The following is a 144,179-nucleotide window of genomic DNA, read 5'->3' on the forward strand; positions in this document are numbered from 1 at the left end:
TATAATGAGCTATGGCAATTGAAATGTGATTTTTATACTATATTATACTATGAGAGTGGTAATATTTAGTATTTCAGACAGGACCACTTTGGCAAGTTACTGAGTTTATTGAACACTATTATCTTTGGCGGTATGGTTCCTTACGGGGGTTCTTGCTCCAAAATTAATTGGACATACAAGAGCTTTAACATTAACCCCCCGGAACCATCAGCTTGGAAATACACAGACAATTAAGACACTAGTAATGTCTTTAAGAGCGAACGTGGTATCATGTAGATATGGCAGTAGGACGTCTATACTGTAGCTTGGTTATGAGGATGAGTGTCTCTCAGCAGTGAGGTCCATGCCGGCCGGGACTTGAAGCCTTATTGACTTTAAAGGTAGTGATCTGGAACAAAAGAAGACGACAACCAGAAGGTGCACTGTAATATGCTCATGCTTATAGTGGGGAGGGAGGGAGGGTTGCGAGCAGTTTGAGCATACTTACCGAGCAGCGATGCCACGTATATATGTCCCGTGTCTAATAGGAGAATAGTAATGATTGGAGCGATTTGACAGCTGACCGCGTCAGCTGGTCGCGGCACTATGCCTACGTGGCCTGACTGAACTAACACTGCGCTCGATTTCAGACAGGACCACTTTGGCAAGTTACTGAGTTTATTGAACACAATTATCTTTGGCGGTATGGTTCCTTACGGGGGTTCTTGCTCCAAAATTAATTGGACATACAAGAGCTTTAACATTAACCCCCCAACATGATGAGAAGGAATACTTGCCTGAAGTAGAACCCCCCCAAAACCATACTTGTTCCATTCCTGCAAAAGAGAAAAGACAAGTTATTGAGATATACTTAAAGGAGCCTACTGACTATCAGAGGGGTATTCTCCCCTCTAAAAGGAGGAGAGAATAGCAGGCCCCTCTTTAAATTTAAGTAGCGAGGGGTGTTCATCCCCATGCAGAGGAATGAACAGCAGGCCCCTGCAGTATAGCAGCAAAGGGTGTTCTCTCCAGCGGGTGAAAACAGCAGCCCCTTTTTTTTTTTTTTTTTTTTTTTTTTTTTTTTAAATATGTGAGGCGTGTTCTTCCCTCACTGAGGGATGAACAGCAGCCCCTGCAATTATAGCAGCAAAGGGTGTTCTCTCCAGCGGAAGAAAACAGCAGCCCTTTTTTTTTTTTTTTTTTTGCGAGGGGCTTACTGCTGGCCCCAATATACAGCAGTGGTGTTCTCTCCAGCGGGAGAACCACGAAGCAGCATGTCCCCTGGTATGGCATGAGGGGTAGAAGAGCAGCACGTCCTGCACGTGCGAATACTACTAGTAGAATTTATTTATTTATTTATTTATTTTATTTAGAGCTGCTCAATGATTTTTGTGCTAACAACACGTCCTGAGATGTAGGCCTAATGTATCGTTGATACGCTGATGATGACCAACGTCCCATTACTTTGAGCATGGAGTATGGAGACTGTTGAAGCTGCGGTGGTTGCCGCGCCTATGCGGAATGAATGGCTGGTATAAAGCGCGGGGTCCATGCCGCAATGAAGGCATGCGGTTCGGAGACGCGAGGCAAACCAATGCTTGGACATAGTTTCTCCCTTCTCTGTAACGAAAAGTGGATCTGTAGGGTTTGATTTACTGCGTGAGCTAATCAGCTCGTTCATGGCTGTGAGGGGACAATATCCGTCATTGGTTCTGGATATGTTAATGGTACTTCCGTTATTATCTCTGTCTGTTTTGGAATGTTTCAGATAGATGGAAAAGTAATCGGTGTGAAATGATATGTCTTTAACTGTGAGATCGTGAGAAGGGTCGAATTTTTTTGTGTTAATGGTGAATTCCCCTCCTCTGAGGAATCCATAATAGGCGGTGAGGAATGCTGCTTCTAGAAGCAAGTTTGTGTGCGGAGTGAAGAGACCTGATCTTAATTTATCCACCATCGTGTGCACCTGTGAGAGAAACAGCGGTAGTCGTTTATCTGGAACAGCGGGACTTTCCTTTTTTAACCCGTTGAGGAGAAGGCATATGGAGGGATTTTGCAACAGGCTTTGGGAGGAAGGATCTATACATCTAAGGTGGAATTGAATGCCTGAGATCATGATCTTGATGGTAGAAGGCTTAAGCTTCCTGGATTCGAAGCAATGCGTAATGAAAGCACATGTGATAGAAATATTAGCTGGGAGTATAGGCACCGAGAAAGCGTTGCAGAAATCTGAAAAAGACGACCACGCCGAGTCGTAAGTTTTAAGTGTCGTTTTTGCTAGCCCTGATCTCATGTAGTGTGTGGCTGATTTAAGGTAATTTTGCATTCAGTCTAGGACTGTTTGACTGAAGTCCGGGCAGCCCAGTCGTGATGAAACCGCTTCCGGACACAGGCGTCTGAATTCCTGGAAATTAAACCGAGAAAGAGAGTCAGCTATTTTATTATCCAGCCCAGGAATGTGAGTAGCTTTAATGGTAAAATTGTTCATCACTGAGATCCAGGTTAGGCGCCTAATGAAACGGTTAATGAAAGGCACGGAAGAGCGACCCTTGTTGATAATGTTCACGGTGGCTTCGTTGTCACAGAACACTAGGATGTTTTTCCTAGTCCATTGGTCTGCCCATAATAAGCAAGCAATCACAATAGGATATAATTCCATGAGCGCTGTCGATTGAATAGACGGAGCCAGTTCCTTAAGTTCTTTTGGCCATCTTTCTGCAAACCACTGTTTGTTAAATATACCACCGAACCTGACGGAAGGAGCTGCATCGGTGAAGAATTGTAGTTTGACTGAGGTTTCTATATCTTCTTCGTAGAAAAAGGAAATGCCGTTCCAGTTATCGCATAATTTAGACCAGAAAGTTACATCGGACCTGCAGCCTACGTCTAACGTGATAGTGTCATGCATTTCCTCTACGGTTTTAGACAAATCTAAAAGTCTGGAAATGAAGGAACGACCTTGGGGAATAATCCTCATAGCAAAATTGAGATGGCCCAGCAGAGAAAGAAGATCCCTTTTTATGAAGGTAGGTAATAGGGAATAAGTTCTGATGAACCCTCTAATCCTTTCTAGTTTGTCTAGCGGAAGAGATGCTTGCATTTTCACTGAATCTAGCGTGATCCCTAGGAAATCGAGGACACGAGACGGGCCTTTTGTTTTTTCTTCTGCAAGAGGAATGCCGAATGTTTTGAACCCTTTAACCAGGGAACTGATGCTGCGCGATGGGTTGGCATCTGGAAAGTCGATGAGGAGGAAGTCATCCAACAGGTGAAGAACGAATGATAGTTTAAAATTATTTAGTAATATCCAGCAGAGTGCTTCAGACAGTGTATCGAAAATCTTTGGGCTGCTTTTACACCCGAAAGTGAGTCTGACTGAAAAATAAAATTTTTCTCGCCAACTGACCCCGAAAAGATGCCACTGAGAGGGGTGTAAGGGCATGATTTTGAAGGCGTCGGTAATATCCGCTTTACTGAGCCACGCTCCTCTACCTGCTAATTTAATGAGTTTAATTGCGTTGTCCACTGTGTAATAAGCCAAGGAAAAAGGTTCTGAGGGAATTAAACTGTTAATGCTCGGAACCCCTACTATAGAGTGGGGAGCGGATAAATCGATGATTAGACGTTTTTTCCCTGAGTATTTCCTAACTGCGACTCCTAAAGGGTAAATGTGAAATAGATTGAAAGGAGGTTGATCGAAAGGTCCGATCATGTAGCCCTTCTCAATTTCTTTCCCCATCAGATCATCGACGGCCTGTGGATCTTTGATAGCCGACTGGAGGTTTTGACAGGTGAAAGAGAAGGTGGGCAGATAGGAAAGACCGGCTAGGAACCCATGCATGAGCCCTAGAATGAGGTAAGACACGAAACAGCGATTTGGATGCTTTTCCAGGGCTTTAGACAGCTCCTTGGTATTCACCGGAGTGTTTATTTCTTTTTTAGAAATTTTGTGCGGCGTGGACAAGAAAACTTCGGGTGACTGTTCCCGCAATAGCTGCAAGCATGTGTAACGGAGGCCAGCTAGTAGTTGCTGTGCGAGTAAACCTCACTCCTCTGATCTCAAGAGATGCTCTAGCGACTGACGCTAGAGGTTGCAGCCTTTAGCCTCCTTGTTAGAGCGTCCAACTCCCACGCCGGAGACCCAGGTTCGAGACCCGCGTAGGGCGGGGTGAGAAGGACCTGGATAGAGGGGTTACACATGAAAATTTACAGTTATTACGAGTACAAACATTCTCATTGAAATTATAGCAAAGAGGGGTTTGTCTTTCAGGTTTCACCTGTTCTTGCGCCGAAGCGCTAGTGTCCTGAGTTGAAGCGGTCTTAGGACAGAGAGATGCGGTGTGGGAAAACGAGCCGCAGAGTGAGCACGACAGTGCTCGGTGGCCTGTAAAGTGTCTGCTAATGAGAGCAAGATCAACCACAGACCAGTCCAGTCGCTGATTAAAACGTTGAATGTACATTGCTGTTTTAGATGAAAATGATTTGTGGTATTCGTAGAATAGGGTGCCTCCGTAAGACATGGCGAGATCCGAGATGATGGCTAGATAGGTGTCTAATTCCTTTCTCCTGTCTGGATACACTTCACAGATAATGTCTCTGAACACGCCGAAAGCCACGTTAAATTCTGCCATAGTTAAACTTTTGGTGAGTCTTGGATCGTTATCTTTAAGAATGACCGATATATCCCCACAATCCACAATCCTTCTTTCATTAGTTTCTGCGCATAGCAATATTTTAACCAAGTTAATGTCATTACCTGACAGGATTTGAGCGCGCAGTTGGGGAGAAATAGCAGCTGCTGGGGGGAAGAAGGGCACCCCGGTGGAAGCGGCAGGTAAGGCTGATCCGAGAGATCTTCTGGTAAGAGCCAAGTCGGGAAAAAGTGCGCAGCTTGATGTCGAGCTTGAAGTCTGCCCGTCGAACATCGCCCGAGGTGCAGAAGCCGAGCACGATTCCAGCGCCTGGATCCTGTTGTCCATGTCGGAGAGGGATCCTTGGATTGACAGCAGCGCTGTGAGAACCCTGTCGTCTCCCTGTTGTGCTGAAGCTTGAGGGGGATTAGATGTTTTAACCTTCTTTGAAGTTGGAGATGCTTGATCATTGGATGTATTTTTTCTTTTCTCCGTGGCTTTGCGGCCGGTAGATCGGGGAAGAGAAGATACGTTGGTAGATGGGGGCTGCGGATCTTGATTGACTTCTTGTAAGAAGGTCAGGAGCTGATCGTGATTCAGATTCGGAGGCACTTGTACGTTAAGAGAGTACAAAGTGGCCAAGATCCGTTCTTTGGGCCATTCGCTGATGGAAAAAGGATTCCTTGCTGCTATCCTAGAGCTGCGTCTCACTAGCTGGGTTGGATCGCTGTCTTCGGTATAATGATCCAAGATCTCGTCCTGAGACTCTTCAGATAGGATTTGTCCTAAGATGTCCGAAGTATCCATGACCAGGAAGCAGCAGGTAAGATGTGCAAGAAATAACGTGAACGTCATTTTCATGCTGTTGTCACTGTAACGCAAGCTTGCGAGCAGTTTGAGCATACTTACCGAGCAGCGATGCCACGTATATATGTCCCGTGTCTAATAGGAGAATAGTAATGATTGGAGCGATTTGACAGCTGACCGCGTCAGCTGGTCGCGGCACTATGCCTACGTGGCCTGACTGAACTAACGCTGCGCTCGATTTGGAAGAGTTTATGTTGTTATTGTTATGTTGTTATGTTTAGTGTATATGTGTTATGCTGTGTTATGTGTGTGTGTTAGTTATATGATTGAGATGATGTTGTGTGCACTTCTGTATTTGTCCTCATTGTTGTTCTGCATTGATGTTAATATTTTGGTAAAGACCCAGGAAGAATAGCTACTGCTTAATGGAGTAGCTAATGGGGATCTAAATAATAAACAAACAAATAAACCCTGACATCTGAGCACGTATGTGAGCCATTGCTTGTGGATGAGATCAGACAAGCACAGCGAAATGACTACATTGGACCTGTTTTACAGTTTAAGTTGTCCAACAAAAAGCCAACGGGACATCTGTTTAAGACCTTGAGTGCACAATGTAAATGTTTACTGTACAGTTGGGATAAACTTTTCTTCGGAGACGATGGCATCTTCCGTAGAAAGATGAATACCCGAACACAGCTGATCTTACCTGCGAAGTATAAGCAACATGTGCTGAGAGAATTACATGACAACATGGCTCATCAAGGCCTAGATCGGACAATGTCATTAATCAGAGAAAGGATGTTGATCATTATGTGACAAAAAGTTGTGCTTGCCTGAAACAAAAGAAACCATGTAAAGAGACCAGAGCACCTCTGCAAAATATTGTCACTATCACCCGTTCGAGCATGTTTCCACTGATTTTTTACATTTGGATAAATGTAAAAGAGGTTATGAATTAGGGGTGTCGCAATATACCGGTATTGACGATATCCATGATATTCAAAGCATGAAATATCGATATCGTGTTAATTTAGGGTGTGACAATATACCGGTATTGACGATAACCACAATATTTAAAATGAATAGGACGCTTATGATATCATGACATGTAAATACTCCAGCGCCAGTACCTGGTTGAGCTCTCAGGTGGCAGTATTGCACCTTAACGCTGACACCTGTCAAACAAGAAGAAGATGCAGTGCACAGCTATTCCTAGTGGGAGAGTGAGAGAAAAAAGTAAAATAAGCTCGACAGTATGGGAGTTTTTCGGCTCCTTAGACAGCCCAATCCTCAGGATTTGCCTAGCTACAGTCAGTGCGAAGGGCAACACCATCAACCTCTTACCCACCTCCGTGTCCAACACCCTGCAGATTACGCCATTTTACAGAGAGTAAGTTGTGATTATTTTACTAGTCATGGAATGGGAAATGTTATATTAACCTGTTAACAGCGATTTTCTGTATAAAGGGTGATTATTTTAATAAATAGCCTGCTGCGTTTTCTTTACTCGTCTTACTCAGCGTGATGTAGCTATGCATGCAATTATTTGCCCTCAAAAATCAAGATTCAGGCATTTTTTGCCCCGACGAGTTTTTGTCATTATATCATATTATAAGATGTAGTTGTATTACAATATCACACGAGCAAGAGTGCCGTTTTCCCCAAATCAGCACAAATGCAATGTACCTTCAACTTATTGTTAAATGAACAATGTGAGTAACATTTTAGACACAGTATTGTTAATATTGTTTTTTTCCAAAATGATTAACAGCAGAACAGAGCCCCCGTGCAACAGAAATGTTTTTGTTACACTGACTGAATCCGCGTTTAGAACGAATGAATCCAAGCTTCGTTCCTGAATGAATCAGTGATTTGAACACATCGGTTGACTCACTCACCCATTAAGACAGTGACTTGCTGCCACCTACTGGCAGTTTAGTTTCATATTTAAGGGACATTTTAATTAAAAAGTTAAAATTAGAAAAAAAATCCATATTTAAATATTGAATCAAATTTATGTAGACAAATTGTAAATGCTGTGTAAATATATTAATGCCACTTCTCATTCTGTGTCACCTCTGTATTGCAAAGATGGATTTTGTTGATAATTATTTAATTTGATTGGTAACAGCCATAATGTATAGGCTAGTATTAATTTTAATTTCTTCAGGTCTTAAAAAGCCTTAAATTTGTTTTTAAAAAATGTGCAGCAACCCTGAAAGAGAAAAACTAAATAAACAAAGTAAAAATAATTTAGACTGATAAATCCCCCCCCCCCCCCCAAGGATTCTATAAATATCACGATATATCGATATCGTGAATTTTTTTGGCCACAATAACCGTGGTGTGAAAAATCTAATATCGTGACAGCCCTAGTATGAATACATCTTAATCGTAGTTGACTACTTCACACAATTCGCATAGGCTTACGCAACTACCTCAAAATCAGTTAAAACTGTTGTTGACAAGTTGTTTAATGACTACGCTCTGAAGTTTGGGTTCCCGCAAAGAATTTATCATGACCAAGGAGCGGAGTTTGAAAACCAGCTGGTTGCTCAGTTGAAGAAGAGTTGTGGAGTTGCTGGATCAAGGACCACACCGTATCACCCCCAAGGAAATGGGCAGATTGAACGTTTCAACCGAACTATACTCCAGATGTTGAAAACGTTGACCGAAAAACAGAAAACCAACTGAAAAGACTCCCTAAATAAACGTACCTTTGCATACAACAGCACACGATGTGAAGTTACAGGATTTACATTTTACTCACTGTTCGGAAGGTCCTCAAGGTTACCTGTGGATCTGCTGTTTGGCTCGACCTCTGAAACAGGAACTACGGACTATAAAGAGTATGTAAAGAGATGGAGGCAAGAAATGCAAGAAGCTTTTGAAATTATCAGACAGACAGCGAAGAAGTCAGCAGAGAGGAATAAGAAGAATTATGATGAGAAGGTAAGGAGTTCCATACTGTGCCCTGGAGATTGTGTCCTAGTGCGAAACTTGACACCAAGAGGTGGGACTGGGAAGCCCCGCAACCACCGGGAAGATGTTGTACACACAGTAGTATGTCAAGTAGGAGAAGGGAGTCCGATTTATGAAGTGAAACCGGAAGAAGGAAAGGGAAGATCTCGTGTTCTTCACCATAATCTCTTACTGTCTTGCGATTACCTACCATTGGAGGTTAAACTCAGGAAGGAGTGTAAGACAAAGAAGACAGTGAACGAACAAAGGCTAGCCGACGAAAATGAGTCTAGTCCAGAAGAGGGGGAGGATGAAGACTATTACTGTTACTTACCTGCTGTGCAGCATCAGCAACCTGTGGAAGAAAACAGCGAATTAGATAACCCATACTTACCTGTTGTCCAGCCCAGCGAACCTGAAGAGGAAAAAAAGAGAAGTTAACCTAGAGATAACAAATGCTGATGAAACAACAGCCCAAACAGAGAATGAAGACTTACCTCAACAGGAAGGAGATGCGATGGATGAGGAACAACCTGAAGGACAACCTGATGATGTAGCAGATGTTCATGCAGCCCCAGATGAAAGTAACAGTGAAGGAGAACAGGGGTACAGATGGCCTAGGAGAGAGAGGAGACCACCGAAAACATTCACCTATGATTACCTGGGTACTCTTGCATGTTATAGTGCAGTGTTTCTCAACTCCAGTCTTCGGGACCCACTGCTCTGCACATTTTGTATGTCTCTCTTATATGACACACTCAATTCAGTTCATGCAGACTCTCCTAATGAGCTGATGATCTAAATCAGGTGTGTTAAATAAGGGATACATACAAAATGTGCAGAGCAGTGGGTCCCGAGGACTGGAGTTGAGAAACACTGTTATAGTGCACAGCATCCAAACACAATGTCATTTCACCCCACACCATTACACACTGTTGGAGAGATTTATAAAGAATGAAGTTGTGTTTATGAATTATACAGACTTCAAGTGTTTAAAAATGAAAATAGCGACGTCTCTCTTGTCTCCGTGAATACAGTAATAAACGATGGTAACTTTAACCACATTTAACAGTACATTAGCAACATGCTAACGAAACATTTAGAAAGACAGTTTACAAATATCATTAAAAATATCATGATATCATGGATCATGTCAGTTATTATTGCTCCAACTGCCATTTTTCCCTATTGTTCTTGCTTGCTTACCTAGTCTGATGATTCAGCTGTGCACAGATCCAGACGTTAATACTGGCTTGTCTTATACCTTGAACATGGGCTGGCATATGCAAATATTGGGGGCGTACATATTAATGATCCCAACTGTTACGTAACAGTTGGTGTTATGTTGAGATTCGCCTGTTCTTCGGAGGTCTTTTAAACAAATGAGATTTACACAAGAAGGAGGAAACAATGGAGTATGTCATTTCCATGTACTGATTTCCATGTACTGTTATTTAACTATGCCGAGGTAAATTAAATTTTTAATTCTAGGGCACCTTTAATAACTTACGTTTAACATAAGTGTAAAAGTTCGTTTCAGATTTCCTCTGTGAATCGCATGTGCTAGTCATGCATTTCATACTAATGATGGAGACCATCTGACAAATAGCATGATAGTAGAGTTAATTTATTAATATAATGTGTGTTTTTGATAAATGATGCAACAGTTTAGTTTGATAAAATGTGTTTGTACTGAAAATGTATATCAAAGGATAATTTCTGCTGATAGGAACATTTTCAGGGTTGTTTCAAATGTTTAATACAGCAGAATGTTATATATGTATACGTTATAAATGAATATATTATATTATATTATAGATTATATTATATGATATCTTTAATTGTGGACACATAAGTCTATGAGAAAAATGTATATAATTAACTCTTTTATAAGTGATGCTGTCACTCATTTGAATATAAAGAAAATACTTTAACTGTTTTAAATGGTTATGAAAAAAAAAAAGAAACAGACTATGATGGTGAAGCAGCAGCAGCTACGTGTCCTGTGTTTCATTAACAATTATTTCTCTCCTCATCCGGTGAGGGTACTACACTAACAGCTGGCTGAAGTGATGTGATGATTGTTGCTCCTCCCGAATTTTGTTAAAGTCCTTGTAAAGTCATTTTAAAGTATGTGTTTTGAGTTTGACACACCGCAGATAAATGTGTTATTAACCACCCAGCCAAATTTGCAAGTAAATTAAATAATCAAAATCTCGAAAAAATAGGCAGCGCTCTCTGCTCTCAAATGCTGGGGGCGTGTCCGCTGTTGGCGCTGAAACCACACCCACTCGCGAGAGCTGCAGCCTCAACTGACTTGTCTGAGTCAAACATACTGATGCACAAGGGTGGACTGGCCATCTGGCATACCGGGCACTTTCCCGGTGGGCCGACGTGCATTTTTGGGCCGACCACAAAAAAAAAAATTCTCTTGGCCCATGAACAGGCCCATAAAAGTGGTAGGCCTAGATCGGCTGCCCAATGTTTTTTCAATTGACACTGGGCTGCCCAAAACACTTTAGTCAAAATTATCACATAGGCTATTTTTTTTCTCCTTCTGACAGACGCGGCCCATGAATCATGTAGCTCAGCGGCCCATTGGTTGTTTTCTTGATTGACACTGGACTGGCTCAATCATATCTTTGAACAGCACCATCTATGGGATTTCTGCCTGCACGCAGTGTCAGTGTGATCATGGAGAAGAAATGCAAAGGAGGCGCAGAGAAGCTGCGTGAGAGAAAAAAATAGACGCTGCCAAATGTATCAAATTGACACAAATGTTTTTGGCAGTAGCAGGACCTTCACCAGCTCCCGTGGCTGATGAAAGTGGTGGTGGTGTCGGCGGCAGTGGCATTAACAGTGTTAGTGAGGAGGAGACTCAAGAGGAGAGGGACAGAGATGAGGGAGTGAGGGTAGAACCTGCGGTAAGCCTTGATAAAAATGAGCCAAAAACAAGTGGTGGACAAACTGTTGGTGATAACACTACAACAGTAAAAGTAAGTAGGCAAGCTATACACTGTATGATTGCCGTTTGGCTAAGTGTGCGGGTGTAGAAAGCCATAACGGCAGTGTTAAAAAAGGTCGGAGCAGCTAGTTAACAAGAATCAGCTGACCTTTAAGCTAGTTGTTTTACATCTTCCCGGCTAAATAAAATAATTGTTTTATATGTATTATTATGATGATCCGTTGTATTATTTCGAAAACGTGTTTTTGTCTCAGATAGAAAAGCTACAATTCTGATTAAGAAAGTTTGCATGATGTGCAATGTCAAATTGACAAATTATATATATATAGCATCAGAAACAAGAATAGGCTATAACACAAGTGGCTTATATAACATAAGTGGCTTAACATAAATAATAATAGTATTGAGTGCTTATAAATCCGTGAATGAGACCCAATGTCTTTAAATGTCTTAATTTTCCCAATGTCTTAACTTACTCGTCTGCACTGTTAATGCCCTGTGGTTGTTGTACAGTCTAGTTTATAAGGATTCATAGGTGGCAACTAACCATACACTACCATTAAAAAGTTTTTAATACTAGAAATTAATACATTTAATTCAGCAAAGATGCATTAAATTGATCAAAACTGAGAGTAACGACATTCACAAGAGAGCTTAAGACTAATGTACATAAATAATAATGACCTTTTTAGGGATTAATTAGAATCATCATTTGATTGCTTATACATTACATGGCATTAGTAGTTTTAAAGAGTAGGAGTTGGTATACATATTCAGTGCAGGGGAGCGCAAGGACGGGTGGTATTTGTGATCTTATGTGGTGGTGGGCCGGTCTGGGCCAAAATGCCAGGGCCGATTTTTGGTCCCAGTCCATCCCTGCTGATGCATATAAAGAAGAATCATGTTAGAGGGTTGCAAATTTTAGTAGAGTTACTGTGGACTACTTGTCTGGCTATCACCAGACCAAGCTCAATTTAAAATTTTACATTGGTCTGGAGAGTCTGCTATGTATTTTCTACTGCACAAGGGGTGTGATCAACGAGCATTATTCATGCAATTGGATAGTCCTTCAACCAATCAGATCAACGATCCGGGTGACGTACTTTGCAAAGTGACGCGAAAACTCCAGACAGGTTTAAGCTGCGTTCCATTCGACAGGGTCCCTACGCAGTGTTCACTGCTCCCTACTCCCTGAGCACGTTATATCCGTTGAAGTGGACTTCGCTGACAATAATCACTCATTTGGAACACACTACAAACGTCATCAAAGAACGTCAACGACGGTGTCCAGGGATGGACTGGGACCAAAAATCGGCCCTGGCATTTTGGCCCAGACCGGCCCACCACCACATAAGATCACAAATACCACCCGTCCTTCCGCTATATATAATTTCATGACTATATAGTTATATATTACTAATTATATAATTGCATGATATATATATATATATATATATATATATATATATATATATATATAAAACATTTATTTTATTATTATTATTTTTTTAAGTTGTTTACAACCAAGTCACCAAAATACGATGAATACACACTGAGCATAACCCAACAGTTTACATGTTCTTAACACAATGTTAATTGTTGTTGTTGTGGGTGACTTATAACCATCAAGCTATGGTAAACAAGCTAGATAACATTATAATCGCTAAAATAGCGGACTCACGGGAAAAAATCATCGGTTATCATCTTTTTTTGTTGTTGTTGTTATGGCTAATTAAAGAGAAAATAATCACTTCATCCGATGTTTTTGAATAAAATAGCCTTGACAGCCTACTTACTGGAACTCATCTGTCTGTAGAACTGTTCCCTCCCGCCGGCACCGCCGGACTTCTACAGAATCTACACACAAGTGAGTGTGACGTGCGCGGTGGACCAAACCACTGTGAGGCAAGGGAGGGGTGACTCAAAATGTTTCTAAACTTAAAACGCCCGTTTGCGTTTGTATTGCTTTACTACTTACATAATTATTTTAAGTTTATATAATTTATGCACAATACTTAGCGTGGTTATTAATTATATTTTTTTGGGGGGACAGCACTCAGATAGGGGGGGTCCTGACCCCCCGTCCCCCCCGCTATTTACGCCCCTGCTGCTACTGCCGAAAACATTTGTGTCAATTTGACAAATTTGGCAGCGTTTTTTTCTCTCACGCAGCTTCTCTGCACCTCCTTTGCGTTTCTTCTCCATGATCACCATCACGCTGAAACTGCATGCAGGCAGAAATCCTATAGATGGTACTGTTCAAAGATATGATTGGGCCAGTCCAGTGTCAATCAAGAAAACAACCAATGGGCCGCTGAGCTACATGTTTCATGAGCCGCGTCTGTCAGGAAAAAAAAAACTAGCCTATGTGATATTTTTGACTAAAGTGTTTTGGGCCAGCAGCCCAGTGTCAATTGAAAAAGTATTGGGCAGCCGATCTAGGCCTACTACTTTCACTTTCTTTTTTTTTTTTTTCTTTTTTTTTTGCGGTCGGCGACCGTCGGCCCCAAAAAGCACGTCGGCCCACTGGGAAAGTGCCCGGTATGCCAGATGGCCAGTCCGCCATGCATTTACTCTATATTTAAGCTGTATTTAAGTCTAAATTTAAAGTACGGTATTTTAGGGTTTTATTCAACTGCACTGCACCTCACTATTGTAGGCTATTTATGAAAAACTGACGTTTCAGTTCACTTACTTTTGTCGTGGGCACAAGATAATAATTCATGGGAACGTGATAAAGTCGTGGCCTCGAGATCATATGGTGAGGGATATATTTTTCTCGTGGTCACAACTTCATTATGTTGAGGGAATGACATCTATTTCTTATGGCCACTAGTTAAATGTGTAAACAACCTGCGCTACCATAGCAACCTGGAATTATCAGAAATTATAATAATATTTATATTTAATTAAGAAAAAGCGCATAATTAAGAAATAATTATATTAACATGTTGCATATTGTGTTGTGTGTGATGCCTACAGCAGCATTCGAATGAAGTTTATCAATAAATAATAGAATATGCCGTGTATATTTTTATCACATTCAACAGTCTTTGAAATCAATTCACTGATTGTTAATTTTTTTTTTATTTCATATTTTTATATTATTTATTAATATTATTAGCCTATTATTGGTTCATTTTGTCTTATTCATTGTTAGCCCTATTTGCTTTATTTTCTCCTTCATTTCCCGTATCATTTCTGTAGGTCTATATTATGTTAGCTATATTTTGTAATACTTTAAATGCCAGATCATGCCAATAAAAATGTGAATTTATGATTGTAGCCGTGAAGATAGGCTAAATGAGGGTCTGTTATCATTTGTAGCCCCTCATGCCCGTGACAGCAATTGAATGAAGTTCAAATAATTTATTATTACTTCAAGAATATTTAAGCTACAAAAAAAAAAAAAAAAAAAAAAAAAATCCATTCACTGATATAACCTAGACAAAAACTTAATTTTGTTCAACATTTTATTCATTTTATTTAGGTTTATAGGCATATTATTATTATTATTATTATTATTAAATAATAAAGACAAGATCAGTTTAAAAGGCTGTGAGATCGGAAGGATAAATGTTTTCTTCTAGGCCTTTATTTAATGTTCTTACATATTCTTTTATCATTCTTGATTAAAATCCATATCTAATAATTACAGGTTGCTACGTCGCGCAGGTTGTTTACACATTAAACTCGTGGCCACGAGAAAAATATATCGTTCACGGAAGTTTGTGCTTGCTGAAGGCTCGTCCACTCCTGACTGCAAAATGGAAATATTTCCTTGACTTTCTAACATTTATAGATGGAGAATATGTCTGTGAAATGTAAGTTATGCACTGAGGAAATTATTGGATGTCACTGTAAGGCCCACCCAGTCGGCCCAATGGCAGTTTCCCACAGGACTCTTACTACTCTTATAGTAGCTTTGGTTTGGTTATGCCATGGTTTCCCATGTACACTTAGCTAGAGTAACGTTACAATAAACAGAGGTAAGGCTCACCCTATTTAGGTTGGTCGATCAACATTCTGTTGTCCTAAACGGAAATTCCCTTTTAGCCTTTACAGTCTAAGTACACTTGAACTAATGCCAAGCGTTAGTTGGAGCTCTAAAATCACAGTTAGTGTGCCCTATGCTCCACTCAACTGGACTTTAGTCCGTTACTAACCTGACGCAGATTTGCGGTAACAATGGATACATCGTAATCTACTGAAGTCAATAATTTCAGAGTAAGTCAGAATAAATCAAATGTGACAATTTATTAGTCAGGTAAATGTATCATGCCAATTACATAATCGATTCAAAGATGATCAATACAAAACATCAAATGCTCAGAAATAGAGTAAGATGAATACCTGACATTAGGAAAATACACAATGCTGACTGTCCTGGACACTCAGTAATGTGGGCTTCATCTGAATACAGAGTAGGCCCCGAGCCTTTTGCAACATTTCTTTAAATACTCAGACCAAGACAAAACATCCCCCAATGTGGGGCATGAACTTACAATCAGAATTTGCATTGACTAGGGTCACAGACCTCTGTGGAAAGAGGCACACCCATGGTTGCAACCAAAATATCCCTAAACTCTTAAAACCTTTAATACCTTTGGTTTACTTCCATGTAGACGAGACCATTGTGCCAGTTGCACTGAGACATTTCAAACGATACCAAACATGACTGTTAATTCATTTGCATTGACAGACCATTATAATTTGTATATAATCTTTTTAAGTGAACTGAGTGATGGGAAGAATGTGTAAAGGGAAGGAAGTGGGGGAGAAGGAGCAAATGTGAAGGAAGGACAGGATGGAAAGAAGCTTTCCCGCAACTTCACGCTGTGGGGTGTGGAGACAAATGGCTGTATGCGTTTGTGCTGTCCATATCTCAGGAGATCAAAGTATCTGAGGATCTGTTGATCTTACATCACTTAAGCTTAAAAAGGTATTAATAGAGGAATGTTTGTTTCCACCAATCGCTGCACAAGTTAAGGTTACATATGATGACGGCACATTAGTGCTAGCCCTCCGGAACCCATAGAGATTGCATTGCAGTTCGAAAAAAAAGTTCTTTGAATGGAAGTCTATGGGAGCACTCGGGGCAATTCTCGGCCAGACTGAAATCGCCCAAAAAGAGGCGGTACTCCACTTGACGCTGATTGGACTATAGCGTATATCCAGAGGCAGAACAAACAGCCTAGCAGTGACAGCTAGCATAACTGTGGTTGAATGTGATTGAAAAAAATCTATCCCTTTCGCACTTTGGTGGTGCGTCGCCCTATTGCCCTAATGAAGAAACCGCCCCTGCTCTCAATGGGAGGAAGCGTGCTGATGGGCGGCTCTTGCTCTCTCCCTGGCTGATGTGTGCGCGCTCACGTCCGGGAGAAGAATTCCACCCTTTATGATGTCATTCAGAGCCATGCTCGAAAAAATTTCCCAAACTTATATGAACCATGAAGGAGTGTATTTAGCGTGAGAATCCAACTCTTTAACTGTGTTAATAAGTCAGAATACATGAAATAGCATTAGACATCCTCTTTAATGCTGCAATCTGTAACTTTTGGCGCTCTAGCGGTTAATAAACAGAACTGCATGTGTCTTGCGGAAGAACATTGTAGCCGGAGCTACTTCTCTCTGTTTCTATGACGAGTCACGCAGTTACTGTGAAACTCCGCAGCGGTTCCTACCAGACCGGTCTAAAATAGTCAGAATATAAACACTTATTGTAAGTGTACCATAATGATTCAGGGTAAGACAAAAACACGGTTTGGAAAATGGATTCATGTTGTACATTCTCATTATATAGTTTTTGTATATTTTGAACACAGAAAAAGTTACGGACAGAAACTTTAAATAAATAAATATATTGATAAACAGCGTTGTGTATTGCTCATGTTTATTGCCAGCGGGGGCTTTAACTGTTCATGAGAGAGATTGCCTGAGGAAAGAAACTGTTCCTGTGCCTGTGTTCTGGTGTTCAGAGCTCTGTATCGTGACCAGGAGTGCTATTCAATTCTTATCCTCGTTTCCTTTCCTCGCTTCCTTTCCTCGCGTCTTAGCTCCACCCCTTCAGGATGCAAGAGAAGGACGCAAGGATAAGATGCGAGGACGGAGGAGTTGAATCAAGTGAAATGATATCCTCGCTCCCTTTAGCGTCACTTCAAAGCGTCAACAGTTGCACTCGAGGGATCTACCCATATGTTGTTAAAGTTTGGTTATTTAAAAAAATTATAATAAATACTAATAAAGCAAGATGCCCCGTTGAAATATATGAGCTATAAAGTTCATTTAAACTGAAAAAGTAAAGCATACATTTAAATTATTGTGACAGATATGAAGGGGGAGGAGAATGTATACGTGCTTCAGGTTTGTAGACGAGAAAGACTTCCGCAAAGGATGCACCATATCCTCGCTCATGACTCCTCAGGAAGCTTCCTCACTCCTCGTTCCTCTCCTCCTTGCGGTGCAATTAGAGAACTGCGATGTCCTTCAACAAGATGACTGAGCTTGATGGGCTTCCGGGTCATAGGATGACGGAGGAGCGAGGAAACGAGGAGGGATATTGAGAAGCACCCCAGACGTGTGAGAGGTCCAGAGGGATTCTGACTTACTTATGATTTGAGTCATCGAATATTTACTGCTAATCAGGTATGATCATATATTTATTATGGTCATGTTTGATTTCGTAAACTGTTACTGTAACATCCTTTTTTTTTTGTTAATGTTGCATAATTAAATGATAGAAATGAATGGTTTTCCTTGTTTCAGTTCAGAAGTTGATATTGGATTTAATGTTACGGATCAAATGAATGAGTTCAGCTTTGAGAATGAAACCAGCCTGTTTGTTCCTCAGTATCTTCATGTTTCACTCTGAATGTTTCTTCATGTTGTGGTGTTTGTTAAATAAAACTGAACTGAAGTATGAACTGGCGTGTAGCTTCTTTATTTCTAAAGCTCTCTAATTTTACGTGCTTAGCTTCTCTAATACTCTTTTATTCTACCCCTGTAACGTTGGCTATCATCCACTTGTATATTTGGTAATACTGCCATCTAGAGGACAATAACAGGAACAACACCTAATGTCTTCAGTCTACAGTATCATAAACACCATCTTTATAATAGTGTGAGACTATTTACAACAGTGTCTCAGTTTTTCTGTGTGTTAGAATAATAAGATGAGAATAGTTAACAGAAAGAGAAATAAATCTAAACTAAATCTCTGGGTGCGTCTCAATCAGCTCCCTAGTTCAGTAGTCAGCGCACTGGTAAGGGAATCAGTCAGAGTGAGAGTTAATGGCTTTAAATTACCTGATAAGCAAAGCTCTTTTCTGTTTTGGCTGTGTTATGTTTGTTTTTCGGGGCATTCGCGCTGAAAACCAATGGCCTGTCACTCACTCTTTTTGCCACTCAGTGGGCGTAACCGCAGTCGTAACGGTTGTTATGACAACGTGAATGCCGCGAAAAACACACAAAACACTTCCAAAATGAAAAAGAGCTTTGCGACTGACTGTACAAATAGCTTTGACACAAAACCTGAGGTATATATTTACAGACTGCTGAAAGCTACAGAAAAAAGAAGCAAATGTATCGCTGCAATTCACAGAAACAGCTGGACCCCAGCAGAGAAACATGGATTTGCAGTTATCATTTTGTGTCAAATTGTTGGATTTTGAGGTAAAATCATACCTTAGGCCTATATATTGTGTTGTTATTGTGTTGACAACTGATCAATTAAATATTTACCATCTTATATTCTGCATAATTGGGTGTTTTAAAAGTTTTAGGGCTGGACGATATGACGATATATAACATTGATATAAGTGATTACTCGGATTTAAACCTACCTATATTGTAGTTATATAAAATATTCACAGACAGATTTGCTTTATGTATTTCCCCCGTGTCGAAATCAGGCACATAAATGTCAGAAAACTCCTGGTTGCATGTCAATATCCATGGATTAGGTTTATTTGACATGTTGTAAGAAACACTTTCGAATCCAATCTTTAGTGTAATCGTTATTTTTACTCGCGCTTTCGCAGTTTCCTCTATTAAATCCAGTCATGCAGCAGGTTCTTTTGCCACTCAGTCCAGCTGAGGGAGCGCGTTCCGGCGGGAAAGTGAAGTCGATGCTTACTCTCTATTTAGGACGAATTGACCGTTGTTATGAAATATTCGGTGTCTGAGATTTTCAGTGACAGTGGGCGGAGCTTACATGAATATTCACGAGTTTCCTGTTTTGAGTTAAAGCGCTACTGAAAATGTTAGTGGATTGTCCTTGGATCACAGAACTGTTTTCTGTAATGATTGTGTTTGATTGTGTCGAATGAATTTATGATTCTTTTTTATTAATAACTGTTTATGTGCTCAATTGTTTGTAGGTTACATTGTGTCGTGAGATATACTTTAGAAGTGATTACAGCCACTGGTGGTCTATCGTTAGGAAATTAGTCAACATCGAGTTTGTTTGTTTTAGTAGGTTACAACTGTTTTGATTTTATTTTAGTTCGTTTGAGAAGATAACTTGTATAAATGTATCTGTGGTTGCATAATAAAAGTTTCAGTTGTGATTGTGTCATTCCCTATTGCTTTCTCAGATAGCCTGCATAACTTTAACCAGACATTATTATTTTTAAAACACATTGAGAGTTAGATTTATGTTCCGTTTATGTTTTTGACATGCATTAATTATCGTAAACCTTCTTTATCCTTTTCTGCAAAACACACAATGTTCTATATGAATAGAAACATGATGAGACAGTGATATTAGCTTCCCTGCAGCACTTTCACAAGGTTTTATTTTAATGCGCTTTCCACAACAATTAAAATGTTAAAATTTAAGTGGTTAAATTGATCAGCTACAAAACTAAAAGTTACTAATGCAGGTTTTATTTAAAAATATTTAGGCTATATGGAGAAGACAATTGGCAAAAGTATGAGGAATATTATTGTTATGTGGATAATCAGACATATATACATAATGTGATTGTTCTGTCATTTCTTTAATTGCTTGCTCAGTTGATATATATTTTTAAGGAGACTTTATTAAATCCTAAAGTTGTGTTATTTTTTTAATATTATAAGGAAACATTCTCAGTCTTTTTTCCCACAAAATGATGCATTTCATTGACAAAAAAAAAAAAAAAAAAAAAAAACCTGAAGCATTGTGAATCAGGATTCAGTTTAACAGTGTTGATATGAAACTATATGGAACTAAATGATCAAACCTGCAGTATATTCACAATGAAATGTATTAGTTATATTCTACAAGCTTTCCATAACAATTAACATTTTATTTATGTTAAATTAGCTGCTAAAACAATAGACCATGTAGTAATTTGCATATCTGTAATATCAAAGATGAAAGTAAATAATGAGAGTAGTTTCATTTTGAATAAAAAAAGAGCAACTGATTCTGTGTTGAAATTTTATTCACAAATGAGAAGTCACGACATATGACATATTTAATTAGCAAAAACACTTGTATTTAAACACACTTTACACAGGGTCTTTGGTTTGGTCTGCTCTTGTGATCCCAGTGATACCAGCCTTTGCTACTGACACATTCAATCTGAAATATATAATAAAATGACATTACAACAAACATGTATTATTAAAATTTTTAATACACTGTCATGTTCAAAACAAAGTGAAAAATAAAAGTGTCTGCTTTGTCTGGTGTACAGGGATATTTATTGGCAAAAGTCATATTTGGGAATAAAAGAATATTGGCTATAGATATTATATTAGTTATCACATGCGTAATTCACTGTGGCCTATTTGGATAGTCATTAAACTAGGCTATATTTAAAGTACATTAACATGTTTTCTTGCATGTGTGCAATCTTTGAAACATATTACATATAGAAATTCAAGTCTACCCAGATAGAAGTGCTTCTGCAAACTAGTTCACTGCTGCCTTCACCACAGGAGTTTACAATTAATATTATTATGCTACCATACATTTCGGCAAACTTTCAAAACTATATGCTCAAAAGACTCAAGGTAATACAGAAACAACAAAAACAGGCTACTTAAAACGCTATTGGCTCGTTTAGCGAATCCTAAGGACACCTCTGGCGAATCATTGGCTTTGTTCATATCAAACATAGCTAACACATGACAGACATAACACAAAATAGCTTATATATAAAATCTTGTGCATCAGTAACAGTTAGAATATAAGCTTGACTCCGTTTAACGCTAAAACATAGGCTAATTACCTTTAATGTAAGCGAAGAGCGTGCACTAACACTTTCAGTGGCGCTTTAACTCAAAACAGGAAACTCGTGAATATTCATGTAAGCTCCGCCCAGTGTCACAGAGACTAGGCTTGTTTGAGATGAGCAAATTCTGCGCAGAACCGATCACCGGTGATCACCGCGAGATGCATGCCGGTTAGAAATGTGTCCGAGGGTGGGCCGCCTTGCTCTGATGTCATGCCGACGTGTGTCAAAAACCTCTCGCGAGTGCGAGGCGGACGTGTCGGATTCTGCAGTCGAGCGCAGTTGCTCTCCACCGACTGCGCTGACCAAAAGCACGATGGGAAACGACTTGCTGACGACACAGCTTAAAGCTTATTGGTTTAAACAACCGTGATGTATTGATCTGATTTAAAATGTTTGATTTTAAAACTCTAATATCATGTTTTTATGTGTAAAAATAATGTGTGAATATTCCCAAACTCTCTGACACAGTGATCTCTCTATGGGTTATGCGAACGTTGTCATTTATAAAAAAATATATAAAAACATGTCTATAATTAAAGTAAAAATGATTGATACACACATCTTTCGAATGGCAATAAATAACAAGTACTTTGGGTGTATTGTTCATTATGTTTATTTTCATATAAAAGCAACAGAACTTAAATTACATCCAGTTTATCAGCAACACAGCGCACGAGTGTGAATCCCGCGATATCCGCCTTTGATCTCGTAGGTTCTGATCCACTACGAGAACAGAGAACTGTTCAGGTGTGTTCGAGCTCATGCAGCGCCGCAAAGGCCGATCGGCGGCTGACTTGAAGCAGTGCATGCCGGTAAGAAATTTTGTCCGACTTGAGACAGCGCCGACACCATGTGACTGTGACGTATGGCTTCAAAGTACCACGAGAGCGATTCGAGATCAGCCGCCTGAGGCAGCCAGCGCAGTTTCTCAAGAGGAGCTGCACGAGCTGTGATGACGACACAGCTGTTTCACGATTGGCCGGATTCACCGCATGACAACGATCACGTGTGTTTCGTGTTTATTTTCACGCCTTCAGTTCCACGAATGCTTACAAATCTGTACTTTTATAACAGTTAAAGCTCTTTTCATGAAGTCACGATGTTATTGTGTCATGTTTATCAAAATAAAACTGATAAGAAACGTAGACCCCACAACATTGGTATTTAAATAATATATGCTTATATTGAACTTTATTCTTGTAAAAACAGATGCTGTAAGTGTAAGCCTCTTCAGTTCCACTCATGCTCATACACGCACTTTCAAAACAGTAGCCTACAATTCATATTTCATGTCGTTTTCATCTTTTTTTTTTTTTTACATTATTATTATTTGATTCATTTGTTTATAAAGGTTTTGTGTATAGGTTTATTTTGGACTTTCATACAAACTTTTACAGTATTAAGCATAAGTTTACAGCAAACGCCACACGATCAGCCATGACTGACGTAAATGCAGCAAACTACGTGAACCACAGCGTGTCCGACTTCACGTCTCCGTTTTCAGCTCCTCCCCGCCTGCACACGGCTACTCTCGCCGATCGGTTGCATCCAGCCGCAGCCGATGTCGAACACACCTTTCGTCTTGCCTGCCCTTTTTTCACTCCTCTCCTCACTGCAGCCGCCTACTCTCGGCTGAACTTCAGAGGCTAGGCGCATCTCAAACAAGCCTATTGCTATGTCCGACAAGCCATGCCGATGTCTCGCCACACATCATGTTCTCACGCAGTGAAAAATACTTCGCGGAGCAAAGAGGACACTGACAACGCGTCGACAGACAAGACAGAGCAGGTTAAAACAAAGTCTCAAATTTCAAATTTTGTCATTTTTAAAGAAATGTAAATAATAATAAAAAAATATTTTATTTTAGCGCTCCTCCTTTCCTTCTCTCGCTCATAGCAGACTAACGGATGGAGGGGCGTGGTTTAAGCGTTACAACCCAAGCCGTCACACTGACGTCATCAGAGAAGGAACGCCATTCCTTCTCAATAAAAGAGCATGAGACTACATCTTGGGTGCAGAAAGCATTTATATCCTAATATAAAATGCAAAAATAGTATTGTAACAACCACCCGAATAAGAGGGCATTAAAAGTATTAAAGTATAGTGTAGGAGTTCATAAAGAATGTTTTATACATAATAAAAAGTAGAAGTAAGTTGAGTATTTGGGGTCTGTTGGACCCGCATTTGAACTTTCCTTCATTAAAAACATGGTTCCTCTCATGAGATTTTGTCACACTTTAGAAATCTGAAAATCAGGAAATTTCCACACAGAAACTAAGGCCTGGTACTAGAGCACAAATGACATTTGGAACAAACATGCACACAAATAACTGCAACAGAGAGCATTTCTATAGAATCTGGAGTTATTATTGAAATAAATGTGTGACTACAATTGTTACAGAGACTCTGACAGGAGGATGTTAGTGAACCAAAACACAAGACGCAAGTGAATGTAGTGATCATGAAATGATATCAGAGTTATGGCAAGAATAAAGTCTGAACTTAATCTCACTGATTCTTGAGAGAAGAGACAAAACATGTTTGAGATGTTAGTTTTTATTATTTCATAACACATTATTATAAACTGATATATTTGTAGACAAAGGTCTCAGCTAATGAACAGGTTTTTCTGAAAATGTTTTCTTCTAAAAATGTACTTCAGAACTTAATTTGTGTCAACTCCGTCAGACACATTAAAAAGATGCTATTTTAATTTGATCCTCAACAACAGTGTAAAATACACATGACAAATATACAGCAGTAGTAGTAAAGTGAGATCTGTGTGTCTCTGAGAGAAATATAAACAATAAAGCCTTACAAATAAGAGTTTTACAAATCTGACACTGAAAGAGAAGCTCAAATAATCATCAGTATTTATTATGACAAAAACACACTTGAAGAACCTTTAAAGTTCAGCGTTCTGCTTTAGATTTAAGCACTTCCTGAAAAAGATGAACATGTAAAGCCATAAATGAATCAATCTCACCAATATTAATATATGCTGAATCAGTCATCATCAATCATGTACCTGATGTGTGAATATGTGCTTGATCTCCTTCAGCTCTTCTGGATCTGATGTCATAAAGCACAAGAATGACAGTAGCCACGCCCACCAGAGCAGAGAGGACCAATCGGATCACAGCTTCAGTAGGACCACAACAGTGGACTGAGGAATAAAAACATCAAAGTGAGATCAGCTCAGTCAATAAACGCTAATATCATCAGTGCTGCCGTACCTGAACATGTGTGACAGAGTTGAGTGATGTCCAGATGTTGAGTCTGGTGGCTGATGGGATTGTTCAGCACACAGCTGTAGGTGTTTTTATCCTGATATTCCACCTCCAGAGGTAGAGAGAGACTGATGCTGAGATCAGACGCACTGATGCTGGACAATGAACTGTTTCCTTTGTACCAGGAGAGAGTCACATGACTCACATTCACCACTGAACACACCAATGAACATGATGATGATGATGATGATGAACATTGTAAAGAGTTACTGCTGATGACAGGAACAGGCAGACGACGAGCTGAAAACATGAGAGAATAAAGAGAAATGAGGATGAATGAAGAGATTCAAGAAACATCCACAGGAACCAAGATGATCAAAAGTAGAGCATTTAAAACTATTGAATAGAAAGTTAAATATAAACCTGCTGTTCATGTGAAAGTAAGAGAATTAGTCATTTGAACTCATTAGTCATGATAAGATACTTCTTTAGATCTAGCTGTAATAAATAAAACACATGAAACTGATATTTAACTCACCGTAGACAATGAGACGAATAGAAGAAAAAAGCCTTGTGTGAATATGGGAAAAAAGAAAACGGCTGTGACTCTTAATACAATCATAACCTCCAGTGTGTTTCATTGTGGTGCTTGTGATGGTCAGAGATCCAGTTTGATTGTTCAGCTTCAGTCTGTCTCTGAATCTCCCACCAAGATCATCATCATTTACAGTGAATCTGTTGTTCAGTTTATTGATTTCAGCTATTACAGTGTTTCTAAACCTCCACCGAATCAGATGATCCTTCATTCCAGTAAGAACAGGGTTTAGAGTGACTGAATCTCCCTCCGTCACTGACACTGAAACAGGGTTTGTCACAGATAAACAAATTATAATGGTTTATTAAATTAAATAGTTTAACATTTAAATTTGAAATAAACAATATCATAAAACAGCAAAAAGAAATAAAATGATGTATAAATTCATTTTAATTTTGTCATTAAAAAAAAATTTAAACTCACCAATTACAACAAGGTAGAAATCAAACCACTTAGAGTTGATCTGTAGTCTATAACCTCCAGTGTGTTTCATTGTGATGTTTGTGATGGTCAGAGATCCAGTTTGATTGTCCAGCTTCAGTCTGTCTCTGAATCTCCCACCAAGATCATCATCATTTACAGTGAATCTGTCGGCCGTTACATTGATTTTAGCTATTAAAGTGTTTCTAAACCTCCACTGAATCACATCATCATCCTTCATTTCAGTAAGATCAGAGTTTATAGTGACTGAATCTCCCTCCTTCACTGACACTGAATCATCAAACACACACATGGAGAACAAACAGAAACTGGTTCAACACAGATTAAAACACTCATTTATGAAAGTAAATAGTTTGAAATTTCTAAAATGAATGTCATCATTAAACAACAGCAGCAAAATTGAGTTTGAATTAATAATTGAATCTTTGTGATGATTAAAATATAAAACGTGAAAATAATATTTAACTCACCAATGACAACGAGATAGAAATGATCACTCTTAGAGTTGGTCTGTAGTTTATATTCTCCAGCGTGTTTCATTGTGGTTTTTGTGATGGTCAGAGATCCAGTTTGTTTGTCCAGCTTCAGTCTGTCTCTGAATCTCCCATCAAGAACATTATCATATACAGTGAATCTGTCGGCCGTTACATTGATTTTAGCTATTACAGTGTTTCTAAACCTCCACCGAATCCGATCATCATCCTTCATTTCAGTAAGATGAGAGTTTAGAGTGACTGAATCTCCCTCCTTCACTCTCTTCACTTCAACACCAAACACTCCTGAAGAACAGAGTTTTTCACAGATTAAAGCTTTAAAATCACTTGATGTTGGTTTGATAATCTTCACTGAAATACGTTTAATCATGTAAATGTGACGTGAATAATATTCTGCAGCAGCACAAAGACAAAAGATGATGAATGAAAAGAGAAGTAGATTTATATATGGATCAATAACTAAAAAAGACACTTTAATGTTTAATGTCACACTAAAACTAATGATGTTGAGTATCTGAGCTTCATATTTCTATTATTTTATTTAATCCATAATAACTGAGTTTAGAGCTGAATTCAAACTTGATCTGACAGTAAAATAGGCTAATAGGGATATTATCAAAATAAACGAAGATTATCATAGAATGGTCAGCTGAAGTAAGCACCTTATGAACTGGGAATAAATACAAACTGCACAAAACTACACATGTACATATTTATTTGTATTATGATTTTTTTGCGGGTGGGACGTCCCCACCACTTTCTGCTTAACGCTGCTGCGGCCGGAGACTCTATTCGTTCCGGTGAAATCACAAAAGCGCAGACAATAATAAAGCCACATTTGAAATACAAGTGCCAAAACAAGCTCTTTTTCTCAGTTTATTAATGGTCAAATACACTCATAAACAATGTCACAATGCCCATCTCGGTGAGTATTAAAGTAAACACAGTTCAGGAAGAATGTGTCCGTGCGTTCGTCATGTCTTAAAGGGACAGTAGCCGAATAAACGTGCCGCTCTCTCTGTTGTTAATGTTAATCAAACAACAAAAGACAAAGAAAACATCACTTACTGCTCTTGACTGATTAACTTCTGTTACTTTAATTGATTAATCTGTATTTACTTTTTTCAGTGAAGATTATCCAATGTTATTTTACATTTTTATTACTTGTAAAAAATTGTCACATCAATATGCAGACAAAAAAACATTTCTAGGAATTACAACAAAAGCACTACAGTATATGCGTTCCTCCATCATTTTGACTTTGCATTGCGGCTCTATTTCAAAAATGTCAAAAAACGGATTTTCAACTCTTTTGAATTCGACTGATTCGACTCTGGCTCTGTAATTTCAGAATGAGCATAGCCTCGTTTCAGATGTGATGAGTCCGAAGATTATTCCAGTTTTGAATAATTATTCTGTCACAGACTTTTTTAATGGACGTGTTTTATTCCTGATAACTATTCCTTCTCTACATATTTTTCCATCAGTTTTTATGTGCATTTTAATTCATTGAATAAAGAGTATACACCCCAGTGAGTACGGGTTACATTTATTCACATCTAAAATGTGCAAACATAGTCATTTTTTGAGAAAATCAATATGACTCATTTAAAATTATGTACTACTTACATTACTGCATGCATAAGTTTCAGAAAACCACTTTAAATATGCCAGAAAAGTGAATACCCGTCAAATAGATCATCGCTAAGACATGGCATAGACCATTTGATGGTCCATTTATTCAGATTCTTATATACTTCACCCAAAAATGAAAATGTGATGTTTATCTGCTTACCCCCAGCGCATCCAAGATGTAGGTGTCTTTGTTTCTTCAGTAGAACACAAATGATGATTTTTAACTCCAACCGTTGCCGTCTGTCAGTGGTATAATGCAAGTCTAAGCGGGAACTTGGACTATAAGAGTAAATAAAACACGACAGACAAATCCAAATTAAACCCTGCAGCTCGTGACGACACATTGATGTCCTTAGACACGAAACGATCGGTTTGTGCGAGAAAAATCAAAAAATCATCATTTGTGTTCTACTGAAGAAACAAAGTCACCTACATCTTGGATGCGCTGGGGGTAAGCAGATAAACATCACATTTTCATTTTTGGGTGAACTATCCCTTTAAGGATTTTCAGTACATTTAGCATAGATGGGCTATAGCAAGTTATTGACAACATTATTTCTATTATACTTAATTTTTTGAACATGTACACAGGTTCTGTCTCGCGCACAGACGCGCGTGCGAGCCTCTGAAAGCATTTGGCTGCAGAAAGACGCGTTCGGCGTGTGCACTGCGCTCTAGTGGACTTTTGTTTTCAAGCACTCAGTTCACTCTCGCATAAGCTGTTTTCAGCACACACTGTTCGTGCCATCACAACAATTGGGCTGCATGTGGACGGGGAGTGTGGACGTCCGCAAACCCTCATAATGACGAAAATTTCGTGATGCGGACGGTGCGCAGATGCCCGAAGTGTAGTTTGGGGTTAAGTCCGTAATAGCGGCCCCCAATCCGCCCGGGCTCATATGTACGTGTATACCCAGACGCTACGCCACTGACTTTGTTTCTTTATTCAATTTCTTACCTGATTACTACTGTTAGACCTACCTGAAAAAATAAAGCAGGCTATTTAATTTCTATCTTTATTCTAATGTATTTATTTGTGCTATTGTTAGTAATTTAATTTGTTCTTATTTTAATATTGTTTACTTGTCTTTTTTTAAATTCAATTTACCATTTGAAATCAAGCTTCTTTGTGCTGTGTGTAACAAAATTACCCCATTGTAAAAACAAATACTCTGAGTTAGCAAATATTTGAGATAATTGTAATGGTAACTGATCAACATATATATATGAAAAAAGCTTAAAAGTTTTATCATATACACTGCGTTCCAAATTATTATGCAAGAGACAAATCAGTAAGATTTCTGTACAATAAACATTCAGATTTTAGTTTTTCTAAGAAAATTTTTGTTCGTTTATTTATTTATGTCTTTTTAGATAACTGGTATCAATCTCAGACAAAATAATTTGCCAGGTCTATGGAAACCCTACTTTGAGGTTGTTCCACATTATTAAGCAAGTCACAGTTCTCATGCAATATGGGGAGGAAGAAAGATCTTTCTGAAGATGAAAAGCATGAAATGGTGCAGTGTTGTGCAAAAGGCATGAAAACAACTAATATTGTGTGAAATTGTGGCTTATTGAGGAAAGTTCCTGTCAAAAAAATTAATTGTATTAAAAGGGCAGCTATAAAAAAAGCCAGTGTTGAGCAGCAAACAGGTATTTGAAGCTGCTGGAGTCTCAAGAAGCTCTCCATGCAGGCTGGCAGTTGTGCGTAAAGATGCATTTCAGCCACTCCAAACCAAACCTCACAAAGAGAAACATTTACAGTGGGTTTAGAAATACATGAAGGCTCATTTTTAAATAGTTTTATTCACTGACTAATGCCATACTGCAATGGATGGTCTAAATGGATGGATTTCTGGATGGTTGGTGAATGGCCACCATGTTCCAACAAGACTGTGACGTCAGCAAGGAGCTGGTGGGTGATGATTTGGGCTGGAATACTGGGAAGTGAGATGGAGGGTATTAAAATGACTTTTGCAAGATATGTGGAGCTCATAACTGGCCATTTTCAGCTATGGTATAAAAAGGAGGATAGTGCATAGTACAATGCACTATTGTACAATGCACTATGCACTATCCCATGCTGCAAATAAAACACCACAGCAATAAAACTGTTTGAAAATGTATTTCTACACCCACTGTAAATGTTTCTCTTTGTTAGGTTTAGTTAGTGGTGTCTAAAATGCATCTTTACGCACAACTGCCAGCCTGCATGGTGAGGCTCTCAAGACTCCAGAGACACCAGAAGCTTCAAATACCTGTTTGCTGCTCAACACTGGCTTTTTTTATAGCTGCCCTTTTAATACAATACATTTTTTTGACAGGAACTTTCATTAATAAGCCTTTATCTGACCGAGTTCTGCTGTGCTCTAAATCACTCATAAATCTTATGATAATTCGATAATCTCCATTCAGTTTCACACAATATTAGTTGTTTTCATGCCTTTTGCACAACATCGCACCATTTCATGCTTTTCATCTTCAGAAAGATCTTTCTTCCTCCCCATATTGCATGAGAACTGTGACTTGCTTAATAATGTGGAACAACCTCTAAGTAGGGTTTCCATAGACCTGGCAAATTATTTTGTCTGAGATTGATACCAGTTATCTAAAAAGACATGGATAAATAAACAAACAAACTGAATGTTTATTGTACAGAAATCTTACTGATATGTCAATTGCATAATAATTTGGAACGCAGTGTAAAGCATAAAATCTCATATAAATCTCTTCAGAAGAAATTTTTGATTGCCTAGACTTTCAATAGATGGACAAAAAATATATATATTAAAAATATCCATATGAGAGTATATACATTGTTTTTTTTCCCCCCATGGTATTGAAAATGGTATTGAATATCGGTTCTTTTCAAGACATCTTATTGAAGTTAGAAATTGCAGTACCATGACAACACCACAGCTTATATATTTACTCCACAAACTAACTCTACAAACATGGAAAAGAGGGATAGATGGACCTCTCAACCTTACGCTGAGGAGAAAATCCAGCGCAACTTTGAGCAGACCAAGCAAAACATGATTATTGCTTCAAACAATAGTATAAAGCTATTCAAAATATCATTCAATGTAAATTGTGATAATCTTAATTTATAATCGCAATTTCAAGGGAATAATCGACAGTTATTTGTCATAATCGTGCATCCCTAAACTGAAGCCATAAAAACACATTTAAAACTCACCATCCAGACGCCACAAACAGAGCAAAACTAACTTGAGAAACATTTTCTTCATCGGTTCACTGAAAAGCCCACGATAGTAACTCTTAAAATGTCTGAAAACCCTCAGACTGATCTGAAACACACTGAACTGTGATATTTATCTGGTTGTGTGTGAATCCTCCTCCATCCTCAGTTAGTTTCCGCTCACACATCCGCCTCCTTTAACATCACGAAAATCAACAAACTTCTGTTGATCTTACATTTTCAAATGAATTCTGGGCCTGAATGAAAACTAACAGCAGAAGAGTGAAATATTGGACTAGATATCTGAATCTACTGGTGTGTTATTTAGTGCTGTGATCTGTCAAACATATTTGACCTGTGACTCTTATTTGACTGTTGATGGATTCACTTTATTTCAGTGTAAAGATGTTTTGTGTGGAGTGAAGATTGTGATCTTATTAGCAGAAGAGATAATGAAGTAATGCTTCAGCCACAAACTGCTGACACGAGCATCAACCACAAACATCCAGCAGACACTGTTTATCCACCAGACTGATCAAACCAGACACACTGATGTTTGAACAGATAAAATAAAAAGGAAAAACCACTGCAGAGTCCATTTTGACTCAAAAGCCAGTAAATCACATGTATAATGTTTGCCTGTGTTGAGTTACTAGATCCAGGAAGTGTGCCCATATTAGCCGGTTCTGTCGACACTGCAGAGTAGAACTGTTTCAGGTTGAACTTCCTCAGCTGGTGAAGGAAGTACAGTCTCTGCTGGGACTTTTTCAGCTGGAGTCTATGTGTAACTCCCACTTCAGGTCCTGAGAGATGGTGGAGCCCAGGAACCTGAATGACTCCACTGCTGCCTCAGTGCTGTCCATGATGAAGAGTGGGAATAATGCTGGAGTGTTTCTCCTGAAGTCCACTATCATCTCCACTGTTTTGAGTGTGTTCAGCTCCAGGTTGTTATTACTGCACCAGACGGCCAGCTCTTTAACCTCCTGTCTGTAAGCAGACTCGTCCTGCAATGTCCTTCAGGTAGGCCAGCACCAGTCTGATGGGCGGCTCTTGCTCTCGCTCTGGCTGATGTTTTTTTTAACTTTGGCCATTTTTAGCATGAGAATCCAACTCTTTAACTGTGTTAATAAGTCAGAATACATGAAATGAAGCTCTAGCGCAAGTTCTGCCGGGAAGACTCAAATGTTACGTCACTTATTAATTCAGATCTAACCAATCATTATCTAACACTTGGAGTATAAATGATAGGTACTTACACTTGTCTGAGTTCGCAGATGCTGATGCAAACTTTCACGTCGGTGCGGGATATAGCTCGTTTAAAATCCAGCCTGTCTCGTCGTTATCCATTAAATCACTGATATTTCAATCTAAAACCCAAGCTTCAGTGAGTGAACCACTGTAAAACAATATTCCTCTCTCGATGCATGCACAGACTATTATCGTGATTATCTAAATAATCAAACAGATTACAAAATGTTTGCGTATATTGATTTACTACTCCATGTAAAAATGTTAATTTTAGACGGGTTAGCTACAGTGTCATTTGAGCTCATGTCAGCCTATCATTTCGAATGTTTGAGCTGTTACGGCAATAGGAGAAAGATTCCCGTTTAATTTCAGAAGCATGCAGGTTCTCCCTTCACGGATTTCTTTTGTTTTCGAATTTCGTCTCAGCAATATCATCAAAGGGTTAGTCACGGCTGCAATCTTCATCATCCTCGCCTCTTCACTACGGATTAGACATTTCATCTCAGTGATAGTATTTTCATCGTGTTATGCACATTGGTGTCTATTGGGCGAAGAATCGTCTTCTGCTCTCTTTTCACTTTCATAATCAGTATTATGCAAGCGCACGCATTTGTTAGTCAGAGCGCTCGTTAAACGTTGCTTGTAGTGCTTGTTCGTATTGCATAGCCTTTAGCACGTTGATCATCCACATATTTCAAGTACCATTCGTTTAGGACAAAACAAAGAATGGCATACCATATCCGGATATCGTTGCAAGACTTGGAAAACCCCATTGCGGTTTAAACTTTAAAGCAACACACCCACATCATTACATTGTAATGTAGTCTAGATCTTTCTAACGAGACATTGTATTATCGAATATTGCAATTCGTCATAAAATCATCAGTTTACTCAAATAATTCTTTGGAATTTAATAGTAATTCTAGAACGATTGGGCTGATGTATGGCATGTAAGCAGCTTGGGACATGTGGTCTCCACCTTAACGTTCGGTGCAAAAGAATAGGGATAGGACTCAGGAAGAATTATGTTCATGGATGTGAATATTAACGTTATTGTAGTTTGAAGCAGAGCAGGACCGAATGTTGTGGGAACTGAACGAGGCCGCTGGAGCGATTGCGCAACAAACGCCTCACGAGCAGCGGGACTTTTATTATGACAGAGTCGCCGGCGCTGCTTCCGCTTTTCCGGTCATGAGTATGAGGTAACATAGCTCCGTTTATTATAATTTTAATGTGTTGAAAATTATGTTATAACATTACTGTGTGCGTTCACTCGGCGGCTGCTGAGTCATTCTACGAAACGGGTGCATTTGGGTCCGCAACGTTTGATCAGATGCATCAGGCACAAAAAATATCCCAAAGTCTGTTTCCAAAGCTTAAGGTCATTAATTCAAGTATTCTTTTCAACATGATATATGATAAAATGCTTTTTTTAAAGATTAGCATACTATTTTAATTAATTTTCATTATTATATAGCCAATTTAACATGTCCGTGTTAACCAACATGACATTTGCATCTAAAATATCACCAAATAAGTCATATTTTTTTTTCAAACATATACTATTTTCAGGATTATATGTGTGTCCCTGTTTACACAATATATACTTATTCACAATAAATCTTATTTTTTTTGTAAATATTTTATGATTTGTGCGCGTCCCTCAGTTTGACTTACCACCCCGTCACACTAACTTGTTTTATCTAGAAATAATTCTCTGTTCCTTTAAATGACATCACAAAGCCTAAGTGACATCATTTGAGCCTTATAGCCACCAAGAACAAAAGAAGGCAACTATGTACATTTTTTTTACATTGTTTATTTGTTGCTTTTTAATGTTAGGCAGGGCCCGTCAAGCTTAACCTTACCACCCCGTCACGCAAAATAGATAGGGAAAACTTTATTCATTTTTTCACATTATTAATACAAAGAAAATTAAATTTCAGATTGAATGCATGTATGCTAGGTGAGAAACTTGACCACATGGGAGATTTGCGGACATTTTGTGATGAAATTTACCACCCCGTCACGTTTTTGTGACGGGGTGGTATGTGACGGGGTGGTAAATTTCATCCCAAAATGTCCCTCAATAAAAATAACGTTCTTGGGGGTAAAACTTTTTCTTTTTGGCAAGGTTCCCATGGTAAAATGTGCATTCCAAGGGCTAAATAGCATGTTTTTTGGGCTCACTTCAACCCGTGGACATGAAAAACAACCCGCAGCAACAGTGTAAAAGTAGCCTAGCCCAATTTTGCGGGAAAAACGCAGACTTGGCAACACTGTTTGGTTCATTAATTCACTCATTCACTCACTCACTATATCACTCTCACACTTTTTACTCAATTTGAATGTCTCCCCTCCCCCAGTTTTTAAAGTTTAAAACCAGCAGATCATATAGAGATACACTTTGTCCATACCACCCCGTTTTGGAGGATTAACATATCTTTCAAGTTGTATGTTTGTTTAAAAAAAAGTTTGCTCTTAATGAAAATTTTGAAAAGTGCAAAGTGGAAATGGCACCCGTTTCGTAGAATGACTCATCTATAGACAAAAAACAATTGATGATAAATAGCTCAACATGATTAGTCATTGTTTAAATCTAATATCCTTGATTTTGGGGAGTACTATGCCTCAGAGAAAAACACTATTTTTGTCAAGTAGCTAACATAGCATAATCAGATGCAGCTTTATTTTTATTAACAGTAATACAGCATTTTCTCCATCATACAATACGTTTTAAAATGAATTTATCATGCATAAATTTATCATTTATCAACACGAAACATCCAGCAATGATATTCAATAAAATCGATCTAAGTTATCTTACTGCAGTGTGTAACAAGTGTCTCATAGTGTCATCCTCATCTATTTCATCTATCTCATCTATCTGGTCTAACCACTCGGATACTCGCTATGCTGCCGTCCACCCACTGTGGAAGAAATCTTACGTCATTAATTACTGTATCCTGTGATCCATCTCTGACTGATTTACATACACGCAATGTGTGCGCGTTTCATCTCGCATTTGCCTTGTTTAACTGTCGTTCTCTCACGGATAAGGCCACTGCGCTTTCCGCGTTACTACTGGAAAAAAAACCTTGACTTCCTGCTGCTCGCTGAAACATGGCAAGTAACGACTATTTCCACCTAAATCTCCTCACTCCGTCTGGACACACCTGGCCAAACCTTAACATCTAGAGGTGATGGTCTGGCTGCTGTCTACCGCAGCAATATCCCACTTAACACAATTGATCTTCATGTGACAAAGTTTTGAATATCTAGTTCTCAAAATATCTGGTACTTCTCCATAGCTTGTAATTCTCCTGTATCGTCCACCCAAATCAGTGTCCAATTTTTTCAGTGAACTGCATGAACTGTTATACACATTGATAGTGATTGTGCAGATTCCCGTGAACTCATATCAGTGTTTGAATGTTTCAATCTCGTACAGCATGTTGATTTTCCTACACACTCAAAAGGTCATACACTGGATTTAGTCTGTACTGCTGATTTATGTAATGTTTGGCTCTCCAATTGGACTTTCTGATCACCTCTTCATTGAACTAAACTGTGTAATGCCTCTTCCCTGCCTTAGGGTGAAATCCACCATAACCTAACCACAACTCTATCAATTAATTACTGTTTTCTGAATCTGTACAAACACATCTGTCCAATATTACTGTACACACTAGCGCCCCTGAAATCCTTGCCAAATATAATGCCCCCATTTCCAATGCCCTTGATATACACGCTCCTCTTAAATGTAGACTTGTATCTTCTACACATACATCTCCCTGATTTACTCCTGCACTTCACAAACTGAAAACTACTAGTCACCGCTTTGAACGCCTTCACAGGAAAACCGGTTTGAATGTGCATCTTATTGCCTACAAGGAACAAATACAGTTATACAAATCCGCTCTAAATACTGCACGCTCCAGCTACTACTCATTACTAATGCATCCTCTCGTCCTAAAACACTGTTTTCTGTGGTCAATAAACTCACCAACCCTCCTGCACCTGTCATGAGTAACTCAGAGGACCTCTGTGAGTCATTCTTACACTTCTTCCAAAATAAAATAAATCGCATATATGATCTCTTTTCACCTACTAACTCCTCCCACCCCTTGCATGACTTCTCCTCTGATTTTGTACCTGGTACTTTTACTGACTTTAACCCTCCAACCCCTGCTTTTATCTCTGAGCTAATCAAGAAATCAAATGCATCTTTCTGTCGTCTTGATCCTGCTCCTACTGCTTTCTCGAATCTTCCGTTTCTTTCAAAGCTGCTTGAAAAAGTTGTTGCTGCTCAACATCAATGGTATTTGTCATCTCACAACCTCTACGAATGTTTTCAATCCGGCTTTCGCACTCACCACAGCACTGAGACAGCACTTCTCAAGGTTGTCAATGACCTCCTTATGGCCACTGACTCATTAGCATTTTAATTCTGTTAGATCTTTCCTCTGCTTTTGACAATCTCTCATAGTATTCTCATTTCACGACTCTTTGCTCTTGGTATTTCTGGTACTGCTCTATCCTGGTTCATTTCTTACCTGTCTGAACGTCAGCATTACATGTCTATTCACCAAGCCAAGTCTGCTCCTGTTTCTCACGGTGTTCCCCAGGGATCTGTTCTTGGGCCTTTACTGTTCATCATCTACATGCTCCCATTAGGTAACATTATCCATCATCATGGCTTCAACTTCCACTGCTATGCAGACGACACCCAACTCTATATTAGTTTTCAACACAATTCTCCTTTTCTCATCAACTCCATATCTGCTTGTATTAATGATATTAATGCTTGGATGACCAGTAACTTTCTCAAACTCAACACAGATAAAAACAGATCTAATTGCTGGTTCACTGAAATCTGTATCTCGTTTCTGTCTTGACAGTGTTAACGTCGCAGGAGTCTTGGTTCAACCTTCCACCTCCGTTAAAACCCTGGGTATAATCTTTGACTCATCACTCTCCTTCCGTCCACACATCTCTTCACTCACTAAGTCTGCCTTCTTTCACCTCCGTAATATTGCACGTTTACGTCCCTTCTTACATACCAATGATGAGACACTGGTCTGAGTATGCAGAAAGGCACTATATAAAATAAACATATTATTATTTTTTATTATTATTAGAAATGAATGGTTTTCCTTGTTTCAGTTCAGAAGTAGATATTGGGTTTAAAGGTGGTAAAGAGGATGTTTTGTTTTATACATTTTTGCAATATTACTTGAAACTGTCTTTACTAAGGGATAAAAGACTATTTATTAGGTGCACTGAAAGGAATATTATTAATATACATCATCTGTGCACGAGGTAGGGCCTTAAAAACATCAGCCAATCGCGTAAACGATTGGCCCTCTGGCTTGTCAATCACTGCCATGACGTTCCTTGTGAGAGACGCGCGGCTGCACGTTCTAGTAACTTTCCACACTCTACATGCGCCGCATGCAATGTTTTTGTCAGGAGACAGGAGTAACAACTGCAGATTATGAGTTACCTGCGGTGAGTCCGACATAATGAATCCACTAAGTGTGTGCGCGGCTTAAGGATTGTAAGGCCGATTATGAATGTAAATTGATACTTATGAATGATCGCGCTCAAAGGCGTCCAGTCAGAGCCAGTTGCGTTCAGTCTGCGATTACAGTCGGTGTTCAAATTCCATGTGAAAGTATATAAATCTGCTTCAGGAGCAGGAAACTATCGCTGTATGTTGAGCACAGTCAGAATGTTTTAGCTAGTCGTAAAATGTGTGCCCGGCTTAATAACACAGAAATGAGCTGTGAAGGAGGGCAGGGGCGTCACTAGGCCCTTTTTAGGGGGGCTTCAGCTAAACTTCTGCCCAGCCCCCCTAAAAAAATATTTGATTAATAAATTTTTGATCGCTTCAGTCCCCTTTAAAAAAAAACTCATTTGAAACGGCGGCAAGCTGCGTCAAGTTTCGGCTCCTCCCCTTATCTGAGTCTGCTTGGATTTAGCGCATTTTTCAATCTGCAGGGGCGCCGAGCAGAGCGAACATCAGAGAGCACAAGGTGTGTGTCGTGTGTGCGTGCATTTATTGATAGATTGCTAATGCTATGATATCACATCTGCATCGGTGCAGTTCTTTGTCATAAATGCATTGCAGTTTACATAATGTAATGTTACTGGAGCATTGGGAGCACACGGGACGGCTCGGTTTCTCATCCAATACCAATACGTTTCGCTGCGTTCACCTTCAGCCCTTGTGTGATAGTTGTTTTTTATTCCTACAAAAATGAAGTGATTAACACCCATGAAAACATACTTTAGATTCAGAAAACGATCATGATTTATTTTAATTTACTTTTTACAATTACAGACATATTATAATGTATTTTGACATTACATTATGCAGCCATGACACACATCAATGACACACATCATTGTCTGAAAGCACTAGATGGCCCAGAGAGAGAATGTGGAGTTATTTTGTTTTGTATTATTAAATATAGTTTTGTATTAAGTAATCCCTTGTGAAAAAGAAGTGCACTTAATTGTATTGAAAGTGTACTTTGTGTGTACTTAGTATACTTTTTAAAAATTGCACTTGCAGATAATACAATATAAATAAAATTAAAGGCCACTTAAGTGTACTTAAATAAAGTACACTTTAATGACAATATTTATTATCATGCTTAAGTGCACTTTTTAAAAATGCACTTTGTAATAATGTCAAATTAAGCTGTACTTAAAGAAAGTACACTTAAATGACAATATTTACTAACACGCTTGAGTGCACTTTTTAAAAATACACTTTGTAATAATGACTTATTAATTGTACTTACAGAAAGTAAACTTTAATGACAATATTTATTAACACACTTGAGTGCACTTTTTAAAAATGCACTTTGTAATAATGACTTATTAAGTTGTACTTAAAAAAAGTACACTTTAATAGCAATATTTATTAACACGCTTAAGTGCAGTTTTTAAAAATGCACTTTGTAATAATGACTTATTAAGTTGTACTTAAAGAAAGTAGACTTAAATGACAATATTTATTAACACTTTTTTAAAAATGCACTTTGTAATAATGACTTATTAAGTTGTACTTGAAGAAAGTACACTTTCATGACAATATTTCTAAACATGCTTAAGAGCACTTTTTAAAAATGCACTTAATTTTTACCTAATTATGACTTTATAGTGTTTTAAATAAGTAAACTTATTCTGATGTATTGACTTATATATTAAAGCACATGAAAAATAATTTATTTTAATTTCAACTTAAGTGTGTTGTCCAAGATGACATTTGTTAATGTATTTTAAATGTGCTTAGTCTTTAATAAATACTGTGTGCATTAATACACTTGAAATTTATTTTTCTGAATTTCAAAACACTTGCTTATACAGTGTATAATCCTGTACAACTTATTGTTGAAATTTTTATCACCAGCTCCTGCTCTAAACTCGACTAGTGTCAGTTTTCTACATAATATTTGACATAAAATGTTTTTTTTTTTTTTACGGAGTGCTGTATTTGTGATACTTAATGCAACAGTGCTGTACTTTACATATCTGTATAATACTTATAATATCATTGTTGTTCTAAGTTGATTAAACCTATTTAATTGCAAGCAAAAGTTTAACAGATCTAAAAAATAATTTGAATTCATATTCAGTTAAAATACATTTAATTTTAATCAGACTAAACTATAAAATAATTGAATTTCAGTTAGGTGAATGAGTCAAGTTCTGTAAACTTACAGTCTAACTACAACAATGAATTAGAAAAACTTCCAACTTGAACAAATTTAATCATGCGCATGCGCCACAATACTACGTCATGACGGCGCATTACTTCACCAGAGTTTGAAAAATGCACCTTCAGCCATCTTTCTGTGATCGCGATGCGCGAGGCAACTTTGCTGATCAAAGAAGAAAACAAAGGAGCGCACGTTTGGATGACTACAGATGAGACGTTATGTATTACAAATAAGTAAGTATCTTTATATTGATATATGCTCTCTTCATTTTTATTTTTTCACCGGAACATAGCAGTTCTTATGAGTGTAACTTATTTAGTTTAATCGCAATATGGAGGTGAATTAATCATGTTTCCTGTAATTTATTTATGATTGCATTATAATAATTTCTTATACAATATGAACGTGGTCGCGTGTGTGGGCGTGTTCAAAGAATTTGGCTGCTGAAAATATATTTTAATTGAACTCTGACTTTTTAAATCATTTTAAATGACTTTAAGTTAAATTTGCAGAACTAAATTCAAAGATCTGATCTTGTAACATTTAAAGACAATTATATACATTTAATCGCTATTATAACCACCAGTAATGCTTATAATCTATTTTTCTTTTTGCATTTGAAAAGTTAGTTGTTCAATTACTGTTTGTGTTTGTAATATGTAATATGTTTGTGCTTATCTGTTGTTTTATATATTCATTTTGTAGGATCAGTACAGATTTGTTATTGGAGATACAGTGCAAGCTGTGTGGAATCAAAGACCCGTATTGATGAGGTGATGTTCCATGTTTTTCCATTAATTCAGCCACCCTGATCACACACTACAAGCTAAAACACTGCCATCAACTGTCCTTATAGCTTTTAAATGCTTTGAATCTTTTCTGTTTGCAAGTAATAAATTCTCACCTGTGCACTTACAAATCCCCATCTAATCATTATATATTTATATTTACATATAATGATATTATTATATAATTATTTTCAAAGCAAAACCCCTCAATTTGCTTGGGCCTTGGGTTATTTATCTATATTTGTGTAATTGATAAAGTTATGTTTAATTCCTTGTAAAGTAGGAATAAAAATGTTTATAAAAATGTTCTCTATTTTGAAAGGCCAGTGTCAGTGAAGATGGTGTGGTCACTGGAATCCTGGTGTTTGTGGGAAATGTGAAGGAGCTTCTCCCAGGATTCTACAACAGTGTTGTCCTGATGACTGAGGTAATTCATCTTGGGTGATGCAGTTGCGGTCAAAAGTTTACTTACACCTTGCAGAATAAACTGCTTCATCAGGGAAGTACTAAATAAAGAAACAAATACAATGCTAATTTGTATGATTTGTTTGTTTTATAATAAAGTTATGATTATGTAAACTTTAGAATTACATAATCATATTTCTACTCTAAATTGTTTTTTGAAATATAAACATTTAAATTGTAGCTGTCATAAATTATGTATTCAAACATTAAATACATAAATTAATTATAAAAAAAAATATTTAAAATAAAATTATAATGAATATGTAACGTGGTGCATATAATTAGCAGAATGCTCCTCTCTATAGCTGACTAATGAGTTTATGCTGAATATGATTTTTCTGAAGTAAATGTGATGTTACGTGACATTGTTTACAAGCTGTTTCATTGACGTCTTTCCACGCGTTGAAACACTGATTGAGCGATTAAATGTGACAACTTATGGGTCAGTTGTACTGTATGTTGTAACATACCTTCAGATGTTCATTCATATTTATTTCACACTGTAACTGGTATTAAAGTGGAGGAAATTATCAGTACACAGTAAACATCTTGGCCACAGGCTTCAATCACTATCAGCAACTCTTTGCCTTTAGGGAATACCAAATGGGTTTTTATTATTTTCAAACCTACAAAGGTGGATATAAACTTTGGAGTTCTGTATATATATCTATATCTATTGATTTCATTCGATTGAACCAATTATAATAATGGACTGACTCTTACTTCTTTTTTGTTTTTTTTTCCTCCAGGTATTTATTTTTTTTACTTTCTTGCCTCTTTGGAACATGTTCATTTATGCATACTGTGTAGAGGTGGTTCGCAGCTTCATGGACATTTAAGGTTTTCTGCCGATGAAGAGCTTCTGGGACATTGACATAAACAGCACTTTTTCATACAACTTAAAAAAAGGTGGTGATGGACAATTTTGGTTTTCTTGTTTTTGTGCCTTTGGAATTCATTGTTTTTTTGTTTGTTTTTGTTTTTTCTTTTCAAAATTACATTCACTGTAATGCTGGAGTAAGATTTTAGAAGAAACCTTTTTGTCCTGTTTAATGTTTGAGCTAGTAAGGGTTGCAGAGCTTATAAGTAACAAGGTTTACAAAAGGTCTCGCTTGTTAACATCAATTAATATATTAGATAACATTATCTAACTATGTGCATTAATGTTTTTACAGTATATATCAATATTTGTTAACATTAGGCAATAAAAATGTTTTTTTTCTCAAGTTAATAAAATGTATAGTTATTGTTCATGTTAGTTTACAGTGCATTATCTATTAACATATGCAACTTTTGATTTTAATAATGCATACGTAATATTAACTAGGATTTATAAATGCTTAAAGTATTTTTCATTCATAGTTCATGTTAACTAAAGTAGTTAACTAATAGAAAATTATTGTACAGTGTTACCCAAAGTTTTGAATCTTTTCTTTTCTTTACATTTTGTTTGTATTAATTCATGGGTGTTATCTTATTTATCATCTTATACAGAATGATTTTATCTGAAAATGTAAAAATGCAGAAAGATTGTGATGGTAGGTTTAGGTACCTTTGTATGTGATGGAGAAAATTATAGTGCATATAAGCCTCACTGACCTCCAGACTCTTTCTAAATGAGAGTTAAAGTGTTGTAATTGTTTGTGATTGTGTATAGTGTTTCTTGGGTTTTTCTTGTGCATCAACAAAAAGGTTTTTGTGCATTTGTTTTAGAGATTATTTTGTCAGTAAATGTAGAGGGTTTCAATTTGCATTTGTGTTGATTGTAATATTTTGAAATATACTAAATTGTAACTTCATTATTATATGTACAAAAAATGTAATTACAAATGTATTAAATTATATAATAGTGTACATGTAAATTACATTAAAGTATATTTAAGTTCGCATTAATTGCTTGTCAGTACATTCGGAAGTATACTTTTACCATATTTTGAAGTACATAAAAAATTGTATTAAAGTCCTACTTAAGTGCTTTAAAAAAATCACTCAGAAGTTCAACTTATTGCATTTAATATGAACTTAATCTGTGATATATTTGAAATTAATTACAAATAGAATGCACTTAAGCGGCTGAAAACATTACATTTAATTCACACTTAAGTGTATTGATATCTGATATTAAAATATATTTTAGTTCACATTAATTGCTTGTTAGTACATTGGGCAGTGCACTTCAACTATATTTTAAAGGTACTAGAAGCAATTACGAAGGTTGTCATAAAGTTGTATTAAAGTACCACTTAAGTTGTTCAAAAAAATCACTCAAAAGTTCAACTTATTGCATTTAATATTAACTTAATCTGTGATATATTTGAAATTGATTACAAATAGATTGCACTTAAGCGGATGAAACATTACATTTAATTCACACTTAAGTGTATTGATATCTGATATTAAAATATATTTTAGTTCACATTAATTGCTTGTTAGTGCATTGGGCAGTGCACTTCAACTATATTTTAAAGGTACTAGAAGCAATTACGAAGGTTGTCATAAAGTTGTATTAAAGTACCACTTAAGTTGTTCAAAAAAATCACTCTTAAGTTCAATTTATTGCATTTAATATGAACTTAATATGTGATATATTTGAAATTAAGTACAGATATAATGCACTTAAGCGATGAAAACATTACATTTAATTCACACTTAAGTGTGTTCTTTTAAAGTATATTATTTTTGCAATAAGTACACTTTATAAAAGTATACTAAAGTGCACTTTTTTTTCACAAGGGATAATGAATCAGGAGGAGTGTCATGATACATAAATTAGAGTAAGCGTAGAGTAAAGGGATTTTTGATTTTCTTGATTTATACTATTTATACTAGATTTGTACTTGATTTATAGAAGTGGCAAATTGATAATTCATGTTGTTATTTTTAATAAATAGAAATAAATATAGAACAGATTAATCAATTGCCAATAGACAATTACATTAATACATGGTTTGTCTATATTCTTAATGAATATTAGCTGGTTAGTTAAAATACTTAAAATTACATCAATTTTCATGGGGTGACTTTATGAATATCCAACCGTATTGTTGATTATAAAGGCTAAAAAGCTAAAAAACTAAAATAATTTATATTTCATTGTAGATGGATATACGACATTTTTTCTTGTCGTGCGGGAGTAGGTCTGCAAATGAGCAACAGTCAGGTGAGAATAGAACGTAGACAGCCTCTCACACACACAATACCACTGTGTTCCCAAGATTCATTTCAGTCATTGAACCCTGACATTGTTTTAATTGTCTGCCAATTTCCCTGTACATTTTATAAGAAAAAGCAGTGGTATCGTCAAAGGATAAACACAAATGTCCTGACTCCTGACATTATTGACACTCAACAAGAAATTATTAGTGTTTGTACAGTGAATGAATCAGGAGGTCTTTATTGTAAAAAAAAAAAAAAAAAAAAAAAAAAAAAAAAATCAACATTCTCTATTTTCTAGTGGTCACATCCAATAATTATTTTTTTATTACAGTGTTGTATATGGCTCAGTCAGTACTCCTACTCCCATATATGAAATACAGGGAATACAATGGAATAGTGGATTGCAGTAAGGTTAGTAGCATACCACCCTACCCTAATAGTCAAATAATATTTTTTTAATCATACCCTTATTGGGGGCTGAGCCCCCCTAAAATCAAAATCCTAGAATCGCCCCTGAAGGAGGGGGATTGTTCTTCCGCATGCGCTCATTTAAAAAACTCAGTCGACGAAAACATCCCCTGTACCACCTTTAATGTTACACACTCATATGACATTCTTCAAAAATATCATTCATTTCTGTGGAGATGGACATTTTAATAAGGATCAAATGAATGAGTTCAGCTTTGAGAATGAAACCAGCCTGTTTGTTCCTCAGTATCTTCATGTTTCACTCTGAATGTTTCTTCATGTATGTGGTGTTTGTTAAATAAACACTCTGAAAAATAATTGTATGAACTGCCGTGTAGCCTCTTTATTTCTAAAGCTCTCTAATTTAACGTGCTTAGCTTCTCTAATACTCTTTTATTATCTACCCCTGTAACGTTGGCTATCATCCACTTGTATATTTTGTACTACTGCCATCTAGAGGACAATAACAGGAACAACAACTAATGTCTTCAGTCTACAGTATAATAACAATATAATACAATATAATACTACAATATAATAATTTTGCCACTCAGTGGGCGTAACCGCAGTTGTATCGGTTGTTATGACAGCGTGAATGCCGCGAAAAACACACAAAACGCTTCCAAAACGGGAAAGAGCTTTGCGACTGACTGTACAAATAGCTTTGACACAAAACCTGAGGTATATATTTAAAAACTGCTGAAAGCTACAGAAAAAAGAAGCAAATGAATTGCTGTAATTCACAGAAATAGCTGGATTCAGAGAAACATGGATTTGCAGTTATCATTTTGTGTCAAACTGTTGGATTTTGAGGTAAAATCGCACATCTGGCCCCCCGCAAAGCACGAGATGGGGCCCCTCCCACCAGCAGTGACGTCATGTATGAAAATTTGTCATGCATGCACCTGTTGCTGTCTGTACCCCATATGCAGTTATCATTGTATTGATGCTTCCAATGTTATTATTAACATTTATATAATGTAATTTTTATATGTAGGCATGTAGGCTATATGTAAGTTTTTTTTTTTTTTTTTTTTTTAGTTGAACTAAAATCCCGGCAGGAATAATATTTTATAAACTTGCAGCCAAAGATGCTTCTGCTCCAGTTTAAAAATAGCAGGTTTCTTCAAGATTCCTTTAGAAGAAAATCGTTTTTATTAATATTAAACTTCTTAATTAGTTCAATAAATTTTAGTGTTAAACCGTTTTTTTTTTTTTACAGAAACATAAATTAAAATAGCCTGTTAGTTTAGTCAAAAACCTAAACGGAAAACGAAAATAAATTTAGTTAATTAAATAAAATGCCTTTAATAATGAACAATCGAATAAAAATTTGAAAATAAAACATTTAGCTATATAAGGAATTTTTATATACATTTTTTAATATAATTGTTTCTACTCCAATTTGTTGGTTAAATATAAACATTTAAATGATGGCGGCATACTTAACATAGCCTACATTAACGAATTCAACAACAGGTTAAGTAAAAATATGAATACGCAGTGCTGTATCTTAAATGCTATTTTAGGGTTATTTCTAGCTAACTATCCAGTTTATGGTCATTGAATGGCTTTTCTGAGGTAAATGTGGCGTTATTCTTTTATGCAGTTGAAACACTGATCGATCGATTGCTCAATAGTTTAAGACGCAATAGTTTGATACGCAATACATTTCGGGAAATTGTTCTGTATCTTTCAGCATTCTTTCTGCTGTTCATTCATGTTTAGTTGCTGCTGTAATAGTAGTAAAGAGGAAGATATTATTAGTTCAGCTTGATCCGTACTATGTCTGAGCTGAGCCTGCCCTGAGGCGCTATGGAAAAAATTGTTTTCCGTCACTGAACAATAAAAAAGTTAACTGCAAATTTATCTCTCAATTCTGACTTTTTCCCTCCTCAGAACTGCATGAAATAAAGTTGCAAATGCGTGCATAAATTATTGTGAGATATAAACTTGCAGTTCTGAGAGAAAAGCCAGTCTTTTACCCCTCAGAATTCGACTATATATCTTTCAATTCAAAAAAGTCAGAATTGTGAGATTAAAAATTGCAATTAACTTGAATTAAATTGTCCTTCAATTATTTTCGACAGAATTTAAAACTCGAGAAAGACTTTGTTTCATATTAAAGCAGAGTTTATTGTTATTATTGGATGGGTGTGCTAAAAATTTGTGTAGTTTTTTTTTCACGCATCAACAGGAAAAAAAAAGACTGAAAGATTGATCTTTAAAATACATAGCTATAGGCTATCAATAGCCTAATAATAATAAAAAAAAGAAAATCGACATATTTGTGGTTTATCCACGATGTTCACGAATTAGAACAGTCAAAACGTAAAGGAGAAGCTACAAACCTCGCTATTTCGGTCAATGATTTCAGCCCTCCAAAACTATTTCGATCGAAAACAAAAATTGCTTTCGGCCGCAAATTTTCAGTAATTTCATTCGGTGCATCAAAAGATATATGATAAACTAAATTCATGTATTTACAGTAAAATAATTAACTCTAGACTTATTGGCTAGGCTACATTTCGAGAAGATCTTCAGATTCCGGTAGCTGACCATTAGCAGAGCTGGCAATAGGATAAATATGTTTGTGCAAAATATAATAATAATAATAATAACAATAATAATAATGTCTCAGCAAAGACCAAACATGTTTATTTGTCTCAGTTCACGGCACATGTCGGCTAATACAGCGCGTCAAGGCTTGCTGTTGTCTTGGCTACCTTACAAACGGGCGATGGAAACAACGGTCAATTTTCCCCCTTTTGTGGTAATTTAGCACTATTTTCTATGGTCTTCTGCTTGCATTTTTGCTTTATTTTCATCTTCATAGTCAATTGAGTTCAGTTCTTAAAAAAGCAAAGGTTAGGCTATAGGCTATAGTAAATAGGTGAATCTGCGACGGGGCCCATCATAGGGTGGGGGCTGCGAGGGTGTCCCGTACGCCCATGGGTAAAATCATACCGTATATATTTTATTGTTATATATTGTGTTGACAACTGATCAGTTAAATATTTACCATCTTATATTCTGCATAATTTGGTGTTTTTAAATAAACACTTACAAAAAGTTTTAGGGCTGGACAATATGAAGATATATATAACATTGATATAAGTGCTTACTCGGATTTAAACCTACCTATATTGTAGTTATATAAAATATTCACAGGCAGATTTGCTTTATATATCCCCGGCGTCGAAATCAGGCACATATATAAATGTCAGGAAACACGATTCCTAGCTGCATGTCAATGTCCATGGATTAGGTTTATTTGACAAGCTGTAAGAAGCACATTCGAGTCCAATCTTTAGTGTAATCGTTAGTTTTACTCGCGTTTTCGCAGTTTCCTCTATTAAATCCAGTCATGCAGCAGGTTCTTTTGCCACTCAGTCCAGCTGAAGGGAGCGCGTTCCGGCGGGAAAGTGACGTCGATGCTTACTCTCTATTTAGGACGAATTGACGTTCGCAAAGACCCGCCCCCTTTAGTTACTGTTGCTATGTCCGACAAGCCATACGGATGTCTCGCCACACATCATGTTCTCACGCAGTGAAAAATACATCGCGGAGCAAAGAGGACACTGACAAGACAGAGCAGGTTAAAATAAAGGTTTTGTCATTTTTAAAGAAATGTAAATAATAAAAACCGTTTTGTTTCAGGGTTTTATTTTAGCGCTCCTCCTCTCCTTCTCTCGCTCATAGCAGACTAACGGTTGGAGGGGCGTGGTTTAAGTGTTACAACCCAAACCATCACACTGACGTCATCAGAGAAGGAACGCCATTCCAGACCGGAAGTAACTTTTCAGATTTTGATTAAAGATTACCAAACAGTTTTTTTTCTTCTGTGTATTAACTTGCATGGATTAATTGGCCACAAGACTAGTAATATGTGCTAACAAAGTAAATAGGGTCAATACTGATTTCATGCCGACTTTAAGCGTGTGGCAGTTTGAATTCTTGGTGAAATACCCATTTAAATAATTGTTGTCCATGATGTGATGGAAAAATTACTAATAAAAGAGCATGAGACTACATCTTGTGTGCAGAAAGCATTTATATCCCAATATAAAATGCAAAAATAGTATTGTAACAACCACCCGAATAAAAGGGCATTAAAAGTATTAAAGCAGTGTAGGAGTTCATAAAGAATGTTTTATACATCATAAAAAGTAGAAGTACGTCGAGTATTTGGGGTCTGTTGGACCCGCATTTGAACTTTCCTTCATTAAAAACATGGTTCCTCTCATGAGATTTTGTCACACTTTAGAAATCTGAAAATCAGGAAATTTCCACACAGAAACTAAGGCCTGGTACTAGAGCACAAATGACATTAGGAACAAACATGCACACAAATAACTGCAACAGAGAGCATTTCTATAGAATCTGGAGTTATTATTGAAATAAATGTGTGACTACAATTGTTACAGAGACTCTGACAGGAGGATGTTAGTGAACCAAAACACAAGACGCAAGTGAATGTAGTGATCATGAAATGATATCAGAGTTATGGCAAGAATAAAGTCTGAACTTAATCTCACTGATTCTTGAGAGAAGAGACAAAACATGTTTGAGATGTTAGTTTTTATTATTTCATACACATTATTATAAACTGATATATTTGTAGACAAAGGTCTCAGCTAATGAACAGGTTTTTCTGAAAATGTTTTCTTCTAAAAATGTACGTCTGTACTCCGTCAGACACATTAAAAAGATGCTATTTTAATTTGATCATCAACAACAGTGTAAAATACACATGACAAATATACAGCAGTAGTAGTAAAGTGAGATCTGTGTGTCTCTGAGAGAAATATAAACAATAAAGCCTTACAAATAAGAGTTTTACAAATCTGACACTGAAAGAGAAGCTCAAATAATCATCAGTATTTATTATGACAAAAACACACTTGAAGAATCTTTAAAGTTCAGCGTTCAGCTTCAGATTTAAGCACTTCCTGAAAAAGATGAACATGTAAAGCCATAAATGAATCAATCTCACCAATATTAATATATGCTGAATCAGTCATCATCAATCATGTACCTGATGTGTGAATATGTGCTTGATCTCCTTCAGCTCTTCTGGATCTGATGTGATAAAGCACAAGAATGACAGTAGCCACGCCCACCAGAGCAGAGAGGACCAATCGGATCACAGCTTCAGTAGGACCACAACAGTGGACTGAGGAATAAAAACATCAAAGTGAGATCAGCTCAGTCAATAAACGCTAATATCATCAGCGCTGCCGTACCTGAACATGTGTGACAGAGTTGAGTGATGTTCAGATGTTGAGTCTGGTGGCTGATGGGATTGTTCAGCACACAGCTGTAGGTGTTTTTATCCTGATATTCCACCTCCAGAGGTAGAGAGAGACTGATGCTGAGATCAGACGCACTGATGCTGGACAATGAACTGTTTCCTTTGTACCAGGAGAGAGTCACATGACTCACATTCACCACTGAACACACCAATGAACATGATGATGATGATGATGAAGAACATTGTGAAGAGTTACTGCTGATGACAGGAACAGGCAGACGAGCTGAAAACATGAGAGAATAAAGAGAAATGAGGATGAATGAAGAGATTCAAGAAACATCCAGAGGAACCAAGATGATCAAAAGTAGAGCATTTAAAACTATTGAATAGAAAGTTAAATATAAACCTGCTGTTCATGTGAAAGTAAGAGAATTAGTCATTTGAACTCATTAGTCATGATAAGATACTTCTTTAGATCTAGCTGTAATAAATAAAACACGTGAAACTGATATTTAACTCACCGTAGACAATGAGATAAATATAAGAATAACGCCACAATTGAACAGGGGATGTTAACAAAAAGAGGATATAATCATATTCTCCAGCGTGTTTCATTGTGATGTTTGTGATGGTCAGAGATCCAGTTTGATTGTCCAGCTTCACTCTGTCTCTGAATCTCCCATCAAGAACATCATCATTTACAGTGAATCTGTCGGTCCGTTTAATGATTACAGCTATTGCAGTCTCTTTAAACCTCCACATAATATGATCACCATCCTCCATTCCAGTAAGATCAGGGTTTAGAGTGACTGAATCTCCCTCCGTCACTGACACTGAAACAAGGTTTGTCACAGATAAACAGATTATAATGGTTCATAATAGTTTAAAATTTAAATTTGAATAAACAATATCATAAAACAGCAAAAAGAAACAAAATGATGTATCAATTAATTTCAACTTTATCATTAAAACAGGTGAAAACGTTTTTTAACTCACCAGTGACAGCGAGATGGAAATTATCACTCTTATTGTTGGTCTGTTGATAAACTCCAATATGTTTCATTGTGGTGTTTGTGATGGTCAGAGATCCAGTTTGATTGTCCAGCTTCAGTCTGTCTCTGAATCTCCCATCAGGAACATCATCATTTACAGTGAATCTGTCGGCCGTTACATTGATTTCAGCTATTAAAGTGTTTCTAAACCTCCACTGAATCACATCATCATCCTTCATTTCAGTAAGATCATAGTTTAAAGTGACTGAATCTCCCTCCTTCACTCTCTTCACTTCACCAAACACTCCTGAAGAACAGAGTTTTTAACAGATTAAAGCTTTAAAATCTCTTAATGTTGGTTTGATAATCTTCACTGAAATACGTTTAATCATGTAAATGTGACGTGAATAATATTCTGCAGCACAAAAACAAAAGATGATGAATGAAAAGAGAAATAGATTTATATATGGATCAATAACTAAAAAAGACACTTTAATGTTTAATGTCACACTAAAACTAATGCTGTTGAGTATCTGAGCTTCATATTTATAATATTTTATTTAATCAATCCATAATAACTGAGTTTAGAGCTGAATTCAAACTTGATCTGACAGTAAAATAGGCTAATAGGCATATTATCAAAATAAACGAAGATTATCATAGAATGGTCAGCTGAAGTAAGCACCTTATGAACTGGGAATAAATACAAACTGCACAAAACTACACATGTACATATTTATTTGTATTATGATTTTTTTGCGGGTGGGACGTCCCCACCACTTTCTGCTTAACGCTGCTGCGGCCGGAGACTCTATTCGTTCCGGTGAAATCACAAAAGCGCAGACACATAATAAAGCCACCTTTGAAATACAAGTGCCAAAACAAGCTCTTTTTCTCAGTTTATTAAAGGTCAAATACACTCAATGTCACAATGCCCATCTCGGTGAGTATTAAAGTAAACACAGTTCAGGAAGAATGTGTCCGTGCGTTCGTCATGTCTTAAAGGGACAGTAGCCGAATAAACGTGCCGCTCTCTCTGTTGTTAATGTTAATCAAACAACAAAAGACAAAGAAAACATCACTTACTGGTCCGTGTACGTTTTGATAGTTTGTTTTCCAATTTGAAATGAAATACGCAGAAACGAGAAAACGGTCGTTTCCCGTTTATTCGTTTGTTAAAAATAACGGGAAAACGAGATTTTGACTCGATTTTCGTTTTTTCGGGTCACGGATAGAAAATGGAAACACGACTTCAAAACTCGTTTTCCACATGTGGGCGGTCATTACACGCCCATTTCAGCCGATTGGTCAATCAATTCTGAGCCAGTGACGTCATCTTCAGTTCGTTCAACAAAATAATAGTCCTCTGCCGCTATATCAGAAGATGTCATAAATCGGCTTCCTTCTGTGCAACCTAACGCGTATTTCACAGAAATATTTATTTCAGAAATGTTAATCAGCACACAGACTGTTGTAATGCTGTTTGTAGTTTAATATGCATAGTGAAACTGCACTACCCACACAGAGGAGCGGATGAAAAGCACAGATTAAAAAAAAACTACAGTTTTTATTTTATTCAATTTTGAATAAATAGAATAAATCACAATAAATAAGTAGTGTAAGAAATTTGGAAAAACGAACAATTGCTCATCTCTCTTTATTTATTTATTTTATATAGCCTAACTTTGCCTGCTGAATTATAGGCTAATGTTAACCCTGGTTAAAAGATTGAGGGAATATGTAAAGATCAAACATTAAAGATCAAAATTACAGCTACATAGCTATTTTAGTTATGACAAAAATAATATATAAATGTTAAGCCAAAACGAATTAATTTAAAGCTGAACTGAAACAGAAACCGGCGTTATAACTAGGCCTACCTCTCTAATTTGACACAAATCCAAATGTTTCAGTATTCACGATTTGGAGGCTAAACTATATTTATTATTTAAACGCTTTTATTGTAGCCTACACAGACTACTTAAAATGAGCAGTATAACTTTTTATATTTGGTTGAATGTATGTTATTTTGACAGTTAACAGGCTGTTATGTTACTAAAACTGATGTTGTGTGTGCGTGAGGCGCCGATGCGTTCACTTGAATTTTCTTATAAAAGCGGAAACAACTTAAAATACTCAGACATTTATGTTCAAATATATGTAACACCATTCGAATCTGTGAAGGGTTAAATAGGCCTATTATTTTTGTACACTCATAATAAAAACAAAAGATTGTTCGTAAAATAAAGACATTTTTTTCTGCCGTCTCAGGGAAAAAATGCGACAATATGAGTGTCGGTTCATTTTTGAGAAGTTCACAGAAAGGAAACCTTTCATTTTGGTAATATGTTAATTAAGTGAAATAAATTTCGCGCATAGACATAGGCTATTTATTCCTTTTATATAATTGAATAATTTGTTCTAGGTTCACAGAAGCGCTGCAGGTGCGTGATGATGATGAATCCTCATGTTCTGTTGTTTATTCTGCTATTTGTTCATGTAGGCTAAAACTAAATCCCTGGGATTTTTTTTAATGATTCACAGACATTTATCAAATTTCGTTTAATTCTAATTTACTATAATCTTGTCGGTTAATGAAATGATGATGATCGCATCAGTTGAAAGTCAGGGGGAAAAAACAGAAATTATTGACAAGTCAACAATAATTTTCGTTTAGTTTAAGTTTTTCAAAACATCCACAGAACTGCATACAGTAAATTTTCCCGCTGTTTAAGCCACGAATATTTACAAAATAAAATAATTACAAAAATGATAAAAGATAATAAAATAATTACAAAGATAATAAAAGTTCTATGTTTAATATACGAGAGTTTTTGTTTTGCTGTTGTCCACTAAAGCAATTGACGCAGAATCGCCAATAGCCGTTAAATTGAAATTGAAAGTAAAATGTTCAGGGCCATTTATAGCTAATTCGTTCAAAAGCGAAGGAAAGACAGAAAAAGTTAGGATAGCAAGTAAACTGTGACATATAATAATGTTCAGTGTGTTCATAAAAGTGTTTAAGAGATAAAATCTGTATGACCATTTATAAGCTAAGGAAAACTAAAAAGCCCCCGATGGTGATACCGTTATTAGGTGTTGCCACCTAGTGGATAGCCTATTTTCTAATATGACTGCATAGTCTAAAGCGTCCGCTAAATGATTGAACTTAAATGTATAAAATGTAAACAAAACATTAAAATAAGAAAAAAATAAAAAATAAATGAGTGCAGCCACTGATCTATAGAGAATAGTCTATGTATTGATCGGTGGTAGTAGCCCAAAGGATGTCATGTGCTTGGTAACAGATGTTGAGGCATTTACATTTTACATTTTAAAAACACAATGACAGCTTAAAAACAGACTTAATTATGTAGTTTTTTAAAACTTTTTTTTTTTTTTTTTATCTGTGCAAACAAAAGGTTGCACAGAAGAAAGCCGATTTATGAAATCTACTGATATAGCGGCAGAGGACTATTATTTTGTTGAACGAACTGAAGATGACGTCACTGGCTCAGATTTGATTGACCAATCGGCTGAAATGGGCGTGTAATGACCGCCCACATGTGGAAAACGAGTTTTGAAGTCGTGTTTCCGTTTTCTATCCGTGACCCGAAAAAACGAAAATCAAGTCAAAATCTCGTTTTCCCGTTTTTTTTAAACAAACGAAAAAACGGGAAACGCCCGTTTTCTCGTTTCTGCGTATTTCATTTCAAATTGGAAAACAAACTATCAAAACGTACACGGACCCTTACTGCTCTTGACTGATTAACTTCTGTAACTTTAATTGATTAATCTGGGTCCGTGTACGTTTTGATAGTTTGTTTTCCAGTTTGAAATGAAATAGGCAGAAACGAGAAAACGGTCTTTTCCCGTTTTTTCGTTTGTTAAAAAAAACGGGAAAACGAGATTTTGACTCGATTTTCGTTTTTTTCGGGTCACGGTTAGAAAACGGAAACACGACTTCAAAACTTGTTTTCCACATGTGGGCGGTCATTACACGCCCCTTTCAGCCGATTGTTCAATCAAATCTGAGCCAGTGACGTCATCTTCAGTTCGTTCAACAAAATAACAGTCCTCTGCCGCTATATCAGTAGATGTCATAAATCGGCTTTCTTCTGTGCAACCTAACGCGCATTTCACAGAAATATTTATTTCAGAAATGTTAATCAGCACACAGACTGTTGTAGAATGCTGCTTGTAGTTTAATATGCATAGTGAAACTGCACTACCCACACAGAGGAGCGGATGAAAAGCACAGATTAAAAAAAAAAAAAACCTACAGTTTTTATTTTATTCTATTTTGAATAAATAGAATAAATCACAATAAATAAGTAGTGTAAGCAATTTTGAAAAACGAACAATATCTCATCTCTCTTTATTTATATTACATAGCCTAACATTGCCTGCTGAATATAGGCTAATGTTAATAACCCTTTGGTTAAAAGATTGAGGGAATATGTAAAGATCAAACATTAAAGATAAAAATTACAGCTACATAGCTATTTTAGTTATGACAAAAATAATATATAAATGTTAAGCCAAAACGAATTAATTTAAAGCTGAACTGAAACAGAAACCGGCGTAATAACTAGGCCTACCTCTCTAATTTGACACAAATCCAAATGTTTCAATATTCACGATTTGGAGGCTAAACTATATTTATTATTTAAACGCTTTTATTGTACACAGACTACTTAAAATGAGCAGTATAACTTTTTATATATTTGGTTGAATGTATGTTATTTTGACAGTTAACAGGCTTTGATGTCAAGTTACTAAAACTGATGTTGTGTGTGCGTGAGGCGCCGACGCGTTCACTTGAATTTTCTTATAAAAGCGGAAACAACTTAAAATAATCAGACATTTATGGTCAAATATATGTAACACCATTCGAATCTGTGAAGGGTTAAATAGGCCTATTATTTTTGTACACTCACAATAAAAACAAAACATTGCTCGTAAAATAAACAAAGAAATTTTCTGCCGTCTCGGTTTCCTTTCTGTGAACTTCTCAAAAATGAACCGACACTCATATTGTCGCATTTTTTCCCCTTTCATTTTGGTAATATGTTAATTACTTAAGTGAAATAAATTTCGCGCATAGACATAGGCTATTTATTTCTTTTAATTGAATGCTTTGTTCTCCGTTCACAGAAGCGCTGCAGGTGCGTGATGATGATGAATCCTCATGTTCTGTTGTTTATTCTGTTATTTGTTCATGTAGGCTAAAACTAAACCCCTGGGATTTGATTAATGATTCACAGACATTTATCAAATTTCGTTTAATTCTAATTTAATATAATCTTGTTGGTTAATGAAACGATGATCGCACCAGTTGAAAGTCAGGGGGAAAAAACAGAAATTATATTGACAAAGCAACAATAATTTTCGTTTAGTTTAAGTTTTTCAAAAGATCCACAGAACTGCATACAGTAAATTTTCCCGCTGTTTAAGCCACGAATATTTACAAAATAAAATAATTACAAAGATGATAAAAGATAATAAAATAATTACGAAGATAATAAAAGTTCTATGTTTAATATACGAGAGTTTTTGTTTTGCTGTTGTCCACTAAAGCAATTGACGCAGAATCGCCAATAGCCGTTAAATCGAAATTGAAAGTAAAATGTTCAGGGCCATTTATAGCTAATTAATTCAAAAGCGAAGGAAAGACAGAAAAAGTGAGGATAGCAAGTAAACTGTGACATATAATAATGTTCACTGTGTTCATAAAAGTGTTTAATTTAAGAGATAAAATCTGTATGGCCATTTATAAGCTAAGGAAAACTAAAAAGCCCCCCGATGGTGATAACGTTATTAGGTGTTGCCACCTAGTGGATAGCCTATTTTCTAATATGACTGCATCTACTGCAAGGAATGCGTCTGCTAAATGATTGAAAAATGATTGAATTTAAATGTATAAAATGTAAACAAAACATTAAAATAAGACAAAAAAAATGAGTGCAGTAGCCACTGATCTATAATAGATAATAGTCTATCATTATGTATAGCCTATTGATCGGTGGTAGTAGCCCAAAGGATGTCATGCGCTTGGTAACAGATGTAGAGGCATTTACATTTTACATTTTAAAAACACAATGACAGCTTAGAAACAGACTTAATTAAATTTACTGTAGGTTTTTTAAACTTTTTATCTGTGCAAACATATTTCTGTGAAAGACGCGTTAGGTTGCACAGAAGAAAGCCGATTTATGACATCTACTGATATAGCGGCAGAGGACTATTATTTTGTTGAAGGAACTGAAGATGACGTCACTGGCTCAGATTTGATAGACCAATCGGCTGAAAGGGGCGTGTAATGACCGCCCACATGTGGAAAACGAGTTTTGAAGTCGTGTTTCCGTTTTCTATCCGTGACCCGAAAAAAAAATCTCGTTTTCCCGTTTTTTTTAACAAACGAAAAAACGGGAAACGACCGTTTTCTCGTTTCTGCGTATTTCATTTCAAATTGGAAAACAAACTATCAAAACGTACACGGACCAATCTGTATTTACTTTTTTCAGTGAAGATTATCCAATGTTATTTTACATTTTGATTACTTGTAAAAAATTGTCACATATGCAGACAAAAAACATTTCTAGGAATGACAACAAAAGCACTACAGTATATGCGTTCCTCCATCATTTTGACTTTGCATTGCGGCTCTATTTCAAAAATGTCAAAAAACGGATTTTCAACTCTTTTGAATTCGACTGATTCGACTCTGGCTCTGTAATTTCAGAATGAGCATAGCCTCGTTTCAGATGTGATGAGTCCGAAGATTATTCCAGTTTTGAATAATTATTCTGTCACAGACTTTTTTAATGGACGTGTTTTATTCCTGATAACTATTCCTTCTCTACATATTTTTTCCATCAGTTTTTATGTGCATTTTAATTAATTGAATAAAGAGTATACACCCCAGTGAGTACGGGTTACATTTATTCACATTTTGTCATCATTTGTGTTCTACTGAAGAAACAAAGTCACCTACATCTTGGATGCGCTGGGGGTAAGCAGATAAACATCACATTTTCATTTTTGGGTGAACTATCCCTTTAAGGATTTTCAGTACATTTAGCATAGATGGGCTATAGCAAGTTATTGACAACATTATTTCTATTATACAACATTATTTCTATTATATGTTTTGGAGATGATGATGTTAATGTACTATACGGGTCTGCTAAACCTGGGAACCTTTATGGTGTTATTACAATTTTTTTTTTTTTTTTTTTTTGGTGCCTCTGATCAGAGTCCTGCAACGGGTCGGGTATCCGCGGGTATCCGCGGGTACCCGCATAAAAGTGGCTAAAACGGGTGAATTTTGACATTCCTAAAATTCACGGGCGGGGATGCGGGCGGATAATTAACTCCTTGCGGGCGGGTAGTAGCGCGGATGAAAAATATGCGCAATATTTGTATGTCTAAATTACGCAACAATTTGACCCATCACGTCACCACCACTGCGATAGTGCGACTTTTGTTGATGCTTCTCGTAGCCTAGTTGGAGCGAGCGTTGCATCTCCATGTTTTCTGTGCTGATGCGGTCGTGATGAGTTCATGTAGGATAACATGTAAGGGTTGCGCTGCCAATAAAGCACCTAAAAGCTGTCACAAAGAACCGACAAAAAAGTAATGATTATGATTATGTAAAATATAGCAAGGAGACATGTTAATTGTTTATTAATAAACAAGTGTTTTCTGTGTCAGTGGCTGCAAAGATGAAGTTGAAGATGCTGACTCGCGATCTTCGCAGTAGTGAACGCGCCTGAGAGAAATGCACATTTCATTCGGATTACATAAGCAGAGAGCAGTCTGTTTTCTTTCGTTTTGAATTGCTCTGTTTAAAAGTAGACATTCCAATATAGATATATTCCTCAGGTCTGTGAGGCAAGTAGGCTAAGTTACCTTATAGCCTACGCTGAGTTTTTTTTTTTTTATTTGTGATACGAGCTCCAGTTCTCCCCGGCGCCTCCGTGTCGTGATCATCTATTGTATGCTATATTTACTTCTTATTTATTAAATACAGGCAATTGGTTGATGAAATATTGATTAAAATTAAGATACAATTAATACAAAACGAAATTAACTTTAAAGAATTGTAAGAATTTTTTAAAAGTTAAGAACTTTAACTTTTATACAACAGTATACAGAACATTCAATGAAACTGTGTCATATCTATATGCAAACCTGAAGCTTTCAGCTGTATGGGCAGACAGAGATGATTTGCACAGAAATGTTTCCTTTGTTTAAATACAGAGTAGCAGAGATTATTGACTGTTTTGAGATTTTCACAGAGAAACCATCCAATCTGACAGCGCATGTTTGAATCTTTTGTAGAATTGTAGTGTAGAAATGTGCTGATGCTTTATCCAGTCTTGCATGAACAATAAAGCATGTATAATTACATTTTTCAGGGTGATTTGTAGATTTATTTTATGAGTTCACAGGTATATGCACTTATAGTATTAACGGGATAATTAATAATATACACAATCTGTAAACCAGATATTTAACTTGCACGACATATCTTTGTTTTTATTATTATTAAGGCCTTTGGACAAAAAAAAAAAAAAGACCCATAATGTCACTCACCCAGACAACACAGAGGTAGATGGAGGACAATAATTTACAAATTATTTTGGTTCTAAAAGGTATACTATATCAGAATGTACAATAATAAAATACACTATTAAATTCTACATACATCTCTGATGATGCCTTATTGGAACAATGTTTATTGTGTTATACATTGGTTTATGTACTTAATACAATAAAGAAAAAAATGCATGAAAAAGGGGTAGTATTAGTTCAAAATTCTTCCTGATCACAACACTAAACCATCCTTAATCATGCACTTGTTAGTTAACACGACATCATCATCATTATCGTTACTACTGTGCTATCGCAGTCCTTCGTTCAGAATATAAATAAATCCTGCACCCAGCCATTAAAGAAATGTCTGTGGGCTTCGAGGGATTTATAGTTTTTAAATTGTTCACTATGCGTTTATACCATAAACAATATAGTTAACGATATTTAAGTATGATGATTTAGGTAGCAATGCGGGGTCAGCAGCACTCCAACTTACTGCAGTCAGTTCGTACAGATCTATGTTATGAATGGATGAACATTTCTCCAAATAACGGTCCCTGGCATCTTTGGTGAGTTTATCGCGATATGACATTTTAACTTTTTTCTTGTGCTTCATTTTTTCGAGTTATTTGCTTGTTATCTCAACTTGTGTAAACTCTTTCATTCTCTCAGTCAGCAGGGATACCACAAATATGGCGCCGCGGTGACGTCACACACAACAAAATCACGTGTCTGACAAAGACCTCCCAAGTATAGGGCTGCGTCCGAAAACTGGAAAATGCTGCCTTCCGAGGACACATTTCAAGGTAGTAAGGCATCAAGGCACGTCCGAATCCAATGTTAGCTTCACTTCCTCTCTCATGAGATACCTTCCTCAGATCGATTTTTGAAGGAAGCATAGATGTATCCTTAGCTGCCTTTGATATCCCACAATCCTGTGCTTTCCATTCTGTGACAGTTGAGCTAGAAAAATAAAGATGGCGACCGAAAGTTGCGTTTGCTGCTCAGTTTGTGTATAAATGTACGATTTTGATCAACATATTTCACTTTTGATATAATTTCTATCGAGAAATTACTACTGTAGTAATTAAATATTTGTTTAGTTCTCACCAAAGCTCGCGCTATATTGCTGTAGATCATTAAACTGTTACGCTGCCTCAGAAGTCTGTCCGAAATCAGTTTCGTGAGGTACCTTCATGCACAAATGCTGCCGTACAAGTCATTCTCTTATAAGATAGCGAGGCAGCAAGACAGCTACCTAGGTTTTCGGACGCAGCCACTGTCTCTGCGGAACAAAAGAGGGGCGTCTCCCAATTTTGGGGTGTTTTCTAACTGAGAGAGGTGTTTATAACGATCCAACCAAAAAAGTACGGAAGCCGGGATATGCGTTTTTTTTAAAGTACGAAAGGCCATTCATTATTTTTTTTTTTATTTTTTTTTTCTTGTTTTCTTATGATTACAACTACTTTTTTAATGTTTAGATCCCGAGAAACAATTATGTCGAGATAATGAAAAATAAATAAAATATTGCTGCATGCTTGACTTCCTTAACAGGGAAACTAGCCTATGCGTTTTTCCCGAGTGCCTGCCTAGATATATGGAAACATTTAACTATAATACATTAATTTATTTTGAAGAGTATTTACAGGACCTGTAGCTTATAGCTCGAGAGGGCGAAATATATGATTTATGCAAGTTTTATTAGCCTACTCCGTTTTTTTTTAGTGCTAGTTAGGCTATTTATTTATTGTATTATTATTTGCATAAACTAGCCTACGAATTATAATGACACGGGATGTAATTTTGTCACAATGGCTATATATTTTACATAGACAAATAGTCATTTGTCTGAACTTATCCAATCGGCGTCATTTGGTTGGACATGGGGTGTAAAAATAATATAGTAATTGATAGTAAATAGTGTTTTTGAACCAGTAAATTGTAGTATACTGTATATTATAGTATTTACAACACTTTGTTAATTATTGCTACAGCATAGGCTGTAGTACTTTAGTTTTTACTACAGTTAACTGCGTGTATTGTAGTATAGTTTAAAGAAAACTTAGTACAGTATTGGGTAACGTAATTTGTTTATATTACTATAGTTGTTATATTACCACAGCAATAGCCTATAGAATTAACACAACAAATTAATTCAAGTATGGTTCAAAAACACTATAGTATTTACTATAAATTACTACGGTATTTTTTCACCTCTTCACCTTTTTCATCTCAAATAGTTTCTTAAGGCTAGATCCTTCTTGTGCTACAAGTCTTGTTTAATAATTGATGCTCTTCAATATGAATAACGCAGAAGAGCAAGCACGCGATCAACAGCCTATTTTATTTAATCTCTCGCATGCCAAATTTCACGTGCATAGTGTAAACCTTCGTCATAAAAGCTATATAGTATTATATAATATTAAAATGACATAACCACTGCACTATATCAACAGACAAGCAGAGAATACGTAGGCTAGACAGTGCTTGTGGTATAATTAACTTTAATTTTAAGTGTTTGTTTTTTGTAGGCTATTAACCACAGTAACACATGACTGCCTCCGCGTATATTGTATAAGTATAAGCTTTATATGCATTAATAAGACTACTGACTTACTGACCTTGTGTAAACTTAAAAAAAAAAAACGTGTTAACCTGAAATGATGACTCTGAAGACTTTAAACATTATAATCATTTTATTGACCACAGACACTGTAGCCACAACCTAATGGCAAAACTAAAACAAATCAAGTGACTAACAGATACATCAAATAGAATAGCGAATGTTAGCTAATAATAGTTATCGCTAGAAGTGAGTGGAAGATTGCTTGGAGCTTTTTACAACGAGCTAGCAAGCATATTCACACAAAAGAAACGTTAAACAACTGTTAAACAACTTAAACAATACACTTACATTCATATACAATACATATCTCTTATTGTTTTTCCGGAAATATCCCACTCGATTTGAGCAAATCAGGTAAAGAGGTTGAAAAACACCTATTCCCGTGTGACAACACCCCAAAGTTGGGAACCGCCCCTTTTTGTTCCGCAGAGACCTCCTTCTCAAGACCGATGGCCTGTCACTCACTCTTTTTGCCACTCAGTGGGCGTAACCGCAGTGGTAACGGTTGTTATGACAACGTGAATGCCGCGAAAAACACACAAAACACTTCCAAAATGAAAAAGAGCTTTGCGATTGACCGTACAAATAGCTTTGACACAAAACCTGAGGTATATATTTAAAGACTGCTGAAAGCTACAGAAAAAAGAAGCAAATGTATCGCTGCAATTCACAGAAACAGCTGGACTCCAGGAGAGAAACATGGATTTGCAGTTATAATTATGTGTCAAATTGCAGAATTTTGAGGTAAAATCATACCTTAGGCTTATATATTGTGTTGTTATATATTGTGTTGACAACTGATCAATTAAATATTTACCATCTTATATTCTGCATAATTGGGTGTTTTAAAATAAACACTGACCAAAAACTATACAAGTTTTAGGGCTGGACGATATGACGATATATATAACATTGATATAAGTGATTACTCGGATTTAAACCTACCTATATTGTAGTTATATAAAATATTCACAGACAGATTTGCTTTATGTATTTCCCCGTGTCGAAATCAGGCACATAAATGTCAGAAAACCCCTGGCTGCATGTCAATATCCATGGATTAGGTTTATTTGACATGTTGTAAGAAACACTTTCGAATCCAATCTTTAGTGTAATCGTTATTTTTACTCGCGCTTTCGCAGTTTCCTCTATTAAATCCAGTCATGCAGCAGGTTCTTTTGCCACTCAGTCCAGCTGAGGGAGCGCGTTCCGGCGGGAAAGTGATGTCGATGCATACCCTCTATTTAGGACGAATTGACCGGTGTTATGAAATATTCGGTGTCTGAGATTTTCGGTGACAGTGGGTGGAGTTTACACGAATATTCACGAGTTTCCTGTTTTGAGTTAAAGCGCCACTGAAAGTGTTAGTGGATTGTCCTTGGATCACAGAACTGTTTTCTGTAATGATTGTGTTTGATTGTGTCGAATGAATTTATGATTATTTTTTATTAATAACTGTTTATGTGCTCAATTGTTTGTAGGTTACATTGTGTCGTGAGATATACTTTAGTAGTGATTACAGCCACTGGTGGTCTATCGTTAGGAAATTAGTCAACATCGAGTTTGTTTGTTTTAGTAGGTTACAACTGTTTTGATTTTATTTTAGTTCGTTTGAGAAGATAACTTGTATAAATGTATCTGTGGTGGCATAATAAAAGTTTCAGTTGTGATTGTGTCATTCCCTATATTGCTTTCTCAGATAGCCTGCATAACTTTAACCAGACATTATTATTTTTAAAACACATTGAGAGTTAGATTTATGTTCCGTTTATGTTTTTGACATGCATTAATTATTGTAAACCTTCTTTATCATTTTCTGCAAAACACACAATGTTCTATATGAATAGAAACATGATGAGACAGTGATATTAGCTTCCCTGCAGCGCTTTCACAAGGTTTTATTTTAATGCGCTTTCCACAACAATTAAAATGTTAAAATTGAATTACAAGTGATTAAATTGATCAGCTACAAAACTAAAAGTTACTAATGCAGGTTTTATTTAAAAAATATTTAGGCTATATGGAGAAGACAATTGGCAAAAGTGTGAGGAATATTATTGTTATGTGGATAATCAGACATATATACATACTACTGTGATTGTTCTGTCATTTCTTTAATTGCTTTCTCAGTTGGTATATATTTTTAAAGAGACTATATTAAATCCTAAAGTTAAGTGTTATTTTTTTCATATTATAAGGAAACATTCTCAATATTTTTTCCCACAAAATGATGCATTTCATTGAAAAAAAAAAAAAGAATGTGGAAAAAACATGAAGCATTGTGAATCAGGATTCAGTTTAACAGTGTTGATATGGAACTATATGGAACTAAATGATCAAACCTGCAGTATATTCACAATGAAATGTATTAGTTCTATTCTACAAGCTTTCCATAACAATTAACATTTTATTTATGTTAAATTAGCTGCTAAAATAATAGACCATGTAGTAATTTGCATATCTGTAATATCAAAGATGAAAGTAAATAATGAGAGTAGTTTCATTTTGAATAAAAAAAGAGCAACTGATTCTGTGTTGAAATTTTATTCACAAATGAGAAGTCACGACATATGACATATTTAATTAGCAAAAACACTTGTATTTAAACACACTTTACACAGGGTCTTTGGTTTGGTCTACTCTTGTGATCCCAGTGATACCAGCCTTTGCTACTGACACATTCAATCTGAAATATATAATAAAATGACATTACAACAAACATGTATTATTACAATTTTTAATACACTGTCATGTTCAAAACAAAGTGAAAAATAAAAGTGTCTGCTTTGTCTGGTGTACAGGGATATTTATTGGCAAAAGTCATATTTGGGAATGAAAGAATATTGGCTATAGATATTATATTAGTTATCACATGCATAATTCACCGTGGCCTATTTGGATAGTCATTAAACTAGGATATATTTAAAGTAGCCTACATTAACATGTTTTCTTGCATGTGTGCAATTTTTGAAACATATTACATATAGAAATTCAAGTCTACCCAGATTAGAAGTGCTTCTGCAAACTAGTTCACTGCTGCCTTCACCACAGGAGTTTACAATTAATATTATTATGCTACCATACATTTTGGCAAACTTTCAAAACTATATGCTCAAAAGACTCAAGGTAATACAGAAACAACAAAAACAGTCTACTTAAAACGCTATTGGCTCGTTTACCGAATCCTAACGACACCTCTGGCGAATCATTGGCTTTGTTCATATCAAACATAGCAAACACATGACAGACATAACACAATATAGCTTATATATAAAATCTTGTGCATCAATAACAGTTAGAATATAAGCTTGACTCCGTTTAACGCTGAAACATATGCTAATTACCTTTAATGTAAGCCGAAGAGCGTGCACTAACACTTTCAGTGGCGCTTTAACTCAAAACAGGAAACTCGTGAATATTCATGTAAGCTCCGCCCAGTGTCACCGAAAATCTCAGACACCGAATATTTCATAACACCGTTCGCAAAGGCTTGTTTGAGATGAGCAAATTCTGCGCAGAACCGATCACCGGTGATCACCGCAAGATGCATGCCGGTTAGAAATGTGTCCGAGGGTGGGCCGCCTTGCTCTGATGTCATGCCGACGTTTGTCAAAAACCTCTCGCGAGGGCGAGGCGGACTCATCGGATTCTGCAGTCGAGCGCAGTTGCTCTCCACCGACTGCGCTGACCAAAAGCACGATGGGAAACGACTTGCTGACGACACAGCTTAAAGCTTATTGGTTTAAACAACCGTGTTCTATTGATCTCTTTTAAAATGTTTTATTTTAAAACTCTAATACCATGTATTTATGTGTAAAAATAATGTGCAAATATTCCCAAACTCTCTGACACTGCGATCTCTCTATGGGTTATGTGATTGTTATCAGATTTATAAAAATATATACAAATTGTCTGTAATTAAAGTTAAAATGAGTGATACACACATCTTTCGAATGGAAATATGAGAGATTACGTCTTGGGTGCAGAAAGCACTTATATCCCAATTAGGGCTGTATACCTTGGAGAACCTGGCGATACGATACATACCTCGATACACAGGTCACGATTCGATACGTACCTCGATACAGAGCTGTCTCGATACGATTTGATACAATGTAATACGATTCAATAAAAATGCATGGGCCAGAGCCAATTAGTTAATGCTGAACACATTTACTCAACAAACAGAACTCTGCATTTTTCTTCAATTTATTGAAGACAAAAGTGCATTATAACAAAGTGCATTTTGCTTAAATATTTGCAACTTTAAGTGCTCTGATTAATTGTACACAAATTGTATTAATCTGGAAATTACCACAAGTCAACATTTAACTTTCCAAGGACTCACACAAGCACAAAATCTTTTGTTTCTGTGATTGACACCTCATAGGAGGGCCATTTTAACATTCAAGCGCAAGAAAGTGCAACATTTCAGAAAATTTACTTTCCTTTGCATTATTTCTCATTTACTTCAAATTTCATTACTAAAATATTTTTATACCTATACTATAAATACTTTATTTACCATACTAAATGTAAACAGCAGTGTCTCTCTCATTGTTACACAGTGTAATATAATTATATAACACTATTACTAATATAATACTACTAATATAATACTATTAATTGCAATAGTCTGGTGCAACTTCTCACATCCAACAAGGTGCATGGAATAAAAAAATGAGTAATTTAGGAACAAAACCAGCAACACGTGGCATGGAGGGGTCAGAAATAAACAAAAAAACTGGAGCTATATATCAACTTTATTTTGCCAAAAAATAAAAATCTCTCATTGTTACATACATTATTAGTTTTTAACATTTAGTGGAAATATTTTCCCTTAGTTTATGTTAGCTGTGACATTAAAATCTTGCACTGAACAACACTGTACTGAACAAATACAATCCCTGAATACTACATTTGTACACTCTTCTGTTTCTTGACAGACACCAGAGCTTGTGCTCACACAGCTGAGACTCATTTGTCCAAGATGCTGTTTGAGCATCGGTAACGTTTAATTGTTACATCGGCGCTCGTGACTTAAAGTCGAGTGCTTTTACTGTAATTTAGGCGAGCGCGCTCATAATAGAAGCGACGCGGTTGAGAGCGCGGCTCATGGTTGCGTAGCAACAACAGACGCCACTGAAGCGAAAGCAATGCGGCCGTTTATGTGACGCGATTTGTGAATGTCCTCATAAAACCGCGACTTTTTCGTTGCATATCAGACAGGTAGCAACTAGAGAATAATAATAATAATAATAATAATAATAATAATAATAATAAATTAGCGGGCCGGATTATGTTTTATTTTTGATATCAGTTGCGGGCCGGGTAGAGTTGGAGGGGGGGCCGTAAACGGGCGGAGTATCGATACTAAGGGCTAGAATGTCGATACTGTATCTTTTTTTATTATATCGGTATGTATCTAAGAATCGATATTTTGAGCACACCCCTAATCCCAATACAAAATGCAAAAATAGTATTGTAACAACCACCCGAATAAGAGGGCATTAAAAGTATTAAAGTATAGTGTAGGAGTTCATAAAGAATGTTTTATACATAATAAAAAGTAGAAGTACACAGAAACTGAGGCCTGGTACTAGAGCACAAATGACATTTGGAACAAACATGCACACAAATAACTGCAACAGAGAGCATTTCTATAGAATCTGGAGTTATTATTGAAATAAATGTGTGACTACAATTGTTACAGAGACTCTGACAGGAGGATGTTAGTGAACCAAAACACAAGACGCAAGTGAATGTAGTGATCATGAAATGATATCAGAGTTATGGCAAGAATAGAAGTCTGAACTTAATCTCACTGATTCTTGAGAGAAGAGACAAAACATGTTTGAGATGTTAGTTTTTATTATTTCATAACACATTATTATAAACTGATATATTTGTAGACAAAGGTCTCAAGCTAATGAACAGGTTTTTCTGAAAATGTTTTCTTCTAAAAATGTACTTCAGAACTTAATTTGTGTCAACTCCGTCAGACACATTAAAAAGATGCTATTTTAATTTGATCATCAACAACAGTGTAAAATACACATGACAAATATACAGCAGTAGCAGTAAAGTGAGATCTGTGTGTCTCTGAGAGAAATATAAACAATAAAGCCTTACAAATAAGAGTTTTACAAATCTGACACTGAAAGAGAAGCTCAAATAATCATCAGTATTTATTATGACAAAAACACACTTGAAGAACCTTTAAAGTTCAGCGTTCTGCTTCAGATTTAAGCACTTCCTGAAAAAGATGAACATGTAAAGCCATAAATGAATCAATCTCACCAATATTAATATATGCTGAATCAGTCATCATCAATCATGTACCTGATGTGTGAATATGTGCTTGATCTCCTTCAGCTCTTCTGGATCTGATGTGATAAAGCACAAGAATGACAGTAGCCACGCCCACCAGAGCAGAGAGGACCAATCGGATCACAGCTTCAGTAGGACCACAACAGTGGACTGAGGAATAAAAACATCAAAGTGAGATCAGCTCAGTCAATAAACGCTAATATCATCAGCGCTGCCGTACCTGAACATGTGTGACAGAGTTGAGTGATGTCCAGATGTTGAGTCTGGTGGCTGATGGGATTGTTCAGCACACAGCTGTAGGTGTTTTTATCCTGATATTCCACCTCCAGAGGTAGAGAGAGACTGATGCTGAGATCAGACGCACTGATGCTGGACAATGAACTGTTTCCTTTGTACCAGGAGAGAGTCACATGACTCACATTCACCACTGAACACACCAATGAACATGATGATGATGATGAAGAACATTGTGAAGAGTTACTGCTGATGACAGGAACAGGCAGACGAGCTGAAAACATGAGAGAATAAAGAGAAATGAGGATGAATGAAGAGATTCAAGAAACATCCAGAGGAACCAAGATGATCAAAAGTAGAGCATTTAAAACTATTGAATAGAAAGTTAAATATAAACCTGCTGTTCATGTGAAAGTAAGAGAATTAGTCATTTGAACTCATTAGTCATGATAAGATACTTCTTTAGATCTAGCTGTAATAAATAAAACACGTGAAACTGATATTTAACTCACCGTAGACAATGAGACGAATATAAGAAATAACGCCAAGACTCTGAATACAGTCATAATCTCCAGCGTGTTTCATTGTGATGTTTGTGATGGTCAGAGATCCAGTTTGATTGTCCAGCTTCAGTCTGTCTCTGAATATCCCATCAAGATCATCATCATTTACAGTGAATCTGTCATCCTGTTTATTGATTTCAGCTATTAAAGTGTTTTCAGACGACCACACAATCTGAATCACATCATCCTTCATTCCAGTAAGACCAGAGTTTAGAGTGACTGAATCTCCCTCCGTCACTGACACTGAAACAGGGTTTGTCACAGATAAACAAATTATAATGGTTTATTAAATTAAATAGTTTAACATTTAAATTTGAAATAAACTATCATAAAACAGCAAAAAGAAATAAAATGATGTATGAATTCATTTCAACTTTATCATTAAAAAAAATTAAACTCACCAATAACAACAAGATAGAAACTATACCACTTAGAGTTGATCTGTAATCTATAATATCCAGCGTGTTTCATTGTGATGTTTGTGATGGTCAGAGATCCAGTTTGATTGTCCAGCTTCAGTCTGTCTTTGAATCTCCCATCAAGAACATCATCATATACAGTGAATCTGTCGGCCGTTACATTGATTTTAGCTATTAAAGTGTTTTTATATTGAAACCTCCACCGAATCACATCATCATCCTTCATTTCAGTAAGATCAGGGTTTATAGTGACTGAATCTCCCTCCTTCACTGACACTGAATCATCAAACACACACATGGAGAACAAACAGAAACAGGTTCAACACAGATTAAGACACTCATTTATGAAAGTAAATAGTTTGAAATTTATACAATGAATGTCATCATTAAACAACAGCAGCAAAATTTAGTTTGGATTAATAATTGAATCTTTGTGATGATTAAAATATAAAATGTGAAAGTAATATTTAACTCACCAATAACAACAAGATAGAAATCAAACCACTTAGAGTTGATCTGTAGTCTATAACCTCCAGTGTGTTTCATTGTGATGTTTGTGATGGTCAGAGATCCAGTTTGATTGTCCAGCTTCAGTCTGTCTCTGAATCTCCCATCAAGAACATCATCATTTACAGTGAATCTGTCGGCCGTTACATTGATTTCAGCTATTAAAGTGTTTTCAAACCTCCACTGAATCACATCATCATCCTTCATTTCAGTAAGATCAGAGTTTAGAGTGACTGAATCTCCCTCCTTCACTAACACTCTCTTCACTTCAAAACCAAACACTCCTGAAGAACAGAGTTTTTCACAGATTAAAGCTTTAAAATCACTTGATGTTGGTTTGATAATCTTCACTGAAATACGTTTAATCATGTAAATGTGACGTGAATAATATTCTGCAGCAGCACAAAGACAAAAGATGATGAATGAAAAGAGAAATAGATTTATATATGGATCAATAACTAAAAAAGACACTTTAATGTTTAATGTCACACTAAAACTAATGCTGTTGAGTATCTGAGCTTCATATTTATATTATTTAATCAATCCATAATAACTGAGTTTAGAGCTGAATTCAAACTTGATCTGACAGTAAAATAGGCTAATAGGCATATTATCAAAATAAACGAAGATTATCATAGAATGGTCAGCTGAAGTAAGCACCTTATGAACTGGGAATAAATACAAACTGCACAAAACTACACATGTACATATTTATTTGTATTATGATTTTTTTGCGGGTGGGACGTCCCCACCACTTTCTGCTTAACGCTGCTGCGGCCGGAGACTCTATTCGTTCCGGTGAAATCACAAAAGCGCAGACACATAATAAAGCCACCTTTGAAATACAAGAGCCAAAACAAGCTCTTTTTCTCAGTTTATTGGATGGTCAAATACACTCAGAATCAATGTCACAATGCCCATCTCGGTCAGTATTAAAGTAAACACAGTTCAGGAAGAATGTGTCCGTGCGTTCGTCATGTCTTAAAGGGACAGTAGCCGAATAAACGTGCCGCTCTCTCTGTTGTTAATGTTAATCAAACAACAAAAGACAAAGAAAACATCACTTACTGCTCTTGACTGATTAACTTCTGTAACTTTAATTGATTAATCTGTATTTACTTTTTTCAGTGAAGATTATCCAATGTTATTTTACATTTTGATTACTTGTAAAAAATTGTCACATCAATATGCAGACAAAAAACATTTCTAGGAATTACAACAAAAGCACTACAGTATATGCGTTCCTCCATCATTTTGACTTTGCATTGCGGCTCTATTTCAAAAATGTCAAAAAACGGATTTTCAACTCTTTTGAATTCGACTGATTCGACTCTGGCTCTGTAATTTCAGAATGAGCATAGCCTCGTTTCAGATGTGATGAGTCCGAAGATTATTCCAGAATAATTTTTGAATAATTATTCTGTCACAGACTTTTTTAATGGACGTGTTTTATTCCTGATAACTATTCCTTCTCTACATATTTTTCCATCAGTTTTTATGTGCATTTTAATTCACTGAATAAAGAGTATCCGCCCCAGTGAGTACGGGTTACATTTATTCACATTTTGTCATCATTTGTGTTCTACTGAAGAAACAAAGTCACCTACATCTTGGATGCGCTGGGGGTAAGCAGATAAACATCACATTTTCATTTTTGGGTGAACTATCCCTTTAAGGATTTTCAGTACATTTAGCATAGATGGGCTATAGCAAGTTATTGACAACATTATTTCTATTATACTTAATTTTTTGAACATATCTACACAGGTTCTGTCTCGCGCACAGACGCGCGTGCGAGCCTCTGAAAGCATTTGGCTGCAGAAAGACGCGTTCGGCGTGTGCACTGCGCTCTAGTGGACTTTTGTTTTCAAGCACTCAGTTCACTCTCGCATAAGCTGTTTTCAGCACACACTGTTCGTGCCATCACAACAATTGGGCTGCAATTGACGTCCGCAAACCCTCCTAATGCGAAAATTTCGTGCGGACGGTGCGCGTCCGCAAATCCGCCCGGGCCCCTCCTACGCCACTGATGAATTTCTTACGATTAAAATTGATCGTGATGCGGATGGTGCGCAGATGCCCGAAGTATACTTTGGGGCCCCAATCCGCCCGGGCCCATATGCACGTGCATATCCAGACGCTACGCCACTAACTTTGTTTCTTTATTCAATTTCTTACCTGATTACTACTGTTAGACCTACCTGAAAAAAGAAAGCAGTCTATTTAATTTATATCTTTATTCTATTGTATTTATTTGTGCTATTGTTAGTAATTTGTTAATTTGCTCTTATTTTATTACTGTTTACTTGTCTTTTTTAAATTCAATTTACCATTTGAAATCAAGCTTCTTTGTGCTGTGTGTAACAAAATTACCTAATTGTAAAAACAAATACTCTGAGTTAGCAAATATCTGAGATAATTGTAATGGTAACTGATCAACGTATATATATGAAAAAAGCTTAAAAGTTTTATCATATAAAGCATAAAATCTCATATAAATCTCTTCAGAAGAAACTTTTGATTGCCTAGACTTTCAATAGATGGACAAAAAAATATATATATTAAAAATATCTATATGAGAGTATATACATTGTTTTTTTCCCCCATGGTATTGAAAATGGTATCGAATATCGGTTCTTTTCAAGATATCTTATTGAAGTTAGAAATTGCAGTACCATGACAACACCACAGCCTATATATTTACTCCACGAACTAACTCTACAAACATGGAAAAGAGGGATAGATGGACCTCTCGACCTTACGCTGAGGAGAAAATCCAGCGCAACTTTGAGCAGACCAAGCAAAACATGATTATTGCTTCAAACAATAGTATAAAGCTATTCAAAATATCATTCAATGTAAATTGTGATAATCTTAATTAATAATTGCAATTACGCAATTTCAAGGGAATAATCGACAGTTATTTGTCATAATCGTGCATCCCTAAACTGAAGCCATAAAAACACATTTAAAACTCACCATCCAGACGCCACAAACAGAGCAAAACTAACTTGAGAAACATTTTCTTCATCGGTTCACTGAAAAGCCCACGATAGTAACTCTTAAAATGTCTGAAAACCCTCAGATTGATCTGAAACACACTGAACTGTGATATTTATCTGGTTGTGTGTGAATCCTCCCCCATCCTCAGTTTCCGTTCACACATTCATCTGCTTTAACATCACGAAAATCAACAAGCTTCTGCTGATCTTACATTTTCAAATGAATTCTGGGCCTGAATGAAACTAACAGCAGAAGAGTGAAATATTGGACTAGATATCTGAATCTACTGGTGTGTTATTTAGTGCTGTGATCTGTCAATCATATTTGACCTGTGACTCTTATTTGACTGTTGATGGATTCACTTTATTTCAGTGTAAAGATGTTTTGTGTGGAGTGGAAGATTGTGATCTTATTAGCAGGAGAGAAAATGAAGTAATGCTTCAGCCACAAACTGCTGACACGAGCATCAACCACAAACATCCAGCAGAAGCTGTTTATCCACCGACAGATCCAACCAGACACACTGATGTTTGAACAGATAAAATAAAAAGGAAAAACCACTGCAGAGTCCATTTTGACTCAAAAGCCAGTAAATCACATGTATAATGTTTGCCTGTGTTGAGTTACTAGATCCAGGAAGTGTGCCCATATTAGCCGGTTCTGTCGACACTGCAGAGTAGAACTGTTTCAGGTTGAACTTCCTCAGCTGGTGAAGGAAGTACAGTCTCTGCTGGGACTTTTTCAGCTGGAGTCTATGTGTAACTCCCACTTCAGGTCCTGAGAGATGGTGGAGCCCAGGAACCTGAATGACTCCACTGCTGCCTCAGTGCTGTCCATGATGAAGAGTGGGAATAATGCTGGAGTGTTTCTCCTGAAGTCCACTATCATCTCCACTGTTTTGAGTGTGTTCAGCTCCAGGTTGTTATGACTGCACCAGACGGCCAGCTCTTTAACCTCCTGTCTGTAAGCAGACTCGTCCTGCAATGTCCTTCAGGTAGGCCAGCACCAGTCTGATGGGCGGCTCTTTCTCTCGCTCTGGCTGATGTGAGCGCGATCTCTTCCGGGAGAAGAATTCAGCCCTTTATGATGTCATTCAGAGCCATGCTCGAAAAACTTTCCTAAACTTTTATGAACCATAAAGGAGTGTATTTGGGTTTTTTTTTTGTGTTTTCTTTTTTTAACTTTGGCCATTTTTAGCATGAGAATCCAACTCTTTAACTGTGTTAATAAGTCAGAATACATGAAATGAAGCTCTAGCGCAAGTTCTGCCGGGAAGACTCAAATGTTACGTCACTTATTAATTCAGATCTAACCAATCATTATCTAACACTTGGAGTATAAATGATAGGTACTTACACTTGTCTGAGTTCGCAGATGCTGATGCAAACTTTCATTTCTTTTGTTTTCGAATTTCGTCTCAGCAATATCATCAAAGGGTTAGTCACGGCTGCAATCTTCATCATCCTCGCCTCTTCACTACGGATTAGACATTTCATCTCAGTGATAGTATTTTCATCGTGTTATGCACATTGGTGTCTATTGGGCGAAGAATCGTCTTCTGCTCTCTTTTCACTTTCATAATCAGTATTATGCAAGCGCACGCATTTGTTAGTCAGAGCGCTCGTTAAACGTTGCTTGTAGTGCTTGTTCGTATTGCATAGCCTTTAGCACGTTGTAATGATCATCCACATATTTCAAGTACCATTCGTTTAGGACAAAACAAAGAATGGCATACCATATCCGGATATCGTTGCAAGACTTGGAAAACCCCATTGCGGTTTAAACTTTAAAGCAACACACCCACATCATTACATTGTAATGTAGTCTAGATCTTTCTAACGAGACATTGTATTTATATCGATCGAGGCATTGTATTATCGAATATTGCAATTCGTCATAAAATCATCAGTTTACTCAAATAATTCTTTGGAATTTAATAGTAATTCTAGAACGATTGGGCTGATGTATGGCATGTAAGAATCTTGGGACATGTGGTCTCCACCTTAACGGTCGGTGCAAAAGAATAGGGATAGGACTCCAGGAAGAATTATGTTCATGGATGTGAATATTAACGTTATTGTAGTTTGAAGCAGAGCAGGACCGAATGTTGTGGGAACTGAACGAGGCCGCTGGAGCGATTGCGCAACAAACGCCTCACGAGCAGCGGGACTTTTATTATGACAGAGTCGCCGGCGCTGCTTCCGCTTTTCCGGTCATGAGTATGAGGTAACATAGCTCCGTTTATTATAATTTTAGTGTGTTCAAAATGATGTTATAACATTACTGTGTGCGTTCACTCGGCGGCTGCTGAGTCATTCTACGAAACGGGTGCATTTGGGTCCGCAACGTTTGATCAGATGCATAAGGCACAAAAAATGTCCCAAAGTCTGTTTCCAAAGCTTAAGGTCATTAATTCAAGTGTTCTTTTCAACATGATATATGATAAAATGCTTTTTTTTGAAGATTAGCATACTATTTTAATTAATTTTCATTATTATATAGCCAATTTCACATGTCCGTGTTAACCAACATGACATTTGCATCTAAAATATCACCAAATAAGTCATATATTTTTTTCAAACATATACTATTTTCAGGATTATATATGTGTCCCTGTTTACACAATATATACTTATTCACAATAAATCTTATTTTTTTTGTAAATATTTTATGATTTGTGCGTGTCCCTCAGTTTGACTTACCACCCCGTCACACTAACTTGTTTTATCTATAAATAATGCTCTGTTCCTTTAAATGACATCACAAAGCCTAAGTGACATCATTTGAGCCTTATAGCCACCAAGAACAAAAGAAGGCAACTATGTACATTTTTTTTACATTGTTTATTTGTTGCTTTTTCATGTTAGGCAGGGCCCGTCAAGCTTAACCTTACCACCCCGTCACGCAAAATAGATAGGGAAAACTGTTTTTTTATTCATTTTTTCACATTATTAATACAAAGAAAATTAAATTTCAGATTGAATGCATGTATGCTAGGTGAGAAACTTGACCACATGGGAGATTTGCGGACATTTTGTGATGAAATTTACCACCCCGTCACGTTTTTGTGACGGGGTGGTATGTGACGGGGTGGTAAATTTCATCCCAAAATGTCCCTCGATAAAAATAACGTTCTTGGGGGTAAAACTTTTTCTTTTTGGCAAGGTTCCCGTGGTAAAATGTGCATTCCAAGGGCTAAATAGCATGTTTTTTGGGCTCACTTCAACCCGTGGACATGAAAAACAACCCGCAGCAACAGTCTAAAAGTAGCCTAGCCCAATTTTGCGGGAAAAACGCAGACTTGGCAACACTGTTTGGTTCATTAATTCACTCATTCACTCACTCACTATATCACTATCACACTTTTTACTCAATTTGAATGTCTCCCCTCCCCCAGTTTTTAAAGTTTAAAACCAGCAGATCATATAGAGATACACTTTGTCCATACCACCCCGTTTTGGAGGATTAACATATCTTTCAAGTTGTATGTTTGTTTAAAAAAAAGTTTGCTCTTAATGAAAATTTTGAAAAGTGCAAAGTGGAAATGGCACCCGTTTCGTAGAATGACTCATCTATAGACAAAAAACAATTGATGATAAATAGCTCAACATGATTAGTCATTGTTTAAATCTAATATCCTTGATTTTGGGGAGTACTATGCCTCAGAGAAAAACACTATTTTTGTCAAGTAGCTAACATAGCATAATCAGATGCAGCTTTATTTTTATTAACAGTAATACAGCATTTTCTCCATCATACAATACGTTTTAAAATGAATTTATCATGCATAAATTTATCATTTATCAACACGAAACATCCAGCAATGATATTCAATAAAATCGATCTAAGTTATCTTACTGCAGTGTGTAACAAGTGTCTCATAGTGTCATCCTCATCTATTTCATCTATCTCATCTATCTGGTCTAACCACTCGGATACTCGCTATTCTATGCTGCCGTCCACCCACTGTGGAAGAAATCTTACGTCATTAATTACTGTATCCTGTGATCCATCTCTGACTGATTTACATACACGCAATGTGTGCGCGTTTCATCTCGCATTTGCCTTGTTTAACTGTCGTTCTCTCACGGATAAGGCCACTGCGCTTTCCGCGTTACTAATGGAAAAAAAACCTTGACTTCCTGCTGCTCGCTGAAACATGGCAAGTTCCTAACGACTATTTCCACCTAAATCTCCTCACTCCGTCTGGACACACCTGGCCAAACCTTAACATCTAGAGGTGATGGTCTGGCTGCTGTCTACCGCAGCAATATCCCACTTAACACAATTGATCTTCATGTGACAAACTTTTGAATATCTAGTTCTCAAAATATCTGGTACTTCTCCATAGCTTGTAATTCTCCTGTATCGTCCACCCAAATCAATGTCCAATTTTTTCAGTGAACTGCATGAACTGTTATACACATTGATAGTGATTGTGCAGATTCCCGTGAACTCATATCAGTGTTTGAATGTTTCAATCTCGTACAGCATGTTGATTTTCCTACACACTCAAAAGGTCATACACTGGATTTAGTCTGTACTGCTGGTTTACGTAATGTTTGGCTCTCCAATTGGACTTTCTGATCACCTCTTCATTGAACTAAACTGTGTAATGCCTCTTCCCCTGCCTTCAGGGTGAAATCCACCATAACCTACCGTAACCACAACTCTATCAATTAATTACTGTTTTCTGAATCTGTACAAACACATCTGTCCAATATTACTGTACACACTAGCGCCCCTGAAATCCTTGCCAAATATAATGCCTTCATTTCCAATGCCCTTGATATACACGCTCCTCTTAAATGTAGACTTGTATCTTCTACACATACATCTCCCTGATTTACTCCTGCACTTCACAAACTGAAAACTACTAGTCACCGCTTTGAACGCCTTCACAGGAAAACCTGGTTTGAATGTGCATTCTTATTGCCTACAAGGAACAAATACAGTTATACAAATCCGCTCTAAATACTGAACGCTCCAGCTACTACTCATTACTAATGCATCCTCTCGTCCTAAAACACTGTTTTCTGTGGTCAATAAACTCACCAACCCTCCTGCACCTGTCATGAGTAATTCTTACACATTCTTACACTTCTTCCAAAATAAAATAAATCACATGTATGATCTCTTTTCATCTACTAACTCCTCTCACCCCTTGCATGACTTCCCCTCTGATTTGGTACTTTCACTGACTTTAACCCTCCAACCCCTGCTTTTATCTCTGAGCTAATCAAGAAATCAAATGCATCTTTCTGTCGTCTTGATCCTGCTCCTACTGCTTTACTTGAAAACTGTCATCTCACTGCCTATTTCACTTCTCATTTCTCAACTACTCAGTGCTGGTATTGTTCCTCTGGAATTAAAAACTGCAGTTGTCACACCTGTCTTAAAGAAACCTGGTCTGACATGGTCAATTACAGACCAATCTCGAATCTGTTTCTTTCAAAGCTGCTTGAAAAAGTTGTTGCTGCTCAACTTCAATGGTATTTGTCATCTCACAACCTCTACGAATGTTTTCAATCCGGCTTTCGCACTCATCACAGCACTGAGACAGCACTTCTCAAGGTTGTCAACGACCTCCTTATGGCCACTGACTCATTAGCATTTTAATTCTGTTAGATCTTTCCTCTGCTTTTGACAATCTCTCATAGTATTCTCATTTCACGACTCTTTGCTCTTGGTATTTCTGGTACTGCTCTATCCTGGTTCATTTCTTACCTGTCTGAACGTCAGCATTACATGTCTATTCACCAAGCCAAGTCTGCTCCTGTTTCTCACGGTGTTCCCCAGGGATCTGTTCTTGGGCCTTTACTGTTCATCATCTACATGCTCCCATTAGGTAACATTATCCGTCATCATGGCTTCAACTTCCACTGCTATGCAGACGACACCCAACTCTATATTAGTTTTCAACACAATTCTCCTTTTCTCATCAACTCCATATCTGCTTGTATTAATGATATTAATGCTTGGATGACCAGTAACTTTCTCAAACTCAACACAGATAAAACAGATCTACTAATTGATGGTTCACTGAAATCTGTATCTCGTTTCTGTCTTGACAGTGTTAGCGTCGCAGGAGTCTTGGTTCAACCTTCCACCTCCGTTAAAACCCTGGGTATAATCTTTGACTCATCACTCTCCTTCCGTCCACACATCTCTTCACTCACTAAGTCTGCCTTCTTTCACCTCCGTAATATTGCACGTTTACGTCCCTTCTTACATACCAATGATGAGACACTGGTCTGAGTATGCAGAAAGGCGCTATATAAAATAAACTTATTATTATTTATTATCATTAGAAATGAATGGTTTTCCTTGTTTCAGTTCAGAAGTAGATATTGGGTTTAANGGCGATGGAAACAACGGTCAATTTTCCCCCTTTTGTGGTAATTTAGCACTATTTTCTATGGTCTTCTGCTTGCATTTTTGCTTTATTTTCATCTTCATAGTCAATTGAGTTCAGTTCTTAAAAAAGCAAAGGTTAGGCTATAGGCTATAGTAAATAGGTGAATCTGCGACGGGGCCCATCATAGGGTGGGGGCTGCGAGGGTGTCCCGTACGCCCATGGGTAAAATCATACCGTATATATTTTATTGTTATATATTGTGTTGACAACTGATCAGTTAAATATTTACCATCTTATATTCTGCATAATTTGGTGTTTTTAAATAAACACTTACAAAAAGTTTTAGGGCTGGACAATATGAAGATATATATAACATTGATATAAGTGCTTACTCGGATTTAAACCTACCTATATTGTAGTTATATAAAATATTCACAGGCAGATTTGCTTTATATATCCCCGGCGTCGAAATCAGGCACATATATAAATGTCAGGAAACACGATTCCTAGCTGCATGTCAATGTCCATGGATTAGGTTTATTTGACAAGCTGTAAGAAGCACATTCGAGTCCAATCTTTAGTGTAATCGTTAGTTTTACTCGCGTTTTCGCAGTTTCCTCTATTAAATCCAGTCATGCAGCAGGTTCTTTTGCCACTCAGTCCAGCTGAAGGGAGCGCGTTCCGGCGGGAAAGTGACGTCGATGCTTACTCTCTATTTAGGACGAATTGACGTTCGCAAAGACCCGCCCCCTTTAGTTACTGTTGCTATGTCCGACAAGCCATACGGATGTCTCGCCACACATCATGTTCTCACGCAGTGAAAAATACATCGCGGAGCAAAGAGGACACTGACAAGACAGAGCAGGTTAAAATAAAGGTTTTGTCATTTTTAAAGAAATGTAAATAATAAAAACCGTTTTGTTTCAGGGTTTTATTTTAGCGCTCCTCCTCTCCTTCTCTCGCTCATAGCAGACTAACGGTTGGAGGGGCGTGGTTTAAGTGTTACAACCCAAACCATCACACTGACGTCATCAGAGAAGGAACGCCATTCCAGACCGGAAGTAACTTTTCAGATTTTGATTAAAGATTACCAAACAGTTTTTTTTCTTCTGTGTATTAACTTGCATGGATTAATTGGCCACAAGACTAGTAATATGTGCTAACAAAGTAAATAGGGTCAATACTGATTTCATGCCGACTTTAAGCGTGTGGCAGTTTGAATTCTTGGTGAAATACCCATTTAAATAATTGTTGTCCATGATGTGATGGAAAAATTACTAATAAAAGAGCATGAGACTACATCTTGTGTGCAGAAAGCATTTATATCCCAATATAAAATGCAAAAATAGTATTGTAACAACCACCCGAATAAAAGGGCATTAAAAGTATTAAAGCAGTGTAGGAGTTCATAAAGAATGTTTTATACATCATAAAAAGTAGAAGTACGTCGAGTATTTGGGGTCTGTTGGACCCGCATTTGAACTTTCCTTCATTAAAAACATGGTTCCTCTCATGAGATTTTGTCACACTTTAGAAATCTGAAAATCAGGAAATTTCCACACAGAAACTAAGGCCTGGTACTAGAGCACAAATGACATTAGGAACAAACATGCACACAAATAACTGCAACAGAGAGCATTTCTATAGAATCTGGAGTTATTATTGAAATAAATGTGTGACTACAATTGTTACAGAGACTCTGACAGGAGGATGTTAGTGAACCAAAACACAAGACGCAAGTGAATGTAGTGATCATGAAATGATATCAGAGTTATGGCAAGAATAAAGTCTGAACTTAATCTCACTGATTCTTGAGAGAAGAGACAAAACATGTTTGAGATGTTAGTTTTTATTATTTCATACACATTATTATAAACTGATATATTTGTAGACAAAGGTCTCAGCTAATGAACAGGTTTTTCTGAAAATGTTTTCTTCTAAAAATGTACGTCTGTACTCCGTCAGACACATTAAAAAGATGCTATTTTAATTTGATCATCAACAACAGTGTAAAATACACATGACAAATATACAGCAGTAGTAGTAAAGTGAGATCTGTGTGTCTCTGAGAGAAATATAAACAATAAAGCCTTACAAATAAGAGTTTTACAAATCTGACACTGAAAGAGAAGCTCAAATAATCATCAGTATTTATTATGACAAAAACACACTTGAAGAATCTTTAAAGTTCAGCGTTCAGCTTCAGATTTAAGCACTTCCTGAAAAAGATGAACATGTAAAGCCATAAATGAATCAATCTCACCAATATTAATATATGCTGAATCAGTCATCATCAATCATGTACCTGATGTGTGAATATGTGCTTGATCTCCTTCAGCTCTTCTGGATCTGATGTGATAAAGCACAAGAATGACAGTAGCCACGCCCACCAGAGCAGAGAGGACCAATCGGATCACAGCTTCAGTAGGACCACAACAGTGGACTGAGGAATAAAAACATCAAAGTGAGATCAGCTCAGTCAATAAACGCTAATATCATCAGCGCTGCCGTACCTGAACATGTGTGACAGAGTTGAGTGATGTTCAGATGTTGAGTCTGGTGGCTGATGGGATTGTTCAGCACACAGCTGTAGGTGTTTTTATCCTGATATTCCACCTCCAGAGGTAGAGAGAGACTGATGCTGAGATCAGACGCACTGATGCTGGACAATGAACTGTTTCCTTTGTACCAGGAGAGAGTCACATGACTCACATTCACCACTGAACACACCAATGAACATGATGATGATGATGATGAAGAACATTGTGAAGAGTTACTGCTGATGACAGGAACAGGCAGACGAGCTGAAAACATGAGAGAATAAAGAGAAATGAGGATGAATGAAGAGATTCAAGAAACATCCAGAGGAACCAAGATGATCAAAAGTAGAGCATTTAAAACTATTGAATAGAAAGTTAAATATAAACCTGCTGTTCATGTGAAAGTAAGAGAATTAGTCATTTGAACTCATTAGTCATGATAAGATACTTCTTTAGATCTAGCTGTAATAAATAAAACACGTGAAACTGATATTTAACTCACCGTAGACAATGAGATAAATATAAGAATAACGCCACAATTGAACAGGGGATGTTAACAAAAAGAGGATATAATCATATTCTCCAGCGTGTTTCATTGTGATGTTTGTGATGGTCAGAGATCCAGTTTGATTGTCCAGCTTCACTCTGTCTCTGAATCTCCCATCAAGAACATCATCATTTACAGTGAATCTGTCGGTCCGTTTAATGATTACAGCTATTGCAGTCTCTTTAAACCTCCACATAATATGATCACCATCCTCCATTCCAGTAAGATCAGGGTTTAGAGTGACTGAATCTCCCTCCGTCACTGACACTGAAACAAGGTTTGTCACAGATAAACAGATTATAATGGTTCATAATAGTTTAAAATTTAAATTTGAATAAACAATATCATAAAACAGCAAAAAGAAACAAAATGATGTATCAATTAATTTCAACTTTATCATTAAAACAGGTGAAAACGTTTTTTAACTCACCAGTGACAGCGAGATGGAAATTATCACTCTTATTGTTGGTCTGTTGATAAACTCCAATATGTTTCATTGTGGTGTTTGTGATGGTCAGAGATCCAGTTTGATTGTCCAGCTTCAGTCTGTCTCTGAATCTCCCATCAGGAACATCATCATTTACAGTGAATCTGTCGGCCGTTACATTGATTTCAGCTATTAAAGTGTTTCTAAACCTCCACTGAATCACATCATCATCCTTCATTTCAGTAAGATCATAGTTTAAAGTGACTGAATCTCCCTCCTTCACTCTCTTCACTTCACCAAACACTCCTGAAGAACAGAGTTTTTAACAGATTAAAGCTTTAAAATCTCTTAATGTTGGTTTGATAATCTTCACTGAAATACGTTTAATCATGTAAATGTGACGTGAATAATATTCTGCAGCACAAAAACAAAAGATGATGAATGAAAAGAGAAATAGATTTATATATGGATCAATAACTAAAAAAGACACTTTAATGTTTAATGTCACACTAAAACTAATGCTGTTGAGTATCTGAGCTTCATATTTATAATATTTTATTTAATCAATCCATAATAACTGAGTTTAGAGCTGAATTCAAACTTGATCTGACAGTAAAATAGGCTAATAGGCATATTATCAAAATAAACGAAGATTATCATAGAATGGTCAGCTGAAGTAAGCACCTTATGAACTGGGAATAAATACAAACTGCACAAAACTACACATGTACATATTTATTTGTATTATGATTTTTTTGCGGGTGGGACGTCCCCACCACTTTCTGCTTAACGCTGCTGCGGCCGGAGACTCTATTCGTTCCGGTGAAATCACAAAAGCGCAGACACATAATAAAGCCACCTTTGAAATACAAGTGCCAAAACAAGCTCTTTTTCTCAGTTTATTAAAGGTCAAATACACTCAATGTCACAATGCCCATCTCGGTGAGTATTAAAGTAAACACAGTTCAGGAAGAATGTGTCCGTGCGTTCGTCATGTCTTAAAGGGACAGTAGCCGAATAAACGTGCCGCTCTCTCTGTTGTTAATGTTAATCAAACAACAAAAGACAAAGAAAACATCACTTACTGGTCCGTGTACGTTTTGATAGTTTGTTTTCCAATTTGAAATGAAATACGCAGAAACGAGAAAACGGTCGTTTCCCGTTTATTCGTTTGTTAAAAATAACGGGAAAACGAGATTTTGACTCGATTTTCGTTTTTTCGGGTCACGGATAGAAAATGGAAACACGACTTCAAAACTCGTTTTCCACATGTGGGCGGTCATTACACGCCCATTTCAGCCGATTGGTCAATCAATTCTGAGCCAGTGACGTCATCTTCAGTTCGTTCAACAAAATAATAGTCCTCTGCCGCTATATCAGAAGATGTCATAAATCGGCTTCCTTCTGTGCAACCTAACGCGTATTTCACAGAAATATTTATTTCAGAAATGTTAATCAGCACACAGACTGTTGTAATGCTGTTTGTAGTTTAATATGCATAGTGAAACTGCACTACCCACACAGAGGAGCGGATGAAAAGCACAGATTAAAAAAAAACTACAGTTTTTATTTTATTCAATTTTGAATAAATAGAATAAATCACAATAAATAAGTAGTGTAAGAAATTTGGAAAAACGAACAATTGCTCATCTCTCTTTATTTATTTATTTTATATAGCCTAACTTTGCCTGCTGAATTATAGGCTAATGTTAACCCTGGTTAAAAGATTGAGGGAATATGTAAAGATCAAACATTAAAGATCAAAATTACAGCTACATAGCTATTTTAGTTATGACAAAAATAATATATAAATGTTAAGCCAAAACGAATTAATTTAAAGCTGAACTGAAACAGAAACCGGCGTTATAACTAGGCCTACCTCTCTAATTTGACACAAATCCAAATGTTTCAGTATTCACGATTTGGAGGCTAAACTATATTTATTATTTAAACGCTTTTATTGTAGCCTACACAGACTACTTAAAATGAGCAGTATAACTTTTTATATTTGGTTGAATGTATGTTATTTTGACAGTTAACAGGCTGTTATGTTACTAAAACTGATGTTGTGTGTGCGTGAGGCGCCGATGCGTTCACTTGAATTTTCTTATAAAAGCGGAAACAACTTAAAATACTCAGACATTTATGTTCAAATATATGTAACACCATTCGAATCTGTGAAGGGTTAAATAGGCCTATTATTTTTGTACACTCATAATAAAAACAAAAGATTGTTCGTAAAATAAAGACATTTTTTTCTGCCGTCTCAGGGAAAAAATGCGACAATATGAGTGTCGGTTCATTTTTGAGAAGTTCACAGAAAGGAAACCTTTCATTTTGGTAATATGTTAATTAAGTGAAATAAATTTCGCGCATAGACATAGGCTATTTATTCCTTTTATATAATTGAATAATTTGTTCTAGGTTCACAGAAGCGCTGCAGGTGCGTGATGATGATGAATCCTCATGTTCTGTTGTTTATTCTGCTATTTGTTCATGTAGGCTAAAACTAAATCCCTGGGATTTTTTTTAATGATTCACAGACATTTATCAAATTTCGTTTAATTCTAATTTACTATAATCTTGTCGGTTAATGAAATGATGATGATCGCATCAGTTGAAAGTCAGGGGGAAAAAACAGAAATTATTGACAAGTCAACAATAATTTTCGTTTAGTTTAAGTTTTTCAAAACATCCACAGAACTGCATACAGTAAATTTTCCCGCTGTTTAAGCCACGAATATTTACAAAATAAAATAATTACAAAAATGATAAAAGATAATAAAATAATTACAAAGATAATAAAAGTTCTATGTTTAATATACGAGAGTTTTTGTTTTGCTGTTGTCCACTAAAGCAATTGACGCAGAATCGCCAATAGCCGTTAAATTGAAATTGAAAGTAAAATGTTCAGGGCCATTTATAGCTAATTCGTTCAAAAGCGAAGGAAAGACAGAAAAAGTTAGGATAGCAAGTAAACTGTGACATATAATAATGTTCAGTGTGTTCATAAAAGTGTTTAAGAGATAAAATCTGTATGACCATTTATAAGCTAAGGAAAACTAAAAAGCCCCCGATGGTGATACCGTTATTAGGTGTTGCCACCTAGTGGATAGCCTATTTTCTAATATGACTGCATAGTCTAAAGCGTCCGCTAAATGATTGAACTTAAATGTATAAAATGTAAACAAAACATTAAAATAAGAAAAAAATAAAAAATAAATGAGTGCAGCCACTGATCTATAGAGAATAGTCTATGTATTGATCGGTGGTAGTAGCCCAAAGGATGTCATGTGCTTGGTAACAGATGTTGAGGCATTTACATTTTACATTTTAAAAACACAATGACAGCTTAAAAACAGACTTAATTATGTAGTTTTTTAAAACTTTTTTTTTTTTTTTTTATCTGTGCAAACAAAAGGTTGCACAGAAGAAAGCCGATTTATGAAATCTACTGATATAGCGGCAGAGGACTATTATTTTGTTGAACGAACTGAAGATGACGTCACTGGCTCAGATTTGATTGACCAATCGGCTGAAATGGGCGTGTAATGACCGCCCACATGTGGAAAACGAGTTTTGAAGTCGTGTTTCCGTTTTCTATCCGTGACCCGAAAAAACGAAAATCAAGTCAAAATCTCGTTTTCCCGTTTTTTTTAAACAAACGAAAAAACGGGAAACGCCCGTTTTCTCGTTTCTGCGTATTTCATTTCAAATTGGAAAACAAACTATCAAAACGTACACGGACCCTTACTGCTCTTGACTGATTAACTTCTGTAACTTTAATTGATTAATCTGGGTCCGTGTACGTTTTGATAGTTTGTTTTCCAGTTTGAAATGAAATAGGCAGAAACGAGAAAACGGTCTTTTCCCGTTTTTTCGTTTGTTAAAAAAAACGGGAAAACGAGATTTTGACTCGATTTTCGTTTTTTTCGGGTCACGGTTAGAAAACGGAAACACGACTTCAAAACTTGTTTTCCACATGTGGGCGGTCATTACACGCCCCTTTCAGCCGATTGTTCAATCAAATCTGAGCCAGTGACGTCATCTTCAGTTCGTTCAACAAAATAACAGTCCTCTGCCGCTATATCAGTAGATGTCATAAATCGGCTTTCTTCTGTGCAACCTAACGCGCATTTCACAGAAATATTTATTTCAGAAATGTTAATCAGCACACAGACTGTTGTAGAATGCTGCTTGTAGTTTAATATGCATAGTGAAACTGCACTACCCACACAGAGGAGCGGATGAAAAGCACAGATTAAAAAAAAAAAAAACCTACAGTTTTTATTTTATTCTATTTTGAATAAATAGAATAAATCACAATAAATAAGTAGTGTAAGCAATTTTGAAAAACGAACAATATCTCATCTCTCTTTATTTATATTACATAGCCTAACATTGCCTGCTGAATATAGGCTAATGTTAATAACCCTTTGGTTAAAAGATTGAGGGAATATGTAAAGATCAAACATTAAAGATAAAAATTACAGCTACATAGCTATTTTAGTTATGACAAAAATAATATATAAATGTTAAGCCAAAACGAATTAATTTAAAGCTGAACTGAAACAGAAACCGGCGTAATAACTAGGCCTACCTCTCTAATTTGACACAAATCCAAATGTTTCAATATTCACGATTTGGAGGCTAAACTATATTTATTATTTAAACGCTTTTATTGTACACAGACTACTTAAAATGAGCAGTATAACTTTTTATATATTTGGTTGAATGTATGTTATTTTGACAGTTAACAGGCTTTGATGTCAAGTTACTAAAACTGATGTTGTGTGTGCGTGAGGCGCCGACGCGTTCACTTGAATTTTCTTATAAAAGCGGAAACAACTTAAAATAATCAGACATTTATGGTCAAATATATGTAACACCATTCGAATCTGTGAAGGGTTAAATAGGCCTATTATTTTTGTACACTCACAATAAAAACAAAACATTGCTCGTAAAATAAACAAAGAAATTTTCTGCCGTCTCGGTTTCCTTTCTGTGAACTTCTCAAAAATGAACCGACACTCATATTGTCGCATTTTTTCCCCTTTCATTTTGGTAATATGTTAATTACTTAAGTGAAATAAATTTCGCGCATAGACATAGGCTATTTATTTCTTTTAATTGAATGCTTTGTTCTCCGTTCACAGAAGCGCTGCAGGTGCGTGATGATGATGAATCCTCATGTTCTGTTGTTTATTCTGTTATTTGTTCATGTAGGCTAAAACTAAACCCCTGGGATTTGATTAATGATTCACAGACATTTATCAAATTTCGTTTAATTCTAATTTAATATAATCTTGTTGGTTAATGAAACGATGATCGCACCAGTTGAAAGTCAGGGGGAAAAAACAGAAATTATATTGACAAAGCAACAATAATTTTCGTTTAGTTTAAGTTTTTCAAAAGATCCACAGAACTGCATACAGTAAATTTTCCCGCTGTTTAAGCCACGAATATTTACAAAATAAAATAATTACAAAGATGATAAAAGATAATAAAATAATTACGAAGATAATAAAAGTTCTATGTTTAATATACGAGAGTTTTTGTTTTGCTGTTGTCCACTAAAGCAATTGACGCAGAATCGCCAATAGCCGTTAAATCGAAATTGAAAGTAAAATGTTCAGGGCCATTTATAGCTAATTAATTCAAAAGCGAAGGAAAGACAGAAAAAGTGAGGATAGCAAGTAAACTGTGACATATAATAATGTTCACTGTGTTCATAAAAGTGTTTAATTTAAGAGATAAAATCTGTATGGCCATTTATAAGCTAAGGAAAACTAAAAAGCCCCCCGATGGTGATAACGTTATTAGGTGTTGCCACCTAGTGGATAGCCTATTTTCTAATATGACTGCATCTACTGCAAGGAATGCGTCTGCTAAATGATTGAAAAATGATTGAATTTAAATGTATAAAATGTAAACAAAACATTAAAATAAGACAAAAAAAATGAGTGCAGTAGCCACTGATCTATAATAGATAATAGTCTATCATTATGTATAGCCTATTGATCGGTGGTAGTAGCCCAAAGGATGTCATGCGCTTGGTAACAGATGTAGAGGCATTTACATTTTACATTTTAAAAACACAATGACAGCTTAGAAACAGACTTAATTAAATTTACTGTAGGTTTTTTAAACTTTTTATCTGTGCAAACATATTTCTGTGAAAGACGCGTTAGGTTGCACAGAAGAAAGCCGATTTATGACATCTACTGATATAGCGGCAGAGGACTATTATTTTGTTGAAGGAACTGAAGATGACGTCACTGGCTCAGATTTGATAGACCAATCGGCTGAAAGGGGCGTGTAATGACCGCCCACATGTGGAAAACGAGTTTTGAAGTCGTGTTTCCGTTTTCTATCCGTGACCCGAAAAAAAAATCTCGTTTTCCCGTTTTTTTTAACAAACGAAAAAACGGGAAACGACCGTTTTCTCGTTTCTGCGTATTTCATTTCAAATTGGAAAACAAACTATCAAAACGTACACGGACCAATCTGTATTTACTTTTTTCAGTGAAGATTATCCAATGTTATTTTACATTTTGATTACTTGTAAAAAATTGTCACATATGCAGACAAAAAACATTTCTAGGAATGACAACAAAAGCACTACAGTATATGCGTTCCTCCATCATTTTGACTTTGCATTGCGGCTCTATTTCAAAAATGTCAAAAAACGGATTTTCAACTCTTTTGAATTCGACTGATTCGACTCTGGCTCTGTAATTTCAGAATGAGCATAGCCTCGTTTCAGATGTGATGAGTCCGAAGATTATTCCAGTTTTGAATAATTATTCTGTCACAGACTTTTTTAATGGACGTGTTTTATTCCTGATAACTATTCCTTCTCTACATATTTTTTCCATCAGTTTTTATGTGCATTTTAATTAATTGAATAAAGAGTATACACCCCAGTGAGTACGGGTTACATTTATTCACATTTTGTCATCATTTGTGTTCTACTGAAGAAACAAAGTCACCTACATCTTGGATGCGCTGGGGGTAAGCAGATAAACATCACATTTTCATTTTTGGGTGAACTATCCCTTTAAGGATTTTCAGTACATTTAGCATAGATGGGCTATAGCAAGTTATTGACAACATTATTTCTATTATACTTAATTTTTTGAACATATCTACACAGGTTCTGTCTCGCGCACAGACGCGCGTGCGAGCCTCTGAAAGCATTTGGCTGCAGAAAGACGCGTTCGGCGTGTGCACTGCGCTCTAGTGGACTTTTGTTTTCAAGCACTCAGTTCACTCTCGCATAAGCTGTTTTCAGCACACACACTGTTCGTGCCATCACAACAATTGAGCTGCACGTGGACGTCCGCAAACCCTCCTAATGACGAAAATTTCGTGATCCGGATGGTGCGCAGATGCCCGAAGTATACTTTGGGGCCCCAATCCGCCCGGGCCCATATGTACGTGTATACCCAGACGCTACGCCACTGACTTTGTTTCTTTATTCAATTTCTTACCTGATTACTACTGTTAGACCTACCTGAAAAAATAAAGCAGTCTATTTAATTTCTATCTTTATTCTATTGTATTTATTTGTGCTATTGTTAGTAATTTGTTAATTTGCTCTTATTTTATTACTGTTTACTTGTCTTTTTTTAAATTCAATTTACCATTTGAAATCAAGCTTCCTTGTGCTGTGTGTAACAAAATTACCTAATTGTAAAAACAAATACTCTGAGTTAGCAAATATCTGAGATAATTGTAATGGTAACTGATCAACGTATATATATATGAAAAAAGCTTAAAAGTTTTATCATATAAAGCATAAAATCTCATATAAATCTCTTCAGAAGAAACTTTTGATTGCCTAGACTTTCAATAGATGGACAAAAAAATATATATATTAAAAATATCTACATGAGAGTATATACATTGTTTTTTTTCCCCATGGTATTGAAAATGGTATCGAATATCGGTTCTTTTCAAGATATCTTATTGAAGTTAGAAATTGCCGTACCATGACAACACCACAGCCTATATATTTACTCCACGAACTAACTCTACAAACATGGAAAAGAGGGATAGATGGACCTCTCAACCTTACGCTGAGGAGAAAATCCAGCACAACTTTGAGCAGACCAAGCAAAACATGATTATTGCTTCAAACAATAAAGCTATTCAAAATATCATTCAATGTAAATTGTGATAATCTTAATTAATAATAGCAATTACGCAATTTCAAGGGAATAATCGACAGTTATTTGTCATAATCGTGCATCCCTAAACTGAAGCCATAAAAACACATTTAAAACTCACCATCCAGACGCCACAAACAGAGCAAAACTAACTTGAGAAACATTTTCTTCATAGGTTCACTGAAAAGCCCACGATAGTAACTCTTAAAATGTCTGAAAACCCTCAGATTGATCTGAAACACACTGAACTGTGATATTTATCTGGTTGTGTGTGAATCCTCCCCCATCCTCAGTTTCCGTTCACACGTTCATCTGCTTTAACATCACGAAAATCAACAAGCTTCTGTTGATCTTACATTTTCAAATGAATTCTGGGCCTGAATGAAACTAACAGCAGAAGAGTGAAATATTGGACTAGATATCTGAATCTACTGGTGTGTTATTTAGTGCTGTGATCTGTCAATCATATTTGACCCGTGACTCTTATTTGACTGTTGATGGATTCACTTTATTTCAGTGTAAAGATGTTTTGTGTGGAGTGGAAGATTGTGATCTTATTAGCAGGAGAGAAAATGAAGTAATGCTTCAGCCACAAACTGCTGACACGAGCATCAACCACAAACATCCAGCAGAAGCTGTTTATCCACCAGACAGATCAAACGAGTCACTCTGATGTTTGAACAGATAAAATAAAAGGAAAAACTGTTGCAGAGTCCATTTTGACTCAAAAGCCAGTAAATCACATGTATAATGTTTGCCTGTGTTGAGTTACTAGATCCAGGAAGTGTGCCCATATTAGCCGGTTCTGTCGACACTGCAGAATTGAACTGTTTCAGGTTGAACTTCCTCAGCTGGTGAAGGAAGTACAGTCTCTGCTGGGACTTTTTCAGCTGGAGTCTATGTGTAACTCCCACTTCAGGTCCTGAGAGATGGTGGAGCCCAGGAACCTGAATGACTCCACTGCTGCCTCAGTGCTGTCCATGATGAAGAGTGGGAATAATGCTGGAGTGTTTCTCCTGAAGTCCACTATCATCTCCACTGTTTTGAGTGTGTTCAGCTCCAGGTTGTTATAACTGCACCAGACGGCCAGATTAGAGGTCTGCGCAGGACTGTTTTTTTTCATCCCGCTCCCGCAATATTATTCCGCATGCACCCGCTCCCACCTAAAATTCAGTCTGTGTTCACCCGCTATCCGCATTTCACGAGTTCACACTTACAAATAATCAGACAGTAAATAGTAGGCCTATGCATATTTGGTGTGCTGTCCGAGGAGAGGGCTCGGTATTTGGCCCGAATCCAGACTGAGTAGGCTACTCCCCCCATATTCTGGTTAGAAAGTAATCAGGCAAGTGTGAGGAGACGGGGTGGTGGAAGGATGTAAACCTGTCGAGGAATATGGGTGAGTTGACTGTGTCTATATATATAGCCTATATGCTTTCACCCATGCTGACTGTGTAGATATGTTGATTACTGATTGCTAACAGCTGAAGTGACGTGATGATCGTTGCTCCTCCCGAATTTTGTTAATAAAACATCAAATTGGCTGCACAGATCCGATCTTTTGACCATATCCGATTTTTTGGCCAGTGTGTTTACATTAACTTAAGAGTGACTGGTATCCGATATCTGTATTTACATTACTTCCTGTCCCAAAATGATTGTCATTGATAGTTTTACATGCACATAGTAGATACTCGGGTTTTGAAAATTATTATTTATATATTTCATGTTGAGTGGCCATGATTAGTCAGAATGGATAAGTTAACAGTCAGTGTCATGGAGGTATTGCAGCGCGAATTCTGACTGAACGGAAATAAAGGAAATTTGCGTTTGATATTTTATCTACAGTTATCAGTTATAGAACTCATATAGAATTCATATAGAATGAATTCAAGCAAGCTAGGGAGAGAGCGCGCGAGAGAGAAACTCTAGAGTAGCTACAGTGAAGCTACATTGAAGCACTTTAAAATTCACTTTAAAGTCACTTTAAAATTAAACGGGCAAAGGTTGAATCTCCAGTCAGCTGCAAAATGCATGCATGTGTGTGTGTGTGTGTGCGCGCGCAATTACTTTAAAAAAAAAAATAGATAACGTTAGACATATAAAGTTCCCACCTCAATAATAAAGCTGCGAATTTTTAGTGCGAGTGCATACAAGCACGTCTGCTTCATAATACAACATAAAAGCTACCTTTTAGTAAGAAAACGTGCCGCCCTCGCCGTGTGGTGGCTTGGGATTCCAATGGGAATCGGATATGCGTGTTTTTAGAATTAGGTCGCATGTCCAGAGATCGGATATGTATCGGATTTAAAACCACATTTGGAAGTGGCTCAGATCGGATGCGAAAAAATCGGATCTCATGTGGATTTTTGTGTTTACACGTGTGCAACTAATTCCGATCTGTGTCAGATGCATGTGAGCAAAAGATCGGATGTTTTGTGCCAGTGTAAACGCAGCCATAGTGATTTTCGTTCCGACCCGACGGGTCCCGCTAAAGATTGTTTCCAGAATCTCGCGTTTAAACTTCCCCTAAAGAAAGAGAGTGATTGGGGATAACAAATATAAAATGTTGCATACAAGATTTGTATTTGTTATTTGTCTATGATGCTGCCAACACCCTAAAAAATGCCAGAGAAAAAAATGTCACAAAGAATAATAAGCTAAATATCACAGAGAAAAATAGGCTAAATTAAATAGCCTACAACATGTCCCTCAAACTATAAGATAAACCTAAATTACATAAACGAAAACTGTTGGCTTACTACTATACTGCAAGATTAAGTCTTTTTTAACATCCGCGCAAGAACAGAATGACGCTGACTGACGACCGTTTCAGAACGTCTCTGCTTCAAACTCCGATCACAAAGGTGCACTCGCGAAGGTACACTATAGTTACCGACCGCAATCCGCAATCCGCCATTCAAAACTTAATCCCGCGCAGCAAGAAATCTTATCGGGTCCCGCGGTTCTCTTTAACCTCCTGTCTGTGAGCAGACTCGTCACTGTCCTGGAAGAGGCCGATGAGTGTGGTGTCATCAACAGACGGCAACAAACTCTGACGTAATCTGACCAGGCCACGAACCGTTGCCATGACGATGAGGCAAGTCCCCTGCAAAGACAGCTGTTTGATCGCGCCTGCGCCTCACGCACACACAACAAAGCAGTGGAAACGTGACATTGCAGCTTGTTCATTATAAAAAATAAAATACTGTTTAAAAAAAAATAAACTATACAAAAGGTACAATAGTCCATAGTGCAATCCGTGCCATTCAGCAAGAGCAGCGCTGCTCCACTTCACCAAAAGAGAGAGGTAACGTTAACCACTATGAGAGCAACGCATGTGTCTTGCGGAAGAACATTGTAGCCGGAGCTACTTCTCTCTGTTTCTATGACGAGTCACGCAGTTACTGTGAAACTCCGCAGCGGTTCCTACCAGAACGCTCTAAAATAGTCCGAATATAAACACTTATTATAAGTGTACCATAATGATTCAGGGTAAGACAAAAACATGGTTTGGAAAATGGATTCATGTTGTACATTCTCATTATATAGTTTTTGTATATTTTGAACACAAAAAAAGTTACGGACAGCAGCTTTAAATAAATAAATATATTGATAAATAGCGTTGTGTATTGCACGTGTATGTTTATTGCCAGCGGGGGCTTTAAGTGTTCATGAGAGAGATTGCCTGAGGAAAGAAACTGTTCCTGTGCCTGTGTTCTGGTGTTCAGAGCTCTGTATCGTGACCAGGGGTCTCATTTATAAAACTGTGCGTAGGATCCCTACTAAAAGTGTACGTACGCGCAAAAGCTAGATTCTGCGTACGCACAAAAAAAATCAGATTTATAAAACCATGCGTACGCCAGATCCTGCGCACAAATCCCTTTATAAATCCCAGTCAGCGGAAGATTGTGCGTACGTGCATCTCCACCCCGTCTCCTCCCAGAAATCACCATATATGGAGCTTACGACGCCTAGTTTTACTATCCATAAGCTCATCTGCATATCATTTACATACATATTCCCATCCACGTGACACCACGGTTAACACCGTCAAAGGTACAAGACATTGGAAAATATTAGATATGGACTATAAATGGAATTTGTGCCACACATTATATTGATAAAAATCATCCATTATCCTCTTTATTGCCAGTGGGGGCTTTAACTGTTCATGAGAGAGATTGCCTGAGGAAAGCAACTGTTCCTGTGCCTGTGTTCTGGTGTTCAGAGCTCTGTATCGTGACCAGGAGTGCTATTCAATTCTTATCCTCGTTTTCTTTCCTCGCTTCCTTTCCTCGCGTCTTAGCTCCACCCCTTCAGGATGCAAGAGAAGGACGCAAGGATAAGATGCGAGGACGGAGGAATTGAATCAAGTGAAATGATATCCTCGCTCCCTTTAGCGTCACTTCAAAGCGTCATCAGTTGCACTCGAGGGATCTACCCATATGTTGTTAAAGTTTGGTTATTTAAAAAAATTATAATAAATACTAATAAAGCAAGATGCCCCGTTGATATATGAGCTATAAAGTTAATTTAAACTGTAAAAGTAAAGCATACATTTAAATTATTGTGACAGATATGAAGGGGGAGGAGAATGTATACGTGCTTCAGGTTTGTAGACGAGAAAGACTTCTGCAAAGGATGCACTATATCCTCGCTCATGACTCCTCAGGAAGCTTCCTCACTCCTCGTTCCTCTCCTCCTTGCGGTGCAGTTAGAGAACTGCGATGTCCTTCAACAAAATGACTGAGCTTGATGGGCTTCCGGGTCATAGGATGGAGGAGCGAGGAAACGAGGAGGGATATTGAGAAGCACCCCAGACGTGTGAGAGGTCCAGAGGGATTCTGACTTACTTATGATTTGAGTCATCGAATATTTACTGCTAATCAGGTATGATCATATATTTATTATGGGCATGTTTGATTTTGTAAACTGTTACTGTAACATCCTTTTTTTGGTTAATGTTGCATAATTAAGTGATAGAAATGAATGGTTTTCCTTGTTTCAGTTCAGAAGTAGATATTGGATTTAATGTTACGGATCAAATGACAGAGTTCAGCTTTGAGAATGAAACCAGCCTGTTTGTTCCTCAGTATCTTCATGTTTCACTCTGAATGTTTCTTAATGTCTGTGGTGTTTGTTAAATAAACTACTGAACTGAAGTATGAACTGGCGTGTAGCCTCTTTATTTCTAAAGCTCTCTAATTTTACGTGCTTAGCTTCTCTAATACTCTTTTATTCTACCCCTGTAACGTTGGCTATCATCCACTTGTATATTTGGTACTACTGCCATCTAGAGGACAATAATAGGAAAAACAACTAATGTCTTCAGTCTACAGTATCATAAACACCATCTTTATAATAGTGTGAGACTATTTACAACAGTGTCTCAGTTTTTCCTGTGTGTTTGAATAATAAGATGAGAATAGTTAACAGAAAGAGAAATAAATCTAAACTAAATCTCTGGGTGCGTCTCAATCAGCTCCCTAGTTCAGTAGTCAGCGCACTGGTAAGGGAATCAGTCAGAGTGAGAGTTAATGGCTTTAAATTACCTGATAAGCAAAGCTCTTTTCTGTTTCGGATGTGCTTTGTTTGTTTTTCGCGGCATTCACGCTGAAAACCAATCGGTCTTTGTCAGGTGACGTCACACTCGTGAAAAGCGAAGTGCATTATGGGTGTCGCCGCCATTTGTGAGGTATCCAAACAATCTCTGTATCAGTGCAGAGTTGTTTCTTCTTTGGCTTCTTTTCATTGTAAAAATGGCACACTTTTGTTGTGTGAAAAGCTGCAATAATATGTCCCACGATAGAAAATGTCAAAAACTTTACTACGAGATTAGATTTAGTCGGTTTCCTACTTGAAAAAAGGCTGTACGGGAGAGTAGGTAGAGGCAGTAACAGAGGCGCCGGATCGCATGGGTTGCTGCGGTGAGACGCAAAACATCACTTTCGTCAAGATATCTCCATTCATGTATGCTTGCTCTCTACATTTTCACAAAGGTGAGTTAGAGATTTCTGTTTTCTAAAGTAGCAAACGTTATAGCAACGCATTGTTTTGGATTGTATGTGCTATGAAACAATAGTCAATTTAAACTGAATCCCTTTACTTGAATATGTCTACATTTTTTTTATTCTTAATTTTGCTAAGGCATTTTTATTTTATATACTTAAGGTACGACATTTTTGCTCTGTATCCATATGCTGATTCTAATTTTCTGACTACTTTTTACAGCTGTGGTCTTATGTTATGTAGCTAAAAACCTTTTAATTTCATCAGCCTGCTTAAAGATTATGGAGACTGACCCCAACTGGACACCATCCCTCCCTAAATTAAGGCCACATCAGCATTAAACACAGGCTGTGTCTCAATTAGCTCCCTAGTTCAGTAGTTAGGGCACTGATCAGGGGTGCGTTTCCCAAAGCGAACTATGGTCGCAAGTTCCGTCGTTACCAATAGAGTTCAATGGGACTTACGACCATGGTTCACCAACGATGCTTTCGGGAAACTCACCCCAGGACGGTCTCAGTCACAAAATTTGTATACACAATATACTGATTCAAGAGCTCAGAGCTGATTGAGATGCACACACAGACACTAAGTAAGGAAAAACAATGCAGTCAGCTACTGGAGTAAAGTTGGTTTTATATTCGCACATTCAGACTTCTGATAAATTCAGACTTTCCAATAAATGTGCAATAAATTAATGTTTGCGAATTTTAAGCAGCGACATGATATTGACAACCAACGATTGTCAACTTACAACATTTTTCACAGACGATCAAAATAGGCAAGTATTGTTTAATGGCATATTTACTTGTGAATATCCACTGAATGTGCAATGTAGTGTGATTAACAAGGCTATTGAATACGGATGTCCGAATGTGCGAATATAAAACCAACTTTACCCAAGTCAGTCAGCTGACACTATGGTCCATCAGGCTGGAGAATGATCTTCACACTGAGAAGATGCAGGAGGCTGGAGGAGATGGTGATCTGCATGTGCAGAAGTAAACCGACTTGATATGTACAGGATGTCTGATGTTTGTTTTGGAGATGATGATGTTAATGTACTATACGGGTCTGCTAAACCTGGGAACCTTTATGGTGTTATTACAATTTTTTTTTTTTTTTTTTTTTTGGTGCCTCTGATCAGAGTCCTGCAACGGGTCGGGTATCCGCGGGTATCCGCGGGTACCCGCATAAAAGTGGCTAAAACGGGTGAATTTTGACATTCCTAAAATTCACGGGCGGGGATGCGGGCGGATAATTAACTCCTTGCGGGCGGGTAGTAGCGCGGATGAAAAATATGCGCAATATTTGTATGTCTAAATTACGCAACAATTTGACCCATCACGTCACCACCACTGCGATAGTGCGACTTTTGTTGATGCTTCTCGTAGCCTAGTTGGAGCGAGCGTTGCATCTCCATGTTTTCTGTGCTGATGCGGTCGTGATGAGTTCATGTAGGATAACATGTAAGGGTTGCGCTGCCAATAAAGCACCTAAAAGCTGTCACAAAGAACCGACAAAAAAGTAATGATTATGATTATGTAAAATATAGCAAGGAGACATGTTAATTGTTTATTAATAAACAAGTGTTTTCTGTGTCAGTGGCTGCAAAGATGAAGTTGAAGATGCTGACTCGCGATCTTCGCAGTAGTGAACGCGCCTGAGAGAAATGCACATTTCATTCGGATTACATAAGCAGAGAGCAGTCTGTTTTCTTTCGTTTTGAATTGCTCTGTTTAAAAGTAGACATTCCAATATAGATATATTCCTCAGGTCTGTGAGGCAAGTAGGCTAAGTTACCTTATAGCCTACGCTGAGTTTTTTTTTTTTTATTTGTGATACGAGCTCCAGTTCTCCCCGGCGCCTCCGTGTCGTGATCATCTATTGTATGCTATATTTACTTCTTATTTATTAAATACAGGCAATTGGTTGATGAAATATTGATTAAAATTAAGATACAATTAATACAAAACGAAATTAACTTTAAAGAATTGTAAGAATTTTTTAAAAGTTAAGAACTTTAACTTTTATACAACAGTATACAGAACATTCAATGAAACTGTGTCATATCTATATGCAAACCTGAAGCTTTCAGCTGTATGGGCAGACAGAGATGATTTGCACAGAAATGTTTCCTTTGTTTAAATACAGAGTAGCAGAGATTATTGACTGTTTTGAGATTTTCACAGAGAAACCATCCAATCTGACAGCGCATGTTTGAATCTTTTGTAGAATTGTAGTGTAGAAATGTGCTGATGCTTTATCCAGTCTTGCATGAACAATAAAGCATGTATAATTACATTTTTCAGGGTGATTTGTAGATTTATTTTATGAGTTCACAGGTATATGCACTTATAGTATTAACGGGATAATTAATAATATACACAATCTGTAAACCAGATATTTAACTTGCACGACATATCTTTGTTTTTATTATTATTAAGGCCTTTGGACAAAAAAAAAAAAAAGACCCATAATGTCACTCACCCAGACAACACAGAGGTAGATGGAGGACAATAATTTACAAATTATTTTGGTTCTAAAAGGTATACTATATCAGAATGTACAATAATAAAATACACTATTAAATTCTACATACATCTCTGATGATGCCTTATTGGAACAATGTTTATTGTGTTATACATTGGTTTATGTACTTAATACAATAAAGAAAAAAATGCATGAAAAAGGGGTAGTATTAGTTCAAAATTCTTCCTGATCACAACACTAAACCATCCTTAATCATGCACTTGTTAGTTAACACGACATCATCATCATTATCGTTACTACTGTGCTATCGCAGTCCTTCGTTCAGAATATAAATAAATCCTGCACCCAGCCATTAAAGAAATGTCTGTGGGCTTCGAGGGATTTATAGTTTTTAAATTGTTCACTATGCGTTTATACCATAAACAATATAGTTAACGATATTTAAGTATGATGATTTAGGTAGCAATGCGGGGTCAGCAGCACTCCAACTTACTGCAGTCAGTTCGTACAGATCTATGTTATGAATGGATGAACATTTCTCCAAATAACGGTCCCTGGCATCTTTGGTGAGTTTATCGCGATATGACATTTTAACTTTTTTCTTGTGCTTCATTTTTTCGAGTTATTTGCTTGTTATCTCAACTTGTGTAAACTCTTTCATTCTCTCAGTCAGCAGGGATACCACAAATATGGCGCCGCGGTGACGTCACACACAACAAAATCACGTGTCTGACAAAGACCTCCCAAGTATAGGGCTGCGTCCGAAAACTGGAAAATGCTGCCTTCCGAGGACACATTTCAAGGTAGTAAGGCATCAAGGCACGTCCGAATCCAATGTTAGCTTCACTTCCTCTCTCATGAGATACCTTCCTCAGATCGATTTTTGAAGGAAGCATAGATGTATCCTTAGCTGCCTTTGATATCCCACAATCCTGTGCTTTCCATTCTGTGACAGTTGAGCTAGAAAAATAAAGATGGCGACCGAAAGTTGCGTTTGCTGCTCAGTTTGTGTATAAATGTACGATTTTGATCAACATATTTCACTTTTGATATAATTTCTATCGAGAAATTACTACTGTAGTAATTAAATATTTGTTTAGTTCTCACCAAAGCTCGCGCTATATTGCTGTAGATCATTAAACTGTTACGCTGCCTCAGAAGTCTGTCCGAAATCAGTTTCGTGAGGTACCTTCATGCACAAATGCTGCCGTACAAGTCATTCTCTTATAAGATAGCGAGGCAGCAAGACAGCTACCTAGGTTTTCGGACGCAGCCACTGTCTCTGCGGAACAAAAGAGGGGCGTCTCCCAATTTTGGGGTGTTTTCTAACTGAGAGAGGTGTTTATAACGATCCAACCAAAAAAGTACGGAAGCCGGGATATGCGTTTTTTTTAAAGTACGAAAGGCCATTCATTATTTTTTTTTTTTATTTTTTTTTCTTGTTTTCTTATGATTACAACTACTTTTTTAATGTTTAGATCCCGAGAAACAATTATGTCGAGATAATGAAAAATAAATAAAATATTGCTGCATGCTTGACTTCCTTAACAGGGAAACTAGCCTATGCGTTTTTCCCGAGTGCCTGCCTAGATATATGGAAACATTTAACTATAATACATTAATTTATTTTGAAGAGTATTTACAGGACCTGTAGCTTATAGCTCGAGAGGGCGAAATATATGATTTATGCAAGTTTTATTAGCCTACTCCGTTTTTTTTTAGTGCTAGTTAGGCTATTTATTTATTGTATTATTATTTGCATAAACTAGCCTACGAATTATAATGACACGGGATGTAATTTTGTCACAATGGCTATATATTTTACATAGACAAATAGTCATTTGTCTGAACTTATCCAATCGGCGTCATTTGGTTGGACATGGGGTGTAAAAATAATATAGTAATTGATAGTAAATAGTGTTTTTGAACCAGTAAATTGTAGTATACTGTATATTATAGTATTTACAACACTTTGTTAATTATTGCTACAGCATAGGCTGTAGTACTTTAGTTTTTACTACAGTTAACTGCGTGTATTGTAGTATAGTTTAAAGAAAACTTAGTACAGTATTGGGTAACGTAATTTGTTTATATTACTATAGTTGTTATATTACCACAGCAATAGCCTATAGAATTAACACAACAAATTAATTCAAGTATGGTTCAAAAACACTATAGTATTTACTATAAATTACTACGGTATTTTTTCACCTCTTCACCTTTTTCATCTCAAATAGTTTCTTAAGGCTAGATCCTTCTTGTGCTACAAGTCTTGTTTAATAATTGATGCTCTTCAATATGAATAACGCAGAAGAGCAAGCACGCGATCAACAGCCTATTTTATTTAATCTCTCGCATGCCAAATTTCACGTGCATAGTGTAAACCTTCGTCATAAAAGCTATATAGTATTATATAATATTAAAATGACATAACCACTGCACTATATCAACAGACAAGCAGAGAATACGTAGGCTAGACAGTGCTTGTGGTATAATTAACTTTAATTTTAAGTGTTTGTTTTTTGTAGGCTATTAACCACAGTAACACATGACTGCCTCCGCGTATATTGTATAAGTATAAGCTTTATATGCATTAATAAGACTACTGACTTACTGACCTTGTGTAAACTTAAAAAAAAAAAACGTGTTAACCTGAAATGATGACTCTGAAGACTTTAAACATTATAATCATTTTATTGACCACAGACACTGTAGCCACAACCTAATGGCAAAACTAAAACAAATCAAGTGACTAACAGATACATCAAATAGAATAGCGAATGTTAGCTAATAATAGTTATCGCTAGAAGTGAGTGGAAGATTGCTTGGAGCTTTTTACAACGAGCTAGCAAGCATATTCACACAAAAGAAACGTTAAACAACTGTTAAACAACTTAAACAATACACTTACATTCATATACAATACATATCTCTTATTGTTTTTCCGGAAATATCCCACTCGATTTGAGCAAATCAGGTAAAGAGGTTGAAAAACACCTATTCCCGTGTGACAACACCCCAAAGTTGGGAACCGCCCCTTTTTGTTCCGCAGAGACCTCCTTCTCAAGACCGATGGCCTGTCACTCACTCTTTTTGCCACTCAGTGGGCGTAACCGCAGTGGTAACGGTTGTTATGACAACGTGAATGCCGCGAAAAACACACAAAACACTTCCAAAATGAAAAAGAGCTTTGCGATTGACCGTACAAATAGCTTTGACACAAAACCTGAGGTATATATTTAAAGACTGCTGAAAGCTACAGAAAAAAGAAGCAAATGTATCGCTGCAATTCACAGAAACAGCTGGACTCCAGGAGAGAAACATGGATTTGCAGTTATAATTATGTGTCAAATTGCAGAATTTTGAGGTAAAATCATACCTTAGGCTTATATATTGTGTTGTTATATATTGTGTTGACAACTGATCAATTAAATATTTACCATCTTATATTCTGCATAATTGGGTGTTTTAAAATAAACACTGACCAAAAACTATACAAGTTTTAGGGCTGGACGATATGACGATATATATAACATTGATATAAGTGATTACTCGGATTTAAACCTACCTATATTGTAGTTATATAAAATATTCACAGACAGATTTGCTTTATGTATTTCCCCGTGTCGAAATCAGGCACATAAATGTCAGAAAACCCCTGGCTGCATGTCAATATCCATGGATTAGGTTTATTTGACATGTTGTAAGAAACACTTTCGAATCCAATCTTTAGTGTAATCGTTATTTTTACTCGCGCTTTCGCAGTTTCCTCTATTAAATCCAGTCATGCAGCAGGTTCTTTTGCCACTCAGTCCAGCTGAGGGAGCGCGTTCCGGCGGGAAAGTGATGTCGATGCATACCCTCTATTTAGGACGAATTGACCGGTGTTATGAAATATTCGGTGTCTGAGATTTTCGGTGACAGTGGGTGGAGTTTACACGAATATTCACGAGTTTCCTGTTTTGAGTTAAAGCGCCACTGAAAGTGTTAGTGGATTGTCCTTGGATCACAGAACTGTTTTCTGTAATGATTGTGTTTGATTGTGTCGAATGAATTTATGATTATTTTTTATTAATAACTGTTTATGTGCTCAATTGTTTGTAGGTTACATTGTGTCGTGAGATATACTTTAGTAGTGATTACAGCCACTGGTGGTCTATCGTTAGGAAATTAGTCAACATCGAGTTTGTTTGTTTTAGTAGGTTACAACTGTTTTGATTTTATTTTAGTTCGTTTGAGAAGATAACTTGTATAAATGTATCTGTGGTGGCATAATAAAAGTTTCAGTTGTGATTGTGTCATTCCCTATATTGCTTTCTCAGATAGCCTGCATAACTTTAACCAGACATTATTATTTTTAAAACACATTGAGAGTTAGATTTATGTTCCGTTTATGTTTTTGACATGCATTAATTATTGTAAACCTTCTTTATCATTTTCTGCAAAACACACAATGTTCTATATGAATAGAAACATGATGAGACAGTGATATTAGCTTCCCTGCAGCGCTTTCACAAGGTTTTATTTTAATGCGCTTTCCACAACAATTAAAATGTTAAAATTGAATTACAAGTGATTAAATTGATCAGCTACAAAACTAAAAGTTACTAATGCAGGTTTTATTTAAAAAATATTTAGGCTATATGGAGAAGACAATTGGCAAAAGTGTGAGGAATATTATTGTTATGTGGATAATCAGACATATATACATACTACTGTGATTGTTCTGTCATTTCTTTAATTGCTTTCTCAGTTGGTATATATTTTTAAAGAGACTATATTAAATCCTAAAGTTAAGTGTTATTTTTTTCATATTATAAGGAAACATTCTCAATATTTTTTCCCACAAAATGATGCATTTCATTGAAAAAAAAAAAAAGAATGTGGAAAAAACATGAAGCATTGTGAATCAGGATTCAGTTTAACAGTGTTGATATGGAACTATATGGAACTAAATGATCAAACCTGCAGTATATTCACAATGAAATGTATTAGTTCTATTCTACAAGCTTTCCATAACAATTAACATTTTATTTATGTTAAATTAGCTGCTAAAATAATAGACCATGTAGTAATTTGCATATCTGTAATATCAAAGATGAAAGTAAATAATGAGAGTAGTTTCATTTTGAATAAAAAAAGAGCAACTGATTCTGTGTTGAAATTTTATTCACAAATGAGAAGTCACGACATATGACATATTTAATTAGCAAAAACACTTGTATTTAAACACACTTTACACAGGGTCTTTGGTTTGGTCTACTCTTGTGATCCCAGTGATACCAGCCTTTGCTACTGACACATTCAATCTGAAATATATAATAAAATGACATTACAACAAACATGTATTATTACAATTTTTAATACACTGTCATGTTCAAAACAAAGTGAAAAATAAAAGTGTCTGCTTTGTCTGGTGTACAGGGATATTTATTGGCAAAAGTCATATTTGGGAATGAAAGAATATTGGCTATAGATATTATATTAGTTATCACATGCATAATTCACCGTGGCCTATTTGGATAGTCATTAAACTAGGATATATTTAAAGTAGCCTACATTAACATGTTTTCTTGCATGTGTGCAATTTTTGAAACATATTACATATAGAAATTCAAGTCTACCCAGATTAGAAGTGCTTCTGCAAACTAGTTCACTGCTGCCTTCACCACAGGAGTTTACAATTAATATTATTATGCTACCATACATTTTGGCAAACTTTCAAAACTATATGCTCAAAAGACTCAAGGTAATACAGAAACAACAAAAACAGTCTACTTAAAACGCTATTGGCTCGTTTACCGAATCCTAACGACACCTCTGGCGAATCATTGGCTTTGTTCATATCAAACATAGCAAACACATGACAGACATAACACAATATAGCTTATATATAAAATCTTGTGCATCAATAACAGTTAGAATATAAGCTTGACTCCGTTTAACGCTGAAACATATGCTAATTACCTTTAATGTAAGCCGAAGAGCGTGCACTAACACTTTCAGTGGCGCTTTAACTCAAAACAGGAAACTCGTGAATATTCATGTAAGCTCCGCCCAGTGTCACCGAAAATCTCAGACACCGAATATTTCATAACACCGTTCGCAAAGGCTTGTTTGAGATGAGCAAATTCTGCGCAGAACCGATCACCGGTGATCACCGCAAGATGCATGCCGGTTAGAAATGTGTCCGAGGGTGGGCCGCCTTGCTCTGATGTCATGCCGACGTTTGTCAAAAACCTCTCGCGAGGGCGAGGCGGACTCATCGGATTCTGCAGTCGAGCGCAGTTGCTCTCCACCGACTGCGCTGACCAAAAGCACGATGGGAAACGACTTGCTGACGACACAGCTTAAAGCTTATTGGTTTAAACAACCGTGTTCTATTGATCTCTTTTAAAATGTTTTATTTTAAAACTCTAATACCATGTATTTATGTGTAAAAATAATGTGCAAATATTCCCAAACTCTCTGACACTGCGATCTCTCTATGGGTTATGTGATTGTTATCAGATTTATAAAAATATATACAAATTGTCTGTAATTAAAGTTAAAATGAGTGATACACACATCTTTCGAATGGAAATATGAGAGATTACGTCTTGGGTGCAGAAAGCACTTATATCCCAATTAGGGCTGTATACCTTGGAGAACCTGGCGATACGATACATACCTCGATACACAGGTCACGATTCGATACGTACCTCGATACAGAGCTGTCTCGATACGATTTGATACAATGTAATACGATTCAATAAAAATGCATGGGCCAGAGCCAATTAGTTAATGCTGAACACATTTACTCAACAAACAGAACTCTGCATTTTTCTTCAATTTATTGAAGACAAAAGTGCATTATAACAAAGTGCATTTTGCTTAAATATTTGCAACTTTAAGTGCTCTGATTAATTGTACACAAATTGTATTAATCTGGAAATTACCACAAGTCAACATTTAACTTTCCAAGGACTCACACAAGCACAAAATCTTTTGTTTCTGTGATTGACACCTCATAGGAGGGCCATTTTAACATTCAAGCGCAAGAAAGTGCAACATTTCAGAAAATTTACTTTCCTTTGCATTATTTCTCATTTACTTCAAATTTCATTACTAAAATATTTTTATACCTATACTATAAATACTTTATTTACCATACTAAATGTAAACAGCAGTGTCTCTCTCATTGTTACACAGTGTAATATAATTATATAACACTATTACTAATATAATACTACTAATATAATACTATTAATTGCAATAGTCTGGTGCAACTTCTCACATCCAACAAGGTGCATGGAATAAAAAAATGAGTAATTTAGGAACAAAACCAGCAACACGTGGCATGGAGGGGTCAGAAATAAACAAAAAAACTGGAGCTATATATCAACTTTATTTTGCCAAAAAATAAAAATCTCTCATTGTTACATACATTATTAGTTTTTAACATTTAGTGGAAATATTTTCCCTTAGTTTATGTTAGCTGTGACATTAAAATCTTGCACTGAACAACACTGTACTGAACAAATACAATCCCTGAATACTACATTTGTACACTCTTCTGTTTCTTGACAGACACCAGAGCTTGTGCTCACACAGCTGAGACTCATTTGTCCAAGATGCTGTTTGAGCATCGGTAACGTTTAATTGTTACATCGGCGCTCGTGACTTAAAGTCGAGTGCTTTTACTGTAATTTAGGCGAGCGCGCTCATAATAGAAGCGACGCGGTTGAGAGCGCGGCTCATGGTTGCGTAGCAACAACAGACGCCACTGAAGCGAAAGCAATGCGGCCGTTTATGTGACGCGATTTGTGAATGTCCTCATAAAACCGCGACTTTTTCGTTGCATATCAGACAGGTAGCAACTAGAGAATAATAATAATAATAATAATAATAATAATAATAATAATAAATTAGCGGGCCGGATTATGTTTTATTTTTGATATCAGTTGCGGGCCGGGTAGAGTTGGAGGGGGGGCCGTAAACGGGCGGAGTATCGATACTAAGGGCTAGAATGTCGATACTGTATCTTTTTTTATTATATCGGTATGTATCTAAGAATCGATATTTTGAGCACACCCCTAATCCCAATACAAAATGCAAAAATAGTATTGTAACAACCACCCGAATAAGAGGGCATTAAAAGTATTAAAGTATAGTGTAGGAGTTCATAAAGAATGTTTTATACATAATAAAAAGTAGAAGTACACAGAAACTGAGGCCTGGTACTAGAGCACAAATGACATTTGGAACAAACATGCACACAAATAACTGCAACAGAGAGCATTTCTATAGAATCTGGAGTTATTATTGAAATAAATGTGTGACTACAATTGTTACAGAGACTCTGACAGGAGGATGTTAGTGAACCAAAACACAAGACGCAAGTGAATGTAGTGATCATGAAATGATATCAGAGTTATGGCAAGAATAGAAGTCTGAACTTAATCTCACTGATTCTTGAGAGAAGAGACAAAACATGTTTGAGATGTTAGTTTTTATTATTTCATAACACATTATTATAAACTGATATATTTGTAGACAAAGGTCTCAAGCTAATGAACAGGTTTTTCTGAAAATGTTTTCTTCTAAAAATGTACTTCAGAACTTAATTTGTGTCAACTCCGTCAGACACATTAAAAAGATGCTATTTTAATTTGATCATCAACAACAGTGTAAAATACACATGACAAATATACAGCAGTAGCAGTAAAGTGAGATCTGTGTGTCTCTGAGAGAAATATAAACAATAAAGCCTTACAAATAAGAGTTTTACAAATCTGACACTGAAAGAGAAGCTCAAATAATCATCAGTATTTATTATGACAAAAACACACTTGAAGAACCTTTAAAGTTCAGCGTTCTGCTTCAGATTTAAGCACTTCCTGAAAAAGATGAACATGTAAAGCCATAAATGAATCAATCTCACCAATATTAATATATGCTGAATCAGTCATCATCAATCATGTACCTGATGTGTGAATATGTGCTTGATCTCCTTCAGCTCTTCTGGATCTGATGTGATAAAGCACAAGAATGACAGTAGCCACGCCCACCAGAGCAGAGAGGACCAATCGGATCACAGCTTCAGTAGGACCACAACAGTGGACTGAGGAATAAAAACATCAAAGTGAGATCAGCTCAGTCAATAAACGCTAATATCATCAGCGCTGCCGTACCTGAACATGTGTGACAGAGTTGAGTGATGTCCAGATGTTGAGTCTGGTGGCTGATGGGATTGTTCAGCACACAGCTGTAGGTGTTTTTATCCTGATATTCCACCTCCAGAGGTAGAGAGAGACTGATGCTGAGATCAGACGCACTGATGCTGGACAATGAACTGTTTCCTTTGTACCAGGAGAGAGTCACATGACTCACATTCACCACTGAACACACCAATGAACATGATGATGATGATGAAGAACATTGTGAAGAGTTACTGCTGATGACAGGAACAGGCAGACGAGCTGAAAACATGAGAGAATAAAGAGAAATGAGGATGAATGAAGAGATTCAAGAAACATCCAGAGGAACCAAGATGATCAAAAGTAGAGCATTTAAAACTATTGAATAGAAAGTTAAATATAAACCTGCTGTTCATGTGAAAGTAAGAGAATTAGTCATTTGAACTCATTAGTCATGATAAGATACTTCTTTAGATCTAGCTGTAATAAATAAAACACGTGAAACTGATATTTAACTCACCGTAGACAATGAGACGAATATAAGAAATAACGCCAAGACTCTGAATACAGTCATAATCTCCAGCGTGTTTCATTGTGATGTTTGTGATGGTCAGAGATCCAGTTTGATTGTCCAGCTTCAGTCTGTCTCTGAATATCCCATCAAGATCATCATCATTTACAGTGAATCTGTCATCCTGTTTATTGATTTCAGCTATTAAAGTGTTTTCAGACGACCACACAATCTGAATCACATCATCCTTCATTCCAGTAAGACCAGAGTTTAGAGTGACTGAATCTCCCTCCGTCACTGACACTGAAACAGGGTTTGTCACAGATAAACAAATTATAATGGTTTATTAAATTAAATAGTTTAACATTTAAATTTGAAATAAACTATCATAAAACAGCAAAAAGAAATAAAATGATGTATGAATTCATTTCAACTTTATCATTAAAAAAAATTAAACTCACCAATAACAACAAGATAGAAACTATACCACTTAGAGTTGATCTGTAATCTATAATATCCAGCGTGTTTCATTGTGATGTTTGTGATGGTCAGAGATCCAGTTTGATTGTCCAGCTTCAGTCTGTCTTTGAATCTCCCATCAAGAACATCATCATATACAGTGAATCTGTCGGCCGTTACATTGATTTTAGCTATTAAAGTGTTTTTATATTGAAACCTCCACCGAATCACATCATCATCCTTCATTTCAGTAAGATCAGGGTTTATAGTGACTGAATCTCCCTCCTTCACTGACACTGAATCATCAAACACACACATGGAGAACAAACAGAAACAGGTTCAACACAGATTAAGACACTCATTTATGAAAGTAAATAGTTTGAAATTTATACAATGAATGTCATCATTAAACAACAGCAGCAAAATTTAGTTTGGATTAATAATTGAATCTTTGTGATGATTAAAATATAAAATGTGAAAGTAATATTTAACTCACCAATAACAACAAGATAGAAATCAAACCACTTAGAGTTGATCTGTAGTCTATAACCTCCAGTGTGTTTCATTGTGATGTTTGTGATGGTCAGAGATCCAGTTTGATTGTCCAGCTTCAGTCTGTCTCTGAATCTCCCATCAAGAACATCATCATTTACAGTGAATCTGTCGGCCGTTACATTGATTTCAGCTATTAAAGTGTTTTCAAACCTCCACTGAATCACATCATCATCCTTCATTTCAGTAAGATCAGAGTTTAGAGTGACTGAATCTCCCTCCTTCACTAACACTCTCTTCACTTCAAAACCAAACACTCCTGAAGAACAGAGTTTTTCACAGATTAAAGCTTTAAAATCACTTGATGTTGGTTTGATAATCTTCACTGAAATACGTTTAATCATGTAAATGTGACGTGAATAATATTCAGCAGCAGCACAAAGACAAAAGATGATGAATGAAAAGAGAAATAGATTTATATATGGATCAATAACTAAAAAGACACTTTAATGTTTAATGTCACACTAAAACTAATGCTGTTGAGTATCTGAGCTTCATATTTATATTATTTAATCAATCCATAATAACTGAGTTTAGAGCTGAATTCAAACTTGATCTGACAGTAAAATAGGCTAATAGGCATATTATCAAAATAAACGAAGATTATCATAGAATGGTCAGCTGAAGTAAGCACCTTATGAACTGGGAATAAATACAAACTGCACAAAACTACACATGTACATATTTATTTGTATTATGATTTTTTTGCGGGTGGGACGTCCCCACCACTTTCTGCTTAACGCTGCTGCGGCCGGAGACTCTATTCGTTCCGGTGAAATCACAAAAGCGCAGACACATAATAAAGCCACCTTTGAAATACAAGAGCCAAAACAAGCTCTTTTTCTCAGTTTATTGGAGATCAAATACACTCAGAATCAATGTCACAATGCCCATCTCGGTCAGTATTAAAGTAAACACAGTTCAGGAAGAATGTGTCCGTGCGTTCGTCATGTCTTAAAGGGACAGTAGCCGAATAAACGTGCCGCTCTCTCTGTTGTTAATGTTAATCAAACAACAAAAGACAAAGAAAACATCACTTACTGCTCTTGACTGATTAACTTCTGTAACTTTAATTGATTAATCTGTATTTACTTTTTTCAGTGAAGATTATCCAATGTTATTTTACATATTTATTACTTGTAAAAAATTGTCACATCAATATGCAGACAAAAAACATTTCTAGGAATTACAACAAAAGCACTACAGTATATGCGTTCCTCCATCATTTTGACGTTGCATTGCGGCTCTATTTCAAAAATGTCAAAAAACTTTTGAATTCGACTGATTCGACTCTGGCTCTGTAATTTCAGAATGAGCATAGCCTCGTTTCAGATGTGATGAGTCCGAAGATTATTCCAGTTTTGAATAATTATTCTGTCACAGACTTTTTTAATGGACGTGTTTTATTCCTGATAACTATTCCTTCTCTACATATTTTTCCATCAGTTTTTATGTGCATTTTAATTCACTGAATAAAGAGTATACACCCCAGTGAGTACGGGTTACATTTATTCACATTTTGTCATCATTTGTGTTCTACTGAAGAAACAAAGTCACCTACATCTTGGATGCGCTGGGGGTAAGCAGATAAACATCAAATTTTCATTTTTGGGTGAACTATCCCTTTAAGGATTTTCAGTACATTTAGCATAGATGGGCTATAGCAAGTTATTGACAACATTATTTCTATTATACTTAATTTTTTGAACATATCTACACAGGTTCTGTCTCGCGCACAGACGCGCGTGCGAGCCTCTGAAAGCATTTGGCTGCAGAAAGACGCGTTCGGCGTGTGCACTGCGCTCTAGTGGACTTTTGTTTTCAAGCACTCAGTTCACTCTCGCATAAGCTGTTTTCAGCACACACTGTTCGTGCCATCACAACAATTGGGCTGCACGTGGACGTCCGCAAACCCTCCTAATGACGAAAATTTCGTGATGCGGATGGTGCGCAGATGCCCGAAGTATACTTTGGGGCCCCAATCCGCCCGGGCCCATATGCACGTGCATATCCAGACGCTACGCCACTAACTTTGTTTCTTTATTCAATTTCTTACCTGATTACTACTGTTAGACCTACCTGAAAAAAGAAAGCAGTCTATTTAATTTATATCTTTATTCTATTGTATTTATTTGTGCTATTGTTAGTAATTTGTTAATTTGCTCTTATTTTATTACTGTTTACTTGTCTTTTTTAAATTCAATTTACCATTTGAAATCAAGCTTCTTTGTGCTGTGTGTAACAAAATTACCTAATTGTAAAAACAAATACTCTGAGTTAGCAAATATCTGAGATAATTGTAATGGTAACTGATCAACGTATATATATGAAAAAAGCTTAAAAGTTTTATCATATAAAGCATAAAATCTCATATAAATCTCTTCAGAAGAAACTTTTGATTGCCTAGACTTTCAATAGATGGACAAAAAAATATATATATTAAAAATATCTACATGAGAGTATCTACATTGTTTTTTTCCCCCATGTTATTGAAAATGGTATCGAATATCGGTTCTTTTCAAGATATCATATTGAAGTTAGAAATTGCAGTACCATGACAACACCACAGCCTATATATTTACTCCACGAACTAACTCTACAAACATGGAAAAGAGGGATAGATGGACCTCTCGACCTTACGCTGAGGAGAAAATCCAGTGCAACTTTGAGCAGACCAAGCAAAACATGATTATTGCTTCAAACAATAGTATAAAGCTATTCAAAACATCATTCAATGTAAATTGTGATAATCTTAATTAATAATTGCAATTACGCAATTTCAAGGGAATAATCGACAGTTATTTGTCATAATCGTGCATCCCTAAACTGAAGCCATAAAAACACATTTGAAACTCACCATCCAGACGCCACAAACAGAGCAAAACTAACTTGAGAAACATTTTCTTCATCGGTTCACTGAAAAGCCCACGATAGTAACTCTTAAAATGTCTGAAAACCCTCAGATTGATCTGAAACACACTGAACTGTGATATTTATCTGGTTGTGTGTGAATCCTCCCCCATCCTCAGTTTCCGTTCACACATTCATCTGCTTTAACATCACAAAAATCAACAAGCTTCTGCTGATCTTACATTTTCAAATGAATTCTGGGCCTGAATGAAACTAACAGCAGAAGAGTGAAATATTGGACTAGATATCTGAATCTACTGGTGTGTTATTTAGTGCTGTGATCTGTCAATCATATTTGACCTGTGACTCTTATTTGACTGTTGATGGATTCACTTTATTTCAGTGTAAAGATGTTTTGTGTGGAGTGGAAGATTGTGATCTTATTAGCAGGAGAGAAAATGAAGTAATGCTTCAGCCACAAACTGCTGACACGAGCATCAACCACAAACATTCAGCAGAAGCTGTTTATCCACCGACAGATCAAACCAGACACACTGATGTTTGAACAGATAAAATAAAAAGGAAAAACCACTGCAGAGTCCATTTTGACTCAAAAGCCAGTAAATCACATGTATAATGTTTGCCTGTGTTGAGTTACTAGATCCAGGAAGTGTGCCCATATTAGCCGGTTCTGTCGACACTGCAGAGTAGAACTGTTTCAGGTTGAACTTCCTCAGCTGGTGAAGGAAGTACAGTCTCTGCTGGGACTTTTTCAGCTGGAGTCTATGTGTAACTCCCACTTCAGGTCCTGAGAGATGGTGGAGCCCAGGAACCTGAATGACTCCACTGCTGCCTCAGTGCTGTCCATGATGAAGAGTGGGAATAATGCTGGAGTGTTTCTCCTGAAGTCCACTATCATCTCCACTGTTTTGAGTGTGTTCAGCTCCAGGTTGTTATTGACTGCACCAGACGGCCAGCTCTTTAACCTCCTGTCTGTAAGCAGACTCGTCCTGCAATGTCCTTCAGGTAGGCCAGCACCAGTCTGATGGGCGGCTCTTGCTCTCGCTCTGGCTGATGTGAGCGCGATCTCTTCTGGGAGAAGAATTCAGCCCTTTATGATGTCATTCAGAGCCATACTCGAAAAACTTTCCTAAACTTTTATGAACCATAAAGGAGTGTATTTGTTTTGTTTTTTTAGGTTTTTTTTTTTAACTTTGGCCATTTTTAGCATGAGAATACAACTCTTTAACTGTGTTAATAAGTCAGAATACATGAAATAGCATTAGACATCCTCTTTAATGCTGCAATCCATAACTTTTGGCGCTCTAGCGGTTAATAAACAGAACTGCATGTGTCTTGCGGAAGAACATTGTAGCCGGAGCTACTTCTCTCTGTTTCTATGACGAGTCACGCAGTTACTGTGAAACTCTGCAGCGGTTCCTACCAGACCGGTCTAAAATAGTCAGAATATAAACACTTATTGTAAGTGTACCATAATGATTCAGGGTAAGACAAAAACATGGTTTGGAAAATGGATTCATGTTGTACATTCTCATTATATAATTTATGTATATTTTGAACACAAAAAAAAGTTACGGACAGCAGCTTTAAATGAATAAATATTTTGATAAATGGCATTGTGTATTGCACATGTATGTTTATTGCCAGCGGGAGCTTTAAGTGTTCATGAGAGAGACTGCCTGAGGAAAGAAACTGTTCCTGTGCCTGTGTTCTGGTGTTCAGAGCTCTGTATCGTGACCAGACGTGTGAGAGGTCCAGAGGGATTCTGACTTACTTATGATTTGAGTCATCGAATATTAACTGCTAATCAGGTATGATCATATATTTATTATGGGCATGTTTGATTTTGTTAACTGTTACTGTATCATCCTTGTTTTGTTAATGTTGCATAATTAAGTGATAGAAATGATCACCTGCGCCATCGACTTCCGTTTCCGGTGAGAGTACGCTGTGCGCGTCTTGCTGCCGCTTCTCACTGGAATTCTTTGTTCGTTTGTTTGTTGCTGTGTTGTGCCTTGCGTTTATTGTTTCATCTCCTCTCCTGCGCTACTGGATCTTTTACTTCGTCTTTTTTGGATTATAACCGGACTTCACTATTGTCATTATGGATTATAACTGACACAGGTAACTTCTATTCATCACAGGCTACTAATCCAACTCACACCACTGTAGGGTCTGCACAGTCTCAAAGATGAGCAGGTCCCGCCATAAACTGTGTTTAAGTCTCAATTCACGAAATTTTGGTTTGTAAATCTTACATTGGTTCCGGCCTGGCAGACACTAATGGATCACGACTCTTTTTATGACTGGTTCGATAAACCCCTGAACATCTCCTTCGCGACTTCAAAGGGGATGCGGACACCACGGATCAGGTTGCTACGAGACAGGCCCGCATTCCAAACAGCCATAAAAGGGAAAATACACGCACGCACCCCCAGACTAGGACTGGGCGATATATCGCATGTCACGCGCATTTTGTCAGTAAAGCCGGTTCCCTGATTACCGCGAAATCGCCATCACCTGCTTTCAAATGGAGCGGCATTTAATATACAGAGCCGTAGATCACTGACAAGCCACGCAATATCGCGTTCATATCGCAGATGAATCGCCTTCGATAATGAACGCGATATTGCGTAGCTTGTCAGTGATCTACGGCTCTGTCTATTCAATGGCGCTCCATTTGAAAGCAGGTGATGGCGATTTAGTGGTAATCAGGGAACCGGCTTTACTGACGAAATGCGCGTGACAATCGCATGCGATATATCGCCCAGCCCTACTCCAGACACACACACAAAGACCTACATAAAGACTGTATGCACACATATGATTGTACCTGCAAATATGATTGTATCTGCCATTGTAGTGCTTGTTGCATGTATGTGTTACTAGTGTAGAAGCGTAGAATTGACTGTAGTAGTTTAATACTATCGTTTAACATGAAAACTAGAGTATAAAGTGTATCTTCTTTGGATGATGGGCGACACCTGTCGAGTTTGAACTCTCCATAAAGCTGTGAGTTCGAGCTATTCACTCATGTATGTTGCATTTCTGTCAAATGCATCGTTCAATTTTTAATAGTACTATGAAGAAAATACACCCGATTTGACATACCATAAATTATGCAAATTAATCCGTGAGACTGGACAAAGGAAGGTGGAAAACCGCCAAAATTGCAACGCTATCATTGGCGGACGTTATCAAGAAGGCGTTCTGGTCTGTTGTCTTTAAAACACCATGACACGCGTCTCTTGGTTGCACAAGTTTCCTGCCGTCGAGACTGGTCATATTACTTTCCAGTTAAACCTTTGTTTGAAAAACCCGCCGGAGAAACAACCTCCTGAAGAAGGACCATCACCAAACTGAGCGCTCTGAAACTCTAAACCTGTCACGTGGAATAAAGATAGATGCAAGCGCAAGTCAGAAAATCTCATTTATTGAGCTTCACACCATGTAAACAAAGCGACAGGTAACCAGCAGCAAGGAGACGGCGACACAGGGACTTCGATGGTCCTGAAGAGATGGTGGTAAGTGTCAGAAAGTCCAGGTGCAAGATGATCGTGCTGGGGTCCGTAGTAGTGAGTGAAGACGTGAAGAAGCCAACGAAGAAAAACAACAGGAACATGAACACGAAGACTTCAACTCCAACGGAAGAACACACGAGGAATCAGAAGGACAAGAACAGGAGACTCCAAACAACGATCTGACAAACATGAAACGAAAGACAAGGCGTTATATAGGCTGGCAGTGATAGGAAACAGCTGCCGCTGATCACACAATCAGCGTCGACGCCCACATGAAACAATTAACGTGACAGCACAACGTAAACACAGACAACAGAAAGAGACTGCGGATCTACAACCGTGACAAAACCACAACACCGAACCAAAATGCAAGTATTAACTTCTTTAAGATTTTATAGATACTGAGTTTCCTTGTTGGCTCTCAAAAGGGTTTACTGCTGGTTGTAATTTGCCATTCTTTGATCATCTCTCTCTTTCCTGCCTTTTTACTTTCACTTTATATATATAGGGTGAATTGCCCTAATGTGGGACATTTTTTGCATTTCAGACTTCTGTGACATATTGCAATTTGTAGCCAAAACATTAAATTCACACACAATACCATTTTAAAAACCCCAGGATGTCTCCTAATCAAATCAAAAGATAAAATGGAGATAACACATTCATAAAAGAAATTATAGACATATTAGTGCTCTTAGTGCAAGTCGTCTAAAACTATTGGTGTTTCCTAATGTGGGACACTGAAAATTCTATGATAAAAGGCCAAAATCTATGATGATAATAATAAGAATAATGATAATGATGATAATAATAATAATCATAATAATAAAAGGTCTATGAAAAGGCCAAAGTCAATTGATTCATGCAGAATAGTAAAAATCTTCTTAAGTTAGTAATTATCTTGGTTATGGATGGATTGATTGATAATTGAACATCATCAGAAAAATAATACAATATGATAGTTTTGATGCATTTATTGTAAAGACATTAGGCAACTATTTTCATAGGCTATGTTATGTAATATATAGAAAATAATTAAATGCACAGTCAGAATTCTTCACTGTTCTCTTCAACATATAGCCTAGGCTTATTTGAAGGCAAAATATAAAATCTTGCAACCTGCAATAAATAAATAAAAAAAAAACCTTGAACAAACTTTAGGCTAGATTTAACATTGAGTCAAAATTCATAAAAATGCTGCGAACTGCATAAATGTTTATTTGGCATAATGTTTTCTATTTCACTAAACAACAAACACACACAATCATTCTATTATTGCACAACAACACTAAAACACTGTAAATAACCATTTTTGTCCCACAAACCATGCCCCAATACACATTTTTGACTGACTAAAGTACTGTCCCACATTAGGCAATCATACTGTCCCACTTTTTGAAACCACATTTCCTAAAGTGGGACACTAGGAAATTTGATAAAAATATATAATATATAGTTTACACATACAATGTTATAGCATTTTTTGATGGACATACATTTCATAAGCACATTAGGCCAAAAGATATCATGATTTTTTTGTTTAATATTAATTTATACTCCTTAATGTCAAGTTTGTCAAAACTCTATGTCATTGACCTTTGGGTGGCTTTCACACAAGGTCCTTCCTTTTTGATGATTGCTACAGTCTCATATATGACTGGACATTTGAGAGGCTATGTGATTTTGATCACATGGCACCACAGCTTCAGATAACCTATAGTTTCACTGACATTCAGGTATTTATGCGGGACCTACAAACACTAAACCTTAGGTGTCCCACATTAGGCAGTGTCCCACTTTAGGGCAATTCACCCTATTTGTGTCTACTTGTGTACATTTAGCCGTATAACCTCTGTATTACCCGTTTCGTATATTAAACACATTGTATTCATGCTTGTTTGTTCTTTGCTCATTCAACAAAACCAGGTCACTTTAACGTTTTTCGATCGCTTTATGCTTTGATGCTATAATAGGCCAAAGAATAACTCCGTTATAATATTCTATGAGAAGTTGTTTGCTGGACAAACATAGTTTCTCTAGATAATTATTAAACTAGAACTAATCGTATATGTAATTGATTATAATTCGTTGTAATTAATTCACAATATATGTTTAATTCCCCCTTGGGTCGGTATATGCATCATCATAAATCATATTCATATATCTAACCCATTAATTGATTAATAACGTCTCGGGTTACAGATGTAACCCCTGTTCCCTGAGTAAGGGAACGAGACGCTACGTCGAATGACGTGATGGGAACCCTCTGTGTTTTGTGTTCGTGAAGCACCTCTGTATCCAACCAATGAGAAAGACGTGACGTCAGAGGCGGGTGACGTCACGGATCAGGAAGCTATAAAGCATACCCGGAACAAAGCACGCTAGCTTCTGTAATATGTCTGAAGCAAGCGCTCCAGGTATGTAGGAGGTACGGCAATGTGACGTAGCGTCTCGTTCCCTTACTCAGGGAACAGGGGTTACATCTGTAACCCGAGACGTTCCCTTTCGTGGGAACTATCGACGCTACGTCGAATGACGTGATGGGAACGCTATCCCAACTACGCCGTGTCTCCGAGTGCCTGGCTGTTGTCTTGTAGAACTCTGGCACCCGGAGTAACATTTAGGTTGAGATTATAAAATCTAATGAAGGTGTGCTGGGATGACCATCCAGCCGCACCACATATGTCGTCCAGAGAGACTCCGGACAAAAGAGCTTTAGATGCAGCCATACCTCTCGTGGAATGAGCACGCACGACTAAGGGACATGGGAGTCCCACTGTTTCATACGCTAGTGAGATGGCCTCAACCACCCACTTGCTCATCCTCTGCTTGGATGCTGGGCCCCCTCTCTTAGGGGACCCATAACACACAAATAACTGATCCGTTTTTCTCCACAGGGCAGCTCTGTGGACGTAAGCATCCAGTGCCCTCACGGGGCAAAGCAGATTTTTCTTCTCCTGATCTGGATTTGTGAATGGAGGCGGGCAGAACGCCTCAAGTATGATGGGACCTGGGACCCTCGATGGTACCTTCGGAACATAGCCCGGTCTAGTGTGTAGAAAGGCCTTAATCATGCCCGGTGCAAATTCTAGACATGATGGAGCGACTGACAGCGCTTGTAGGTCGCCGATCCTCTTTAGTGAAGAAACGGCCAGTAGGAAGATGGTTTTCAATGTCAGGAATTTTTCTGACACTTCTTCTATTGGCTCAAAGGGAGCCTCGGCTAACCCCTGAAGCACAATAGTCAGATCCCAGGTCGGAGTTTTTGTGCGCACCGCAGGTCTCAACCTGAGTGCGCCACGGAGGAAGCGTATAACTAGGGGGTCTCGACCCACCGAAGAACCCCCTAGAGGATTATGATAAGCTGAAATGGCTGCAATATAAACCTTCAGAGTTGAGGGGGATAAGCCTTCTGAAAACTTTTCTTGAAGGAACTGTAGCACATAGCTGATAGGAGACTGGACAGGGTCCAAATTACGTTGTTCACACCATGTAGCGAACAATTTCCATTTATATGAATACAGCTTCCTCGTGGAGGGAGCTCTGGAGTGAAGTATGGTCTCCACAACCTCGGTTGGGAGACCAGATTCTATGAGCCTTGCCCCCTCAGAGGCCAGGCCCACAGTTTCCACATTTCCGGACGGGGATGGAGAATCGTACCGCCCGCTTGAGACAGGAGGTCCTGTCTGAGAGGAAGCTCTAGGGGAGAGCCGCTTAGTAGTGACATTATGTCTGAAAACCATATCCTGGTCGGCCAGTAAGGGGCCACCAATATTAGGTCGACCCTCTCCTGGCGGACCTTCTCCAGAACTCCCGGGAGCAATGAGACTGGGGGAAATGCGTACAGACGCAACCTCGGCCACGTCTGTAGCATAGCGTCCAGCCCTAGAGGTGCTGGGTGCTGTAGGGAATACCACAGAGGGCACTGAGCTGACTCCTCTGTGGCAAACAGATCGACTTGAGCTCGACCGAAAGTTTTCCATATCAACTCCACCACCTCGGTGTGGAGTTTCCATTCCCCTGGTCTCGCACCCTGCCTCGACAGGGAGTCTGCTCCCACATTCAACCGCCCGGGGATGTAAGCTGCTCTCAGCGAGAGGAGCTTTCCCCGGGACCAGAGGAGGATGCGACTGGCCAACTTTGATAACCGGCGAGACCGCAAACCCCCCTGATGGTTGATGTACGAGACCACCGCAGTGTTGTCCGTACGGACCAACACATGGTGATCTCTCAGGTCTGGGAGGAAGTGTTTCAATGCAAGAAACACCGCCATCATCTCCAGCTGATTTATGTGCCAGGAGAGCTGATGGTCCTCCCAAAGACCCTGAGCCGAGCGACCACTCATGATCGCCCCCCAGCCCGTGAGGGAAGCATCTGTCGTAAGCATTACACGACGACCAGAAGTCCCCAGCACGGGTCCCTGGGTTAGGAACCAAGGCTTCTTCCACATGACCAGAGCACGAAGGCATCGCCGCGTGACTTTGATTATGCGAAGAGGATTTCCCCTCGGGGAAAACCCTTTGGTCCTGAGCCACCACTGTAAGGGTCTCATGTGCAGGAGGCCAAAAGTAATGACGTTGGACGCAGCTGCCATCAGACCCAACAGTCTCTGAAACTGTTTTACAGTGAGTGACTGGCCTAATTTCACCCCTTTCACGGCCCCGAGAATGGAACTCACACGAGCAGGGGACAACTGCGCCTGCATCGTGGTGGAATCCCAGATTACACCTAAGTAGTTTGCAACCTGACTCGGGACCAGCACACTCTTTTTGGCGTTGAGCCTCAGCCCAAGCCTTTTCATGTGTGACAGGACAACATCTCGATGTTGAACTGCTAGTTGTTCTGTTTGAGCTAATATCAACCAATCGTCGATATAGTTCAGTACGCGGATGCCCTGGAGTCTCAGCGGAGCCAGTGCTGCATCCACGCACTTCGTGAACGTGCGGGGTGAGAGGGATAGGCCGAAGGGAAGAACCCTGTATTGGTAAGCTTCGCCCCCGAAAGCAAACCTGAGGAACTTCCTGTGAGAAGGATGGATGGATACATGGAAATATGCGTCTTTCAGATCTATCGCTACAAACCAGTCCTCGGACCTGATCTGAGGGATGATCTGTCTGAGTGTAAGCATTTTGAACTTCAGCTTCTTTACGGATCGATTTAGCACACGTAAATCTATGATCGGATGCAACCCTCCATCCTTCTTCGGAACAATGAAGTAGCGGCTGTAAAAGCCCGACATTTTGCTGGGAGGGGAAACCCTTTCTATAGCCCCTTTTTGCAAAAGCGTCGAAACCTCCTGTTCCATCACCAGAGACTGCTCTGGGGTTACCACTGTGGGAAGCACCCCTTTGAACTCGGGTGGTCGAGAACCAAACTGAATTCTGTATCCCTGTTCTATCATGAGCAGCACCCACTTCGAAATGTTCGGGAGACTTTTCCATTCTTCCAAATATTCTACTAAGGGAACCAGTCTCTCGAGACTGGTCTCTGGTGTTTTTTGAGCACTTGGCTCGTCTATCTGACACGGCGCACCGGCAGACAAACGAATTACGTGCTGACCAACCCTCCTCGGAGGATCGGCGGAGACCGCTGTGCCCTGACGCACACTGGGTGGCAGGGTTGACAGGACGGCCCCCTGAGGGCACCGGGGAGGACCCGATATCCGAATCCCCCAGAGGGGGCTGCCCTCGAGAGATCCTGCATCATGGATGTCAGGACCTCTTCTTTGAAGCCTTCCGAGAGATAATGACGGTCCTCAGATCCGTCCTACCTCCGGAAGGCTTCGCCTGTGCCGCCCGACCCGGTCCCCAAGATTTTTGTGGGGGAGCACGGGAGGCGACACTGGCCTTCTGTTGCGCCCTGTGCGCTGAGGAGCTGGCTGTCGGCCGAGGCTGCTCCCGCCCAGCAGCCTCGGGGGGATGAGAGCGGCGGGGAATAATTTTTGAGAAAGCCGCTGTTTGTTTCCGTGTCTCCTGAAACCTGTCGACAACGGTTGACATTGCGTCGCCGAACAGGCCAGCAGGAGACAGCGGCGCGTCCATGAGCATGTTCTTATCTCTTTCCTTAATATCAGAAAGGTTGAGCCAAAGATGCCTCTCCGTGGCCACCAGGGCTGCCATAGAGCGGCCGATGGACTTGGCCGTCTCCTTGGTGGCCCGGAGAGCTAAATCTGTCGCCTTTCTTAGCTCATGAATTGCCTCAAAGGACGCTTCCCCACTCTCATCAATTTCCCCCAGCAGATCGGCTTGATATGCCTGTAATATTGACATGGTATGAAGGCATGCAGCCGCCTGACCTGCTGCCGAATAAGCCTTGCCCACCAAGCTGGAAGTTGTCTTTAGGGGCTTGGTGGGAAACGTCGGGGTCTTGAGGGACGATGCTGACTCGGGCGAGAGATGGCTCGCAAGCGTCTCTTCGATCCGAGGCATCGCCCCATAGCCATGATGTTTTAGGCCAACAATATTACTATACAATGATGTCTGCGGACTGTATAGCCGATACTGAACCGGTCTCTTCCACGACCTCGACACCTCGGTGTGGAGGTCGGGAAAAAACGGCAGACCCCGACGCTGGGGTAGTGACCGTGCAGGGAGAAACCTCTCGTCTAGCTTGCTTTTTGGTTTACTATCAGGTCTCTCTGCGGGCCAGTCGATATTTAACTTTTCTACTGCCCTGGTCACCACCTCCAAAAGCTCCTCATATGCAGGGGATGAGGCTGGCGGTTCCTCATCGACGCTCTCCACATCAACCTCCTCAGAGGAAGATATGTTGAGCATCGGTGTCTCCCTTCGGGGGGAAGAAACCGCTACGCGTGCTTCCGCCACCAAAGGAGAGACACTGGGTCTAGCAGGTAAGGGAAGCGATAGGGCAGCGCCCGTCTCTTCCCCCTCTGCTAGATCCATCTGTGAACCCCACGAGTGCAGCCTTCGCTGTGCCTCAGCAGCAGCGGGACCAGACCCGCGGGGAACACTCGCCCCGGCGCCCTCCTCAAAGAGCGCCCGGCGCGATCGCAGCACTCTGAGGGTGAGCCGCTCGCAGTGTACACAGACGGCTCCCTCGAGAGCCGCCTGTGCATGCTCAACCCCCAGGCATCTAACGCACATCTCGTGTGTGTCTCCTTCCACAATGAAACGCGGGCAAGGAGGAGCACACTTCTTGAACTGTTGCTGCTTTTCCGCCATTTTTATATATATATATGTGTCTTATTTGTGCTTGGGAACTCTTGTCCTCGGACGAAGAGACCACAGTGTGTATGATAGACAATACAACAATAAATAAGACAGACAGATACAGATAGCGCTTGCTGAAGACAACAGAAGCTAGCGTGCTTTGTTCCGGGTATGCTTTATAGCTTCCTGATCCGTGACGTCACCCGCCTCTGACGTCACGTCTTTCTCATAGGTTGGATACAGAGGTGCTTCACGAACACAAAACACAGAGGGTTCCCATCACGTCATTCGACGTAGCGTCGATAGTTCCCACGAAAGGGAACTGTACAACCGCTACACCACTCTACTGTCGTTTGCCGATCTTCGTCTTCGCGCTATTCAATCGGACCTTCTACATAGCTGGCGGGTGAGTCTCCACTCCCTCGTTTATCTATCGTGGACAGTATTTTGGATGGTTGGTAACCCCCCGCCATTCAATCTGACTGAAAAGGTCCCCATACTGCGCTGATCGTGCTCAATTAGCGACGAGAATACTGCAGCTCTCTTGTGTTTTACTGCAAGAGAAGTGTGTTCTTCAGTCACCGGTGATGTTGTGTTGTTACTGCCTGTCAGTGATTTAACCATGACTATCATTGCTCGCAACTTAGAGTTTTAACTCTGGGCCTATTATTCAGCTGTGTCGCAAACATGATGCTCAACTATTCACTCTCTCAACTGTAGCCTGAAATCGCATCCCCGTCTCGACTCGACTACATACAGGCTCCGTAAGGAGCTGCTCGACATCCGCGTTATGTTCATCGTTCCTGTCGTCACTATTTCTCATCACGCTGCCTGTCATCCTCGTCTATTTCATCTGGTCTAACCGCTCGGATACTCGCTATTCTATGCCGTCAACCCACCGTGGAAGAAATCTTACGTCATTAATTACTGTATCCTGTGATCCATCTCTGACTGATTTACATACACGCAATGTGTGCGCGTTTCATCTCGCATTTGCCTTGTTTAACTGTCGTTCTCTCACGGATAAGGCCATAGACGTTGGAACAGGGGGGGCGGGGGGCGGGGGGGCGGCGGCCGCCCCCCTCCCAGCCCGACCCCCTCCACCCCCCCAACCCTTTTCTCCACCCCTCTAGGGGTCAGCCAGCTGTTTTTTTCGTTCAGTGGCTTGATATTACCGGTATGAATTTTCATGTTCCAAAATGTTGTGAAAATAAAACAGCTCGCCCTCGTTCATTTCAGGGGTTCTATTTAATTACCATTTGTGCATTTCGTTCATTGTGCCTTGACACCAGTTCAAAACTGAGTCCCAAAAGTCCGCGTAAGAAGCATAAAGCCTCGTTTACACTGCACGCGTGTGCGTTGCATTACGGCTCCGGCAAGGTTTTGTTCCGTCTTCTGAGCGGTGTCAACTCACACCAGAAGCATTTCAGAAGCGAAGCGGCTGGATTCCCGATACCACGAGATTTGCATGTCTGACGTTTTTTTCATTGATTTTTTTCGTGTTTTTAATGGCTAAATTGTTATATTTTGTCCGGTTTTATTGTATTTATTGCTATGCCATACTTTATTTTGCTGTAGCCATACAGATGAAGTTAATACACTTAAAATTCCAGTTATGGACAACAAAAACAAAGAAATTTCAAGTTTTTCAACTTCGAATCTCTTGTCGTCAGTTTCTGGCATCGTAGTGATGCGAAATATGACCAGGAGTTTACTCAGGGTGATTATTTTGACTTTATTTTGTATTTGAGCTGCGCGTCTTTGACGCGGCGTCCGTCAAAAATAGGCGAGGCGCCTATCTTTAGCGAAGTGGCGCGGCGAGCCGCTTCTGGGACGCTTCTCAAACGCACCGCGGCGCGGCTGGTGTAAACACGAGCATTGACTAGAGTATGGCGTTCGGACGAGCTCATTAATATGACGTTGCAACATGCACTCGTCTCACTGAACGTCTCACTGACGTCTTAATTTTTTGCTATTAAATCCATTCATTTTAAGACGCAGACGAGGCGTAGACGTCACGCAGACGTCACGTAAATCACGTGTGGCAGTGAAGTGTGGAGTCAGACGTTCACGCGTGATTCACGTGTAGCAGTGAAGTTATTTATTTATTTTTTCGCTAACACGTATCAGAACACGGTCCTCACACGGCTCAGTGCAGTGTGTGAGCCAATGCACAATTTACCTGCACTTCATTCACTGCTCTCAATGGACGTGACATCTCCGTCTGACTTGTAACGTGACGTCTGCGTCTGACTTTTTTTTTTTTTTTTTTGTCAGTTTTTAGTGCAACTTTTTTCCGTTTTGAAATGTTTTACATTTGGGGGTTATTGTGTTTTTATCTTTTTACATTTTTAATGTAGCCTACACGCTTGATGGCCAACCCATCGATCGCAATCAGCGGCTAGATCTGAGACTGTTGCTGTAAAATAATAATAAAATACATGGAAAAATGCATTATGCCTGACTAATGTTCAGTTTTTCAAGCAACTCTCTTCTTATGTTTTACATTTAAAATATAAATTAGGATTCTAATATTATTTTATCATGTTTTCCTTTCTTTTTTAAAAAGAAAATGTTAACTTTTATTCAGCAATAATGTTAAATTGATAAGATTTCTATATTTTGAATAATAATCTGCCAGTATTCATCAATCAATCCTGTAAAAATATCCGACGTTGACATTGAAGGATCATGCGTCAAAGAAGACTGGAGTAATGATGCTGAGAACTCAGCTTTGCATCTCAGAAATAAATATAAAGTATATTAAAATAGAAAACCATTATTTTAAATTGTAACAATATAATAATAACAATATTAACCAGACCCCACCCCTTCAATATATAAATAAGTAAAACCTTATATAAATGATTCACCAATTTTATTTGTTTGTTTATTTATTTATTTGTCCTGTCCTCGATCCTTATCATTGCGTGAAATGAATCATTAATGGATGCGTGAAATGAAAATAGAGCTAAACAACGACGCTGGCACTCGCTCACCAATAGATGGCGTCGTTGGCCCATGTTTAATTCATTTTTTCCGACAACAGAAATAAATGATTGGGTGCTTATACAAGTATGTAAATAAATAAATAGTTTCAGTAGCCACAAGAAGAAAAGAAAACAGATAAGTTAACAAAGAAGTCATGAATAGAAGTAAAAACTACTGGCAAGAATTCTAGCAGCTGCATTATGGACTAACTTTAACTTGTTTATTGAAGATGCAGGACAACCAGATATCGTTGAGAAAACCTAAGATAAGTTTTTTTTAAGCTTTATGATCAGTGGATTGTGTACCAAACAAGCAAAGATTAATTAAATAGGCTATATAAAGGTGTGCGATAGAGACAAAAATGATATCTCGATATTTTCTGGGATTTTTAGCCATAACCATAATCAGAATATATTTTAGCTGAGTCTGTCTTTCTCTCTCTCTTTCCCAAACACAGCTGATGTGCAGCCACTACAATATTTCAGTTTTGTTTTTTAATGGTAAGGTGGTCAATTTCTTTTCGTTTCTTTAGTTAATTTAGAAATATTTTGGGAAAATTCTATGTTTGTTAAAATCAAGGTTTTTTTTTTTTAAGGAACACCCGAGCTAAATAAATAAATAAATATAAAAAAAACATTTTGCGTCTCTGGCTTAAGAAGGAAGTCTTCACAAAAATGAACCGAGACTAAGCGAATAGTTGCCTCATAGATGATAAAAATATCTATAAAATGCTTTAAATTACTACTTTAAAACGAAATCATTAAAATCGAAAACAAACTCTTATAGCCTATGTAATCCGTAAAGAAGCATTTTTATCTAAAGGGCGTCCAGTTGAGGAGATGAGTCAAGATTGTCAAATTCATCTTTGTGACAATCAGAAAACACTAGTTTATTAACAAATAATTCAAATATCCCCTCACAATTTTTTTATTATTTATTTTTTTTATTCATTTTTTTCTTTTGGCCGCTGTGCGAAAATTGTTTTCATTCAGTACAAATATCACAGCGGCATTAGTGCCATTTTTTTTAAACTGACTGATCAATTGCATGAGACAGTGGTTCATATTAAATTGTTCTGATTTTTTTTAACATGCATTCAAATATTCATGTTTATTTCTTGCTGCAAATATTAGAGGAAAACGTCATTGATTCATCCTGGCGAATTGTCTCAAATTAAAGAGCGTAAAAACACTTTTATTCTAGGCCTATATATTTTATCATAAAATTGAAAGTAGGCACTTTGTAGTAACAAAGCTGCATGGGTGGCTTGCATGCGAAAAAAAATGAATGGACTTGAAAACGTTAAATATTATTTCCAATGAGGATAAGTGTAAACAATAATAGAGAATGAACAGGTATAATAAAGCTCAAATTAGTGTATGGAATGTGCTGGAAACCCTTGCAGCAAACGCAGACGTCACGTAGACGTCACGTCCAGGCAGTCGAACTGTAATGTGGCAGACGCAGACGTCACGTTCGGCGGCAGTCGCAGTTCGGCAGACGCAGACGTGACGTTCGGCAGACGCAGATGTGACGTTCAGTGAGACGAGTGGATGTTGCAATTTCATATTAAAGAGCTCGTCGGAACTCCATACTAGAGTGGCCGCGAATCAGCTCCGGTAGCCGCGTCGCGGCCGTAACGCGCCGCACACGCGTGCAGTGTAAACGAGGCTTAACACGTACAGACTCCATGTAGGCCAATGATTCGCTCTTTTGTTGTTCTGTTTTCTTTCAGGATCAAAAATATAACAAATGAAAGCGTTTATCTGTATTTCCGACTGATGAGAACTATGCATATACATTCATAAATCAGTCAATTTTGATATTTTATTCTAATGTGATCAGTGACTCAAGCACTGATGGACCAAAGAGCGCGCATTTCGACATTTGCAGTAAAAACTTGAAATATAAATTCTCAGAAAATGCATTTAATACCAATATATTGAAACGTCTGTTTATATGCTCCATTAATAAAGGAGTCCAGACATTGGAAAAATATCAGTCCACATGCGTTTTATATTTAATATGAGGGAAATAGACATGCATGCATGCGTGACACAAAAAAAAATCTTTAACTTTTAGGTAGCAAAATATTTTTTAGTAATTCTGTCAATTACACTAAGGTTATTACATTGTCTGCCATATATTTGCTTCTTATTTATTAAATACGGGCAATTGATTGATAAAACATTGATCAAAATTAAGATACAATTTATACAAAACGAATATCTTTTAAAAAGAGTTTTATATAAAACAAAACTTAATGAAGTCGTCAAAATCATGTTTTACCAAAAACAGCGCCGTTGCTAGGAGGGCGCCAGCGCCTCTGCCTTTCAGCGCCTATGCCTCGCGAGTGGATGATAGCCCTGAAGACGCCTAGCAATGATATACCTTTAGTGGTAGTATACCTTTAGTTAAGTTATACCTTAAGAGTCTTCGTAGCGCGCTAAGAGACAATGTTATCGGGAAACGCAGCCCATGATGCGTTTCATGCGTAATGGAGATTCCAAAGCGCTCTTCTTTGGTCAGAACCATGGAGAGCGATCACCGATAGGTCTGTCCTATGCACCGAAACTTTTAACAATGCAACAAAATATTTAAAGAGCATCAAGCTATTAAAATCTATATTATGCACAGATAATATAACAGTAGGCTATATTAGTCAATATTTTTTATTAGGTTAAGCAGTGATTGGATAACGGTTTTTTTTTAATTTATTTAACATTTTTAATTTAAGGCCCATCCAAAACTGGATTCCTGGCGCCGTGCCTGGGCCACACTGAGCTGTGCGTAACGCCCACAGACGTGAAGTGACACCCCCCATCCCCGCCACGCCCCAAAGAAGAATCCCGCCCCCCCTCTCACAATATAGTTCCAACGTCCCTGCCCTTACGCTCCTCTTAAATGTAAACTTGTATCTTCTACACATACATCTCCCTGATTTACTCCTGCACTTCACAAACTGAAAACTACTAGTCACCGCTTTGAACGCCTTCACAGGAAAACCGGTTTGAATGTGCATCTTATTGCCTACAAGGAACAAATACAGTTATACAAATCCGCTCTAAATACTGAACGCTCCAGCTACTACTCATTACTAATGCATCCTCTCGTCCTAAAACACTGTTTTCTGTGGTCAATAAACTCACCAACCCTCCTGCACCTGTCATGAGTAATGTGTTATAATATTGATCATTTATGTGTTATAATATTATGCAGAAAGGCGCTATATAAAATAAACTTTTCCTTGTTTCAGTTTAGAAGTAGATATTGGGTTTAATGTTACACACTCATATGACATTCTTCAAAAATATAATTCATTTCTGTAGAGATGGCCATTTTAATAAGGATCAAATTAATGAGTTCAGCTTTGAGAATGAAACCAGCCTGTTTGTTCCTCAGTATCTTCATGTTTCACTCTGAATGTTTCTTCATGTTTGTGGTGTTTGTTAAATAAACTCTGAAAAATAATTGTATGAACTGCCATGTAGCTTCTTTATTTCTAAAGCACTCTAATTTAACGTGCTTAGCTTCTCTAATACTCTTTTATTCTACCCCTGTAACGTTGGCTATCCTCCACTTGTATATTTGGTAATACTGCCATCTAATGTCTTCAGTCTACAGCAGGGGTCTTCAACTAAAATTGCTTGAGGTCCAGTAAATCAACTCTCCTCACCAACCGAGGTCCGGACAAATATGTACTGCACGTAAAAAACATAAATTGACGGCTTTCGCCAGACTAAAGAAATTAGTGTAAATATTTGTTTTTATTGAACAAAATATAATGTTATCATGTATATTGAATAATGTCTCTTCATATGTATAAGCATAAATAATCCTTCACAAATCGCTCTCATTTTAATGCTGTTCTGTTATTGTATGTCCTTTCAGTTGCTTTGGTACAAAATATCTAAATTTATCCAGTAACAATGTCTGACAAAAATATGAAGGGAACAGTGCAAAATGCATCTCTAAATCTGCACAACATGCATTAATTTCAACATTAACAACTTAAAAGGAAAACCTAGTCTCTTTTCTAACTGAGATTAACAATCACAATCAATGAACACAAACCTCTCTGGTTCAATTAAATCAGATCTCATATCACATTTTATCTTCATTCTCATGTATTGTCTGTACTTTACTAAATGTAATGTTGAACACTCAAGTCAAGTCAAGTTTAGATTTAGATAGAACAGTCAAGTTGTGACTGCACATGCTGTGCTAACATTTCAGCTCTTCTTGTGGCTGTTGCAGCAGAAAGGGGGGTTTAATTTTCTCTCTCAGTTCATGTCTTTCTTTTCCATCTACAAATGTTTCACAGGCAGCATCCATGCACTCCTTTACTATGTACCCATCTGTAAAGGGCTTGTTATGCTTTCCTAAAATCCACTGTAATTTCAATGAACACTCATATGCTCGTTGTTGGGCGGTGAGTGAGTGAGAGAGGACCCGTGTATGACCGCAACCACCCGTTTTAGAACTTCTTGGCAATATTTCTGCTCGTCTTCACATTGCTCTTTCAGTTCTGCATCTATTCCATGAGCCTGTGTCCGTGCCAACCATGTAAGCATGGCATTTCTATGAGGCTGACTTGATTCATGTTCCTCCGCACGCGCGCACGCATGTTTCCAATCACAAAAACCGGAGTGAGAAAAAGAACTCGCAGACTGCCCAAATAACCGACAAAAGAAGCAATACACGTTTCCAGTCGAAGGAGAATAAACAAGCCATTCTCTTTGCACAGTTTCGCCATTACGCATAGAGCGAGTAAACAAGGTTTTGCTTAAACACCTCTTCTGGTTTTTGTAAATTCGCTCTGATGCATGGAATGGTGCGTCTTTATTTTGACACAACAGGGATGCTTTTACGCCCTTACTAACCCAGTAAGAACGCAATTCCTCGGTGACAGCAAGGCCCCAACAAGCAACATCAGTGGATGTAATGTGTTCTTTAATAGGAGAAAACTGCTGGCCTGTATCAGTTGCATCATCATCGTCACCTGATTCAGAAGTGCTGGCAGAAGGAGGGGGTATAGTAGCGGCCTATATTCGGCCTATCTGTGGCCGAGGCCGCCGATGTCTCGCCAGATTCGCATAGCTCCGTGGCTGATGTTGTAGCTGAATCTGATAGGGAATTAGTCTCGTTGTCTTTACCTCTGTCGGCAGTGTCAGCTATGGGTTCTTCTGAATTTTTTTTTAAAGAAAGTCGTAAGCTTTGGCATTTTTCTCAGAGTTTCTTCATTTCTCTGTTTTTTTGTTGCTGCTCTTTTCTCTTTTTAGCGCCGCTGTCATATTTTACATTTTCGTTCGACATGGTGATGATGTCCTGTATTTACTGCGTGTCCGCTGTGAATCTTGATTTGTGTGTGGCAACGATGCTCTACGTAGGCATAATTACCTCGACTACCTTGATCTTGTTTTAAAATGCAAAATAAATTTTTCTCGGGGGCCCCCTAGTGTTCGGGGCCCTGGGCTGCAGCCCATATTCCCCATTAGGATAACGCGGCCCTGGACTACAATGGACCCTTCACTAAGCCACGCCCGAAAACCGCCACAGGCCAATCGTGGTTTAGCAACCGTTACTAGGTGCGGGAGGTCTGTCAAGCTTTCGAGCGAGGGAACATGCCGAAGCGTTGTGCTTATGGATTGTGTTAATCTGATACCCGAGTTTAGACGGGGTGGTGGAATTTTTTCCCCTTCTTGAAACCTAAAACCCAAGGGGAGAAGTGCCGGTGTAGGAGCCATTTCCTACGTAGGACGTGTTCATAGGAAGGCCGCATGAATGTCGGAGCAGCGCACATGGACGCCGGTATTTCTTCATTCACGGACTGCACAAGCGGTGGAATATTAAGGTATGAGTTGTGATCACATTGTTATGGAGCTCGAGCTATCATCAAACTGACTTGAAAACTTATATGGCCATTTAAAAAAAAAAAAAAAAAGGTGTGCGCACACAGTTAAAACAAAGAGACAAATGGGTGTTTTTGTTATGGTTTATATTATTCATGCTCGCAATGTTTGTTAAACTTGCATTTATGTGTATTTTGTGAACAAGCAGTGAGTGTTTAAGGCCTAAAATGGCAGATGAAGGTGAAACTCCTGGTTCTAAATTGAGTGATCCTGACGAGGATCAAACTCAATATGTATAGGATAATGGTAAAGTTGACCAAACTGTAAAAAGACGTGAGGTTAAACTTACTAAAAAAGGGTTGTTGCTTAAGCTTGATACGCTGCAAAAACAGAGAAAGTCAAGGTTTGAAAAGGCAGCACATCTAAAAAGAGTACTGACTGATCTTATGGTTAGTGCTGATTTTGAAAAGGAGGTTAAAAGCACCTTTGACAAGTTTAAAATCCAGTGCCAAGAGGCAAAAGAATCCCATGAGTCTTTGCTAGTTTTATTACCCAATGAAGAGCGAGAGAAACATGAAACATGGTTTAAGGCCAAATCACTGTGGGTTGAGGAGTTTTCTACTGTTGTCACTAAATGGCTGAAACAACAGCAAGAGGAAAATCAGCATGCTGATAGTGATATCACCCCTAATGATAGCGTTTCCAATATTGAAACTCGGGTTCACAGTCGCACATCAAGTCGACACAGTAGTTCTAGTTCAACTAAATCCAAGTCCTCTGTTCAACGAGTACGCATTCAGGTGGAGGCAGAAAGAGCCGCTTTTGTTGCTCGTGCAAATTCTTTAAAAGATAAACATGAACTTGAGGAGCAAGTGGAAAAGTTAAGGAAACGAAAGGAACAAATAGATCTTGATGCTGAAATAGCAGCTTCCACTGCCAAGTTATCTGTCCTCAAAACGTTTGAGCAACAAACCACTGAGAGTGTGATATCAGATGGTATGGAATCATATGTTAACAAAGGAGGAAAACCAAAATCAACAGCTCCATTTCTCAATTCTGATTCAAATAAACCACCAGAGGATACAGCAAGTAGCTATGAAGGCTTACCCTTGCCACCAACCTCCCAAGCTGTGCAGCAGCCAAATGCTGGTACTCCGGTACGTGGAGAAACACGTCCCAGTGTACCCAACAAGGGTGATCAAATTTCTTCAAATGCTGGGGAGCAAACCATTTCAACACTAAGTGTGCTTCAAAAGCAACAGCAAATAACAGAGTTGCTAATACAACAACAAAAGGCTAGCCACCTGCCACCACGTGAAATTCCAATATTTGAGGGAGACCCTTTACAGTTCAGTTCATTTATGAAAGCTTTTCAGTTTTGTGTGGAAGATAAGACAAACAACAAAGGAGATTGCTTATATTTTCTAGAGCGGTATACTAAAGGGCGTCCAAAGGAGCTTGTTCGCAGCTGCATGAACATGACACCTGATCGAGGATACCGAACCGCTATAACAATGCTAAAGCAGCATTTTGGAGATGATCATGTGGTATCTGCTGCCTACATGGAGAAAGTGCTTCAATGGCCAGTGGTGAAGGGAGAGGATGTCACGGCTCTTCAGGATTATGCAGTCTTTCTGCGAGGTTGCTGTAATGCCATGACGGACATACAGTACTTACAGGAATTAAACATGCCAACCAACATGAGAACAGTGGTTTTAAAACTTCCATTTAAATTAAGAGAAAAGTGGAGAACTGTGGCATGTGATCTTATGGAACGACATAATCGGAGAGCTAATTTTGATGATGTTGTCTCATTCATTGAACGTCAAGTTAGAATAATTTCTGATCCAGTCTTTGGATGCATCCAGAATGTAGACAAGGGAATTCTCAATAAGCAGAAGGATGTGAACAAATGGAAACCACAATCTCTAACAAAGCCCAAGCTTAAAGGTAACAGCTTTGCTACTAGCATTACTGATGTTGACAGAAGCACAGTCAAGGAAGTGAAGACCAAGTCTGAACATCTAACTCGCCAATTTAAAAGTAATTTAAGTAACCCTGTCACCTGTCTGTTTTGTTTGCAAAATCACTCTTTAGAACAATGTAAACAGTTTGAGAAGACAAGACACCGGGAAAAGGTAAACTTTCTAAAGGAGAAAGCTGTTTGCTTTGGTTGCCTACACATTGGGCATCGAAGCCAGGAGTGCGCAAGGCGCTTAACTTGCAAGACATGCTATCAAAAGCATCCCAGTGTAATGCACATACACTTCAAAGAGAAAGTGGATAAAGCTGTTAACACAAATGGTGATCATCAGATGGTACCAACTGTACCAACAGTAAACAACACACTTGTGTCATCACAGGCATGTAATCATACAGGGGCCGGGAATAACAGTGGCATCCTTCCCATTCTTCCTGTACAACTTAAGTCAACAATGAGTAACAAAGTCATCCAGACTTATGCTTTTTTGGATACAGGTAGTACTTCTACATTTTGCTCTGAGAGTTTGATGAGAAGGTTGAATCTAAATGGACGAAAGACAAAGATCTCATTACTTACAATGAGCCCTAAGTCAACTGTTTCAAGCTATGTTGTCAATAATTTGGAGATTTCAGGCCTCACTGGAAAGGAGTTTTATAAGCTTCCCGAAGTCTACACACAAAATAAGATGCCCGTGGGCCCGGCTATCATTATCAAAAAGGAGGATTTAGCTGAGTGGCCATACCTAGATGCTGTTCATATTCCACACCTTCAAGCAGACGTAGAGTTATTGATTGGTACCAATGCCTCTAAGTTACTTGAGCCCTGGGAAGTTGTGAATAGTCACGGGGATGGACCTTATGCCATTCGTACCCTATTGGGGTGGGTTATAAATGGTTCCATTGGCAGTTGTCAAAATAAATGCCATACTGCTGCAGTGAACAGAATTGATGTAAAAAGGTTGGAATTGCTATTGGAGAAGCAATATCTGCACGATTTCAATGAAATCACATCTGAAGACAAGGAAGAAGTGTCTAGAGAAGATGTGAAGTTCATGCAAATTATGGAAGAGTCTGTAAACTTCAAGGATGGACATTACAGCTTGAAACTGCCTTTTAAGAGCAAGGATGTTACTATGCCCAACAATCTCTGCATTGCCAAACAGCGCCTCCTTGGAATAAGGAAAAAATTTGAAAAGAATAAAAAATTCCAGCAGGAGTACACAGACTTTATCAATAATATGGTCGACCAGGGCTATGCTGAAGAGGTGCCAAAGCCGCAACTTGAACAAAATGATGGTAAGGTTTGGTACATTCCCCATCATGGAGTGTACCACCCCCGTAAGGGCAAGTTGCGTGTTGTATTTGACTGTGGAGCGGAATTCAAGGGAACTTCTTTGAACAGTCAGTTACTACAAGGTCCTAATCTTACTAGCTCATTGATTGGAGTTCTTCTTAGGTTTAGACAGGAGCCAATTGCGTTCATGACAGATGTTAAGGCAATGTTTTATCAAGTTAGGGTGACTGAAGAGGATAAAGACTTCCTTCGGTTCTTGTGGTGGACCAATGGCGATGTAACACAAGATGTCACTGAACTCAGAATGACAGTTCATTTATTTGGAGCAGTTTCGTCACCAAGCTGTGCATGCTTTGCTCTAAGAAAGACTGCAGAAGACAATCGGCACAGTTTTAATTTCGAGGTAATAAATACTGTCTACAAGAATTTCTATATGGATGATTGCCTGAAGAGCCTTCCATCAGAGAAGGAAGCAATTCAGTTGGCCAGAGATCTAGCGGCTCTTTGTCACAAAGGTGGCTTCCATCTGACACAGTGGGTCAGCAATAGCCGTGAATTTCTGCAATCCATTCCAGAGCAAGACAGATCTAAGAATATCATTGAGCTAAACTTGGACAGGGATCAACTGCCAGTGGAAAGGGCTCTAGGACTCCAATGGTGTGTGCAGACAGACACATTCAATTTCAAGACTGTCTGTAAAAAACGAATGCACAGTAGACGTGGAATTTTGTCAGTAGTCAGCTCAGTCTATGATCCTCTAGGTTACCTATCACCGTTGATGTTACCTGTCAAACTCCTTCTACAGGAATTAGCCAGGACAAATTATAGCTGGGATGATCAGATTCCTCCAATCCTTGATCAACAATGGATCAAATGGGTAAACTGATCTGGATCACCTGAGTGCTTTTACAGTTGACCGATGTTTAAAGCCACATGGTTTTGGACAACCTGTTGAAGCTCAATTACACCATTTCTCAGATGCCAGTGAAAAGGGATATGGCTCTGTTACATACCTTAGATTACAGAACAGTCATAACACCGTTCATGTCTCCTTTCTTCTGGGCAAATCCAGAGTGACACCCCTTAAGCCAATCACCATTCCTCGTCTAGAGCTAACTGCTGCTACTCTAGCTGTTCGCATTGATAAAATGCTCAGAACAGAACTTCAGCTGGATTTGAAAGAATCATATTTCTGGACTGATAGCTCAACCGTCCCGAAATATATAAAAAAATGAGAACAAAAGGTTTCTTACCTTTGTGGCAAATAGGCTCTCTATTATTAGAGCTGCTTCCGATATGACACAATGGAAGTACATCCATACTTCTCAGAATCCAGCAGATGATGTGTCCAGAGGAATTACTGCACAGAAGCTCATAGCTAACAAGAGTTGGTTAAATGGTCCACAGTTTCTTTGGAAACCGGAAGAAGAGTGGTTGAACCACAACATTGAAACAAGTATTTCTGACGATGATCCAGAAATCAAAAAAGAGCTCACAACAAATGTTGTAAATGTAAAGGATGTCAATAATGCCACTCATAAACTAATCCCATACTTTTCTGAGTGGAAACGACTCAAAACAGCAGTAGCATGGCTTCTAAAGTTAAAGAACGTCTTAATGGAATTAAGCTGCCAAAGAAAGCAAGCTATTGAAACATCAGATGATCTGAACGAAGTGGAGCGGAAAATACACAAAGTTAAAGCTTCATTAGGAGGACAATGTTTGTCTATGGATGACCTCTTGGATGCAGAAAGAGCTATCATCCAATTCTGCCAGCGAGAAAAGTTCAGCATGGAAATTGCTGCATTGGAATCTGGAAAATCTAAAATCAGAAAGAATAGTGCTATTTATAAGCTAAACCCCATTCTGGAAGATGGACTATTGAGAGTTGGTGGTCGGTTATGCAAGATTGCAATGCCGGAAGAAGTAAAACATCCTGTAATCTTGTCCAAAGAACAACATATTTCCAAGCTTATCCTTAAGCACACCCATGAAGAGACTGGCCATGGTGGAAGAAACCATATTCTTTCCACATTAAGAAGAAAGTACTGGATCACCCATGCCAACGCTGCTGCTAGGAAAGTCCTTTCTAGTTGTGTCTTTTGCAGGCAACAAAAAGGGAAATTGGGTGAGCAACGGATGGCTGACTTACCTTCAGAAAGGTTAACTGTAGATCTACCTCCATTCACCAACGTTGGAGTAGATTACTTCGGTCCAATTGAAGTAAAAAGAGGCCGCTCTCTCGTGAAACGCTATGGTGTAATATTTACGTGTATGTCCAGTAGAGCAGTCCATTTAGAGATTGCTTATTCTTTGGACACGGATTCTTGCATTAATGCATTGCGCAGATTCATATGCAGAAGAGGACAAGTGTCTCATTTAAGATCAGACAATGGAACAAATTTTATTGGTGCAGAAAAGGAATTAAGAAAAGCACTGGCAGACTTGAATCAAAGCAAGATCCAGAAAACCTTGGCGCACAAAGGCATCAAGTGGAGTTTTAATCCACCTGCAGCTTCGCATTATGGAGGAGCATGGGAACGCATCATAAGAATGGTACGAAAGGTGCTGTCTTCAGTTCTGCATCAACAGACATTGGACGATGAGGGATTACACACCTTTCTCTGTGAAGTAGAGTCCATTCTAAATGATCGCCCCATCACCAAGGTATCTGAGGATCCGAATGATTTGGAGCCCCTCACTCCCAACCATCTTCTTACTATGAAGAAAAAACCAATCCTGCCTCCTGGACTGTTTGATAAAAATGACCCATATGTAAGAAGAAGGTGGAGGCAGGTGCAGTACCTCTCAGACCTCTTTTGGAAGAGGTGGATTAAAGAGTACTTACCTCTGTTACAAGAGAGACAAAAATGGGTCAGAGAAAGCCTGCAATTTACAATTGGGCGATATTGTTCTTGTTGCAGACACTTCAGCCCCTCGCAATTCTTAGATGCTTGGAAGGGTTCTGGAAACTTTCCCAGATCATAAAGGTTTAGTTAGGTCTGCAAAAGTCCAAACAAAATTGAGCATCATAACCAGACCAGTAACAAAACTTTGTCTTTTAATAGAAATGTAAATATAAATGGTTTAAAAAAAAAAAAAAGAGCATTGAAGTAGAATACTGAGGAAAGGAAGAAAAAATTGTGTATTTATGATCATGATTCATGGCTCCTTTTATGTAAATATGTTAATTGAATTGTTTCTTCACTCCGGTCATAAACAATTAGGGGCCGGTGTGTAGGAGCCATTTGTTTCAGTTTATATAGTTTTTCTTTCACGCCACTAGAGGGCGCTTAATGTATTTATGTTGTCTAATCACTAATGCAAGGTGAGGGCACGAAGAAGGTCAAACAAACTTTTTGACCGTCGTCATCGTATGGGTCTTGAATAGAGTTTGTTTTCTTGTTTTCTTTATTTTGTTTGTTGCTGTTTGAATTGAACAAAGTGACAATAAACGGATTGGAATATTCAACTTTAATTTTTATGGTATGGACATTTGATCTATTCAAGAGCAAAACGCGTCAAAAACAAAGATCTTTAAAATTGGACAATCAGGCGCCTACAGGTGATCAAAGACTCTTTATCTTCTTGGTGACCATTTGGTGTTACAAATGGCTGAGTTCGTCACTTCTGCCAGGAAGCATGGGGTTATAAAAGTAATTGAGCAAGGATTTTCCTGTAGGTGGCTGGAGCCGGAATTTCGATTCTGAATTAGAATTATGTTTTGAAAGAATCATCTGAATGATTCATTTGTCTGATTCGTCCATGGTTCCCACTGTGTGCAGGTGCCAAGTCCTGTTGGAAAATTAAATCTACATCTCCATAAAGTTGGTCAGCAGCAGGAAGCATGAAGTGCTCTAAAACTTACTGGTATACGGCTGCGTTGACCTTGGACCTCAGAAAACACAGTGGACTAACACCAGCAGATGACATGGCACCCCAAACCATCACTGACTGTGGAAACTTTACACTGGACCTCAAGCAACGTGGATTGTGTGCCTCTCCTCTCTTCCTCCAGACTCTGGGACCCTGATTTCCAAAGGAAATGCAAAATTTACTTTCATCAGAGATCATAACTTTGGACCACTCAGCAGCAGTCCAGTCCTTTTTGTCTTTAGACGCTTCTGACGCTGTCTGTTGTTCAAGAGTGGCTTGACACAAGGAATGCGACAGCTGAAACCCATGTCTTGCATACATCTGTGCGTAGTGGTTCTTGAAGCACTGACTCCAGCTGCAGTCCACTCTTTGTGAATCTCCCCCACATTTTTGAATGGGTTTTGTTTCACAATCCTCTCCAGGGTGCGGTTATCCCTATTGCTTGTACACTTTTTTTCTACCACATCTTTTCCTTCCCTTCGCCTCTCTATTAATGTGCTTGGACACAGAGCTCTGTGAACAGCCAGCCTCTTTTGCAATTACCTTTTGTGTCTTGCCCTCCTTGTGCAAGGTGTCAATGGTCGTGTTTTGGACAACTGTCAAGTCAGCAGTCTTCCCCATGATTGTGTAGCCTACAGAACTAGACTGAGAGACCATTTAAAGGCCTTTGCAGGTGTTTTGAGTTAATTAGCCGATTAGAGTGTGGCACCAGGTGTCTTCAATATTGAACCTTTTCACAATATTCTAATTTTCTGAGATACTGAATTTGGGATTTTCCTTAGTTGTCAGTTATAATCTTTTAATCAAAATTAAAAGAAATAAACTTTTGAAATATATCAGTCTGTGTGTAATGAATGAATATAATATACAAGTTTCACATTTTGAATGGAATTAGTGAAATAAATCAACTTTTTGATGATATATGACCAGCACCTGTACTTGTCTTTTTTAAATTCAATTTACCATTTGAAATCAAGCTTCCTTGTGCTGTGTGTAAGATATTCCAACAAAATTACCTCATTGTAAAAACAAATACATTGAGCTAGCAAATATTTGAGATAACTGTAATGGTAACTGATCAATGTTTATATCTGAAAAAAGCTTAAAAGCTTTATCAAAAAGCGATCTCTTCAGAAGAAATTTTTGATTGCCTAGACTTTCAAATGATGGGGGAAAAAAAAAAATTAAATATATCTATATGACAGTATATAAATTATTTTTTCCCCCCCATGGTATTGAAAATGGTATCGAATATCGGTACTTTTCAAGGTATCGTATTGAAGTTAGAAAATTCCAGTACCGTGACAACACCACAGCCTATATATTTACTCCACGAACTAACTCTACAAACATGGAAAAGAGGGATAGATAAAAAATGTCACAAAGAATAATAAGCTAAATATCACAGAGAAAAATAGGCTAAATCAAATAGCGTCCCTCAAAACTATAGGCTAAGCCAAAATTACATAAACGAAAACTGTTGGCTTACTACTTTACTGCAAAATGAATATTTTTTAACATCTGCGCAAGAACAGAATGACGCTGTGACTGACGACCGTTTCAGAACGTCTCTGCTTCAAACTCCGATCACAAAGGTTGAATGTTGAATGAAGGTCCACTCGCGCAGGTTTCTCAGGACAGGGAACTGGGGACTGTGTGAACGCCTCCACTGCAGAAAGTTTTGTTCACTTTAAGTTCAAGCACAGATGCGCTGATGATGTCAAAGCATCTCGGGAGCGACCGGGTTATTGTCAGACCGCCGCTCCCGCCTAAAATACACTATAGTTAACGACCGCAATCCGCCTTCATTCAAAAATTAATCCCGCGCAGCGAGAAATCTTATCGGGTCCCGCGGTTCTCTTTAACCTCCTGTCTGTAAGCAGACTCGTCACTGTCCTGGAAGAGCTCGATTAGTGTGGTGTCATCTGTAAACTTAAGGACTACGATGACCGGGAGGGGACATGAGATCAGTGGTGCCTGCAGCTGTACGGCCGTACGCACTGTGCGTACCTTGAGAGGGCGCTAATTAATGCCGTTTTTATTTTTTACATAATTTTTAAATTGATTATTAAAATCTATCTGCGTGCACTCGACATATTAAGAGAGAAAGAGAGAATGAGAATACATAAAGGTGTGCATTTGTGTGTTGTAAAGTCAAACGTGTGTAAGTGCGTCTATAGGTGGGCGTGGGGGATATGGGTGAAAAGAAATCTGATTGGCTAGTTTAGTTTCGTTTTTTTCCACATATGAAAAATGACGTTACAGATAGTTAATCATGTTTAAAAACAGGCTCAAAATGAGCAAACGCTCTCTAAAACAGCTAAATTCGACTGAATCATTTGCAAAATGGCCTAAAACTATTGAGTAGAGATGAAAAAATGAAGCCTATTAAATCTCTGAAGCTTTTCTCTAAAGGTTTCAGGAAAGGTTTATGGTTTCAAAGCCTCAAGAGTGTCGAAAACAGTGCCATCTTGTGGCAGGTAAAATTTACAGCACCCATAAACTTGAATGCGCAATTCCGTTGTTTTATCCATTAAGCACAAACAGCCTGACGACGCTAAATGTGTTTATTTCAATAATATAATTCACATATTAAATCTGGCAATAGATGAAATAGATAAAAAAAACAATAATTATAATAATAATACTAATGCATACTGAGTTGTTTGAGGCAAGTAAATTGTGTTGTTATTTTATTGTAAATACTGTTTATGACAGAACATATGATGATGTAGTATAGGCTACAGGTTTATATATTTAAAATGTTTAGTAAATGGACTTGCACTTCCATAGTGGTCTGGATTCAAACATTCTGACACGCAAAGTATTCACTTGACTGGAAAAAATGCGACGCTTCGTTTCTCTGAAAACAATACCCACATTTCGGGACAAAGCTGCTCAGAGACAATGTAAAAAACAAAACAAAACAAATCTGACGGCTGTGGGGTGGGTTCTGTGCATACCCTGAGATAAAATCCTGCAGGCGCCCCTGCATGAGATAATAATTCGTGGGGACGTGATGTAAAGTCGTGAGCTCATATGGTGAGGGAACGTATTTCTTATGGCCACGAGTTAAAACAACCTGCGCGACCATAGCAACCTGGAATTATCAGAAATTGATGAGATTACAATAATATTTATTTTTAATTAAGAACAAGCGTGTAATTAAGAAATGATTATATTAACATGTTGCATATTGTGTTGTGTGCGATGCCTACAGCAGCATTCGAATGAAGTTTATAAATAAATAATAGAATATGCGTGTATATTTTTATCACATTCATCAGTCTTTTAAATCCATTCATTGATTGTTAATTTTTTTATTTCATATTTTTATATTATTTATTAATATTATCCCCTTCATTTCCCGTATCCTTTCTGTAGGTCTATATTATGTTAGCTATATTTTGTAAATACTTTAAATGCCAGATCATGCCAATAAAAATGTGACTTTATGACTGTAGCCATGAAGATAGGCTAAATGAGGGATCTGTTATCATCATGCCCGTGACAGCAATTTAAATGAAGTTCGAATAATATATTATTATTAATTGGTTATATGTTACAAGATATATGTTACAACTTTTCAGATTTTGATTAAAGATTTTCACGACCGTTTTTTTCTGTGTAATAAATTGGACAGATTAATTGTTCATCACAAGACTAATATGCACTAACAAAGTAAACAGGGTCAATTTTAATTTGCTGACTTTAAAGGTCCCGTTCTTCGTGATCCCATGTTTCAAACTTTAGTTAGTGTGTAATGTTGTTGTTAGACTATAAATAAAATCTGTACAATTTTAAAGCTCAAAGTTCA

General features: G+C 37.6%; 4 protein-coding genes and 2 long non-coding RNA genes across 8 annotated transcripts; 1 reads left to right on the forward strand and 5 right to left on the reverse strand.

Moving 5' to 3' along the window:
* Nucleotides 1-24,112: 24,112 nt before the first annotated feature.
* On the reverse strand, nt 24,113-24,868 carry LOC125275335. 2 transcript variants are annotated; one of them, XR_007186426.1, is made up of 3 exons: nt 24,809-24,868; nt 24,601-24,738; nt 24,113-24,514 (listed from the first exon to the last, which is right to left on the reverse strand). It is a non-coding gene; the product is annotated as an uncharacterized LOC125275335 (long non-coding RNA). The 2 variants fall into 2 exon arrangements; XR_007186425.1 differs by lacking the exon at nt 24,809-24,868 and having other exon boundaries at nt 24,601-24,791.
* An 18,926-nt stretch (nt 24,869-43,794) lies between these two features.
* LOC125275354 lies at nt 43,795-45,155 on the forward strand. Its single transcript, XR_007186436.1, has 2 exons — nt 43,795-44,566; nt 44,894-45,155. It is a non-coding gene; the product is annotated as an uncharacterized LOC125275354 (long non-coding RNA).
* Nucleotides 45,156-49,787: 4,632 nt separating this feature from the next.
* On the reverse strand, nt 49,788-75,347 carry LOC125275367 (natural killer cell receptor 2B4-like). Of its 2 annotated transcripts, XM_048202225.1 has the most exons (4): nt 73,536-75,347; nt 50,277-51,583; nt 50,069-50,206; nt 49,788-49,982 (listed from the first exon to the last, which is right to left on the reverse strand). In XM_048202225.1, exons 2-4 carry the CDS (start codon nt 50,575-50,577, stop codon nt 49,972-49,974), a joined length of 450 nt encoding a protein of 149 aa, XP_048058182.1. In that variant the 5' UTR covers nt 50,578-51,583; nt 73,536-75,347; the 3' UTR covers nt 49,788-49,971. The 2 variants fall into 2 exon arrangements, with proteins under 2 accessions (XP_048058182.1, XP_048058173.1); XM_048202216.1 differs by lacking the exons at nt 49,788-49,982; nt 50,069-50,206 and having other exon boundaries at nt 50,589-51,117; nt 51,281-51,583.
* On the reverse strand, nt 68,674-71,383 carry LOC125275358. Its single transcript, XM_048202204.1, has 6 exons — nt 70,526-71,383; nt 70,032-70,325; nt 69,580-69,873; nt 69,054-69,341; nt 68,846-68,983; nt 68,674-68,759 (listed from the first exon to the last, which is right to left on the reverse strand). Exons 1-6 carry the CDS (start codon nt 70,923-70,925, stop codon nt 68,749-68,751), a joined length of 1,425 nt encoding a protein of 474 aa, XP_048058161.1. The 5' UTR covers nt 70,926-71,383; the 3' UTR covers nt 68,674-68,748.
* A 6,594-nt stretch (nt 75,348-81,941) lies between the features above and the next one.
* On the reverse strand, nt 81,942-82,743 carry LOC125275380 (natural killer cell receptor 2B4-like). The gene is made up of 3 exons (XM_048202251.1): nt 82,431-82,743; nt 82,223-82,360; nt 81,942-82,136 (listed from the first exon to the last, which is right to left on the reverse strand). Exons 1-3 carry the CDS (start codon nt 82,729-82,731, stop codon nt 82,126-82,128), a joined length of 450 nt encoding a protein of 149 aa, XP_048058208.1. The 5' UTR covers nt 82,732-82,743; the 3' UTR covers nt 81,942-82,125.
* Nucleotides 82,744-108,897: 26,154 nt separating this feature from the next.
* Nucleotides 108,898-113,656, reverse strand: LOC125275388. Its single transcript, XM_048202264.1, has 6 exons — nt 110,750-113,656; nt 110,256-110,549; nt 109,804-110,097; nt 109,278-109,565; nt 109,070-109,207; nt 108,898-108,983 (listed from the first exon to the last, which is right to left on the reverse strand). The coding sequence occupies exons 1-6, from the start codon at nt 111,147-111,149 to the stop codon at nt 108,973-108,975; spliced, it is 1,425 nt and encodes a 474-aa protein (XP_048058221.1). The 5' UTR covers nt 111,150-113,656; the 3' UTR covers nt 108,898-108,972.
* Nucleotides 113,657-144,179: the final 30,523 nt, after the last annotated feature.

Source organism: Megalobrama amblycephala, linkage group LG1 (assembly GCF_018812025.1).
Source record: "Megalobrama amblycephala isolate DHTTF-2021 linkage group LG1, ASM1881202v1, whole genome shotgun sequence".
Lineage (NCBI taxonomy): Eukaryota > Metazoa > Chordata > Actinopteri > Cypriniformes > Xenocyprididae > Megalobrama > Megalobrama amblycephala.

Excerpts from the sequence above, each read along its gene's own strand:
- LOC125275388 (XM_048202264.1), bottom strand. The coding sequence starts at position 111,149 with ATGATTAAACGTATTTCAGTGAAGATTATCAAACCAACATCAAGTGAT. Across the intron at positions 110,098-110,255 it reads TTTCTATCTTGTTGTTATTG|TGTCAGTGACGGAGGGAGAT; the intron begins GTGAGTTTAATT and ends ACCCTGTTTCAG. Across the intron at positions 109,566-109,803 it reads TATTCGTCTCATTGTCTACG|CTCGTCTGCCTGTTCCTGTC; the intron begins GTGAGTTAAATA and ends TCATGTTTTCAG.
- LOC125275367 (XM_048202216.1), bottom strand. The coding sequence starts at position 73,587 with ATGAAGAAAATGTTTCTCAAGTTAGTTTTGCTCTGTTTGTGGCGTCTG. Across the intron at positions 51,584-73,535 it reads CTGTTTGTGGCGTCTGGATG|GAGTGTTTGGTGAAGTGAAG; the intron begins GTGAGTTTTAAA and ends TCTGTTCTTCAG. Across the intron at positions 51,118-51,280 it reads TTTCCATCTCGCTGTCACTG|TGTCAGTGACGGAGGGAGAT; the intron begins GTGAGTTAAAAA and ends ACCTTGTTTCAG.
- LOC125275358 (XM_048202204.1), bottom strand. The coding sequence starts at position 70,925 with ATGATTAAACGTATTTCAGTGAAGATTATCAAACCAACATCAAGTGAT. Across the intron at positions 70,326-70,525 it reads TTTCTATCTTGTTGTTATTG|TGTCAGTGAAGGAGGGAGAT; the intron begins GTGAGTTAAATA and ends TTGATGATTCAG. Across the intron at positions 69,342-69,579 it reads TATTCGTCTCATTGTCTACG|CTCGTCTGCCTGTTCCTGTC; the intron begins GTGAGTTAAATA and ends TCATGTTTTCAG.
- LOC125275380 (XM_048202251.1), bottom strand. The coding sequence starts at position 82,731 with ATGTTTTCAGCTCGTCTGCCTGTTCCTGTCATCAGCAGTAACTCTTCA. Across the intron at positions 82,361-82,430 it reads ACTCTGTCACACATGTTCAG|TCCACTGTTGTGGTCCTACT; the intron begins GTACGGCAGCGC and ends TTTATTCCTCAG.